The sequence below is a fragment of the Sphaerodactylus townsendi genome, linkage group LG03, assembly GCF_021028975.2.
Source record: "Sphaerodactylus townsendi isolate TG3544 linkage group LG03, MPM_Stown_v2.3, whole genome shotgun sequence".
Lineage (NCBI taxonomy): Eukaryota > Metazoa > Chordata > Lepidosauria > Squamata > Sphaerodactylidae > Sphaerodactylus > Sphaerodactylus townsendi.
The window spans coordinates 97,084,824-97,220,984 of NC_059427.1; the positions used below are offsets into that span (position 1 = coordinate 97,084,824).

At 43.2% G+C, this 136,161-nt stretch overlaps 1 protein-coding gene across 5 annotated transcripts; it reads right to left on the reverse strand.

The window, feature by feature from the left end:
* Window positions 1-4,520: 4,520 nt before the first annotated feature.
* On the reverse strand, window positions 4,521-115,128 carry ERGIC1 (endoplasmic reticulum-golgi intermediate compartment 1). 5 transcript variants are annotated; one of them, XM_048491576.1, is made up of 11 exons: window positions 115,035-115,128; window positions 93,933-93,994; window positions 68,496-68,568; window positions 60,448-60,498; window positions 46,440-46,534; window positions 43,719-43,843; window positions 32,376-32,480; window positions 24,224-24,284; window positions 22,290-22,390; window positions 18,729-18,851; window positions 4,521-6,670 (listed from the first exon to the last, which is right to left on the reverse strand). In XM_048491576.1, exons 1-11 carry the CDS (start codon window positions 115,052-115,054, stop codon window positions 6,563-6,565), a joined length of 924 nt encoding a protein of 307 aa, XP_048347533.1. In that variant the 5' UTR covers window positions 115,055-115,128; the 3' UTR covers window positions 4,521-6,562. The 5 variants fall into 5 exon arrangements, with proteins under 5 accessions (XP_048347533.1, XP_048347534.1, XP_048347535.1 ...); XM_048491577.1 differs by lacking the exon at window positions 60,448-60,498; XM_048491578.1 differs by lacking the exon at window positions 93,933-93,994 and having other exon boundaries at window positions 115,035-115,119.
* Window positions 115,129-136,161: the final 21,033 nt, after the last annotated feature.

Below are 136,161 nucleotides of genomic sequence, written 5' to 3' on the forward strand. Positions count from 1 at the left end.
CCTGGTAAAATGCGTTTTAAGCTTTTAATGGCTGAGAGGGGGGGAAACACATTAATTTTATTAACAGGCTACATGGACATTCTGTTAATTGAGTTGTTATAGGAGCCTTTCCATCGATTGATCAGTAGGTTACAGAACTGGACAAGGGTCTTTTTTATTGCCTTGGAGCAGTGGCGTAGTGCTAAGGAGACGGGGGAGCAGGACGCAGTGGGCGCCGGTGCGGGGTCAGGTGGAGAAGTGGCAGGGCGCAGTTCCCCCTCACTCTGGCCCTGCCCGGGAGTACAAAAGAAACTGTTAGCAACATCTGATTTTTCAAAATTAGGACAAAAGATATTGAGCGCCACGTCAAACATCTCAAAATTGCTGCATGGAAATTTTGATCATTTAGAAAGGCTGCTTCTACTGTTTTGCTCTCAAACTGGTAATGGGAAATGCTGTCAAGTCACAGCTGATTTATGGCTACCCAGTAGGGTTTTCAAGACAAGGGACATTCAGAAGTGGTTTGCCATGGCCTGCCTCCCCATGGGCTGAGGATGAAATTCTGAGAAAACCGTGACTGGCTCAGGTCACCCAGCAGGCTTCATGTGGAGGCGTGGGAGAAATTCCTGCTCTTAACCACTACACCACTACACCCAAACTGCCCTGGTCTTTTTCTGAGCATCCACATGATATCATCTATTGGTGCAACTTCTGTCCCCCACCCCCACTTTGCTGTGTCCTTCTGGGAAAGATTACAGTCAAAGTTGGTTTGTACACTGTGTGGATGAGAAGGTACAGATTTTCAAGCCTCCTAACCAGTGGTGGGATCCACAAATTTTAGTAACAGGTTCCCATGGTGGTGGGATTCAAACTGTGGCATAGCACCAATGGGGTTGGGCGTGGCACAACGGGGGTGTGGCCGGGCATTCCGGGGGCGGGGCATTCCTGGGCAGGGCTGTGGCAAGGACACAGCCGCTGCGCTGGTCTTTGGGCGGGAAACAAATGCATGCAGGTGCAGGCTGCCACGCACGCCGGTGCACCTCCTGCTAGACTGCTTCAAGTTCTGTGCACTACTGCTGAGAGGAGGGGCGTAACTAAGGCAAAAATCATGTGGCAAAATCACCAATTAGTAACCCCCTCTCGGCACACACAAATAATTAGTAACCTACTCTCGGGAACCTGTGAGAACCTGCTGGATCCCACCTCTGCTCCTAACATCCCCTGGTGACTGCCATTTCCTGCAGGACTGAAGCACTCTTGAATTTTTATGGCAGTAGTGGTTACATTATGACAGCACTTAAAACAGAAGCAGCAGTTCCAAGTAAGAAGGGAAAGGTGCAATCTGGCTGTAGTCCAAATTTGTCTGGCAATGCAGTAGTATGTTACGTCTGCTGCAGTCAATAAGGTTTGCTGCAATCTATACGATGAACAAACTGGTTTTTACACGACAGGCAAGTATGATGTGCGGGCTACGTTACAGGGGTACTTGTCACAGGATGCAGGACAGCAATAACCATTCCTCTGTGCAGCTGTCTGTAAAAGAACAACAACAAAAAGGAACCACAAGAACAACAAGTTCTGTTGATGAGAGCACACATGCCAAATCTTCACACTAAGGGCAGGCAGAGAACCACTTCTGGTGAATATACAATTGTAGAACTTTACCTCTATCCTCCAGTCTCTGCTGAGTTTCGCATTAGTTGCTTTAGATTTTAAGGTATTTGGGCAGGGTCCTATTTTTTGCTCATTCAAACATTTAAACCATCATGTTACAGTGATATTGTACAAGTAATCTATTAAATATGGACCGAGTGCAGAGAAACTGCTGCAGAGAAAACACCATCTCCATCAGAAAGATCCACTCCTGTCTCCATGAAGAAACACACAGAAATAAACACACGTTTTCAAATTGATTTTTTTCAAATGAAAAAATGTATAAAATCCATCAAAATTTAAAGATACAGAAAGTTACAAGATCCAGTTTTACACCAAAATAATAAATCAATTCATAAGAAAAAAGTAGAGGAAAAATCTAGATGTTTTACAGATATTACTGTAAAAAGATGAAAACACCAGGAAAGAAGTAGACAGAAAACCAGCGGAAATATTTTAATATAAGACAAGTGAACATTTTCCCTACTTTCTAGTATACTGAAAATTTCAATAGACATACTGGCAGACTGAAATGCTTCTGGACAAAAGTAATTTAGGTACACTGCATTGATTTGATACTTTCAAATGTTTTTTTTAAAATATCCCTTCAGGGGCCATGTATATTACTTGAATAGCATAATGAGGCTTTCTCTGAAATTGTAACATGGAAATTTGTAGTGTTTCACCCTGTTCTGGATAAAGATGACAGGAGATTTGTGAATTCATCCACCATTTCCTAGACCATCTTTGTTCTAGAATGCTCCACTTGGGTGCTAGTGCCTTAAGAACATAAGAACAAGCCAGCTGGATCAGAGTCCATCTAGTCTAGCATTCTGCTACTTGCAGTGGCCCACCAGGTTCCTTCGGGAGCTCACTTGCAGGATGTGAAAGCAATGGCCTTCTGCCGCTGCTGCTGCTCCCAAGCACCTGGCCTGCTAAGGCATTTGCAATCTGAGATCAAGGAGGATCAAGATTGGTAGCCAGAGATCGACTTCTCCTCCATAAATCTGTCCAAGCCCTTTTTTAAAGCTATCCAGGTTAGTGGCCCTCACCACCTCCTGAACATGCATTTTTCCAGTTTATATGGGGATAGTTAAAATCGCCCATTACCACTACATTTTTGCTTTTGTTGGCCTCTCTAATTTTTTTTCCATCTCAAAATCCTCTTGTGCGCTTTGGTCAGGGGGACGATAATATATTCCACAGTTCTTCTGTAGAGAAATCAGCTCCCCCTGCATTGTCTATTTTATGTGACACTATGCTCTCTTTGATGTAGAGGGCCACCCCACCCCCAATACGCCCTGTCCTATTCTTCATGAAGAGCCTGTAATCTGGGATAACAGCACCCCACTGGTTCTCCTCATTCCACCGTGTCTCTGTGATGCCCATTATATCAATGTCCTCCTTCAAAACTCTGTACTCCAGCCCCCCCATTTTAGGTTGAAGGCTTCTACTATTAGCATAGAGACACTTGCATACTCTGTCCCTAACCTGGGATTTGTGTTTTGCCCTCTAGCCTTTTGTAGACACTATTACTTATCACATTGCTATGCTCCTCGCTTGTATGTGGTTGATTTCGAAAAACGTCCCTCTCTGTCTGCATCCCCATGGACACTCGGAATTCTGAACCTAAGTCACCTCAGCTCCTCGGGGTCGGCTTTCCCCTCAAGGGGATCCGCTTTAAAAGCTGTTCTGCCACCTTTTTTAATCGTTGAGCGCCAGCAGCTTGGTTCCTCTTTGGTTAAGATGAAGCCCGTCCCTTTTGTACAGGCCTACCTTATCCCAAAAAGTTCCCCAATTCCTGACAAATCTGAAACCCTCTGCCTTACACCACCCTTCTCATCCACGATTAAGACCTCTGTATCTCCACTTGCCTAGCTCTCGGCTCTGGCACGTCGGAATAGGTAGCATTTCGGAGAATGCCACCCTTGGGGGTCCTGGATTTTTAACCTCGTTTCCTAGCAGCTCTAAATTTGAAGCTTCCACAACCTCCTTCGGCTACATTTCCTTAATGTCATTGGTGCCACTGTGGACCAAAACTGCTGATTCCACCTCAGCACTGTCTAACAGTGCCTATCTTAGATCGGCGATGACATCCTCGCAACCTTCGCGACCAGTGGTGGGGCAGGCAAGTCACCATGCGATCATCACGCCTCACAATAAACTCCAACTCTCTATATTCCTAATGGGTTGAATCACCACTTCACAAGGGAGCTCCCCCACCTTCCCCGAGGTGGGTATCTCTCAGTGCGAAAGAGGATATCTGATCACCAGTTAAGGAAGGGGTCCCATCTAAGGGAGCATCTTCCACCACCTCAGACTGGCACCCTCCGTTCCTCAGACTCTCATTCTCCATGACATCTGAAGAGATGTCACCTTGGGAGTGGGACCCAGCTGTTAGGTCCCTGAAAGCCTCGTCTGTCACCCTCTCTGCCTCTCTCAGCTTCTCCAGGTCTGCCATCTTGGCTTCAAGAGAACGGACACATTTCCTGAGTGCCAGGAGCTCATTGCAGTGAGGGCACACCCACAACTTCTGTCCTAGTGGCAGACAGTCATACATGTGACACTCAGTTCAAAACACTGGAAAGCCCCCACCCCGCTGCTGGCTTCCTGCCTTCATATCTAATTTTGTTTAGATATTCAAATACTGATTTTAATTAGTGCCTCCCCCTTAAGGTTACTGTACCTTCTACTATCCCTTAAGATATGTTCTTATTTAATAAAACACTCCTCCACTGCTACTCGTCTCTGCTGGTTCCAGAGACTAACTGAAAAGATTTAAAAATTTGAAAAGCCCCACCTCTCAGCAGCCCCACCAATCAGCAGTCTCAGCAGCCCCCACCAATCAGCAGCCCCAGGACAAGGAGAAAAAAGAGAAAACCCCTGTTAAAAATACACTGTTTAAAAGACGTGGCTTTGAGAAAAGCCCTCTGAAAAGAAAACCAGAGCTCACTCAGCCCTTTCTGGCACACTCCTCTTCTCCACTGCTACTCTTCTCTGCTGGTTCCAGAGACTCTGCCTTAGGGCAGAACTAGGTAGGTACTTGGACCAAGCGAACCATTCTAGAACAAAGACTGTCCAGGAGATGGTGGATTCATTCACAAACCTCCTGTCATCTTTATCCAGAACAGGGTATAGGAACTGCAACACCACACAGAGAATTTAGACCTGGTGCGGGTGCAATCTGAGGTGATATAAAATGTACAAAGCATGCAACGTTTATCACATAGGTCATATATCAGAAAGCTATTTGAAGTCTACGAAAATTAATTGGCAGCTCTTATTCTAGAACCCAATGAACTAATGTCAGTGGCATTTTAAAATTTAGACTTGGCAGTGTTTCTGCCCTTTTCCCACTCACTGGAGTACTGCAAAATGTATTTGTTACACTTAAAAGTGAAATATAATATCAGGAAGAAGGCATCAACTCCTGACTTCTTTTTCACAGTGTTGTACCTATCTATCCTATGAATTAATAAAGAATATACCCACTTGATTTTGGGGACATCAGTTTGGCAAAAGACAACAATCTAAAAGTGTTTTAGAGAGGAACCAAAACTTCAAGAACATATATACGAGCCACGCGGATTCATGCTGAATGTTACCTTCCTGCATTTGCCATACTTGTTCAATATGCCTGTTAACCTAATGCTTCCACACCCATGTTATTACAGTGTCTTTGAGCCCCATCTGAAGAGGGGGTGAATCTACTCCTGAGAGTAGTGCACCAGCAGATTTGCCCTCCCTGGGATACTTACCCCAATGGAGAAGTGATCCCACTGGCATGCGGACACAGCCTGCCACCCCCCTCAGCATTGGCACACTGCGTCCTAGTGCCCCTCCCACTGGAGTAGCAAGGATGACCCGGAGGCGGGGAAGAGTCAACTAGCCTTTGCTGGCATTATTTCGGCAAGTCACAGGCCGGATTTAAGCCTGCCTTTTAGCTGGCACTAGTCCGTTGTGACCCATTGAGGCTTCTCGGCAGTGGTGAAGCTGTTGTACTTTGCAAGCCTTCCTATGCCATCAGAAAACCTCCTTGGGAGCGGTGAGGTGGATGTGTGGCCAACCGCCTCCAGTGTGAATGGGGCTGTGAATTATCCTCCTGTACACTCACTCATTGGCCATTACAGTATTAGGTATTACAGCTGGGAAGTCTTCGTTTCAAGAGACAGGAGAGGATGCAAACACAAATGCAGCAACATAAACTCTCCTTTATAAAAGGCCACATTTTAGAGTTGTTACATCACTTATTCTACATTTTTCTGTTTTGTTTTTGTAAATTCATGCTATCTGTAAACACTAAGACTGGATATTCAATTTCTGCAATGAAGTGACAATATTTTCAGATCCCACGTCAGTAAAAGAAATAGATTGTCCTCTCTTCCAATTATGCTGGAAAAATTAGGTATGAAGTGCAAAGGGGAGCTTTTCAGAAAATAACAAAAAGATCCAAGCATATATTCACTGTCAGAATATTTCATAACAGATCATGTGACCTAGGGGTCTGGATATCCAAGGCTATTTTTCATTGAGACTCACAATTTTTGCCATAAAGACAAAGCAATGCATCAATTACAGAATTTATATACCTGATTTACATAATCAGTTGAACTGAAAGACCTTCAGCACTTTGGAAGCTTCTAAAATAATGGTGCTAGTCAGATTTATAGGTTTCAGTTTTAAAATCAAAAGGGCAATTAATCCCCACAACCATTTCCGAGCAAAAAGTATAGAACCACAAGTCCACTTGTTAATGCTGCCAACTTTCAGACACAAAGGTTTGTTTCCAGTTTTTGCTGCTGCAACAACACTTTCCATGATCTAATTAAAGATGTACCAATTCAACCTCATCCACAAGGCAGAAACCGATAGCAGAGTGGGCTTCTCATTCATTGCTTCTATCCCATGGGCCACAATGAGAGTTGCTTTGCTACTGCATCTTCCCTAGTTGGATCTTTTTCCAGGCTTCAGATGCGGTGAAAATGCAGGAGTCAAGAATCCCAGCCACAGTAAACGTTCCTCCAATAATGGCACAAATCTAAAAGTGAACATGAAAGAGCAAAAAGCGGCAGTAAATTATAAGGCATACAGAGATTATGATTGGCTTCCATTTATCTATTTTTTAAAAGCAGTGTCAAGTAAGCCATTCAGCAAGCTTCAAATTCAACCAGGGATTTGAACCTGTGTTCTCACATTCATGGCTCTAGCTGCTATATTTTTCAAGGCCTTTCCTTAAACACTAAAGTTTTCTGTACTTTCCGCTACTAATTAGCATACTCCTACACCAGTCTTTGCCATTTCTTAATCAGGCCGGATGATCTCACGCTCCTCCAGTTTTAGACTCAAAACCTTCTGTACAGAGACCATTTAACCTCTGAACAGCATACAGCATATTGTTGGGGTAAAGACTGCTAGTTTGTGGAAGCCAAAGTTCAAATCTGCATTCAGCACCAAATGTCTTTGGGCCGACCCACACTCAGCCTAACCCACAATGAATATAAAATGCAGGACAGGAGAACCAAGCATGTCGTTGTGAGTCCCTTGGAGGAACCGTGGAATAAAATGTGACAAATTACATCTGTGTTAAATTAGCTATTGCTGAAGACCCTCCAGAATGGAGTCCAGTCCTTTCCTTTTACCGTTGGCTTGTATCACGGAATGCACTCAGATGTCACGAGCAGCTTCAATTAAGCCAAGACTACATAAATCTAGTTTGCTGCTGTGCTCCTGCATGGGCCCCCCATTCCTTGTGGTACATAGATACAGGTGTCCAGATGAATAGAAGTTTGTTTGCTCTGGGTGGGAGACTAACTGCTTCTGCACACAAAATATTCCTTGCATATACAAAATGAGCCTAGAAAAGATCTAGGCTTACCTTTTCCTTATATATGGTTTTATATGCTTCTCTCTCTCTCTCTCTCTCTCTCTCTCTCTCTCTCACATATGTGTGGATTGCATGCTTTCACACACACACACACACAAATGGACAGATAGAGACAGATAAAGCTGTGATCCAGGAGAGGGATCAAACCTGTGATCCCTCTCCTGCAGTCTAAAAGAGCATAGGCCAGGAATAGTTTTGGAGCAACATTTGTACACTGTACACTGTACACTGTTGATATTCAATACTTATAAAACAGAAGAATACCCACAACTAAAAACAGAAGTAGAGTACAATTCCATTACTGCTACCGGCTCTCCTTGGGAAAACCACCCAGAGCCCTCAGGGGATGGGGCGGTATATAAATACGATAATCAATTAATTAATTAAATACGATAATTAATTAATTAATTAATTAATTAAATAATTAATAACACACATTTAAGCACACACAACTCTAAGATTATTGATCTACTTCATTTATACCCCACTTTTCTCTTCAGCGGGACCCACAGTGGCTTACAATATTCTTCACTTCTACATTTTATCCTCAAAATAACCTTGCAAGGTCAGTTATGCTAACGGTGTGTAATTGGTGCAAGGTCACCTGGCAAGCTTCCTTGGCCGTGTGGGGACTAGACACACACTCAGAGAAAGGACATTTACCAAGTTAAGTTGGTATAGCTCAGGGCACCTGAAGGAAAAAGAGTTGCCCTTTTCACCTCATTTTCATAAAGTGTGGGAGCTTAATACTTTAATCATCCTATATTTGCTGTGGGTCAGCTGAGCCTACGTCACATTCCATTTCCTTGTTTATCATTTATCTCTGATGCCCATTGTACTCTGCAATCCTTATCTTATGCATCTTCATAACATAATGATGCAGGAAGGGAGTGTCTCTTATTTCCTAAACAAGGACGTGACGATACTGTTTGCATCCAGGAAAGGTCAACGCTTCAGCCACTTCATAATAATATTAATCAGGAAACTTCACAGCAAGATACAAAATGGATAATGGCCTTTTCCACATTCACAGCTTACCACTGATTTTTCCAGTGGTCAAATTTTGTGCCTTGGAAATGCTTACTGTGAAATCTCTCTCTCTCTCTCTCTCTCTCTCTCTCTCTCTCTCTCACACACACACACACACACACACACACACACACACACACACACACACACACACACACCCCAACCAAAATCATTTTGGGGTTTTTTTCCCCTTGCCTCTGCAGTTGCATTTATTCCACACACTACTGCTGAAAACATATTATTCCTGATTGTGGTAGAATGTCATCCAGAAGAATAGCCCTCTCCTTTTTGTGTGTGTGTGTGCAGATGCTCCAGTGTTCCTGCGCAGTTACATTTTGAAGCAGCTATTTAAAAAATGTCTCAGCCTCTAATTCTACTACAGAGAACTACCAACCCAAAATGGAAACCAAAACAACTCCTGGAGAAGGTACCATTACCTGAAAGAACAGAAACATGCAGCCTGCATGTGTCAGCCCCGCCCCCAAAAAACATTTCCAGGTCAAGTGCGAATTGCAATAATGCACCATTATTTCAGGAGTCCCCAATTATATGTAGTACCCTTAGTACTCTTTTCAATTGCCTCCAGAATCAAAACCACTCTGTGCCCTAACGTTACATAGGTATCTCTATATAAAATTGATAAGCTAATCCAATCAACCATGCTAGATTGTATCTCTGTCTCAATGTTACATTGCTAGTTCAATATGCAAAAGAGAAAAAATGTAAAACTCCTTTTGAAAATGGAAGGGCACGGGGAAGAGAAAATGACTGAAAGGGGAGTGGAGAAAAGACATAGGGCATGGATACAGACAGGGGTTTGCCCAAAATGAAAGCCAGCTCTCTCCCCCAGCTACTACTGAAGCAGGCATGATTACCTGCAGGAACAGAGACATGTACCCTACCCCACAAACAACCACATTTTTGGCCAAATTAGAGCTGCAATAACACACAATCGATATTCCAGCAGTCCCTTGTCAATTTCCTCCTGGATAAGCAACTTTCCTTCTCAATTTCACTCCCTCCCACTTGCAGCATTAAGGCAAATGTATCTTTGCCTCAATGCTACATTGCTAATTCTAAACTGACAAAGATGACACAATGGACCTGGCTTATGTCTTTGCCCTAACATTACATCATAGCCCATCCCCCTTCAACAATAATTGACCCTGTTTGTTTGGATCTCTGCCTGTTTGTTCCATTGCAAGTTCTATATGAAATTGACAAAGCTGATCCCATCGACCGTGCTTGTGTGGGTCTTTGGCTGAACTTTACATGGCTAGTTTGATATAACAAGATTTTTTAAAAAAAAAATCGTTTTGAAAACCGAGGACTAGCGGGAGGAGAAAATAGCTGAAGGGGAGGTTGGTTGATTACACAGGGCATGGATAAAGACCAGATTTAGGTGTGGGGTGGAGAAATAAAGATCATTTCAACATAATCACATCCTCAAGGGAAGCTGGCTCAGAAACAGATCAAGGGAAAAATGAGAGGGGGGAAGTTCGGGAACTAAATTGTGGTAAAAATGCTTCGGAAAACAAAAGGCAAAATGAAAGCAAAATGTTTCCAAAGCCCAACAGAGGGAAAAAGTGTTGAAAAAAAGAAAAAAAACATATCGATTGGCAGCAAGATACATAGTAAATGATTAGTACAGAAAAGACCAAAGAAGCAAAATATACACTAGATATTTAATCTATGCAAACAATTCCCCATTAATTCTCAAAATCCAGTAAAGAAAATAGTTAAGGGCGACATCAAAGTAATTCAACTGCAAGAGAAATGGAAAACAAATGCCATAAGATGTTACGCCTCAAGAAAATAAGCTATTACCCTTCATTCCAATGGGGAAACCTATCTCAATGTAGAGGGTTTTTTCCCCATCATATACATTTATTAGAATATGGCAAAGAGATGCCCATCAAACAGAATAGCAGCTGCTGCTGGAAATGGAATCAGAGAATAAAATGAGATAACAGGCTTTTAATAGCCAGAAGCAGCAGTGAGGGAGGAACTGTTCATTTCTATGTGTATTTATATCTCAGATATTTGTGTTCAGTGAGCTCAGAAAAATGGGAAAATGCTTCAGTGACAGAAGGGCTGATGAAATATATTTTGCGAGGCACAGCTGACACCGCAGGGAAGGAAAAAGCACACCAAAAAAGTGGAGCAATCAACCCGTGTAATCCATATTTTTAAAGGAATGGATATAGTCACTGATGTCACTACCCCTCCCACTTTCCATTGATCCTTCTTTCCTCTAAGAGTGACATAAAGTTACTTTCAGAGCAAATGACCACAGCATGAATTGGCCAATTTCAACCCATAAGGGCCTGCTGACACAGAAGGTTTCATACCACAAAGAGAGAAGTGGGGCGGGAAGCATATTTTAGAGTGTGCATTGAGGACAGGAAATTGTGACTTCAGAGCAGCCAGTTAAAAAAATACCCAGAGAGAAAAACATATATTCATTTGCACAGCTCTCTGTACCACTAAGCACTGATGACTCACACGTACCTGGCATCTGATACGTCTCTGCCTCCGCTGCAAATGTTCAAAGCATTTTGAGTTGGAAGTTATCAAAAACCATAGACAGAAACATAGAGTAGAGGAAGAGGAGAAGGGGAGTCTTTTTTTAGGACAATAAGAAAGCTCCTGCCCAACAAGCCAGAAGCTAGGTTTTAGTCAGTATAACCATTCTCCTTTTTCCTGGGTGTTCCAGAGGGAGTGGCCAAAGGGAATGTTCCAGATAGTGGCCATCATGTTAATAAACTACAAGAGATCCACCCCTTTTATGGGCTGCTGGTTGTGAAATAGGTTCACTGCTCAAAAACAGAAAGGAAAAAATGTGGCATCATTTATCTGCTTTGGACTTGGCCAGACATAGTTTAGGGAATGAAACCAGTGAGTTGCCAGTATGGTATGAGAAAGTGGAAAATCCACAGAGTGAAAATCACAGAGTGAACCTGAGCAGCCTGTCAGCTTCAAGACAATCGGCAGGTTAGCCTAAAACACTGCTCTGAATTCCAAGTAGGAAGAGTGCAATACAAATGTGAATAATTACACAGCTCCTACATGTCCAAAGAGAGCCATGGAGGAGGCAGGAGGCAGCTTTTGTCTTTTTTCTTGTTCTATCCACTGAGTAGTCCCTCAATGTGAATATAAGAATGGAAGAAGAGCTATGCTGGATCAGACCAGGGCCCATCTAGCCCAGCATCCTGTTTTACACAGTGGCCAGTGTTTTGCAAGTTGCCTTGGAGGGCCAATAAACAGGGCACAGAGGCCAAGGCCTTCCCCTGATATTGTCTCCTAGCACCAAGCAATTGTCTCCTGCCACTAACAGCTTCTCTGCTTGTAACTTCTCTGGCTGTACTTCCATGGTTTCATAATGGCCATTGTATCCAAGACAGACAATCCTTATATTCATGTCTCAACTATTTTAATTCAAATATACACTAAATATCACCCTCCCTCTTTCTGACCAAGATAAATACATATGTATATGTTCAAGGTTCCTATAGTCAATGACAATAACAGGGTCAATTCCTCTCTGAGACAACATTAGAAACTTTTACATTTCCAAGCTTGGGTAAAAATTTTCATGACCTAGTAGGAGCATTTCCAGGAAGGCACACAGGAACTCATTTTAAATGCTCCTGCCTTTTCTGTGAGAGCTGCAAGGGTCCAACCAGTAAACAAACCTTTCAACAAAAGGAGCAGGAGATGCTCCTCCCCTAGATGTCCCCAGTAGCTTTTAACTAAGAATCTGTTGTTTAGTAAGATCCAGAGTGCTTCTGAGGCCTTCCCCACAGGACAATAACTCCAGCTGCCACAGCCAACATAACGGCTGGGCCAGAAGGCTGCAGCCTCACCACAGCAATGATGACTAGCCAGTCTCCAGGGCAACCAAGATGCAGAAGGGCAAAGCTGGCAGCCTTAGCTGGGATAGCAAAATGATGACAGACCACAGAGTCACTGAATGGGGACAGGAGGGTTTGGGAATGATACAATCTGCGCCCTCTCCCCACCCCCCACACTCTGTTTATTAATCAGCTTTGTTCTTGATGTATTTAAAATACTATGCTGCTTCTCAGTGTAAAGTTTGAGACAGCTTAACAATTAACACAGACCGCAAATTACAGTTGGAATACAACCCAAAAACCATTGAAGACAATGAGGTAGCACAAATCAATATAAACAGCAGCCTGTATGCTCCCACTTCATTCACCAGTGCTTGAAGCCTTCCTCAAACCACTGGAGCCTTCCAAATTCAGTTGCTCTCCCACAAGAAGATAAACCAGTTAAGGTGATGGAAGGCCCTGTAGGCTTGGTGAAAGCTTCAAACATTGCTGAGAAGAGTGGCGATACAGGGCAGCATTCTACACTGTTAGCAATCATACCCCCAATGCTGATTGGCCTGCCAAAGCTCCAAGAAAACATAAAAGAGCAGGCACAAAGTGAACCGAAGGAAGGAGGGTGAGAGCTCCACCGGTAAGGCACCACAACAGAGAAATCCTTTTCTCTAATACCCACCCGCCTTACTTTGGTGGGGCGCACAGCACAAGGCCTCAATCTGGCATCTTTATTTTAGCTGCACAGTATTGACTGTTTTGCTTGACACTTTGCAGACAAAATCACTTGCAGATGTACCAATTTGGACTTTAAAGACAGAGATAGATGGTGCCAGGATACCCACCTGTCCAGCTTTTGGGATACTTTTTTGTTTATTCTGTCTAAGGATGGGGAAGGTTGAAGGTTTGAAAACCTACCACCTGCTTATACAACTGTTATCCTTCCTGGCTATTTAAATCTGCCAAAAAGTTGGCAGACTGGATCTGATAGTTAATATCTCCATGGGTAGCGGGGGAGGAGGGGATGGTGTGTCAAGATCCCCTTGACCAGACAATGAAGACACTTGTAGAGCACAAAGGTTTCTTTATTGCAGGCAGAAGACAAGCCAAGAACAGTTTCAAGACAGCTCTGCCGATTTAGCAGAGCTGTTACTCATATAAGCAGTTTTCCCCTTCCCCCTCCCATCCAGACAAAGAAGCAGAAAAGCAGTTATGAGAATGTGGCCTTCAAGAGGCCAGCGCCAGGGCATAGCTAGATAATGTACCTGGTTGTTGGCAGGCTGCGAGCTAGCAAAAACAGGAATCCACACAGAGCGAAACAACCCCCAGCAAAAGCAGGCCTGACACTGTGATACATTCACTGCTAAAGAACCCTACCCTGGATCCAAGGAATTTCAACAACTATCAACCAATCTCAGATATTCTGTTTTTGTGAAGGTGCTTGAATGGGTGGTGATTGGACAACTTCAAGCATTTGTGGACTGAGTGGACTGTTTGGCTCTTTCCCAACCATGTTTCAGGCCTCGTTTTGAGACGGCTTTGGTTGCCAGTGTGGATGATCTGTGCCTGAGATGGCCAGAGGGATGGTGACTATTAATTATCCTGGACCTCTTAGTGGCTTTCAATAGAATCAATCATAGTATCCTTTGGACCACCTCTCCAGGCTGGGACTAGGAAGCAGTATTTTGTGGTGGGTTTGCTTTTACATGGAGGGCAGGTATAGAAAGTGGCACTGTGGGATCACTGCCTTTGGAGTGTTGCAAGGTTCCATCTTGCCCCTCATACTTTCCAATTTCTATATGAAACAGCTAGTTGCAGTCATCCAGAGACTTGGATTGGGCTGTCACCAATATGCAAATAACACCCATACCCATCTTGCACTTCCTGCCAATCCTAGGGAGATTCTGAACTAGTGCTTGGAGGCAGTTTTATAGTGAATGTGGTCCAATAAACTGGAACATAATCCCGATAAGATGCTACTTGTGAGAGGAAGGCATGACCCAGGACTTAAAATGTCATCCATTCCGGATGGGGTTGCAGAAACAAGTCTGAAGAAGAAACAAGTCTGTAGTCTGGGAGTGTTCTTGGACACAGACCCAGGTGGCAATTCTGGCCAGAAGTGTCTTCCACCAGCTTCAATTGCTTAGCTCACAGTCTGGAGCAGAAAATATCTGGTTCACAGTGGTAAATGCCCTAGATTAGCTTACTGAAATAATACTCTGCACAGGGCTGCCCTTGAAAAGTGTTCAGAAACTTCTCTTGGTACAGACTGTTGCAGCCAGATTGTTGACTGAAGTGGGTCATAGGGAAATATCACTCAAGTACTGATCAATCTACACTGGTACCCCATCTGTTTCTGAGCACAATTCAAGGTGCTGGTGTTGATTTTTAAGGCCCAGTGTGTCTTGGGACTAACATACCTGAATGATGGCCAACTCTTTTATGAACCTACCCAACCGACACAGTCTCTTCCAAAACCCTGCTTCCGGTGCCTTTTGAGATTAGGTGCGTAACAACCCATGAGGGGGTCTTCCCATTCAAGGCACCAAAGCTTTAGAACCCTCTCCATAGGTGAAGATGTTCCTTCAGAAAAAATCCCACCTTCCTGCCCTATATTTCAACTGCTGTTTTTGTACCTTTGTATGTGCATTTTAACTTTGGCTTTACTCTGCTTTACTCTTGCACTGGGATGGGTGCTTTTGGTGAGGGCTTGCTCTTTGCCTTAACAGTGCCACTGATTTAGATGCCCCTCCCAGATGTGTTCTTTTTTGTTGTTAAAAAAATTAATGAGACCACCCCAGCTGCTACCTGAGAATCTCAGTCAAGGAAAGAAATGTCACACCCAAGCCTTTTCTCACTTGCCTGTATCTACTGCATAAGTGAGGATGATGATGGTAAATTGCATAGGAACATCTGATTAAAATCTTTAACAGATTATGCCCTTAGGTGAGAGGTGACATCCCTGAGAATTTCAGCCCTAGCTGGGTAGGATGCTATACCTGAAAAATTGTTTGTCCTTATGACAAATGGAAATTGCTCACCAATTCATTTTCTAATATAACAAAGCATCTACTATTAAAGAAACTATGTTTTTTTAAAGGATACATGACAACTACAAATCTGCCCCTTTATTTGTACTCCCCTATCCTGGCGCTACTTACCAGCCTGCCAGCAGACTGTTTGCTTTTTCCCCCTAATTGTTTCTGGGAAGCTGCAGCCAAAGAAAGCATGCACAGTTCCCAAGAGAGTCCTGGATAGAAGCCATGACGATGAGCATGAAGCCTCCCTGCTCTGCTCAGGGAGGTGGAGTTTAAATCCAGATGGTTGAAAACTTTACTGTTATGTCTTCATGCTTCCTTCCACATTAACGGTTCTAGTAAGTAACAACACAGCACTTCCCTTGCCCAGCCCATGCAAGCCTTAAATAAGGGAAGTACAAGAAATATCAAAGTACAATGCAAGATGTTCACACAATCTGTTGCTGTCCTAGTAGCAATGGAGTCAGTGGGATATGAACATGATCAGGCATTCATTGAAATGCAGATTGCTAGGATGCCCAAAAGGATCCCTCCCAGGGTTACTGACAATGCATTTTGTACTGTCACAAACATCTGTCATAGGATTTCCCCCACAGTCTTGGAAATAACATGGTTCTTTGAATATAAATCTGCTATTCTTGTTCATTTCTGTAGCAATTTCATGACTAGCGTCAGGCTTTCTTCCACTACTACAGTGCTGTATAATGTAGCTAAAAAAAACCCATGCACCACCACTGGAAAGTAAACTAGAATATTGTTTGCTATGTTGTACATTGCTTTTTGTGCACATTTCTATGCAAAATAAAAGCAGAGAGGGGGGGTGGTCACTGTATGTATGCCAATGTTCACAGCCTGAACATCAGAGAAAAGAAAAATTAGAAGAAGGATGTAGAAAGCAAGCCAAATGAAAGATAAGGAACCAACAAGGCAATTTCAAGCTCTTATTTATACAGATGGAAAACTGTGTGTGTGTGAAGTGATGTTAATCTGCTTCCAATTTATGGCAAATTAATAACCTCTAAAACATCCTATCATCAAGAGCCTTACTAAGTCTTGTAATCCAACAGCTGTGGCTTCCTTGATTGAGCCAATCTGTCTCATGGGGGCCTTTTTCTTTTCCTGCTGCCTTCAAATTTTCCTAGCATTATTGCCTTCTCCAGTGAGTCATGTCTTCTCACAACCAAAATATGATAGTCACTGTTTAAGTGTTTTAGTTTCTAGGGAGAGTTCACACTTCATTTGATCTAGAACCACTTGTTTGTCTTTTTGGCAGTCCATGATATCTGTAAAACTCTCCTCCAATATCACATTTCAAATGAATCTTCTTCCTGTCAGCTACCCAGCTACCTCAAAGCCAGCAATTTTCTGCAAGCATAAAATAGACTAGCGAGTCAATTTTACCTCACAGGATCAGTAAAAAGAAGGTGACTTACCAGGATTACTTTTGACCTATACAGGCAAGTATCACAAGTCCTTCTGGGCCAGCACTATTCATCATTTTGGAGAAGACAATGGATTTAAATGAACATATACAAGCAATGGTTGCCTCCATAGTACAAAATTTGGGACTGCAACATGAAGGAGTAGCACATGTGATGAAACTAGATAGGATGAAACTAAGGAAAAAATTGCAAAACACCTCTGTAAAGTCCTCAGGTTCAGGCACTCCCTCCTCCTTCATCTCACTAGCCTGTTGGTACAAGTTTTCTTCATTTTCACTTTGGTGTGTACCTTCCCCTCTTGCTTAGCATGGCAAGAGTGTTTGCCATGAGTATTGACTGCTGCAAACTACAATAAGCACTGCATGATGTAAAAGATTTTTAAAATCATTTTCTAATTGAAATGAATTTCTCCTCATGGAGCGCCAGAGGTTTCATATTTAAAGGAAAATGCAGAAGCCATTATTTTGCAGGAGAACCATAGACACTGATGGCTAGATGGCCTCCATTTTTTCCACATTGTTTGGAATCATAACGGTATACAGCCCGGAAACCACACAACACCTCATAATGGTATAGTTCACAGATACCATAAAGTCCTGTTCATGGGAGCATAATCATGTAAAAACATAACAGAATCCTCTATGTGAATTCCTGAGGTGACAAGCAACCAGCTGAAGTTGCCAAAGGCATGTGATGATGCTTGTAAACAAATATATCACATGAAGATAGAATTATCCCTGTATTGTGCTGACCAGACCTGAAATACTAAAGATTTCTGGATTCCCAAGAAAGTGAAGTTTGATGTCCAAATTGGGCAAAGCAACGTGACTGAAAGTGTCAGGTTCATTCTCTAGCCTGCAAGTCAGAATTCCAAACCACAGTAGTTTAAAGTCATGGTTTGTAGACAGTGAAAAAACACTGGTTGGTGTTTCTCAGAATTCAGGTGTCACAGCAAGCAGGTGAGAGGCATGTAAGCCTGAGGATTTCCAAGGCTCAATCTCATAACAAAGAAACTATGAGATGTTCTTTACATCTGAATACAACCATAGTTTTGGTATGATGGGTGTTATTGTTACAGATGTTACTTCAACCCAGATATTCTTGCAAACAGCACTTGGTACATTCAACATTGGGTGGGTAGTGTTCATTTTTATTTTTCCCTTATGACCTATTTCTCCAGCACATGAGCACTACTTGTGTCTATGGAAAATATATCAAAGAAGAGTGTGACCATTTTTTCCCTACTGATGGGATGCCTCCTACGATTTTTAGGATCTAGGTTTGTTTTGAACTATAAACCTTCCTCTCAGTTTCCAGGTGTTCTACAGGCAGTACGTGTATAGGTTTTAGGTTTGCTTTTGTGAGGTAAGTTTTGTGAGGTAAATTTTGAGGTGAATATGGGAGATTATTGCAATTGCTGAGATTGTATTAATATATAAACAACTAAGAATACTTTTATTGACTAGCCACTAAGTTGCATTCTCTCACACATCAGCCTACCCACACCTGCCTACCCTCTCCTGAGAGTCAGACTAAATTATACAAGGTCTGCTCATTGCCAGAGACAGACCTAACAACTGAGCACTCTCTTCTCTCCCAGAGACAGAGCTAAACTGCTATGACACAGTATTCTATCTGCTCTTTTTGTTGAGCCAGGCCTAAGCTGTCACTGCTGCCTCCCTGAAGCAGAAGCCAACCACCCTCATCTTCTGTGTTTCCTCCAACATCTCATTCATCTTCTTAAAGGTGGTTGGATGCTGAAGCTGCACTTCTATGGGCTCATTTGAGTGGCTTATTTTCCCTTCAGAGGCAGGACAGACTCCTGTCCATCATACAGAGAAAAGCTGAGGTTACTCACTGTTGTGATAAACCTGTACAAGGGCTGTCGCCTTTCTGTGTATTTCACTGTGATGGGACTCAGGTCATAACGAAACCAGATGGCTGGAATGATGCGCCCTGTGTGGCTGAAGGCAACATATTCCTGAAAAAAGGAAGCAGGACAAGACATGAGAAGCTGTCAGTACACTCCTGCCCAGATGCTCTCTCTCCCCCTTTCCCCTTTAGCAATTTCACATTCTCATCCAATATTGTTGTTGTCCACATCCTATCCTCCAAAGCAGCACAAATACATCTCTGATCTTTGCAAAGAGATCAAGACATGATCCATGTTTCATGAATCAAACAAAACATTAATTCCTTTTCTTCTTGAAATTCCAGTGACCAGAAATAGCTCAGCAGGCCAGGATCAACAGAAATGTTACCAGTGTCAGGCAATCTCAGGGGGTAGGTACTAAAGAAATCTTAAGAAAAGCTGAAAAAGAGAGGAGTGTGGAGACGGTGCCTGATCATAGCAAGTCCTGTGCCAGGAGGTCTGTAGCAGATTTCTTTCCAATGAAGTCAATTTTCCTCTTATTGCAAGACACCAGGGCTAAAAAGCTTTTAGGCTTTAACTCATGTGGAAAAGGAGGAAGCTGTTTTTCTACATTCCATTTGTAAAAGGGACCATTTTTTAAAATCTTGGTCTATTTTTTCCCTTCTGAAAGGTTTGAGTCTTGGCTTGGCTAAATATCCTGTTTATAAGCCTGAACTATGTGACACATGAAACATAGAGATTCGGTACACAGAGTTTACAGGTTCCCCTCCAGGTGCAGTGAACAGCTAGCCCAGTCAAAGAAGAACTGTTGCTTTCAGACACCAGGGGATGGGGTGGCGAATCAATCTTTAAGCATCTTAGCTACAAACAGAAAGTGTATTACTCACTTTCCCCCTTTTTTTTCACTAGTTTGTAGACTAACTATACACACATACGCATGTTTTCCTTCATCTGCACCTACAAGTTTAGGGTGGATTTTTTTGCACAACACCAAATGTGCACAAAGATTATTTGTATTGCCAGTGATCATTATGACTGATGCTCTGTATATACTTTTTAAGAGAGGGATGTAACTTCTTATTGAGACTGCCATAGCTAGATGGAAGAAGAAAGGAGGAAAAGAAACAAGGTGCTGATGAAATTATGGCGGTCAACATGAATGAAAATGAGGAAAATGCTGATAAAGTTGGAATATCGTATATACTCATGTATAAGTCGACCCGCATATAAGTCGAGGCACCTAATTTTACCACAAAAAACTGGGAAAACTTATTTACTCGCATATAAGTTGAGGGTGGGAAATGCAGCAGCTACTGGTAAATTTCAAAAATAAAAATAGATACCAATAAAATTATATTAATTGAGGCATCAGTAGGTTAAATATTTTTGAATATTTATTTCAAAGAAAAACAGTAAACTAGCTCTGTAAATGGAAAAGAGGGTCAACAGAAACAATATGGTCTCAACAATAACTTTAAAAGTACAAAAACTCTAGCTCAATCAGCAACCAAGCTAAAACACAAGAGTTAAAATCCTTCAAAACTGGATTTTTGGTCAGGGGAGAAATGTTTATGTTAGCAGTACCAACATTTCAGAGTATCTTTAGGAGCCCCTCCTGATGATACCACCCAGGTTTGGTGAAGTTTGGTTCAGGGGGTCCAAAGTTATGGACCCTCAAAAGGGTATCCCCATCTACTATTAGCTTCCATTGGAAACACTGGTGGGGTAGAACACTATTTTGAGGATCCATAACTTTGATCTTCTCTGAATCAAACTATCACTAAACCCAGGCTGGTATCAGCAAGAGATTATCCTGATGATACCACCCAAGTTTAGTGAAGTTTGGTTCAAGGGGTCCAAAGTTATGGACCCTCAAAATGTAGCCCTGTCTACTATTAGCTCCCATTGGAAACAATGGGGGATGGGGACACCCCCTTTGGAGGTCCATAACTTTGGACATCCTGAACCAAACTTGGGTGGTATTATCAGGAGAGTCTCTTGAACAATCCCTGAAATTTTGGTGCTGCTAGCCTTAAAACTGCGCCCCCTAGTGGCCGACAAAGTAAAAACTCTAAAATAGTTTTAAAAATACACTTCATTCGCGTATAAGTCGAGGGGGGCTTTTTCAGCACAAAAATGTGCTGAAAAATTCAACTTATATGCGAGTATATATGGTAACAGCAACACTGTATCCATACAACAATTCAGAGTGCTCAAAGACCTTCACATACTGAGGTAATGAATAATTCTAACAACCCTGTAAAGGGGTAAGGTTATCGTTAGTTATATTCAGGGGTATTGATAGCCTGCGATACTGCTATGTTCAGGAACTACAATTCCCATCAGCCCCTACCAGCATGGCCAATTGGCCATGCTGACAGAGGCTGATGGGAATTGTAGTTCCTGAACATCTGGAGAGCTGCAGGTTCCCTACCCCTGTTATAGCCTATTCACATACCGGGGGAGCTCCTCAGACTGAAATAGTGATTTGTCTAAGACCACCTACATAATTTGAGGGAGAAGTAAGATCTGAAGTGGATACTCCAGGTTTAGAGCTGTCTCTTTCCCACTATTTGACACAGACATGGGACAGAAGTAGTGGTAGGACAATCATCAGAATGTGGGACATTCTGATGGACCCCAAATGATACTATAATGATAAGGGACACCACAGTATGTTTGTCAGTATCCATTAAAAAACCACTGGAAAAGGGTGAGAGTGCACATATAAATGACATGTGCTAAAAACAACCATTAAAAAGGCAGATAATTTTATCCCGTTATCCATCCCTTGGGAATATTGTTAATGGTTCCGTTAATTTGCAGGCACATGCTTGCAAGTTTTAATTTAAAATAATAATAAATGGTCTCTGGGTCCAACCAACTTTCTGTTGATCAAAAAGAAAGGAAGGGTTATCACTGACCATAAAAAGGCTATGCTGGCAATCATGGGATTTGTAGGTACTAAACTCATTTGGGTTGGATGCTGTAGTAAGGGGCTGGGGGAACAAGGTGAGATTGAATGAAACAGCTGGCTGGAACTAACCCTAAATGTAGGAATTGCTAAGAAACTGAACATTCTTAATACAGAGGAAACCATTCGCAAGCAAGAGGTGGTGGGCATCCATGTTGTACGGACCACTAGACTGACAGAAGCAAAATAGAAAAAGGCCAGAACAAAAATGTAATCCTCCTACACTCTTAACATGGGCACTTCCATACTGCCCAATACACTATCCTTCCAGGATCTGTGTGTGTGTGTGTGTGAGTGTGTGTGTGTGTGTGTGCGCACGCGTGCATGCGTGCGTGCGTGCGTGCGTGCGTGCATACGTGTTAGGTAAAAAACAAACCGTCATATCCATCTGAGCCACACTTTTGCGGTATGTGATTCTCATTTTCAGCTCTGCACTTCTCCAGCAGGGGCTGCTCTTGCCCTCATTTCACAAACAGAACACAAGGAACGTAAAAACAACAACAGATATGAGAAGGTTTACTTGGGTATCTTAAACTATCCCAAGACTCTCTGGCAGGTGATATCTCCCTTACCTTATTGGCTACAGTATACTGATATGAGTACCGCTGTTTGCCATTCATCTCTTCATACACAGTTGGGACAATCTTCAGTACATAATCGTGAGATGCAAGGGCTGTAAAAACAGGAGGGAAAACAACATGAGCTCAAGGCCACAAACAGAAAAATCACACAAAAAAGCATTCTGCTAGAAAGTTGTGCCTCAAGACAGGGGAAATTAAGGCACAGATCTTCATTCCAAACTTGCATGCTTTTCCCTATCCTGAATACTGTACTTTTGTGAACAGTTAATTTTTGTCTACTTGTATTCTCTGTCAATACAAAAAAACCCACACGAACTCTCAACAAATACCCAGAAAAACCTTCCAAGCCTCCAAATATTCTGGGTACCAAAATATGACTATTACGGCATATGCTATATCCCGCCTCTGTATGACAAACCTCATTGCACCTTCCCAATATAGAAAGCTTCACTGGTCAGATGTTGACAAGTATTTTTAGTTTATTCATTATTTATTTATTTATTTCATTTGAAATATTTATTAGCTGCCTTTATGACTTGTGGGACTCAACGCAGCATGCAATATAAAGGAATATAAACTATCGAGCCCTACTTTAATGTAAATATAGACATCCCCACCTACTTTAATTTACAGCCCTACCTACCGAATGCCCTGATCTGAATAGACCAGGCTAGCCCAGTGTCATCAGATCCTGCAAGCTAAGCATGGTCAACCCTGGTTAGTACTTGGAAGTCTGAGGTTGTTACACACAGGCAAGAAATGATAAACCACCTTGGAATGCTGCTTGCCTTGCAAACCCAATAAGGCTGCCATAAGTCCGCTGTGACTCCACAGCAAAAAAAAAAAAAGGTATAGTATAAACCTGAAATAGTTCGTAACATCTTTCCATAAATCCAGCCCTTTCCCATTGGTAGTTCAAATATCTAAATGTTACATTTGTTTTGCATTATTGGCAACAACCACGTTCAGCTTGGCTCTGGAGTGAAGTAGCACTCATTCTCTCAACAGCATCTGAGGATGGAGTAAGCTTTTGGGTGAATTTGATGCTTAAATGGCTTTGAAAATGCAAAGGGACTTTGAAATGTATATGCACTGCAACACCGAGGGTTATAGTTGGCTAGAATTTATCTTTGAAAGTCCTAGGGAACAGGAAACATTTTGATGGTGACAGTGAAATGGAAGTGGCATGAATATAGTGCAGAAAGCTTTTATAGCCCCCAATTTAGAGTAACTCACAGCCTCCAATAATTAAACCTAGAGGAAGGAAATACCAAGATGCAAGATGCTGGCTACAATCAGACTAACTTCCTGGATCTGATGCTGAATTCCTGAGACCCCTTGCAACTCACCCTGCCCCCTTTTTTTTCGCCTTGGCTCCCTTCCATCTCTGGGTAACCTGTAGTCATCACATTCTCTGCCAGAGAAGCACCAGCACAGAACAACAAATTGTTATGGGGCAGCAATGTAAGGATCCTTTGACTTTGGCATCTCTTATGAAAGGACATCCTTTTCACAACTTCCAAGACCCTACAGCAGCTGTAACATTATATAATTTTTAAAAAGAATGCTACAGACCTTTTCAGCTTGAGCAAGAATTCTTCTCAAGCGTCAGTGTATTTTCAATATTTTAAGAGAGGCTTGTGCTACATCACTATTACTTTTAAATCCCATCTACTCCCTACATTTGCAGATCATACATATCTGTACAAATGTGGTGATATGCAGGACCTGCTTGTGAAAGCTATGAAGTGCTTCCTCTGGTGCAAAACAAACTGCTTTAGAGAAACAGTGCTAGCTTGAACTAAAGGTTCACTAATATTTGGTTGGAATACTATGTTGTGATTCAAATTAAGCCTGGGTAGCTTCCACCAGACTCACTTCTTGTTTCACACCAGAAAAGGTCCTAATACCCTGAGAATACGTACGGTTTGAGCTGAGCTTGTCTGCACCCTCTAAAGCATTGAATGCTCCATGGATATTCTGGACCTGAAAGGAAAGGAAACAGATCTGTGTTAAATCTACGCTTTCATGATCCACAGGTAACCTATCATGAACAGCAAAGGGCTTAACATTTCAAGAAGGAAGAGGGGACAGGAAGATAGGTTGCTTGCTGGAGTTCTTCATCTGTGAAGTCACATACTTGGGTCCTATGCCTACACAGAAGCAGCGTCTGAAAACCACAAAACTGGAACAGAAATATAGCCCCCTGAGAGGTATTCATGCCCTGAAGGAAGCATTTCACTGTCTGCACATGCCCAAGGGGAGGACTGAGCATCTTCCTACTCTATTTCTTCAGGCTGCCACATGCATACCCTCAGAATAATACTGGATCACACAAGACAACAGGTCAAGAGATATGTAACTAGATCCTCCCCACATTTTTAAATGTAATTGCAGTTGTGATTATTCAGGGAGGGAAGAGAGGTTTTAATCTTTCCAGTCCTATATCATTTCACCTGTAAAAGCCAGCCCACTACAATGTTATTATTCCTGGAAGAGCAAGATACGGACACCAATCCCCCCCCCCTTCTAAGGCTGTCAACTTCAACAGGCAAAACTCTGTAAGGATGGAAGATAAAACTCACCTTCCTGCAAAGATTCCCCCCCTCCCTAACTAAGGCCGACCCCTTGAACATTCAGAATCTTGTCTAGTTTGACCTACAGAGTTCTAGCAGCTGAAAATGAGTTTGGTCTGTGCAACTTTACGGTAATTATGACCACACAAAAAACACCAAGTCCTGGCAAGAACTTGTCTTTTCTTCTTCTTCATAATCTCTGAGCATTCTTGTACATGAGTAATTAACAAGCAGATCTCCCTGGATCCAGAGAGCAAGAATCAAAGAAAAGCCTGTTCAAACACATCGTTAGACCTGACTAAGACATCAAGAGCTTCATGTGGAAGTAATCAACCATGGGGCACGCACGTCTCCAGAACTCTGGGACCAGGCCTCTTAGAAGATTTAGTCACTGCTCTAGAAGAATTGGCATAAACAGCCCGGGGAAGTGGCTGGCTAGCAAGTTAGGGGAAATGATGGTAACAGGATGTGACCTCATGATCCCTGCATGAGCTTCTATCATCTACGAACAGGTTGGAATTTTTCTAGGTTATCTCAAAAAGACTGAAATGGAAAATCAGCAGACATTTTTATCTTACATCCAGAGAGTATAAGGTTTATCATTCAGATGTTGAAAATATAGCATATCCTGACTCAACTGAAATGTAGAGATTGCTTAGGGAGAAAGCTGAGCTGAGGTCACGAAATACCTTATCATAATGAAATTGGAGAAATGGAGGATCATATAAGACAATGCACACCATGGACAGATGCCATAGCTACTAGAAACACAGTTCTAAAAGAAAAGCAGATGGAAAGTACAAAATGCCAAAGGAATTTCACACAGAAGGATTTCTGAAATTTAAAAGCACTTCTCTCATCAACTGGGGGAGGGGGAATCAAAAGACTTAGATCAATTCATACCATAAATGTCCACAGACAGTGGTGTATTGAGATCAGAGTCAACTAATCCAAAAGGGGCAAGACCACCAAAAGAACATAAGAAATATTAGGATACTTCAACATCAAATAGGAGCACTGGATCTTGAAAACAACTAGGACTAATAGTGAAACAGAGGAACGTCTGCTGAGGCCCTACACTCACATGAAAATAAACATCCTGCAGACTGATGAATGTGAATTTTGCCCCTTCTCTAAAAAGGAGAAGATATCTATCAACTTTCAAAAACTTTGTGTGTAAAATGAAGCCTGCAAAGCTGAGAAAAGGAACTGGGTTGGATCTTGTCAAAAAGATCTGTATGTTCAAAGAATCAAGAGGGTGCGTGTGTCCCATCCTCTGATAGCAGGCCTCCAACTCTCCCCTCATGTCCTAGGCAGTAGGAGGGTATCGAACTACCACATATAATGGTGGGCTTTCCACAGCTAAAAAGTAAACTATATCAAAGACCCCAGATCTAACAGCAATAGCGCCAATGGATGAGCCACAAAAATGAGGATACTGGTACACAAGTCATCTGAATGTGCACCAAAAATATAGCATGACCAGTGAAGGTGTCTGCAGCATGAAGGCAAGTAAAGTATCTGAAGGGGGGCAGCAAAGTTGTGGCTGTAGTCACTCACAAAAGAAGGCTCAAGAACAGGCAACAAACATACCAGGATTCCTACTGCATATCATAAAGAAGAAAAGGAGTGGTAGTTCCAATTATATGACTTCTTAACTCAATCAGGACCAAAAGGGTGTCCCAGTCACCGTCCTCCAATATACAGAATTGCCCAGTCCATTTACTTCCACATTTTCAGTTCAAATTATCTGGATTACTCATCTTCCCCAGTTTTCAAGTTGGCCCAAACTGTACCAATCCTCTTTCTCATATTGTTGATTTCTTCTCCATCCCCAAGGTGGAGACAAATGCTGATTTAAAAAAAAAAATCCCAAACAGGAACAGTTGTAGGACTAAAAATTCCAGGACCTGAAATAACTGGATCCCGAGATATGGCTGTTGGAGATAATGAAAAGTAATCCAATCCAATGGCTGTGTCATCACAGAACTCTGTACCAATAACAGAATTAACTCAGAGGACTGACTGTCCATAACCAATTGCTGCTGCTTCCTTCCTCAAGCTATCTCCAGTGCTTATTTCTCTGTGGCATTTAATGGATGTCAGTGAAGGATGAAATGCACTCTGGCTCTGGAAGGAAGCCTCGGAGGGAACCACAGACTTGTTCCATATCAGAGCGGCCTACTGTTCCAAAGGCCGATTTTGAAGCAGCTACTGGAATGCTGATGTAGAGATCAACACATTTGTGCAAAAGATGAAAAGTACAGAGCTCAAACTTCTTAAAGAAGGACAGTGAACTGAGCAAGGAATGCCTGATTAAGAATAAAGGCACCAACAAAGTCTACCTAGCTAAAAAAAAGCAGAAAGGAAAAAAGCAGAAAAGAAAATAACTGGCAAAAATATGTGTTTGTCTTAAAGATGCTACTGGACTTAATCTATGAAAAAGAACAAAATCTCACAGAATGATATTTTGAGGAAAACATTCACAATGGGAACATGTTAATTTTCCTCCCAACCAGTGTATGCATTTATTTTGATTTTTACATACAAAATAATACTACACTGCAACCCCTCAGCCCCCTCACAAATACAAGATGATGCAAGTAGATTCATTTTTTATCTTCCCCACTCCTCAGGATCAAACTAGCAACATAATCAAAATTAACACAAAGTTCTAAATGTAAAACATCACCACAGAACTTCAACAGGATTAATTTTTAAAAAAAATTACAATCCACAAATTACTATCTTTATCTCAGTTGACGGGACTCATTCCACTAACAATCAAACTTTCTTGTATCTCACACAAGTCTTGTGCAATTATACAAAAAAGGGTGGGGGTGGGGGAAATGACTCAAGTGTGACAAAAGGATTACACTCTGGGGTCTTCTATGGTGCCATTCAAATTACTAGCCTCCAAAGAGGCTTTTCTAAGTACCAAGTGGCACAGGATTAGATGAAGAATTATGCAGATGAATGACTTCAGCTCTATGCATGACAGACCTTCATTCACAGATACGCAATCAGAATAGCTTATTGAGATGTAGAATTTTTATAACACTGCTCAGCTCAGCTTTGCTCTTCAGGCTATGGATGTCTCTTCTTGCACTCAGAAGATGGAATCTATGCTTCATCTCCTCACAAAGATGGTGCCTATCATAGGGTAACACTATTTATGCAAGCTCATATTCAAGTCTGTACAGTCCTCATGTTTTGAGGACAGAGTATAGAAAAAAACTGAATAGGGTTCCTTCAGGACAGCTTTAAGACAACTTTGAGTTCTTACATTACTTAAATTATCTGTTTTCTCAATTCTAGGTCTCAGAAAAGATATTAAGCCTAATGAATTCAGATTAGCCTGTACACTTCAACACATGGCGGCTGAGTGACCTTGGGCTAGTCACAGCTCTACAGAGCTCTCTCAGCCCCACCGGGTGCTTGTTGTGAGGTAGGAAGGGAAAGGAGTTTGTAAGCCCCTTTGAGTCTCCTACAGGAGATATAAATCCAACTCTTCTTCTTCATCATCATCATCTTCTTCTTCCTCTTCCTCCTCCTCCTCCTCTGAGCTTTCCTTCAATATTCATTTGGCACAGTCCAGACACACACCAGTGGGAGAGACATTCATGCTTTATAGGTATTTAGGCTTCCAGCTTAACCACCAGCAATTACCTAAACTGAAGACAAGATTAATGGCTCCCACACGCCAATAGCCTGAGACACACTAATACCCCAGTGCCATGTTGTAATCTACTAAAGAGGTGAAATGACCAAAGAAATTGGTACTGTGATTAGCAGGTGTGGTGCAGGAGATGGCACTCCAATATTGTTCATATCACGAATGCATGCAAGCAGCAGGTGTTCTCTGAAACCAATTTTGAAAGGGTGAGTTCAGGTAACCATCTGTTTCAGAGGTGTGTCCCAGGAATTACATAATGTCATAATGAATACTATGCATTCACTCCTGAAATGCTTAAAAAAAGCAGATGAAACCACATTTGATTTTAAAAAATGTTTGAATAATACTACTCATGTTGTGATGAGATTTTGCACTGTTTTAGCAGTTTTAGTTTACTGCATTTAACTTGCTTTTCAAAGGGATAATACTATATATTGGTAATGTAAACTACCCATTTTGGGCTCCACAGACAGTGAATAAATGAAATTAAATTTCAACTAGAATCATCCCAGGATGAGTGGGAAGATCCTAGGTTTAAGTTCAAACAGAGGTCAGCAACCTTTTATTAATTAAAAAGTCAAACTACATCCAAATTCAGGGAGATCAATGAACAGTCAGTATAAGAAACTCGTTTACATAACTGAAAATATGTAATTTATAGTAGTGACCATTGATGCATTGATTAATAATCCATAAAATTTCTGTAGTCCAAACACTGGCTGTTGTATTATTTGGAATTAGCATACACAAGGTCTCACAGTAACTAATAAATATGAACGGAGGCATCCTGCGTGATTTAGTGCATTAGTATTAATCTGTCCATGGCTTGCACTTGGATTATGGGCAACTATTCACCTACCTCATTTCCCTTTTTGTAAACCATCTCTAAGGTGGATTCCGCACAGTAGAAATGTAACAGGTTGACAAAGGGAAATATCCTGGATTTGGGAAGAACTTCAAATGAGACCCTTCCTCAAAGCAGGATTGACCCGTTATATTTCCCTCAACCTGTTTGTTTGTTTTTAAACAACTCCAACATCGCAATCTTTGTTTAAAATCCTGGGTTGAAACTGCTACCAAGGGAATGGCACGGGCACCCAACCGCTTTATTTTTCCCACCCCGCCACCCATTCTCCCGCCTTATGTCATGTCAGTTTTGTTTCTGCTGAGCTGCCGACCAGTGTGATGGCCCATCATTTCAGAAACGTCCCCCAAGCCCGCTTTCTCCCCTTGGCAGTGACTGTGAGCGCCATTTCACCCAAATATGTACAGCAACGATTCTTTTTATTTTTTGGGTGCTCAGAGCACGTAGCTAAGGAGATGCACACCTGGGGATGTGGATGGGACATATTGCTTTGCTCCTTTTGGGGACAGATTTTATTATTTTGTACATCACAACATTAAAGGTGGGGAGGAAGGGTTGCATGCTTCATGTTTGCATACTGTGGTTTCAAAGCCCGAAACTTTTTTTCCACACTGTAGAAATGGAAGGGGGAGGTCCTACTTGGGTTCTCGGGATTGCTGCAGATTCTCCACCAATTGGAAGTGTTCCCTTAGCAGAGGGTTGGTGCGGATGGAAGAGGGACTGGGGTGATGGAACAGCCAATCAAAACGCAGGAAAATGGGATGTTTGCACCTGCACGTTTGCATTGTAAAAGAAAATAAAGCAGGTTCGGGTGAAGGGGCAGAAAGAAAATAGATTGTTTCCTTCACAGTGTATTTAGTCAGTGTATTTAGGGGTTTCCCCCCCATTTCTAAGTGTTATTAATTTTCATTTAATTGTTGCATTCATTTTTTTCATTACCCATCTGTTTCAATGGAGAAAAATATACCATTATGTTTCCTCCCAACTGGATCCTGTTTCTTGCCTAAGGAATCCCCTTTGTCAAAAAGAAGAAAGGTACAGGGTAGTTTACCTCAAGGTAATTTACCTGACCTTGCATGTTCTACCCACCAAGTGCTGCAGTCCCCATGAACATTTAATCCAGTATGTTGATCCAATTTCTTAGAGGCAGTAAAACCCATTGTTTTAGTGCTAATAAAAAGAAGGGCAAGCAAAATTGAAGAGAGGACTGGAAACCAATGTAGTTACTATTACCGTAGAAAGGGTTTAGAGTGGTGTGTGCCTATGATGAGGACTCAAAGGTTGCAAAGCCACTATGGTTAAAGCCATGGTTGCTACATGTGGTGCGGTAGGTGGGAAAATATTACTGCAACTTAATGAAGTAAGCTCATAAAGTAGGTTGCAAGAGGTGGAGTGTAGTGAGTCATTCCTCTGGAGAAACTGGGAGTTATGTCACGTCACGTCAGAACTTCATCATACACAAGCAGTCTTTCCTCAGCCCATTCTGACCTAAAGGAAGCCTTCTGCTGCTTGTCCCTTAAGCAGGAGCAAGGATAGAGAAGGACTAGAAAACCATGTCTTGTTATTGTTATTTAACATGCTTACATTTCACCTTTGAGTACTAATGCATGCCAACACAACAGCTGAATTGCTCTTATCCAAATTGCCTCAGCTGCAAATATCTAGATTTGGGGAATAATGAATTGGCTATACCACCTCACCCTATTTTGGACTGAAATTCTCCTCTTCTGCCAAGAACTGTTGTTTTATTTGAATGGGACCACGCTCCCAAGGCACCAAAATACAACGATCCACGCTCACTAAGCTGGCGTCACCAGTACTGCTAGGCAAGCTCAAGCAGGGACTGAAAGGGTGGATGCACAGCTGACACAGCCAGCCGCCGTGTTAGTGCCCAGTAAAAGTGCCCTACACCATCTCATTTGTAAGAGGGATAAAGTATATTTCTCTTCCCACTTGTACACAATCATGCCAAACAGGAGCACATCACACACAGAAAGGCAGGTAAGGTCTGCCTTACAAAAATCAATGAGGCTTCCACATACTTGGAAAATAATGCAACTTATAGCAGCTACTCTTCTCAAGAAAGGGGAAGCTTTCATTAGTACCCCAACTACTCAGCAAAACTTTGCAAGATTTTATCAATGCTTCAGAGTTTTTTTAAGTGTTTTTAATGTATCAATCAAGAGTGAATTCAGAGAGCTATTACTGAAAACATTATTTTATTGGTTAGAAAGAAACCAGGCCTCTGACTGGTTAAAGGGGTAATCCTGCAAACTCTTTTTACATTCTTGGCAGAATGAGAAGTATGCATATTGAGGTATGATACAAGTTAATCTAAATACCTGATAAGTACGTATGAAGAAGCATGAACATGCTTAGATTGGTGAAAAGTTTTTTTTAATAGCAATTGAGGTTTGAATATTTTATGTACTTTTATTCATAACAACAATTTATTCGTAGAGAAGCAATTTAAGAATAGCTTGTTAGCTTCTCATGCCTGTTGCTGCCCACTATAATGGCAGGCCACTCACCCCTCCCAAATATTCTTTCTTTATCTACCTAAAATGGAACTGTTAGCCTGTGTCACTAAATCCCCAGGATGCTGCCAGCTGGCAGGAAGAATCAGAACGGAGACATATGTCACATCCAGGGGAAGAGCAGCTGGAATGCCCCCAACGTCTGGCAGTTCTGACTATACACAATAGGCTAGCCAGTTAGCAGAACAATCTATGAACGATTTCCCTGCCCATCTGTGGACTGGCCTCTGAATCCCTCCTGACCAGATACACAAATACATCATTAGTTCCCCACTGGAACTAAGTCAATGGGATAAGAAGGCCCCAAGCTTCAAACAATCTACAATACAAAACCCCAGTTCAGGCCACACTGAAGTTTAGAATTCGGCACATACAAGTTCTCTCTCCTTCTCTTGAGAGCCGGATCTCTTGGTATGGACTCACCTGAAGCTTGTCACCAAAGGAGAGCTTGTGGATGATATGTGTCATATCAGGATTCTGTGGTTGTGCAGTGGCGCTGTGTGTTGATACATGAAAATTACCTGGAACCTAAAAACAAACAGTAGTTCAACATTAACTGCATTAAGTTATCAACATTGACTGACCTCATACAAGACATGTAACACCAAGGTTGAGGATTGCCATAATCTGGCCTCCTACATTTAGTATTAAGTAATGCCACATTAAAACAAAGGACTGAAAACACTTCTGATGTGTCTTGGGAAAGCAGCAGTAAGACTGATTCATTTACACTGTCAATGACCCCTTTTGCTGTTCTCTTGTTTTACAGCACTGTCACAGATCAAAAGATTTCAATCATTCTTGCTTCCACTTCCAAATACAATGTGCTATCTTTATGAGCTGACTGCTGTATCCCTACCACAGTCCCACACACCTCTCAAGTACCCTTCACTGCACAAAAGCCTTGAATGATTGCACTACAGATGGCTGCACTATGCCAGGAGTGGGGCTGCTGATTCAAGAATATCCCCCACCAGACAGACAACATCTGTATGGGCATTGTTCTGAGCTCCTGGATCAGCTTTATACTGCTAAACTAAAAACATACTAAGTTGTCCCAGAAGCTCAGTGTATGTTGCAAACAAACACTATGCCAACATCATTTCTGCAACTGTGTACACCAAGCCTGTAATATTGCCATCATGGATTCCTCCAATCCATGCAGTCAATCACTAAGACACCCTTATTTCAAGAATCTATGACACAACAGCAGGAAAAAAGCTCTTGGCATGCTTCCTCTTGCTCATAAGGCAAAATTGAGCCTGTGGCTGTGAATGCACATGGTCAACTTGTCCTGGGCTGAAGCAGCTGCAAGTTGGCATAGGTCAGTTTTTCCTTCATCTACCTTGTGCCAGGTGGAATCTGTGATATAGTCCTTCAGTCTGGAGGACTGAGAGGTTTACCATGACCCATTACTACTGGGAGGGGGGATATCATGGTCCGTACCATGAGATTTGTCCAGCTGAAACAAATGACAAATGATTAAAACAAAAATCTAATCAGATTCCATTGTTTGTGATAGAACTTCCCCAAATACGATTATTTGTATATAGTTCAAAATTTCACAAAAAGGCTCCAGTTGCTATGATATTGTTGAATGGGTAAGCTTGGATGTGATATCTTATGAGATCAAAGTGGAATCAGAATTCATGCGGAGATCCTGTGACAACCAGAACTGTATCACGCTGCAGTTTAACAGAATAACTTCAGACACTAAAGTAAGTAGACAAGTCTGGGGGGAGGGGGGGAAGGCCCCCTTAGTGTCTGGGAAGAACCAGGGGGAATGATTATGGCTGTTGTTCTGTGAAAAGATGGAATAAAGACTGCAATGAAATCTGGAGAATACCGACTAGATTACTTCCAAATTAAGTTCTTCCTTCATATAGGTAATTGTAATAATGCTCTTTTGACTAAAGTGATTAGTTCTGCACAATGAACAGATTTTTCTTCCTTAATCCTATCAGGTCAAGTATAGAATGTTAAGACTACTCCAGTATAACCAGAGGTTTGCTTAGTAGCAAGAAATCCAGCAGAAAAAGATGGGATCCTCTGGATCCAAACTGCATCTTGCTCCAGATCCAGCATGCCCCCAAGACAGCTAGTGCTTTAACTAAGCACTCTTGCCAGCACCAATGTGTGCTGACACTAGAACCTGGAAGGATGCTCCCACTTCCATTTCTAAGGATAGAAGAGGAGGAAAGTGGGAAGGCCCCCCCCTCAAAGGCTCAACAGTTTAATTGAAGCTAACTAAACTCTTTATTAAAGAACAACACAGACACTTAGATGATGACTAACACTAAGGACATATGAAAATGAGATACAAAAAGTATTGGGGGGGGGGCGCTGAACTTTCAAATTATTACCAGTGATAGAAAGCCAAGACAATTAAGAAGTAGGACTGACTGGGGTGTACACACTGGGGTGAGGGAAGGCTTAGATTTACAACTGTAGCAGTCACATTCTGTAACTAGCACTGTCGTTCACAGTTAACACAATGAAGATCTAATGAGAAGCTGATCTAGTTTATTGTTTGTTTTCCTACATTTAAATGGAAAATGGAAGTTGGTTTAACCGTAAAAGTTTATTTCTGTTGAGTAGATAAGAAATCTAGTAGTCCCACTTAGGGAGGAGTCACATGAAGTTCCAGGGGTGGAGTTATAAGGAAAGCCCCTAGCTGGTTAGGACAAGGATCTATCTCTTGGGCCTTGTTTAGAGCATATTCTGCTACTGCAGATTTTTCAGGATGATTAAGCCGACAGTGTCTTTCGTGCTTCTTAATACGAGTCTGAATGCTGCGTTTTGTAGTTCCAATGTAGACCTTTCCACAGCTGCAGGGTATGCGATAGACTCCTGCAGAAGTGAGGGGTCTCTCTTGTCCTTTGCTAAACATAACATCTGCTGTATTTTTCTGGTAGGTTTGAAGATTTTTTGTAGGTTATGTTTCCTCATCAGTTTCCCTATTTGATCAGTGATTCCCTTGATGTATGGTAGAAATATTTTTCCTGTGGGGGGCTGTTTCTCCTCTGGGTTTCTCTTGGTCTTAAAGCTCTTCTGATTTCTGTTGTGGAGTAGCCATTAGCCTGCAGAGCCCAGTCTAGATGATTGATTTCATCAGGGAGGAGGTGAGGTTCACAAATTCATTTTGCATGATCTGTCAGAGTTTTGATTATGCTCCTTTTCTATTATGGATGATGGTTGGAGTTTTTATGTAGATGCCGGTCTGTGTATATTGGTTTTCTGTATACTGTGTGGCCCAATTGATGGTTGGGTTTGCGAAAGACCAAGACATCTATAAAAGGCAGTTTTCTTTCTTTTTCAGTTTCCATGGTAAATTGGATGTTTGGGTGGATGCTATTAAGGTGGTCCAGAAAATTCAGCAGTTCTTCCTTGCCATGGCTCCAGATCGTAAAAGTGTCATTCACAAATCGGAACAAGTTAACCAGTTGAAACTTGTAAAAGGCACTCCTGGCCATAGCTGCCACCTTGTTATCCAGCAATAAGCCTAGATCAAAAAACCCACAAACTACGAATCTTAAAGGGACATGTAATCCCATCCAGGTACAATCTTAAGTCCCTGGTCAGATCTTCTGCTCATCAGTAGCATCTCTGCTTCTACTCATTAGTAGATTCAATTTATCACCTCTCATTCTGGAGGGAGATTGCAGAGAAGCTGAATGAATTCTTTGCATCTGTCTTCACCCAAGAGGAGGTGAGGAAAATTCCTGCACCTGAACCAAGCTTCTTAGGAGGTGAATCCGAGGAACTAGAGAAGATAGTGGTAGACAAGGAAGAAGTTCTGGCAGCCATTGATAAACTAAATGCTACCAAATCCCCTGGCCCAGATTGCATTCATCCAAGAGTTCTTAAAGAGCTCAAGCATGAAATTGCTGATGTTCTCACATTAATATGCAACTTATCCCTGAAATCAGGCTCCATCCCAGAAGACTGGAAGATGGCCAATGTCACACCAATCTTTAAGAAAGGGTCTAGGGGGGACCCAGGAAATTACAGGCCAGTCAGTTTGACATCTGTTCCTGGTAAATTAGTAGAATCTATCATTAAAGATAAAATTATTAAACATGTAGAAAAGCAAGACCATGCTGAGGAAGAGTCAGCATGGCTTTTGTAGAGGCAAGTCCTGTCTTTACAAACTTACTTGCTAGAGTTCTTTGAGGGTGTAAACAGACATGTGGATAAAGGGGAACCAGTGGACATTGTCTACTTGGATTTCCAAAAGGCTTTTGACAAAGTTCCTCACCAGAGACTGTTGAGAAAACTCAGCAATGAAGGAATAAGAGGGGAAGTCCTCCCATGGATCTCAAAACTGGTTGAGGAACAGGAAACAAAGGGTGGGTATAAATGGGAAGTTCTCACAATGGAGAGATGTAAGGAGTGGTGTCCCTCAAGGATCTTGTTTTGGGACCAGTGCTCTCAACTTATTCATAAAATGACCTGGAAGTAGGGGTGGGTAGTGTGGTGGCTAAGTTTGCAGATGATACCAAATTATGTAGGGTGGTAAGAACCACAAGGATTGCTTAAGAGCTCCAAGTGGACCTTGGATAAATTAGGTGAGTGGGCTAAGAAATGGCAAATGCAGTTCAATGTGGAAGCTAAAATGTAAAGTGATGCACATAGGGGCAAAAATCCAAACTTCACATACACGCTTACAGGGGTCAGTACTATCAGTCACAGACCAGGAAAGGGATTTAGGCTGCCTTAGTTGATAGAAGTTCCATGGGAATGTCAACTCAATGCATGGCAGCTGTGAAAAAGGCAAACTCTATGCTGGGGATAATTAATAGGAAAGGAGTTGATAATAAAACTGCAAAGCATTGTCATGCCCTTATATAAAGCAGTGGTGCGAATCCGCACTTTGGAGTACTGTGTCTAGTTCTGGTCAGCTACATCTCAAAAAAAGGATATCAAGAGATAGAAAAAGTGCAGAGAAGGGCAACGAGGATGATTGAAGGATTGGAGCACCTTCCTTATGAGGAGCGGTTGCAGCTGCTTGGGACTCTTTAGTTTGGAGAGGAGACGTCTGAGGGGGGGGATATGATTGAAGTCTATAAAATTATGTATGGGGTAGGTAAAATGCTGACAGAGAGAAATTTTTCTTTTCTCACAATACTAGAACCAGGGGCATTCATTGAAAAATGCTGGGGAAGAATTAGGACTAATAAAAAGGAAACACTTCTTCACGCAACGTGTGATTGGTGTTTGGAATATGCTGCCACAGGAGGTGGTGATGGCCACTAACCTGGATAGCTTTAAAAAGGGCTTGGACAGATTTATGGAGGAGAAGTCAATCTATGGCTACCAATCTTGATCCTCCTTGATCTCAGATTGCAAATGCCTTAGAAGACCAGGTGCTCAGGAGCAGCAGCAGCAGCAGCAGAAGGCCATTGCTTTCACATCCTGCATGTGAGCTCCCAAAGGCACCTGGTGGGCCACTGCGAGTAGCAGAATGCTGGACTAGATGGACTCTGGTCTGATCCAGCAGGCTAGTTCTTATGTTCTTATGTTCTTATTCATTCCAATCTACCTTAAGGCACAGGTTCAGGGTTTTTATAGCTTGCTTGGGATCAGCCAGAAGCACAAGACAGAGCAAAGAGTCTTCTTTATATCGATGACAGCCCAGCCCAGAATAATTGATAACAGCAAGTATCCAGGATTGGGAGGGTCTCCTCTTCAATAAAAGAGAAAGGTTCAATTGGTTCTACTTGCTTTGCAGGAGGAAGTCCTTTTCTGCTGTATTCCTACCTATTTAACAAAATGAACTTCATAGTAACACCAACTTCCTTTTCTACATCTTCTCTAGGATTAGTGCTCCCAGTCTGGCTTGACAGCAAAGACTGACTGTCAGCTGGCATTCCAAACTACCATGTCGTGCATTATGATTAGGCGAAGGCAAATTTACCACTGTTTGGCTTGTTCATCACTTAATGCAATCCTTTATCTCACGTAGAACCTTGCAAGTCACATGCTCCTGGTCCAGTTAATTTCAGTCTTAAAGGCAAAAATGGCTTTACCAAGGGTATGGTTCCCTCTTAAGAATGAAACAATTCATACCAAAAATGGTGGTTGCATGGATCTGTTTGTAAGGAAGTGCTTCAGTCATTAAATTACACAGCCCTCTTTCTTGAGCAGATGCAATGCTGGGAAGGACTCTGGAAATTTTGCCACTTGAAGGGGGGGGTATATGTAGGAGTTGTATAGTAGCCTCGAGCACTACCAGTTGGGGCACTGCCTGGAGGAGAGAAGGTTATTTCCTAGAATAAAAACACCTGAGGGTGATTAATGGCAATGGCTAATAACAAACACCAGCTGTGGGCTAAGGAGATCAGATAAGTGAGAAGGACAATGAGGCTGAGGAATCTTTCGCTGAAAACATACTCGGAGGTTTGGCTTCTTAAAACTATTATCCAGTCCCTCTTGATTACCTGAGGAGACTTCCTTGGTTCCTGAACAAAAAGGCTATTTGACTCTCTCATCATTTTGTAGCCGGGAGCTTTGTTGTCTTGCTTTATTTTGTCTGCAGGAGGAAACTCCTACAGAGGAGATTACTTTTTTTTTTTGGAGGCCTGGGAGAAAGCTTGCTGGAGAAGTCAGCAAGCCGTTTGTCATCTGGTATGCAAAGCTACTGAGGGGCCAGAATGACGTCACAGGCTCATACAGGGCGGCAATCCTGAGAGAAGGTAGACCCACTTATAACCACCTACCCCAACTGCTCCTAGCACCAAAGTCAACATTCCTCCAACACTACAGGGGAAGTAAGCAAGCAGGAGCCTCTTTATTATGAAACAATCAACTCCAAGCATCACAACACTGTGTGTAAATAAACATAGTTAGCTGTAATGCAAGTGAACTAAAGGAGTTAATACTTAAAGACCCTGAAGTCATAAAGAATATGGAAAGAAATAAGTAATGCTTGGAAGAGTATCTTTTACACAGGATAGGACTGAAAACAGACACCTTTCAAAATAAGCAGTAGAGGAAATAGTCCCTCAAGGGTGTTTCTGGTGAACCTCTTGCATCTCAAGAATAAAGAAGAAACTGACCAGTATGTTTGTCCCCACTTTAGCTATTAGTCACAAACTATGCTAGGTGATATAAAAAGCAGCTGAGAAGGGAAAAGGCCATCATTCTTTATGGAACAAAACAGTAAGAGACCTCTAGTTATTTTTAATGCTGCAGCAAGGGCAAGAAAGGATCATGATGATTATTTTTAGAAAAGCTTTCAAATGAATTTGGAGGAGGAGGAAGCAGAAAAATTGTGTAGCCTGTGGTGTAAGATGAGGCATAAATTAAGGCTCTATCCTTGTAATGCCAGCAGCAGGCCACATACTCCTACTTCCCCACCCTGTCGAGTCATAAACCATATTACAGTCAGATTATCCAGTGCCAGGCACACCCAGTCCTTAAAGTGGGCTCCCCCAAGGCCTGGTTTTTCACTGCTGATGGGAGAGGAACTTGGCCTCTCTCCTGATGAAGCATGAAGACTCTCATCTTCAACTCCAAGTCATTCCTTGATGGCTGAGCAACCCTTAGAATAGAAGGAAGGACAGTGTGGATATGGTTATCCTCCTTTATTCCACAGTGACTAACTAGAGGTGCAGTGATTTGGGAGGAGAGAAGACAGCAAAACATAGACATGTGGCACTCATCAGGAAGTCACCAAAAGAAAAAGGAAGTCACAAAGAACTCTAAAAAGCTTTCATATTTCTTGTTCACCCGCCCTCCAGGTTTCCACACACCACCACACGTCAGTGCAACGTTACTTCCTTTTTCCATTAGGATGCTCGCTCCTGAAAAAAACCAAACCCTCTTTGCTCAATTCCCTTTCTAACATTCACAGGATGAACAGGTTGATGTAACTGATTACATAAGGACGTAAGAAAAGCCGTGCTGGATCAGACCAAAGCCCAACAAGCCCAGCAGGTTGTTCATATAGTGGCCAATCAGGTGCCTCTAGGAACTCCACAAACAAGACGACTGCAGCAACATTATCCCGCCTGTGTTCCACAGCAACTAATATAACAGCATGCTTCTCTAATACTGGAAAGAACAGGTAGGCAACGTGACTAGTATCCATCTTGACTAGTATCCGTAGTAGCCAGTTCTAGCAGCCATAGTAGCCAATTCTGGCAATTCTATTACAGTATCCTCCATGAACATGACCTCTTGAAGCCTTTCAAAATTGTACCCATCACCACATCCTGGGGCAAACCTTTGGATTCACCAGAAAGACATTCCTGATAATATGTGAGAAATACATAATCTATTTCTTTAAAACGTTTATTCCTATTGTAACTGAAACTGCCGGTAGCAAGTGCCATCTTTCTATAGGCCTCCCCCCACTTTTCAGATGGCATCAGCTGCAACCCATTCATACATCTGCCCAGCAATCTATACATATAAAAAGCTAACAGTGTTTTTGTTCATGGTAGTTTAACTCAGTAACTGCTGGGCCAATTCCTCTGAAAATTCCCAGCCACTATAGTCAGCCAGGCGAGAGTGTTTTTAGATGTTCACATACCTGAAATTTCATACCTGGCCTAGGTAAAATGCCTTTTTCCTGGTGCTCCCTGGTGAAGGACATGCAGCTGACTGTGTGTAATTTTCACCCTTAGAATGTTTGTGCAGCTTAGAATGTTCACTCAGATGGCCAGATATGAGCAGTGAAAACAGTACATAGGCAGTAACTCGAGTGGAAGTGAAACACATACACACACATACACACGAGGGAGAGGATAGGGAGGGAGAGGGAGGGAGGGAGGTGTGGCATGCAAGGGAAGAGAGGGAGGGAGAGGAAAGGGATGGAGGGGAAGGCATGCAAGGGAAAGAAGTGAGAGAGGGGAGAGAGTGAGGGACGACATGCAAGGGACGGGAGGGAGGGGCCAGGCACCCTAGATTCCCTGAATACTGCAGTTACAGTTAAGAAAACCAGGCACACATTACTCAGGAGTAAGCTTGGTACAGCAACCGTGACATACTTTGAATGGCTGCTTCGTGCCCCTCAGAGGGTTTCCTCAGAAGCGACACCCATTGCCACCAACCAAACTTACTCCCAAGTAAAGGATCATGACCAGCCAGCCTAGATGTGTGGGAGGGGTGCCTTTCCATCCCCCCCCCCCCAGGAATGCGGGCACACACATCAATGACATCGCACAGTATCAGACTGTGTGTTTGCATGAGCACGTACTGCTGGCCTCTGCAATTGATTTGCTGCTACTATTCCTTTCTCATTTCACCACAATAAGCCACAGCAATGTGTGGCCAGGCCCTGCTAGTAATGAAAATATTTTTATATCAACATTACCACTGCATGCCTATGCAGATTTATGAAGCTTTAATCCATTTATATCAGTCCATCAACAAAGGTTTATTTAAACAGGCAACAGTCCTCCTTCAGGCCACAAGATATGATCTGAAAAGTGCTACACACAGAAAAGTTGCTGAAGCTATGCAGATCTGGGTCTGAACTGTGGCTGGATCTCATGATCCATCAGCAGAAGGCACTGAGGATCACCCATCTTTCAAGCTTTCTCCTCCCTCCCACAAGCAGTCCTAGGAAAGTTTATTCCTGGGGTCAAACAACCCCTGTGGAGTAACAGCCATGTGGGTTGGAGGGAAAAGAGGGTGAAGCTGTTCCGTCTTTCCTCTTGCAGAATTCTTGCACCGGATTCAACTCAGTGCCTTGATATGAGATCTCCTGGGAATTCTATGTAAGGGGAATTGTTCCATGACATCTGTATTTATTATCACTGATATAAACAACTCAAACAGTTGGGCTTTTGTTGCTATTTTAACTACATTCCCCACATTGCAGTCCATTAGGTATTCACATGACTATTAGTAAATATATAAGAGTGCGCACCCAATTCTGGCACCTCAGAGAGCATGTTCCCCAACAAAACAAAACAACATTTAATGGGATTCTGATACAATGTCCACAGTAGCACTCCGTTTCATATTTCCTCAGACCCCCTTCACACTCACACATACAACCAACCCACATACAACCAATTTTTATAGGAAGCACCAGTATATAGTGCTACCTCCATGTGGCATATGTGAGAATGCCACAATCACACAGGCAGGGCCAATTTTATGGGTTCTTCCCACTTGACTGTTGTGTAGTCAGGAGGCAGAGTGTCAGTTAGGTGGTTGAAAGGTCCACATAACTTACCTCACCCATGTGGTTGTGGTATTCACACCAATATCACCAACCACATTGGGTAGCATCATGGGGAAATGGCTCCTATATAATTCATTGTGAGCAAACAATTTTGTTTCAGTTTGTGTCTTTTGTGTCACTTTTTGCCTGACAGGCACACCAGCTTATTACTTCAAATACACAGAACAGAGGACCTTAACAGCAGCAAAATTACAAGGTACAGTTTTCCACTTCATACTCAGGCTGGTGTGCCCATTCATATTTTAAAATTTACTTGTGGATAGCTGTTCCAACTTGCTACCTTGAAATAACAAGCTGGTGTTTGCAAACATAATAAGTCTTGCCATGATTACATCAACGCTGCATGGAACACTGCAGGAAAAAGTTAACAGCTCCTTAATGAAATATTGATTTTTTAGAATGAAACCTTCATGGAACAGCTGTTGTTGATATCCTAGGAAAAAACAGCCAACGCACACATGTTTATACAGTGAAGTGCTAGACTCAACACTATATCATGTTCTCCTTAAAATGGATTTTCCCCCTCCTTACTTTCTTCTTCTGCGCTTACTATGTGCCCAGTTATTTCATTCTTCCTCCTCTCACAGCAATATTACACTCAGGAGCAAGAAGTGTTGTTCTGAAGTGATATTTGATAGCGCATAGTAGTTTCATGTCAATGCCTGCCGTGACATAGATATTCCAACTTGCCTTATCCTCGAATGCTGCACTGCATATAGAGACTGGACTGATATCAGTGCAGGCAAAATTATAGATACTCTCTATATTATATTGGCTTAGATTGTGCTATTGCCAGAGAGGCCATGCTAGATATGTCTTGTTTGATACATTTATTTCCCCATGGCTTAGAACAGTACTATAGAAACTATCATACTATGGACTCTCCCAACAACTAATCTCAAGTATCAATTACGACAGAGCTAGGGATCTTATTAAACTCAGAATTATAGAGGTCGAGAGGCACCATGACCTCAATAAATGTAAAAATCCAATCTTCAGTAAAATGACTCTTAATAAACTCTCAATAATGCCTTACCTCACTTCTCTGTCTAATGCTAACCATCGTAGAGCCTTCAGCCAACTGCACTATAATGCGCTTTCACCTGCGTTTACCGCTGGGATTTATAACAAGGTACCAATTGAGGGCAGAATTTGCAGTCATCAAACAGGAGGCGTTGAAAATACAGAATATATTCTACTTGAATGTCCATATTATTATGAGATACATAGGATGCTTCTTCCCTATGACCAAGCAAACTTCTCTTTGGCAAAGAAAGAAAAGATCAAAATATTGCTATCAGATACAAATAAACATCTAACGTATTCTGTTGCCAAGTTTGCTTGCATCTCTAGCAAAATCAGGAAGGTTTGACAGAGCTCTACCGGTTGTGGCAGTTAGTTTCTTCTTGTTATTATTAGATGGATACTGTCTCTATTATTTTGTGCTCATATCCAGAATTTTCTTATGCTTTTTATCTGTATTTTATTATTTGCTTTAATCTGTATTTTTGTAATTTTAACCCTTTTGTATCTTGCTGGTCAATGACTGTAAATCAATCGTAACTTGCCTTATTGATGCTGAAATGGCCCTCAAACCGGCATCCATCCCCATTATTCAGAGGAATTTTCATTGAGTTGTCAATATGACCAACTTCATGTCTTCCCATTTCATCTTGAATATCCAGTCCAATCACTTCATGTTTAGAGGTCATAGAGATAAGGAGGAAAAGAAACAATGTGTTAAGAATAACTCAGCATGAGGAAGTGTGCACAATTCTTACTGGAGATTTGCTTGCCATCTAATAAATTCTCTTAGATGTTCAAAAAGTTTCTCTCCTCTTGCATCTGTTTATTTATATGGCCTCTATTAGGAGATGTGCTGGCACCTTACACTGGTGAAGACTCACTGACTTTAAATATTCTAGTGAATTCTACTGTAGCTATTTATAGAATTGTCACTATCATATGGGTATCAAGCCGCTTTCTGCAAACCTCAGACCAGTAACAGTGAAGGCCAAGCAAGGGACAATCAAGATAGCAACACGTGGCCTTCTGAAAAAAAAATTGTTACCCAGTAAAAGCAAATAGAATATAGGGGCACACTCTTGTCAGGAAAAATCCTGAGAAAAGGTACCCCTTTTAGAGGATAAAATCTGTGTTCCAAAGTAAGCAAATTGGTAGGGCATAGAGTGGGAGTTAGATGACCTCCATCAAGATATGTACTAAAATAAGGTGGCAGAACCCTGACATGATAGAATGGCCTGTACCACTTTTAACCTGCAGATGGGATTTGATATCTCAGAACGTGAGCTAGCCCTGTCTCTCTCTGGGCCCTTGGGCGAGCTGGATTAATCCTATCACATTCACTTGAATGTTCACTTTTGCCTTTACAGGTCCAGAAGAGGACAGGAATCCTCTGATGAGATGCATAATGAATCTCACTATGAAGTTGCAAAATCTTGATCTTAGCTGCTGGATGGTCATGCCTTCAGTATGAGGAAAAGACCCTCCCATGTAAATATCAGTGGGTGGCTGCAGACGTTTATCATGCTTGTTCCTCCCATCTCCCTCTCCTCCACTTGGCTGTCACCTCCGGCTCTCTTCTAAACATCAGTAAAATGTGATGGCATATCCTACCCTGTGGATGTCGGCGCTGCACCACTTCCAGCCTGGTCATGTTTACATATAGCCAGACCGACAGAGAAAAAGGTTAAAAATCTGACCTCCACGGGGCTGTGCCCAGTTGACATAAGGAATACCATCTCACTGCATATGAACAAGAACCCTAGTATATCAGCAACAAGAGATTCTATCCAAGTCTGTTCCCCACTATGCTAATATTCACCTTACAGAAGAGGGACAATCAGGAATGTCATTCTCACACCAGAAGTCTGTAGTCCATTCTACTGCCTGAGAGCCCACTAAATCCCCACTTCATTCTGCTGCATGAGTGGGCAGAGCCTTTGGAACCACCCCTCACATTTGCTCTGACTCTTTCTGTCATATCAGAAGGTTTGTGTTTGTAAAGATAATGTAGTAGCCATCAAATTGTCTCTTCGCCGGTCTTGCCTAGGAAAGACAAGGGGCAGCAAAATGAATCCACCAATTGTAAATGGGAGATTGGAATTTGACGGTTTTCTCCTGACACCTGTTTTTACTGTCTGCAGTTTGTGTTATCTCTTGCTTGGCCCTATTCCCAGACTGGCCTAGCCTTGTGTGAGAAAGTATCCAACAGTATCTGAAAAAGGTGGGCCAAAGTTCTCTTCATGTCTTACTGTTCTTTTGCTGTTTAGTTCTCTCAAGGATCATGTTTCATCAAGTCATATATTAAAAGATCTTTCTGCTTTCATGAAGATACTTTTGTATGGACTCTGTTGGTTACACCAATACTGTCACGATGGTGAAAGACCTGATTGGTTACCCAACAACAGCAGAAAGACAAATGACAACAAGCTCATGCCAAGTTCACATACAGTAAGGATTCCCAACATGGTGACCATGGGCACCAGGCCCTTCCAGCACATTTTCTGGTGTCCGCCAAGTGTTTTTAGGAAGTGGCTGGGATTAATAGGGCTTTTGGCCAGCAAGCCTCCTGACGGACTACTGGCAATTTGATTGGCTGTGCAGACTTTTTAAATGTTGCTTTGGCAGCAACTGCCATTACAGATCAAGGATCTGCACTGTGTTACTGAAGGCAAGCTGTGGAAATCATTTCGTGGCTGGCTCAGTCTCCTGAGGTAGCCAATTTGTGGCAGCCATTTTGCTGCTACGCCCACAAAGCTGTGTCAGAATTCTAAATGTGCCCACAGCCTCAAAAAGGTTGGGGACTCCCGACATACTGAACATGTGGATGTGAAAACTTCCTATTAGCTGCTGCCACCCACAGAAACACAGGTATAAAAATAGATGTTAGTCTTCCCATTCACCAACTAAGAAAAGATCACTGGACTATTGATCAAAGCAGTCTCCCAATTACTCAAACTAAATAGTCAGTGCAGGACTGAACACGTCCTCATGAAATGAGCTGCACCTGTCCAGTGTCTCAAGGACTACATCACTTCTGTGGTTAGTATGGCACCTAACACATCATTTGTCTAGATGGCTGTGCCGCAGAAACAGAGCATTCCTTCTTTTATGAACAAGCCCTAGAATAACCTGAACATTCTTTTTTTATTAGGAAGGAATGATAATTACTCATAGTAATCTGAATGTGAAATATGAACCCAACTCAAGAACACAGTGGTTACTCAACCTCTATTGCAAATCCAGGCCGAAGACAAAGTACTCACATTCACAGTGCAGATTTGGCAAGCTGATGTTCAAAGTCACTTCTATTTTGCCACCACTGTCTTTGTCCGGGTCATCCACATAGAGCTCGTTAACGCTGCAGGGGGGAGAGGAAAATAGCAAGTTTCATTTGCAAAGGAATCTACAAAACTCTCGTACCTACGTGAAGCAGGACAGGGAAGAAAAGGGGAACTGAGCTACTCACACAAGCTTCTAAAATCGTGCCATGCTTTAAAAAATGACACTAACAGACTCACCAAAAAAAGGCACATCACACAGAATTATAGATATAGTGGTGACTTAAAGGCTTTTTTGCTAACTGTGAGGCTTGAATACATGACAGCAGTGTAGCACAAATACCTTGTCCTGTAGCTTCTTTAATTCTCCAAGTAAACTTAGATATTTTAGAAATCAAACAAAAGAAAAATAATCTCAGTTAAAAAATAAGAGTGGCCAGTACACTGAAATAAGATTAACTTAATGACAGCAATGCCAATCTATGGCTTGGATTCAACTAAACACTTCTGCTTTTGGAGCTTGATCGCTGCAGCATTTTGGGGAGCAATTTGGAAGGGAAGAGGGCCCGAAATGTTTCGCTGGATCTAAGCCTTGTTTATGTTCACACTTGAATCAAACAGTTAACATTTCACTCTTTCCCAAGGTCACTTTAATGTCAGCTAGAGTTTGGTAGAGAAAAAAAGATAATGTCTCTTCCAGCATCTGCTGCCTGAAACATCTCCTTCACATTGTTCCATGGTAAGCACAGCCAGGCATGACTTTCTCTGTCCCCGTTTCAGAATCAGTTTTTTAAGATTTCCCATCAGCTGCCTTTACAGATGGAAGAGGACAGTTTGTAGGACACCCAAGCTTAAAAGCTGATGGAGGAAGAATTCATGATCACTTCCTAAAACGCAAATAGTTGGCACTGAAGAGGCTAATGATGAGCAGGAATCTCCTCTCTCACATAGAAAACTAACCTCCAGGCTTATCAAGTCACAAGATATACAACCCCTGTGAGTCAAGATCTAAGCGACAGAGCTCAGTTCCCATCACACTCCTCCTGGCAACACCTCCTCTCCAGCACTTTCTTCCCCATTTCACTCCTGCTGACTGCTGCCTCTCCCTTCATTCTCGCCTCATGACAACTATAACTTTTTCCCCAGAAGGCTCCTCTCAGCCTCTCTCATCTTTACTAACACATCATCTTTACTCCTGGGAAAAGCTTTCTCTTTAACTGTAATTCATCGTAACACAAAGGAATATGGATCCTGTTTTAAAATGGATAGGTGCCCAATGGAGGCAGAGCCCTGGGAAACAAAAACATTCATCTAAAAATATAGTTATTGACACAAGGATTACAGTACTGACTGGAGCTGTTGTGGGGACACTTTGCCTCCTGACCCAATCATCACTCACTGACAGAAACCAGGAAGAACCCGAGATGTTTGCTGGCAATTCTCCCTACTTTTCAAGGTCTACTTCATACTTCAGGAAATACTGCCTGTGATCTTGAATGACAAATCCACCATGACTGAAGGCACAATCATTTTTTTGACTGCTGTGCCTTTTCCTGAGACAAATCACTCCCCCCCCCACAACTTCTATTATCCCCAGTAAGAAAAAAAGTCCAGAAAACATACCTGCTCAGGAAGGTTTTCATAAGGAAAATGGGGAAAGAATTAAGCCATTCCAACCTAGCATCATGCCCCAACACACCTCCCATGACTACTTTAAGTTTCTTGAAACAGATCTCCAGTTCTATCTAGTTATGTACTAAGAGATGCTCGGAACATACCACACTCTGTAGCAAATACTGTGGGTAGCTGATTGGTCTACAAAAAACGACCACACTCAAAAATGAAAGTAAAACAACACCTTTTATATTACCAAAGTGTGATGATAAAACATTTGAAGAAAATGGGGGGAAAGGTAGATCTTAACAAAAGGTATTACACTACTCTTGTTTTGAGGCTGTTTAAAAAATAATGTCTACAATGTAACACATATAAGAAGGCAGGCAGTAGAGTTGACCTCATCCTTGCCCAGATTCTGAATGCCAGACTTTCTCAACTGGGCGATAGCTCATTCCTACAAGTACACAGTACTGTTGCCAACTGCCTGGAGAGAAAAAAATCTAGCCCCCTTTAATAGAGGCTTCATGGGATATTATTTACCAGGGAATGTTATTTAACTCCAGGCCATGAAAAAGCTTCAACAGCTAGTTTCTACACATTAAGCCTCTACTGAAAGGTGAGGACATTGTTTTCTCCAATTCAGCAATTCAGAGAGAAGGCCCAATTCGTATGGAGAACTATAGATAGCTATACGTTTTGTCAGAAAGATCATGACTGGCAGGTCGACAAGTTCAGCTGCCGCTCCCTTCAAAGCATCTTGCCAATCCTGCGCTCCTGTTCCATTTCCCAGGCTGACCTTCTTCCCCCATCTCTTCTCCAATTGGTCTGACAAGTTGTTGGTAATCATTACTCACCATACTTATCAAGTGATTAATAAACATGACACAGAGAGGAGGGGCATGCCTACTCATAGATGACCTGGTTTGAAATTCCCTCACTACAACTGTTCCTTCCTGATGGGCGGCAATGAAGCCTTCTATGCAGCTGAGCACTGGCTGATTATGTAGTCCTGAGGATTAAGTAATACAGTTCTCTCAACTCTCAGGAGTGACCTCAGCCAGGAGGGGTATTAGTCTATCTACGGTGCTTCCTGCTGGATGCTGGTTTGCCAGACACCCTGTTTCATAACTGTGCCTAACTACCTTCTTCCCTTCTCTTCCTCGATCTATGTGATCTGAGCCGCACCCATCCTGTCAGTTCTGTGGAGAAAAAAAACACAACAAAGACGTCAAAACCTCGCTCCCGGGAGGCTGAGCACTGGCTCTACAAATGACAGCAAGTGGACAGGAAACCTCAGGAATGAAAGCTACATCCATTTTTGTCACTGTTGTGCTACCTTTCAGATTTTCATACCACGAAGACTGGCAATTAATAAACAAAGTTTTTATTTGTATATGAAGTGTCACAATATCTTATATAAGACTGGATCTTCATACATGCGAAGCTTCCTTAGACTGAATCAGAGGATTGGCCCATCACAGTTAATACTGTCTGCTCAGACTGGCAACAGCTCTCTGGGTGTTGTAAAAAGGTCTTCTACATCATATACTACCAGCTCCTCTTAACTGGCGATGACAAAAACATTATTTATTTATTTATTTACTTTTGACATGTATACACGGCGTTCTATGGAGGTCTCAGGCAGCTTACAAATTTAGAAGAAATAGTAAAAACATAATCCTATAAAACAATCCTAAAAGCCACAGTATTACCCACCCACATACCCTCCCCCACCTCAGACTGGCAGCCTTTAGGGGGGGCATTTAGGGGGTTATAGGCTAGGGCCAAAAATCGAGGGGGTCAAAGGCCAAACATTGAACCTGGGTCCTTCTGCATGCCAAGCAGATGCTCTGTCAGTGAGCCACAGCTCAACAGCCCCCACAAACACAGGCTACAAACGATCAACAATATTATCCCAGATACTACAAAAACAAACCTGGCTACAATTTTTAAAAATTTGTCCTCATCTTCAACCACGTTGAATTTTATATTTTTGGATTAATGGTACAGCTGTAGGTATCTGCTTGGCACGGCAGTATGTATATGTTTTCATGTCTGACTTAGAGCAACGTTTCCTCAGCTCCTGGCTATTAATACCTGATTTATTGGTTAATTGATGACTTTTTCATTTATTGATGACATTTCTGGATTCATGGGGAAAAAACTCTTGAGAAAAATCCATCGGGACTTCAACAATTTTCATGGCAATGTCAACTTCAGCAATGGAGCAGTCTATGCAGCAGGTGCATTTCCTGGTTACCACTGTGAAACTTAGTGATAGAAACATAAACACCACTTTATACTGAAAAACCACTGACTGCCAGACATACCTTCTTGCTTCCAGTTATCACACAAAACATATTCAAAAATCCAGTCTATGGTCAAATAATACATCACAATTGCATTTGTTCCAATCACTTACAACAGGGACTCTCAACTTGAGGATTTACAAAAAAAAATATTACTATACCCTACCATTATGGTACCCAGATCCAGCCTACAGTCTCAAGGAAGGCAACAACAGAACTCCACTAGATGTCACTTACAGTTCACAACTTAAACTATTTGTTTTTAGAGTGAAGCTCACACCAAGATTTTGCAACCCTTATTGGACAAGAGTTCTAGTTATCCTGAGTCAACGAGAACTAATATTCTCCTTATTGATGAATTTCTGCAAACCATAAATCACCAAGTTCCTTGTAATAGTGTACAAATTTTGCAGCATCAAGCAAGATGAGCTCAAGGTACCGGTAGTTAATACTGCTGGGAACAATTTTGTCGTTTTTATAATTTTTAAGACTTTATTAATGTTATAATGAATCCAGTATGACAATTTGTATTATATCATTTTTAGGCCAATTATCACTATTATTGTTATTATTAGTCATTGAACAATATAAAATATGTATTTATCAACATCTGTTGATGGCCTTTTGAGTTTTGATTTGGAAATACGCTAGAAGAAGCACACAGCAAGATTGTGAACAAAGGCAGAACTGTCAAAGAATATAAGGAAAATTGTATGTGAGAAAGTTTTGTAATGCCTTTTTGTAAATTTTATTTTAATATTCTAAACAATTTTATTCATTCATTTAAATTAATTTTATAATGATATTGGTATGATTATTTGTCTTATAACTTTTTAATGCCAATTGTCAATATTATTTGTTATTATTGGTCATTGACAGGAAATAAAGAATCTATCATCAACTTAAACTACTCCACCACATCATCAATTACTTACAGTCCATCTGGGTTGGATAACTAGATTCAGATCCCACAGCAACTTAGAGATCAACAAGATTTCTTGGTTATAATCTTTCAATAGTCAAAGCTCCTTTCATAAAATAATTGATGAAAGTTGATACTCCAAAAATGTAGGGGAGGGGGCTTTCTTTCCTGCTGACAGGAACTTAAACTGCACCAAAAAAATACATATTGTAATAAACGTTATTAGTTTTCAAGGTGCTACTGAACTTCTATTTTGTTTTGCACCATCTGAGCATACAAAACTGACTACCAGAGGCATATCTAGGGAAAATGGAGCGGGGGCAAAACCTGAGCGCCCCCCCCCCCCCGGTGCCCCTACCATTGGCGGGTCTGGAGCTGCTCTCTCCGGCTCCCTTCACCTTTCATCTTGATGAGGATAGGGGAAGGGTGCAGAGGAATGGCTTGGAGTAGAAGAGGATGGAACGGAGTGACTTGGGATGGCAGGAGGGTTGAAAGGGGAGGTTGGAAAGGTGAGGGTTCTAGTGGGGCAGGGTGGGGCAGGCAAGGTGAAGCCTGGGGTGGGGGCAGGGTTGTAAGGTAAGGCTTGGGTGGGGGAGGGTTGGAAGGGGTGGCTAGGGGCGGGGGGAGGATTAGAAGGTATTAGGGTGGGGAAGGGTAGGAAGGTGAGTATTGGAGTGGGAGGGTAGCAAGGTGAGGTTTGGGGTAGAGGGAGGGAGGGAGGGTTGGCAGGTGTGGCTAGGGATTTGGATGGGGTGTAAGGTGAGTAATGGGGGGTTGGAAGGTAACTATTAGGGTGGGGAGGGTGGCAAGGGATAGCTAAGGGTGGCAAGGGGTGGCTAAAGGTGGGGGGAAGGTGCCAAGGGAGGACTAGTGGTGGGGGTTAGGGTTAGGAAAGCCGCTGGAGGGGCGCCTTCCCCGTTTCCCTTCCCCCAGAGCAGGCTGCCTGCTCAGGGAGAAGGGAAGCGGCTGGAGGGGCGCCTTCTCTGTTTCCCTTACTGCCCGGGGAGAAGGGAAGCAGCTGGAGGGGTGCCTTCTGCTGCTGGAGCTCCAGCAGCCCCCATGCTGTCTCCCTCCCCTCTAAGCAGCTCGGAAAGGAGGGAAATGGCTGCTGCTGGAGGCGCTTTGCTGGCAGTGACAGCGGAGGGCACTTTTGGAAGCGCCAGGGGAAGACTCACTGGTCACATGGGGGCAAATTCTGCGTGTGTGCCCAGAGACATTGGGTACCCCATCTCACCGAGTCGATATGCCTCTGTCTATCTGCCTTTGCTGAGCCATCACAGGAGCTCTGGGTATGTGTGTGATAGGAGGAGGAGACTGCAGACACAAGGGAGAAGCAAACTACTCTCTTCTCTAGAGCCAGCAATCCCTACATTAACGAAAATAAGTCTTTCCTATGTGATGCCAGAGTCTAGAAGTTGGTTTTAAGTAACAATCCACGGCTCTTTACATTAGCTCATTCCCCCTGCTCACTCACCCAATTTGCACTGTCCAAGAAGATTTCTAGGATATTCTGGTTAGATCTACAGATTAAGTAAGCAGTCACTGTGGAGAGGGGTTTAGGTAAGATTCTACATCCCTCATGTAAGTTTGCCCCAATAAGGAAAAGCTGAACCCTGAAGAAAAATCTTTGTTATAAATGGCATAACAGTCAATCTAGAATTTATTTCTACATAGTTTTCCTAATCAGTCACACAAAAACATTTCTACACAGCTAAATGTCACTTCCTTCAGTATCCAAAGAGAAAAAAATTGAACTAATGTCTAGTAGTTTTAACGCTTCAAACCATTTACAAGACTCTCTTGCTTTTCTACTTTCTAATCCTTTATGAAGCATCTCCTCATAACGCCTGTCTTCCCACTTTTTATTGTTTTGAGGTAAGCAGTAAACATCCCCCCATCCCCAAATCAAAATGAGATTGAGGAAAAATGCTTCCCAAAGTGCATAATCTGAAATGCAAGTATTACATTATTAAAAATTGTGCTTTTAAAATACACACATGCAAAAAGAAGGTATTAGAATGATCAACAAGGCTCATTGCATTGACCTGTTTGAAACCAGTGGTGAATAAAATACAAGTAAAACAGAGGATACAGTTGTGCTGCCCTGTTATTTTAATATTTATGCTGTGCCCGGTATATTGGTCATTTCCTCAGTTAAATGGGCATTGTTCTACTTTACTCACTGCCCAGATAAACAGTGTACAAAACAGATTGGTCTGCAGAGGAAGGAACTAAGGCTTTCAGACCAGTACAAAAGAACACGGAGGTTAGATATGTCAATATTAATTTGAGTCAGCCATAATAATTGACACCAGAGCACACAGTCTTCCTCTTCCTGCTAACCCACACACGTACGTACGTGAGGATTAATGGTATAACGTAACCACTTCATAACCTTGCAACACCTTTCATTAAAGTATCGCAAAGTGTTGAGCAAGCATTAATTAAGATGAGTAAGGAGAGAGCCAAATATGGTAGTTCTCATTTTGAAGATTAGCACAGTAAGGAACAAAAAGTGTTATCTGCTTCCCAGTAGAAGTTAAGAAAGCAATTCAAGAGATTAATGCAGTAACTTGGTCAAATTATTGGATCACACTCTGCTTCCTAGAAAAACTAATATGATCTCTAGGACAGCGGCTTACAAACTGTCATTTCCCTGAAACCATGCGAGTTTCATAATAAGAGAATCAGTACTGTTAGGCAAGCTTTCCTGAAGGGCACAATTCCCACCACTACTGAACTTATCCTAGTATATGCAGCAGCAGGGTAGCCTTCTGGAATATATATTTTAGTTTACATAAGTAATAACAAAGTGAAACATGAACTCACAGATTTGAGAACTCCGATTGATCCTCAGGTCACAAGGGATGGTGGTAAGTGGGAGGGGGGTTCCCGGGTTCAAACCCCCCCCCCCCCCCCCGCTGCTAAGCATGTTCGAAGTTCACCAACCGTTTTTGTGGGGGTTTTGTATTTTAGTGTTTTTTTAGATTTTCACCTGTAGAGGGCGCAGCAGCTTTTAGGCTAGCAGCACCAAATTTGCAGAGATTTTTGGGGAGACTCTCCTGATGATACCACCCGGGTTTGGTGAGGTTTGGTTCAGGGGGTCCAAAGTTATGGACTCCCAAAGGAAGTGCATCCATCCCCCATTGTTTCCAATGGGAGCTAATAGAAGATGGGGGCGACACCTTTGAAGGTCCATAACTTTGGACCCCCTGAACCACATTTCACCAAACCTAGGTGGTATCATCAGAAGAGTCTCCTAAAGATCCTGAAAGTTTGGTGATGCTAGCTTAACAATTGCACTCCTGACAGCAGGCAACCCCCAAATTTCCCCAGATTCTCCCTTTAAATCCACCCCTTTCGGCATGGATTTAAAGGAAGAATCTGAGGTCCCCAGTTTAAACATTGAATGTGATGCTGTTCAGGGTGGGAGAGAATCCACCCCAAAACAGCATCACTTTCAGTTTTGTTTTAACTGGGGACCACATATTCTCCCTTTAAGGTAGATTTAAAAGGAGAATCTGGGTTCCCTTGTTTAAACACCAGTGAAAGTGATGCTGTTTGAGGGTGGATTCCAGCATCACAACGGCCGCCCGGGGGGGGGGGGTCACAAAACTAAAACTTTGCACCGAGCTCCATTTTCCCTAGCTGCGCCTCTGCCCGGAGGAGAAGGCAGAAGGGACTGGTGACTGCCGGCTGGGAGCCCAGCTGATGGGGGGGGCAGGGACAGGGGAGTCTGCTGTCCCCTGCCTTGGAGAGCTGCTTTTATAAGCACTGAGGCTGGGGGGGGGGGGTTGGGGAGGCATGTGGGGGGATGTGGGGGGCGTGTCCCCCAAACCCACCCCATAAACAATCTATAGCTACGTCACTGCCTGAATATGACCCAAAGCCCTCCACATTGTGCAGGACTTTCAAGGCAGATAAACAAGGGTTCATGGACAGCTAAAGTCAATATAGTAATCTTGAAAACCACATAGACATACATACATTTCTAAAGGTGAATCTGGACTGGCTTCCGTAACTCTCCAAAGTCTCTGACTGACCACAGTCTTATCCATCACCAAAGATCCTTGAACTGAATATGTCAAGGATAAACCTACATGAAAAGCATACGTTCTTCTACTGAGCCACAGCCCACCCGCCCACCCTCAATTAAAACCCTCAATTAAAACTACTGGAGCTGGACACACATTCATCTGAATGCCTTATGAAATTTTCACAATGCCTTTTTATTATTACTATTACTATTACTATTACTATTACTATTACTATTACTACTACTATTATTAATTATTAATTATTAATTATTAATTATTAAATTATTAATTATTATTAATTATTAATTATTAGTTATTAATTATTAATTATTAATTATATTTATACGCTGCCCTCCCCCGAAGGGCTCAGCAAAAGTTTAATTTGAATACTTCCTGATCTTAGAGATCAGGTACCCCACGCTCTTGTTCCACATGTACTGGTATGACTACACATGTGCAATTGTGCAAATTCTGGATTCCTTAAAGAAAATGTCTGCCCTAGCCCACAATTCTGGAATGAAATACATAGAAGAGATGCAAAGTCAAATAAAAAGACAGTGAAGGAGAAAAGATAAATTGGGGAAAATGGGATAGGAGTTCATCTGGACACAATACATCTTTCATTTGCATATATTAGCAGAGCGGCACTATCAGTTAATCTCACACAATGAAACTGCTGCTAAGAAACCAACATCTCCAGGTATTTTCCACTGTAATCCTGCACCAACTTTAGTACCATTTATAACAAAGTGCAAATAATACATGTTTAGTAAAAATACAAGGACTACATGTCCTTTTCATTCTGCCTTCCAACTAATGCTGTATGTACGAAATCCTGGACTGAATGACTTATTTCCAGTTACTCATTTGTATGTTGTCTGCATCTAATCAAGTTACTTTGTACAGCACAATTGCTGTTAGTTTCTGATTTTTTAAAATAACAAAAATCACTGCAATACCTGCCCTTGCCCAGCAGCATGAAGTGTTCTTCGCATAAAAACAGCTGTGACACACTTAGGCCATTTGCTGTGTCTAACAGTAGCTCTGCAAACTCAGTCACATTCTCCCTGTAAAGCTATCAATTACTTGCTGCATCAGACAGGCAAATAATTTAATTCTTAAATAAAGGATATACAGAAACATCATTTCAGCATTAACTAGGTCAAAGATGCAAGACTATTATCGCACCAGTTAGATTATTACAATAACAACAATCTTCAGTTTGGCTACAGATCTGGGTTAAGTACAAAAGAGGTTATTTGATTTATGATGTATCAGCAAGATGAGGTACAGAAAGCCGTTAAAATGACAAGTGTCTTCTGACGGACTTCAACCTGCCACTAATCCTGCCCAGGAAATACCAGAGGCATTTAACACTTAGAGCTTTACTTCCCATGCCACTTGACTCACTCACTTGGTGGAACAGGGTACCTGTTTGTGACTGTCAACTTCATAGAAATCCAAATATGCAACACTGACCTCATTTCCTTTATCCGTCCCACAACTGTAGAGTCAGAGCTCTTTCCACTCCCTTTATTTCCTTTTTAAAAATATAAGTAGGAAATAAGACTTGTGAGCGACAATTTTTTTCAAAACTTACTCATTAACAAGCTTTTGAAACCTATTAGCAAAATTTTAATTTTACCTAATTCTCATTTTTGTCCTCTACTAGGAGCAGACACAATAGCCAACATAGATTCTATTCTCTCTTTTTTTGAAAGTTTTATTTATTGTATACACATAGACAACATATACAGAAAAAGTACAAATCTGGTGTGTTCCCGCTCCCCCCGCCCCACAGTAATAATAATAAAATAAAAAGAAACACACACTCACACAAAGATTTGGACTTTCAAGGGTGTATTTGGACAGAACAATGTAAAATCGTGTGTAAGTTTAATAATATAAAATTGATATGATGAGTGTATTGTTGAAGGCTTTCACTATAAAACTCCATATAATGAGTGTTGCAAGACAGTTTTAATTATTAAAGCAATAAAAGAAGATCAGGCCCATGTTTGCACAAGTACAGGACTGAAGCAGGGAGGAAAGAGAGACATGCCATCTCACTATGTTTAGCAGAATGTTGTACAGAGTTACCTGCCATGTCACAAGCTAATTGCCGTGGACACAGGGATACATGGCACTGCCAAGAGGAAATGTGATATTGTGGTTAGAGTGCTGGGTCTATCCCCAAAGACACTGTGGTCCAAACCTCCATTCAGTCACAATGCTTTTGATATGACCTGAGGCAACTCACTCTCTTTCAGCCTAAAATATCTTTCTTTTGTAGAAAAAAAGGTCTCAGGAAAGGACTATGTTTGCCAACCTGAGGTCCTTGGAGGAAGTGCAGGATAAAAATCTAATAAATACTAAGATCAAGCAATTCTGCTACACATTAAAGATTTTTCTGGTATCTCCTAATAACTTCTAAAACATTCTCTATTTGCTCTGAAGCTTTCTGAGTTCCACAGACAAACAGGTAAGATTAAAACCAAGCTCAATGCAGAATCACATTATTTTAATCACTGCTTGAAAAACTATCTGCAATCTGCACAAATTCCAGCATTTCAGACAACCCTCTCCCCCTCCTTACATTTGTGTGCCATTAAATTATAACACATGATAATTTACATCTGTAAGCAAGCAACATCCATAATGGTATCTTAAGTCTAAATTATATTGAACAATTGAAAGAAACTCCACTTTATAAAGCCAGTGTGGTGTAGTGGTTAGAGCATCAGACTAGCATCTGGAAAACTCTAGGTTCAAATCCGCACTCTGCCTTGGAGGCTTGTTGGGTTGACTTGGGCTAGTCTTGCATTCACAGTTAAACCTACCTCACAGTGTTGTTGTAAGAATATAACAGAAGAGAAGAGAATTATATAAGCCAATTTAGCCCTACATTTGGCAGAGAGGTGTGGTATAAATGAAATACATTAAGAAATTTACATTGGCTGATAGAATTTCCATATAAATTCATTGCTTGAAGTCATGAAAACAAAATGCCACCCGTTATGACTAGCATTTAAAAATCAGAACCCTTTGGCTTAAAACTTCAAGTCTCCTCATCTCTGCGTACCCAAGCACAGTCATTTCTTCAAACATATTTAACAATTACACAGGATCGCTTTAGGGAAATTTATTTAATTGCACAAGAAGAAAAAGATCAGTGTAGTCACAATTTATACTTAGCACAGGCAAAGCAGGTAGTGTTTTCTTAGTGCAAAAGTATATACCAATTATTCATCAAAACCAGAAGCAATCCTAAAGTATAAAACAGAGAGACTGGCTTGGGGAGATTTGACAACAGCAAGAGAGAGAGAGAGAGAAAACCTACAAGGTAACAATACTAGGTAAAATCACAATGCCAGTTTGTACTTATTTTTCTGCATATCAAAGAACTTCATCATTAACTAAGCTTGCAACACTTACATGAATTTGGTTTACCATACTTACAGCAACAAAAATGGGGAAGGAACAAACTGACCACACCAAGCTGGGAGGAATAGCTATTCCTCCATATTCAATTTTTAAAGCTTCCAGTGCTGAAAACCTCAAACAATAAGAACATACTGTCTGTTTCCATTATTAACAGAAATTTTAAATATGTTGATGAAATGGTCAGTATTCTAGAGCCCTGTCTCTTTCATCTTTCCATCAGTATTTTTCCTAGAATATCCAGTAAAGTGCAAAAACACGATACAGCGAGAGAATCATAACAGGTCCAATTGATCCAAATGGAAGACTTTACAGAAGGAGTTGGTGGAACAGATCTTTCCCCACCACCCCATTCCCCAAGCAGCCCCCCATTTGCCCTGAAACACCCTCTGGAGAAAACCCTTACAAAGAAAATGTGCTACAGGACAAGGAGCTTCGGCAATCAAGGGCAATCACATGACCTTGCCTCCCTCTTCCACTGACACAAGCCTTGAATAAAAGATGAAGAGGCAACGAATGCTGTACTCAACATAGAAACTTTATGGTATAAGTATATAAAAGAGTATATAAATATGTAAAGGAGTTCTCGTGGTTAGGTCTGCGTCCATCTTCACTCTGATCAATCATTTGCCACTCTTCAAGTAACCACATTCTCAAAAAACACAAAACAGCAGATTGATGATCTCAAAAGCAACTAAGGTCTCTCCAATCAAATCTTCTTAGTTTTCAAGCAGTTCAAGGCAATTTGGATGAGTTGCTTTCTCATGTAATGAACATATCTCAGCATGGTACATACTGGCTGCCTAACTGTAAAAGAGTTACTGAACTATTTGGGGGCAAGAAACAACCAAGACAGTGTCCATTTTGATACAAAAGTGTCTCATGGAGCCACCATTGAACATAGGCTACCAGAAGGCTACATTTCTACTTCTAGAGACTGTGGTGCTTTGGTCTTCTTGCCAGATTCAGAAGCAACTGCAGAACTGCAAAAGAATCAATATAGATTATTTGCTTACTTAGAAAATGCATATGCTGCCTCTCTAAAAACCTGTGAGGCAGCTTACAAAGTTAAACTAACACAATAAAATAATAAAATGCAACAAAAATTACCAATATTAAAAAGCCATAAAACTACATTAAGCCACCTAAAATTATTGTTTGGGACATCTACAAGGTGGGCAGTCTAATGAAAGCCATTTAAGATGAAAGGGGGAAAGAAGCAAAGGAAAAGGTACTAGGCCAGACAAAACTCCCCTTTGTTGCCTTCTTCCTACAAGCTTCTAAGAATAAGGAAGAACTCCTTGCTATGATAATCTCCTTGCTCTGATAAATCTTATTACTTCCAGTCAATTAACTGCATCAGAAGGCAACTTAAGAAAGAAGATCCATGGATATCACACAAAAGAGTGCAACGAATATTACAGTCCTCATGGTGACATAGATGTTTTGGTGATTCCAGTGGGCACCTTCCTTGAGCTGACAGCTCACTTGCCCATTAAGTTATGGGTGGTATTTGACAAAGGGAAACATTACAAGAACCACACATTTGCCAAGAGATCACTAAAGTTAAGTTGTGAGCACTATCCCTTTCCCATGCTTTCCCAGGATCTAATGCTATATCACAATTTGCAGGGAAGAAATCAGCATGGAAGACATAGAAAGCATACCCTCCAGTGACCAAAGGTTTCCTCTTCCCTATGCAACCTCCCTTCCACACACTGGAAGCAAAATAAGAGGCATTTGCAGTGGTTAAGAGTGATTCACATACATCCTGTATAATAGAACATCAACATTAAATAGCATGAATGACCACAGACAGTTAAATATGATACAAAGCTATCACCAACTCAGGAAGCCCTTATCCAAAACAACAATCAAGGTATCTGACTAATGAGCATGATTTCATAGCAAAAAGTTCCAATTCTTGAAGACCTCAGCTGGACAAAAACAGAGGACATTTGGCATCCAAGGTGGATGGCATTACAGGGGGTTAAAAAAAGTTGAAAGCAACAAATCAGGTGCAGCTGTAAGGCTGAGGACTATGTTCAAAGAAATGCTTCATAAAAACATTGGATTTGAGTGGACAGTTCTTTGTTCCTGTCAAAGAACCTGAGAACATTAATTCAGTGTCACATAAGCCCTGATCTTTAAATAATTACTTATCTGTTTTTAACCCATGTGATGGCTATCTTGAATTGTGAGGACATTTATTATTTTTTTCCGTCTTTCTGTTATAATTCTTTATTAAAGACAGCCTCAAGTCACACATGAAGAAGGCTTGGAATTGTCTTTTTTTAAATCTCTTTTAATTATTTTGTCATTTAGGAAATGTATTATTTTAATCTGTCCAGAGTAGCCATTTATGATTTTTTTTGCTGGTAGAACACATGTACTGCTACTTGGCAGAAATTTGGAATATGGGAATAAGCAACATGTTAATATGTGAGGTGAGCTGCGTCTGTGCTGTTTCCAATGAGTTTAATCCAATATGTTACAACAGTTCACCTAAACCACTAAACTAATTATACCTTTGTCTGATAGTAAAATAGTTTGATTTTCATATATTTTGTAAACATTAAAGTGTAAAATTAAGCTCTTCTAGCTTTTGAGTAAGCAGCTTAGCAATGTCCTTAGAATTTTCTGTAAGAAGAATATTATTGACACACTCATCCCATGTGTCAGGGGCCAGAGCACAGCTGCAACCTGGCTCACAGAAGAACCCCGGCCCTGGATGAGCTCCTGGCCGGTGAGACAGCTGAGCTGGGCAATCCTCAAAGGCCACCCTCCCCTTCCCTCAACTCACCAGGCGATTTCACGGGCCCGGAGGCCAAGGGCGGGAGGAGAGACAACGCCCCTGCAGTCCCTGACAGAGGCTGCGCCAGGCCCGAGGCGGGAGGCGGAGCTGCAGAGAGTCCCCACCGCACCGGTGCAGACACTGGTGAGTCCAGCCAGTCCCTGCCCACAAGAGAATGCCTGAGCCCCTGCCACTCAGGTGGAGTGGGGAATCAAACCTGGGTCCAAGGACTGGGGAGGGATAAAAGGAAGGAAGGCATGGCAGGTGGGGGAAGCAAATGGAAAGGTACAGAGAAGGAGGCAGAGGAGAGACAGGGTAGAAGGAGAAAGAGAGAAGCAGAGAGGTTAGAAGAGGCAGCAATCCAGAGGCAGCAGACAGGCCCACCCCTTAGGGAAGGGACAGGGTAGGCCAAGCACTCTGCGGAAGTGCGGGCGAGGAGGGAACCAGTTGTAAGGAAAGTTAGAGGCATCGCCACCCTGTGGCTGCAACAACTAGCCAATTTAGGAAAAAAACCAGTCACCAGGGGCTTGACAACGCCCGGGAAGGGATAGGAGAGACGGACCTGGGACCCGCACTAGTGCCAGGGGAGGCAGTGTGCCACAAAGGCATGCACAACTACGGAACATCAGTGTTGCTGGAGCCACGGAAACTAGGAAATACAGTTTGCTAAGGCACCTGATCACTCAAGCAGGATGTCAGGAAACCTGCACTTTACATATCTCAAGGTTCTTTGCACTAGAAACACTCAACAGCATCCCAAGCATATGGAACCTAATTTACAGGGAACCTTATATACTTGAATTCTCAGGAGCTTTGAAAAACTAAATTTCATGAGTTCCTTCCTAACCCATATACACTCAGAAGGGTTACCGGTAGTTAACATTTCCATGCCAAAGATGAACTTCTCAGGGAAATCACTAGGTTCATAAGTTGAGTAGTATAAACTGGAACAGTTTGTATTCTGAGCCAAGATGCAAATTCTGGAGTCTTCACTACCTAACAGAATGAAAATGATCTTAGTAAAAAAGAAGGGAATACTATATCTTAAATGATTTCACAAAGACAGAATCACTGTAAAGTGAAAAAAGCAGGATTTATTCAGGGAGCTAGAAAACAAAGGCTACACAAAGGCTGACTCTCTAAGTTCAGGATGACCAAGATCTTTCAATGAATGGATCAAAGATCTGTCATTCAGGCACTCTCTTCCGGAGTGTTCATTCATTTTTAATACCCAAAGAATTGTGTGTCATGGGCAAGAAAGTGAACTCATCTTGATATGAATTGACTACCAGTGAGTAACAACCAGTGAACAGGAATAAATCCATCCTGGTTAAGCATCACTAACAGAAGCTGATTTCTGATAAAGAGGAAAAGAAGCAACAGGAAATCATGCCAACAAAATGAATCTCCCATATGATCTTGTGAGTAACAGAATTAATACTGACACAGATTCAGACATGTTTATTTATTTAAATGAACTTCCGTCTCACCTTCTGGCCTATAAATAAGGCAGCTCAAAAAACAATTATTGGGGGGGGGGGGAATCTAAATTAAATTAAAACATGATGCCCCCAACAGTTTTAAAATCAGTTCTCAAACCACAAAAAGAATGCAATAAAATCCAAGTGCTAGAACAAAATTAAAACTGCTAAACTACAAACCTTTTAGAACAGAAAAGGCTCAATCCATTATTGGAAGGTCAGTGGGGAGGCAACCTAACAAACCTGCTTTGGGAGTGAATTTCAGACAGCAGCCACCATTGCTCTTTTTAACTTGTAACTAGCTATGGCTAATTGTATATTATATGACACCCAAGCTGTAGTTTTAAGAACAATTTCCTGGGAGCAGGACTCATTAAGCAAAATGGGACTTACTTCTGAGTAGACCTGCTTAGGATTGCTTACTATGCTACTTTTATTTACTGTTCCTATATTGCCCAGCCCACCAGTTAAGATCCCTCTCACGAGTCCTGCCGCCTGCCCTCTCCACACCTGTCCCACCAGCTGGCCTCTCTTTCCTGCCTGCCTAACCCAGACTGACCAGACTGTCATTTACCTGCTTTGGTTGTTTTAATTTTACTTGTCTTCGTTGTGACATATTCTGCCACTTTAATATTTTTTGCTTCACCTATATTTATTGTTTTACAGCTTTGGTTTTGGAAATGATGTTTTCCCACAGTGGTTTATTTGTTAATCTTGTAGCACATTCTTCTATAGATCTTATGTTTTTATATTGTTCAATGTTTTAATTTTTGTATGCAAACTTCTAACTATGAATATTGGGTAAAATGGTTTTACTGGGTAAAATGGGTCATTTATTTATTTTTATTTTATTTTATTTATTATCATATTTATATACCGCCCCATCCCCTGAGGGCTCTGTAATCCATGTAAGACTGCAAGTGTACTGTCCAAATGTTTATAATCAGTCCAGTGGTCATGAAAAAGGGAAGAGGCCAAAGTACAATGGACCATGCAAAATGTAGTTAAGCATATGCATCATGATATTTACAGCAGTCCCAACCCACCTCCCTCTTCTTTGAGTGTACCCCCACCAAGTCATTGCTTAGCAGTAGACAGCTCAGCTTTATAAAAGGGAGTTTAGAAAAGGCAAAAGGTAGAAGGAAACTGTGGGCGAAAGTTACCACATGATGCTCCTACCAAACTGTCATTGAAAAAAACTGGAGCAAGGTGGAAGTACAGCCTAGCTGACATTCCTGAGCTACAAAGAACCGGGATGATGCCTTTAGATCTTCTGGCAAGCCACAATACTGCTGATCAGGTGATATGCTGAAGTCATGACCTAGCATGTATTTGGGGGAACTGCTCTTAAGCAACTATCTTGACTCCTGACAGGAAGTTCTTAAGGGGCAGTGACAAATAATTGCTCATCATTTTATTGGAACTTTCTACATGTGGCCACACAGGGTTCTTCCTTACCCCATATCTAGTTGTGCTGCTTTTATAGTTAGTATCTTTGGTACGTTAAACCAGAGGCACAGCTCCAGGGGGGGAAGTGCGCGATGCACCAGGGGCATGCCCCTGTGGGGGTGTGGCAAGGGTGTTCCAGGGGTGGGCTGGGGGCATTCTGGGGCGGGACAGGGGCGGAGGATGCATTAGTGCACCGGGCGCTTTCCCCCCTTGTTACGCCTCTGCATTAAACTGTTACATCAGAGTTTTCTGAGGCAGGCAATGACAAACCACCCTCTGTCCATCTCTTCTCTTGAAAACCCTACAGGGTTGCCACAAGTCAGCTATGGTTTGATGGCACATTTTATCACTATATTAGTGTTTTAGTGCTAGTTTCCATTGAATTAATTTGTTTTGTTGATTTTATGCCATAAAACCATGGGAGGATTGCAGGTTCACATTTTTTTAATACGTACATAAACATGCATTTCAATATATATTTAAAGGTCACTGAGAAGAGTTTCATAGATAGGTGTCATCAATAAATGGAAGGTGGGAGCTATATCCAGAAAAGCCAATTAACACAGAATCCATACAAGGCTGAAACAACAGCAACAATGTTTGGAGGACTTTATGAATGCTGGACGGGGAGGGGTGGAACAGTGATGAGAGGCCCAAAACAGATGAGATCCCAGGTCTTTCCAAAAGGTTTCCCCACAGATTTGGTTACCAATCTTCAGTGACTTTTCTCCAGGCATTCTCATGTCCTCATTTTCTGTTTGTTTGTTCTGTGGTTTCTTCATCATTTCTCTGTGCTTTCTCAATCAAATCAAAGGTGTTCTGAGAAAGCACAGAGCAATTACAAGGAAATCACAGGAGGCAACAAATGGAAAAAGAGGCCTCAAAGAAACTTTGAGGTGGACAACCAAATCATGGGGAAATCTGAATGTAAAGACATTCCCATTTATTTGCTCGAGACTGTAGGCCTGAGGTTCTCCTCAACACATTGCTAAGGGCCATCGAGATGAGATGGCATCCTTATGGTTGTCACAATGGCAAGGCTGCCATTTTAAACGGATTTTAAAATGCTGAGATGGCCTAATTCTGATTGGGACCACAGCACAGCACTCTTGTCCCTCCCTTCCATGCCTTTTCATGTGCTAACAGCTGCAAGGAGGGAAAGGAATGCTTTAGCTTGTCATGCCACAGGTCTGATCAGGATTGGGCCTCTGCAACATTTTTAAACGACTCTAAAATGACAGTGATGTCTCCACAACGGCCACGAGGATACCGTCACATATGGTTTGGGCCTAATAATGTGACTCCAGAGTGCAGGAACACTTTTCACCAACTCATATTTGCAAGACGTCTACCATCCTTCATGATAATTTTTTTGCCAGATTTGTTTGTTTCTGCTATAATTTAGTTTACAGGCAATTTATTCATAAAACGAGAAAGATAAATGTAGAGCAGGGGTAGGGAACCTTTAACACTCAAAGAGCCATTTGGACCCGTTTTCCACGGGAAAAGAAAACACTTGGAGCCGCAAATAATTTTTGACATTTAAGATAAAGATAACACTATATATATAGGGGTTTTTTTACCTTTTTCTGCGCTCATTCTGAGAAGCGCATGGATGCGCCCGCCCTGCTGCCTGCAGGGCGGGCAAGGATGAAGCCAGCGGCTTGGCCTCGCCAGCCGCCGGGAAAGCGCCCGCCCTGCGGTGTGGCCCAGCCAACTGTGGGCAGTTGGTGCGCCTGCCATGCTGCCTGCAGGGTGGGCAAGGATGGGGCCAGCGGCTCGGCTCGTGGAGCCACAGTGCAAGGGCAGAAGAGCCGCATGTGGCTCTCGAGCCGCAGGTTCCCTACCCCTGATGTAGAGCAATAACACAATTTTTGTAATCACTGTAATAAATGAAGATCATAAACACATCACATAATGAAATGAATTAAGCAAAATATTGCACCCAGAAGATCCATAAAGTTATATCACTCTAGCTAGTGCTAACATAAAAACAGCTTATGTGTTAAGCTGATTCAGCCTACCAATTGTCATTCATACCTATGCAATTTTGATGGGAAATAAAGCCTTGCTGGAGCTGATTTTAATTACCTTTAGAAAATGCAACCGGTGGAGAATCCTACACATTTCCAATTCTAACTCATCATCAAATCCACAGAAACAATATAGTCTGTCATATATGGAACTGGGTTGTCACAGTTGCCTGACAGGTTCATATGGGAGCCAGTGGTCCCTTGAATGCCCTGGTCCCTGACCTTTTAGGGTTCAAAAGGTCAGCACTTTGAACTATGCCTGGAATTGAATGGGAAAACAGTGCAGTTCTTGTATAAGATGGAGCAATACATTCTCAGTCTGTGGTGCCCATTGGCAGTCTTGCCACAGTGTTTTGTGCCGACTGAAGCTTTCAAACAGTCTTCACTAGTACACCCATGTATAGCTCATTACAGTTATCTGAACGTGGTAAAAGCATAGACAACCATGCCTGAGGTGTTTTCACACATGCTGAATAATGTACTTGCATTGCACTTCAGTGATTGTTTACAAGTGGATTTTGTAAAATCCAGTTGTAAAGCACACTGAAAGTAGACCGAAATGCATTATTCAGTGCGTGTGAAAGTGCCTAGGTCTGCCTCTCAAAGAAAGGCCATGAAAATTACAAAATTGGGCGAAGACATAAAGTACTACAGAACTTCCACCTGCCTGTTCAGGTCTAATGGCATCCCGTCTATCAGCCCTCTCTTTCAGGGGACTGTATCTCTATCCCAGTGATGGCGAACCTATGGCACGGGTGCCAGAGGTGGCACTCGGAGCCCTCTCTGTGGGCACGCACACACAGAGTTCGTCATGGGGGGAAGGTGGAAAATCACCCACCCACCCACACATACACATACATCTAGGCTGGCCTGAGCCACTGAGCATGATGTGCACGCACTGCGGTGAGCAGGAGGACTCGGCTGGTGGCCCTGGGACTTGCTGGAGGCTGGAGCAGGCTGGCCCCTGCTCGAGTGGGTGGGGCGGAGGAAGAGGGAGCCAACCATTTTTTCTAAACTAAAACCTCAGCATTCAGGTTAATTGCTGTGTTGGCACTTTGTGATAAATACGTGGGGTTTGGGTTGCAATTTGGGCACTTGGTCTCAAAAAGGTTCACCATCACTGCTCTATCCAAACAAGACTGACTTCTCAATTCCTTTCTGATCCATATCTCATTGACAGAAAGAATAAAGACTCTTGCTAAATCATGCAGAGTTATGAAAGCCAATCCATCTACTGAGCTGAACTTTTAACCTAGAAGAAGTGCAAAATATGGTCATTTGAACAGGGAAAAAGAATGTAGAAGCCAAGAAACGTCCCTGCATTTTGCTTGGGTAACCCAAGCAGAGAGGCCCAAAAACAGGAATGGGAAATATCAGTTGATCCTCAGACTCATTTACATGTGAATAGAGAAGAAGAAGAGTTTGGATTTATATCCTACCTTTCTCTCCTGTAAGGAGACTCAAGGTGGCTTGCAAATTCCCCTTCCCCTCCCCACAACAGATACCTTGTGAGGTAGGTGGGGCTGAGAGAGTTCCTAGCCCAAGGTCACCCAGCAGGAATGCAGCAGTGGGGAAACACATCTGGTTCACCAGGTGGCAGAGTGGGGAATCAAACGTGGTTCTCCAGATTAGAATCCGCCTGCTCTTAACCACTACAGCACGCTGGCTCTCAATGGTTGGATCTGTGTTTAAGTTCAGTTCTATATGTGCCCCCCTTTCTATACAAGTAAGCAAAATGCTCCTCATTCTCTTTGATCTTCATATGAATAACAGCAAGTTAAAGATTCCTACACATATGGTTCAGACACAGGCATGACTAGAAACTTGCTATCAAAAGAAATCCACGCAGTACTGGACCACAAACTGAGATACTGGCATTAAAAGGATCACAACTGTAAAGGAATAATAAACAATCATTTTTTAAAAGAAAATTGCTGACAATGTCATCTTTTACTTACATTTCAGTTGCCATGAATCCAGTAAGCTCAGACAGGAAGAGAAACAGTATGAAGAGACAGCAGCAGACAGAGACTGGAAAAGACATGGGTGGGTAGACGTTAGTTTCAGAACCCCTGGGAAAGTATTTTCTCCCTCATACAGTTGACCTTATACCACCAAACGGCTCCTCTGTATTATTAACAGATTGGCTAGAAGCTCTATTCCCCCACAATTCTCACTTGCCACCTTCTATCTTAGGCTCCAATTTCCTTCTCTCTAGGCCATGCTGGCAGGGGCTGATGGGAATTGTAGTCCATGAACCTCTGGAGTGCCATAGGTTCGCCACCACTGCTCTAGGCTCACATGACCATATTGGAGGATGAAAAAGAGACTGGGTACACTGAAGGGATCCATGTACTTACAACTTCCAAGGACTTGAGAAAATTTCATTTCTTCTTACTCCTGGGAGGAGCTCTGCACTTTTGATATGTTTCTCTTCATTCGGCATATGAACAAAGTACTGCAAAGCACCCTACCCATCCCCACCCCCACCCTTTCTGCTGCACACCCTCAGATTAGCTGCCACAGGAAAACAGCAGGTCTGGGTTATATTCTGGATTCCAAACAGAAACTTTCCTGCAGCAGCCAACTATAAATGAGCCCTCTCATCTGTTGATTATGTCAACAGCAGAGAAAAGGGAGGTAATTATGATATTTATGTACAGATTGCCTAGAATTTTAGCCAAGATGTTAGCAATGAGGACTATTACATTCAAGACCTATATTGGAAGATTGCCTTTCACCGTGCTGCATGGAAGAACGGTTACTGTCACCTCACTGCTCTTTGACAATAACCCTGTAAAATAGGTTAGGCTAACAGACAGTTGATGAAACCACCTAGTAGGATTCATGCATTGAACAGGAATTTGAAGCCAAATCAAAATTCCATTTTTACTCCTCTTTTTATTTTATGCTTCAATGCACAGTAAAGCCAGAATACTGAATACTTCACTGGTCTTGTGCAGGTAACTACAAATGTTGTTGTCGTCAAATACTTAGTTGTGTTTTCCACATCGAGCAAACTATACCTGGCTTTCTTCATTCAATTCTATAAACCAAACTATTATCCAACACAACTTGTTGTCATGTCAGTAAAGGCAAATTCAAAGCAGAAACAGAAAACTGGTTAACCAGCAAAGTCTGAATTGGGAGGCGTCTGTTACATACCCTTCTCTGAGCAGAGAACATTCCCTTCTCTGAGCAGTAGCCACCCAGAAGAAGAACAGTTTCATATGAACATCTGTATGCATCACCAGAACAGCAGAAAGTCATAATTTTATTTTATTTTTAATTGAAAAGCAGTGATGAAATTGATTGTCCCTTTTGATTTCACCAGAGAGACTGAAGAGTGGGGATAGCGAAGGAAAAGGGGGTTGGGCAAAGAGTGCAAAGATGGTGAGCTAGCATGTCAATGTGCCATACACGGACTGCTCCTCCACATCCAGTAAAACAATTGTACTGAGTAGTTGGTTCACACTGTAAAGAACAGTATTGCAGGCCAAGAGGGGTTTTTAATTTGTTTGTTTAAATTCACAAAAACCAGCCCTGTGGGAAGAACCAGAACTCAATGGCAGCAGGGAAAAACAGGGGGATGTTTGGAGGAAATATAATCTTGCTTCTGAGAACTAAATGAGTGAATAGTGTCAGTAACAGACTGCAGTGTGGAAGCCCTTTATTCGACTGGGTTTATAAACATCCCTGCTTGGTGTAAGCACATAAAGTCAAACACCCATGAATGTGCTCAAGTTCCTTTTACTCTATACAACTGTTCACCACAGACTAGAAATTCTGCATGGCATTACAAATTGCCTCTCTCTTTCCGCAATGTATTTAATCAATGAGGAAACTGTTACCCTCTGGGTTTCTGATTGGCTTTGGCATACCATTAAATATTTCTGGAAGAAAGATGCCCATGTCCTTCAAACACAATGGCCTATTGTGGATGAAGCAAGAAGAATGAGGTATGAGCTCCAGATGTGTAGCAAGAACAAGGAGAGTTGTAGTAACCAAAAGGAGTTGGCATTTACAGATGGATGGGAACAAACATAACCTTCTGACTCTCTGCTGAATCATTATGGAACAGGCAAAAAATAAATGCTACAAACTGTAGAACAGTGATAGGAGATCCCTGGGGTGTGTAACCCTGTTCATTGGTTCCTTGGTACAACTCGACAATACATCCTAAGATCCATCTTGATGTCAAACTTAGGGCCTCTTTTTCCACATTCTGTTCTGTGCATCATACCAATGCTATTTTTAAAAAAATGCATAATTGCAATACAATATGGACTTAAGATTCAATACAATAATAGGAAAACAATGGTTACAGAATTCCAAACAAGTATAATATTTTAAGTAATGAAGGAATAAGAAAGTGACAGTAAAAAACATAAAGTGTTACATTTTCCTTTTAAACTGGGTTTATGATCTGTTTGAGCATCCATATTTTTGTGTCATTTCAGTCACACTTTGCCTCCCAGTTGCTAACATTTTTTTTTTACCTTTTCAGACAAAGTCACTAATGCCCTGTTGGCATCCTGGGGCTCAGCCATTTTTAATTAAAACTGCTGTAATTGCTATATCACCAGCATTCGGATGTACTAGGTTGTTATGGTGCTATAGTGCTATAGAACTAATCTTGGAATTTAAAAAAAAAGACACGTCGCAAAAAATGTTGAGGGAAAAGCACAGCACTGTTTGAAATGTCAAGAACTCTTCAGGTGGATTGAAATGAACTGTACAAAATGCCTGTCCTGTATTGCTTTACTCTGGTTTAGAACAGTAATCTGAAATGGGCTGCTATCTTTCCTAACCTGAAATATGCATTATACTTGAGACTCACTGTGTTGTTAAATAGTTTCCTATCAGCCTGGAGAGATTTGACTATTAATTTTCTACTTTAAAATGAGAAGTAATTGTTTGGATCATTGGGGGCAACTTTCCATTGATAGGAATATTTTTAACTTAACAGCACTTGGTCACTGTTCCCCAAACTGGTGCAACAACATCTACATCTTGCACAGGGTCTTGAGTCCCACTCAAAACCAAATCCAGTACTCCTCTTATTGGCTCTGTGACAAGCTATTCCAAATCACAGCCATTTATGATATATACAAACTATGTTCGTACATCATGACTCAAGAACACATTTGCCTGAAATTGTGAGGGCACTTGAAGGCACTCACAAGTACATTTTCCAATTTAGCTACCTCCCTTATTGCCTCTCCATTTTGAAAATTTGTCTCATAGTTCTGATTAGGAGCAAGAACAACAGCACATATCTCACATGTAAGTAACCACTTAAGGACATATGCCTCTACCCACTGCGGTTGTGCAGGGGAATTTATTCCCCTAATGCTTTCTAGGTTTTTTGTTTCTTTGTCCCCTTTGATATACAGAGCAACACCTCACCCAACACATCCCTCTCTGTGCCATCTATATATCCCAGGGGTCTTCAAACTATGGCCCTCCAGATGTTCATGGACTACAATTCCCATCAGCCCCTGCCAGCATGGCCGAGTGGCAGGGCTGATGGGAATTGTAGTTCATGAACATCTGGGAGCCATAGTTTGAAGACCCCTGATATATCCAGTGATCTGATACACCTTAGACCCATTGATTTTTCCCAGTCCCCCAAGTTTCTCAAATGCCCACTATACCTAAATTGTCACTTAGCATCAAGCAATTTCAGTTCCCCGATCTTGATTTCTAGCATTGAATCAAGAGAATAGAAGCTTTATACAATGACATCAGATCCTTTGTTGTCACAAGTCATTCAGCAAACACACCAACCCAAAATCTGTAATTCCAGGGACAGCACATCAGGAACTAAGAAAAGACACCTCATTGCTTTTCAAATTATTGCGAAGGCAAGAGAATGTGTTATTGGTGCTCTTTGGAGAAGGTCACAGTGCAATCAATGTGTACGAATACTTTCAGTCAGAGAAAAAACTTGTTAATAAGAAAGATGACAATGCAATGCAGATTGCAGCCAAAAACCAGAGAGACCTCAAAATACAAAGAGCTGCATGAGGAAGAAAGGGTAGTTCAGTTTTTACAGCAGTCAGCCCAAACTAAACATTCCCAAAGAAGGAACTTCAAGACATATGGAGGCAGTCTTCTAAGACTCTGGATACCTCACTGAATATAGAGATTGTTTCAGGCTGGTTAGAAGCAGCCCAAACCAGTTCAAAGCAGAAGAAACTGGTTCATCAAGATCTTTCTAATGGTTAGCTGGCAAAACCTAGAGAGATCAAGTATCTGATAAGGATGCAAGTCACTGGCAGCAGTCACAATGACACAGCTCAGATTTTAAAAACTTAGCCAGCATAAAAGTCACAACACAAGACCATCAGCTTGGCTCTACTTAAAGCCAGCCTACTGCTGCACATTTATTATCCTCCATCTAGATCTAGCTTCATCTTAGGTCTGTCTCCTTACAGTACGCCACCAATCTTGTACTCCTCAATGCCATCTTAACCTGTACTCCCCAATGCCATCTTAACTTCCCCCCATTACACACACACACACTTTTATCATTCCAGTGGCCTTCTAAGCACTTACTGTTTGTGATGTAGCTGTGTGCTTCCCAGTGGGATTTCCCTGCAGTTTTCCATTCCAAAGGGATCCCCTGCTGTGAAGTGCCCCCAGACCACCAGATCCAATCTACTATTCTGCCTGCCCACCACTGCTTTGTTTGCTTCCTTGCAGAGTCCTTCGGGGGTGGGAAGTATAGTAAGTCAAATTAGATAGATAGGATAGATAAGATTGGATGGATGGATGGATGGATGGATGGATGGATGGATGGATGGATGGATGGATGGATGGATGGATGGATGGATGGATGGATGGATGGATGGATGGATGGATGGATGGATGGATGGATGGATGGATGGATGGATGGATGGATGGATGGATGGATGGATGGATGGATGGATGGATGACCCACCCACCCCCTTTTGGCACCTCCCTCCCCATCCTTGGTCTAGCATTATTTCACACCTGCCACTTTTTTGTTAGCTTGTTTGCTGACTTCTTTTTGCTAATTAGTTGTTGATTGCTGACTTCTGCATTGTTTCACTGGCACGGTCCTTTGCTCCATCAATAGACTTTTAGACACCTTTCGTTCAATCTCAAGTGGTGGAACTAGGCCAGGGTAAGGTGGGGAGGAGCAACAGAGAGTAACACATGCCATTGCCTTCACTTTCTTGGTGAAGGTGTGGGGGGGTGTCACATTTTCCCTGCTACTGAAAACCATGGGGATTCTCTAATCTGGGGTGCAGTGAGTTCAGGAACGGGGGGAATGTGTGAACAATTGAGAATCTGACACAAAGATATTATGTGCTCAATGCAAAGCAGACCAAAAGGGCACAAATGACCAGTGTTTCAATTCTAGAGACTCTTACATTCATCTTTCCCTATACTAAAAAAGCTGTAAGAGTTCTGGCTCAATCTCAAACAGGAATCCAAGGTAGAGGGAAAACCCATCCTTTCCTCCTTGCCAACTATCTGGAATTCTGTCACAGCAGTATCCCAGGATGCCTGCACCTTTGAGATATATTACAAGAGCCCTTATGTTTGGGATACTGAATATTCTTAGAGAAACCTCTAGAAAAGCCTTATCTGCCCTGGAGGAGGAGTAAAAAAAGCAAGAAAGCAGATTATAAATATTACCGTGTTTCCCCGAAATTAAGACAGGGTCTTATATTAATTTTTGCACCAAAAGATGCATTAGGGATAGGACATTTCGGGGTAGGACTTATATTCGGGGAAATACAGTACCTTCACAATTCATTAAGGCAGGCTCTCGGGAACCTGTTGCTTCCCCCTCCACGTGTGACACAAGCTGCATCCTCACTGGCAGGGAGCATAGGGCATTGTCCGCAATTGTGATCTGTAACTACCAGTAGGGCTTATTTTTGGAGGAGGGCTTATATTTTTAACATCCTCCAAAAATCATGCTCATTTTCTTCTTCCTCAAACAACAGTAATAGCTGAAATTGCTTCCACCTTGACAAATCTTTCTTGGACTTCATTACATGTTTTGACGTAATTTGGAGCAGCAGTGGCATAGGAGGTTAAGAGCTCATGTATCTAATCTGGAGGAACCGGGTTTGATTCCCAGCTCTGCCGCCTGAGCTGTGGAGGCTTATCTGGGGAATTCAGATTAGCCTGTACACTCCCACACACGCCAGCTGGGTGACCTTGGGCTGGTCACAGCTTCTCGGAGCTCTCTCAGCCCACCTACCTCACAGGGTGTTTGTTGTGAGGGGGGAAGGGCAAGGAGATTGTAAGCCCCTTTGAGTCTCCTGCAGGAGAGAAAGGGGGGATATAAATCCAAACCTTCTTCTTCTTCTAATTATTTTGAAACAACATAGAATTCTTATTTGTCATTGTAATATCTAGATACTTCATCTTTTAAAAACCTTCAATGCCATTTTGCTCATCAATTCTTTTTGATCTTGTAGATCCCCTTTTTTGTTAAAAACTTTGTTTTCTGTTGATTAATTTAAAAACTCATTAATGTACCAAATTCTTTCAGTTTAAACAATAAAAATTCAACTGTGTTTAAGGAGTTTTCCAAAACCAACACCAAGTAATCTGCAAAGGCTCTTAATATACAAGTTTCTTTGGCTGATCACACATAGTAAGTTTCCTGCAACCTTAAAGAGAATTTGCTGAAAAGCAATGGCCTCCTCCTCCTGCTCCTGCTCCTCCTGCTGCTGCTGCTCCCCCCCCCCCCAAGCACCTGGTCTGCTAAGACATTTGCAATCTCAGATCAAGGAGGATCAAGATCTGAGACTACAAATGCCTTAGCAGACCAGGTGCTCAGGAGCAACAGATACGCGGGTAGGAGGGGGCCGTATGAGAGAAAGGGGGGGGAGATGCATTTATGCTCGCCCCCTTTCTGGCCTCCGGCCTATCCCGAGAGATGCGGGCAGAGAAGCTCAGGTATACCCTGCTTCGAGCCTGGTGTTGATTAATGCCAGGTCCATTAATAATAAGACCGCAACGCTTCGAGATTTTCTCGAGGCGCAGCTGATGGACCTGGCCTGCATCACTGAGACCTGGGTGCGAGAGGGCGAGACGGTCGCCTTGAATGCGATCATGCCCCCAGGTTTCGTTTGTGTCCACCAGCCTCGAACACAGGGCCGGGGGGGAGGTGTGGCGATGTACATCCGAGACTCCATCGCCTTCAGGGCAGTCCCTGCCCCTCAAATTCCCGGATTCGAGTGTGCCGGATTGGAGTGGCTGTCTGGGGAGAGGTTGGCCGTCCTCTTGGTGTACCGGTCGCCTAGCGCACCTGGGGACAGCCTGCCACGGCTGCTGGAGGCGGTGGCCGAGTGGGCGTTGCGATTCCCTCGACTTATTGTCTTGGGGGATTTCAGCGTCCATGTGGACGCCGCCTCATGTTCAGCAGCAGTGGACCTGGTGTCATCCATGGCGACGCTGGGACTCTCCCTTCTAAACACCGGCGCCACCCATGAAGCTGGTCACACTTTGGATCTGGTTTTTGGGGCGGGAGTGAATATGGTCGTATCCTCTGTTAACAGAGTGCCATGGTCCGACCATTTTGCCCTGAAGGTTTGGGTTCACTCGCCGCGCCAACCCTGTCTAGGCGACGGACCTATTTATGTCCGCCCGCGAAGACTTATGGAACCAGTTAGGTTCCTGAATGCTTTGCGGGACCCTGAGCCTCCTGGCACCCTCGATGAGCAGGTGACAGACTGGAATTCCAGGCTGTCCGATGCCATCGAGGAAATTGCTCCCAGGCGCCCTCTGCGCCCCCGTTCACGACGGGCTCCTTGGTATACCGAGGAGCTGCGCCAAATGAAACGGGAACTCAGACGGCTAGAGCGAGTGTGGAGGAAGTCTCGCGACGAAATGGCGCGAACAACTTATAGGACGTTTATGAAAGCCTATGAGTTGGCGATACGGAGGGCTTAAGAATGCCCATTTCTCGTCCTCCCCTCCATCTGCTAGCTCTCGCCCGGCACAATTATTTCGGATTGTCCGATCCCTCACCTCCTTGGTGGAGGGATCTATAAATTCTCAATTGACTATTGGCTGTGAGGCATTTCAGAGCTTTTTTGTAGATAAAGTCGCGTCACTCCGCCGGGACCTTCCGGCCACAGTTGATACAGTAAAGGAACTCGAGGCTCTCTCGCCGTCTTTGGGTCCAAGTCTGGACCGGTTTTCCCTACTCTGCGAGTCCGATGTTGACAGGGTCCTAGCTGCTGTTAGACCTACTACCTGTCCTCTGGATCCATGCCCCTCTTGGCTGATAAAAGCTTGCGGGGAGGAGTTACGACCCCACCTGTTGAATATAATCAACTGCTCCCTTGAGCAAGGAGTGTTTCCGGGTGGGTTGAAGGAGGCAGTGGTCCGCCCAACTTTAGATCCTGGCGATCTGGCCAATTACCGCCCCGTTTCAAATTTGTCATTCTTGGGGAAGGTAATTGAGAGAGTGGTGTTGGAGCAGCTTCAGGGCTTCCTGGAGGACGCATCGGTGCTCCATCCCTTCCAGTCCGGCTTCCGTGCTGGGCATGGGACAGAGACCGTCCTCATTGCCATCACAGACATGCTCCGCATGCAGCTAGACCAAGGCGGATCGGCACTGCTGGTGTTGCTCGATCTCACAGCAGCGTTTGATATGGTCGATCATGACCTTTTGATCCACTGCCTGGCTGCCTCTGGAATATGAGGCACTGTCCTTCAATGGATTGCCTTGTTTCTCCAGGGTCGGGGTCAGCAGGTATGGTGCGGGTATGAGGCCTCCTATAGAGCCCCACTTAGTTGTGGGGTCCCTCAGGGAGCCTTGCTTTCCCTGCTCTTATTTAACATCTACATGCGACCCCTTGCTCAGCTGGTGCGGAGTTTTGGGCTGGTCTGTCACCAATATGCGGATGACACCCAGCTCATTCTGTTGATGGAGGGGGGGCAACCTCTGCCCCTGCAGCTCTGCAGCATTGTCTGGAGTCGGTTGCTGGTTGGTTGAGGCAGAGCAGGTTAAAGCTTAATCCCACGAAGACGGAGGTCCTTTGGCTGGGCCGGGGGGAGAGACCAAGGGAATTCCAGCCGCCTATACTGGAGGGGGTCGCTTTGGCCCCGGCATCCCTGGCTCGTAGCCTGGGGGTCCGCCTGGACTCTGCCTTGTCCATGGAGAGCCAGGTGGCCCATGTTACCCAGGTTGCGTTTTTTCATCTTCGCCAGGCACGGCGGTTGGCTCCCTATCTCTCCCAGACCAAATTCTGGCCACTCGTGATCCATGCGACAGTCACCTCTGGCAGCATTTAGATTACTACTGTAACTCGCTTTATCGCTGGCCTTCTCTCCTCTTGCAATTGGATCCCAGGAAGTTGAAGTTGGTCCAGAATGCAGCGTGCAACGGCTTGCTGAGCAGGGTGGTGATTACTCAGTACCTATATTTCACCCCTGTGCTATGCTGTCTGCACTGGCTCCCAGTGGAGTCTCCGGATTCGCTCTTCAAGGTGTTGGTAACTGAACCTTCTAAGGCCTTACGCTGCGCATGGGGCCCTGGCATCATCTACGTGGACCGCGATCACCCCCCTTATGGTCCCACATAGGCCACCAAGGCGCTCGGCAGTGGTGGCAGAATTGTTGGTGGCACCCCTAGCCTCATTGCCGACGATGACGGGGTTTGGTTTCCTCAACCCGGGCCAGGGCCTCTTACAGCTCTGGGCCCCAGCCTGGTGGAACGTCACCTTTACCTCCGAGTCAAATGTCCTGGCTCAAGCCATGAGATCTTGGCGCGAAGTTCACAGGCGAGGGCCTGTAAGACAGAATTATTCCCATCTGGCCTTTGGAGAGGGCCGGCCGCGGTTCCTACTGCCCCCACTGAAACGCCGCTTCGAATTTCCATCAAGAGTCATCTTGGTTGCCCTGCTATGATTCCATCTGTGGGCCCGCCTGCTCCCTCCCTCTTCCTTTCTTTCTTTTCTTCATCTTTCCCCTGCTTTTAGCCTTTAGGAACGCAGAGCTCTTCGTCTTGAAACTGTTTTTATACCTGTTGGAATGGCTTCTGGATCGCTTTTAAATTATATGTAACTGCTGCCGGAGTTTTAATGCTTAAGTTATGTTGTGAGTTGCTGTTGATAACAGCCATGTTGTTGAGCCGCCTCGAGCCCTCTGGGGAAGAGGCGGCCTATATAAATCTAAAATATAAATAAATAAATAAAATAAACAGCAGCAGAAGGCCATTGCTTTCACATCCTGCATGTGAGCTCCCAAAGGCATCTGGTGGGCCATTGCGAGTAGCAGAGTGCTGGATTAGATGGACTCTGGTCTGATCCAGCAGACTCTTTCTTATGTTTTTATGTTACTTCACAGTCACAGCCAAGGACGTAGGTAAGGGAGGGTTCTCGGGTTCAAACCCACCCCCCATATTACATGTCCGAAGCTCCGCCCCCGGTTTGTGGTTTTTTGTATTTTTAAAAAAATTGTTTTTGGCCTGCAGGGGGCGCAGTTTTTAGGCTAGCAGCATCAGAATTTCAGGGGCTTTTCAGAAGACTCTCCTGATGATATTACCCAGGTTTGGTGAGGTTTGGTTCAGGGGGTCCAAAGTTATGGACTTCCAAAGGGGGTGCCCCATCCCCCATTGTTTCCAATGGGAGGTAATAGAAGATGGGGGCTACATTTTTGAGGGTCCATAACTTTGGATCCCCTGAACAAAACTTTACCAAACCTGGGTGGTATCATCAGGAGAGTCTCCTAAAGATACCCTAAAAGTTAGGTGCTGCTAGCTTAACAATTGCACTCCTGACAGCAGGCACCCCCCAAATTTCCCCAGATTCTCCTTTTAAATGCACCCTCTTCAGCATGGATTTAAAGGGAGAATCTGAGGTCCCCAATTTAAACACTGAAAGTGATGCTGCTTCTGGGTTGGGAAGAATCCACCCCAAAACAGCATCACTTTCAATGTTGTTTTAACTGGGGACCACAGATTCTCTCTTTAAGGTGAATTTAAAAGAAGAATCTGGGCTCCCTAGTTTAAACACCATTGAAAGTGATGTCGTTTGGGGGAGATTCCAGCATCACAGTGGCCGTCCATGGGGGGGAGGTGGGACTCAAAACTCAGATTTTGCACCAGTCTCCATTTTCCTTAGCTACGCCTCTGCCCGGAGAGGAGGGGAGGGCAGAAGGGACTGCCAGCTATCGGCTGGGAGCCCAGCCGGTGGGGGGGCGGGGCAGGCAGGGCAGGGGAGTCTGCCATCCCTGGCCTCAGAGAGCTGCTTTTATAAGCAATGAGGCTGGGGGCGGGGCTTGAGGAGGTGTGGTCATGCCCCCAGGGGTGGGGTGTGTGGCCCTGCCCTTCAACCCCCCATAAAAAATCTATACCTACATCACTGGTCACAGCAAATAATTGTTAATGGAGACTTAACTAAACCATGTGAGATATAGAAAGGAACAAGAATAGATTGTCCACTATTTCCCCTTTTGTTTATTCTAGTTTCTGAAGTATTGAATAGAGATATAAGACAAAGCCAAGTATAAATCAATTTCACCCATTTTATTAAATTCTTTCCAAAATCCATATTTTCTAAAACTGCAAACAAGAGACCAGTTCAAATTGTCAAACACTTTCTCTTCAAAAAATCAAGGCAGCTTTGTCAAACAGAAAATATCTTCTTGAAGGTTAAATTTACACTGACAAAAATATCTGTATAGAATAAAGGGCAAAGAGCCAGATGTAAATAATTTAGCTTAGGGCAGAGAGATAATGTGCTTAGTAAAGTAAAACAACTGGCAGAAGGAATGAGATTGACTATAGTCGGGATAAAAATCTGCAGTTTTGCAAAATGGGGTGTGGAGAAGGCAGAATTGCTGCAGGGGAAAGACTCTCTGTAAAATCGCTGAATGTCAGAGCTGGAAAGCTGTACCCAATGGATTTACCAGCAACCCCTGTTCTTTTGTCTTGGGGCTGGAGAAGGTCTGTTAGCTAGCACCTTAAAACAGAGCTAGAGTGTTCTTTTGTTTTGTCTGAATTCAGTATTTGTTTTGGTGCTCTTGCCTGTAACAAATCTTTAGAAATAAGGTGTCCTGTGCTCTGACTGAATGAACCCATTTGTCACGCTACCTGCCTACCTCACAGGGAGGTTGGATTGGAACTGAAAACCCTCTTGGGAATAATCCAGGTTGAGAAACTTGAAATCTTGCCTTAGGGCAAGCTTCTTCACAGGCTTGTTTTTAATGCCACGAGCATTAAAATGCCAGGGAACCGGTCACTTACAGCTACATACCTTAACATGGGCAGTTCAGTGAATTGATATACTACTCTGTGGGAACAGCTACTGCCAGACATCATAAAGCAGGGGCCTCCAAACTCTTTTAGTACAAGGGCCATATCATACATTTTACAAGGGTAAGAGGAACAAATACTGGCTTGGTCTGGAAACACTCTGTGTTTTCACATGCAACCCCTTGTTTTGCTACTTCTGGTTCAAATGAAAACGAAATGAGCTCCAGGAATAGAGAGAGAAGTAACCCCTCTCTCTCCATTTCTTCCGAAACAAACCCAGAATCAATGAGAGGGAGATTTCAATAGGAAAGAGTGGCAATCTGGAAAGGGACTAGGACCTTCTGTTCAGCCACGTTCCTTCTTATTCATCCTGGCCTGAAATCAAGTCTGCGATATTGTCCACATACTAGTGAGACACCAGGTTCCTTGAAGCGGGGCTGCCATTGGCCATGCAAGCCTGTACCTTCTCCAAGCATGAAACACCTCTCAGGGTCAAAACCGTATCAAGGCTACAGTTCTTAATGAACAGGATATTTGTCTTCAGTCAGTCAGTCACCATGAGCATGCAAGATGGATCCACACCAAAGAACTTCACAATGCACTCTAACAAGTATATGCTTGACTTCCCAACTCCCATCACCTTGTGCCCAGATGCTGTTCCAACTGCCGCAGTGAGACCCAGTTCCCAGGGTGCACTGCCCATCGCTTAGTGGGTGCCAGAGCTCTGGGTCAGTGGCCAGAAGGCATTGCAGATCACATAGGTAGGCACAAGCCTCAGAAAGTTTGGCAAAGGTGGACTGGACAATGTAGCCAATGAGGAGCACACACTGGGGCCCACTCCTGCTGCTCCTATTCTTCACTGACCAGGTGCAGTCCCACATCCCACAGCTCCCTGCACAACCTTTTGCTGCCCAGCCCAAAAGTGGGGCCAGGGGGCAAGGCAGAGGAGTCCCAGGAGGCTCTGGCTTCATCCCTGAGAAGACACTGTTGCAGTGAGAGCATGGAGCAGAGGAATTTACCTGTCCTCTTCATCCATGCCAAAGACTTGGTGCACAAATTAAGAGCACTAGATTCTGGAAAACTGGGTTTGATTTCCTAAAGCTCCAAATGAGTGGCAGACTCTTTATCTAGTGAACCAGGTTCGTTTTCCCTGCTCCATCGTACAAAGCCTGAAGGATGATCTTGTGCTAGCCACAGTTCTCTTCAAACTCTCTCAGCCCCACCTATCTCACATGGTGTCTGTTGTGGGGAGGGGAAGGGAAGGCGATAGTAAGCTGCTTTGGTACCTCTTACAGGAGAGGAAAGCAGGGTATAAAAACCAACTTTTCTTCTTTTTTAATGAAAAGGATTTACCTGAAAGTAGGACCTGCTGCAAATCACTGTGGAGGTCGTATGAAATACATTCAGCAACATTATACATACATTTAGATCTCTACAGCAATTCAGGTTTAAACCATCTTCTTAATAGGTAACTCTGCAATTCATTCCTTCAATTGAAGTCTGTATCCAAAAAAATACTATACATGGCTTAAATTCTGTAGTTCCAACAGAGTTTAAGTACATAACATGCTAATCAAATTTGCAGATTTGACACCAAATTAGGAGGAATAGCTAATCCCAGATGACAAGATCAGAATTCAAAATGACCTGGACAGTTTAGAGAGCTGGGTCAAAAGTAACAAAATTAATTTTAGCAGAGATAAATGTCAGGTACCTATACTTGAGCAGAAAAAATGAAATGGACAGTTATAAGATGGTGATACCTGGCTTGACAACAGTACATGTGAAAAGGATCTGGATGTCTTAGTAGACCACAAACTGAACATGGGTCAGTTGCATGACATGGCAGCCAAAAAAGTCAATGCAGTTCTGGGTCACATTAATTAGGAGTATAGTGTCTAAATCAACAGATGTAATAGTACCACTCTGTTCTACATTGATCAGATCTCACCTGGAATACTGTGTCCAGTTCTGGACATTATAATTCAAAAAGGGTATTGACAAGCTGGAACGGGTCCAGAGGAGGGTGACCAAAAGGGTAAAAGGTCTGGAATCCATGCCCTATGAGGAACAAGGTATATTTAGTCTGGAGAAGAGAAAGTTAAGGAGTGACATGATAGCCATGTTTAGATATTTGAAGGGATGTCATGTTGGTGAGGGAGCAAGCTTGCTTTCTGTAGCTCCACAGGCTAGGACCAGGAGTAATGGATTCAAGGTGCAGGAAAAAAAATTTCACCTAAACATTAGGAAGAACTGACTGTCAGGACTGTTCAACAGTGGAATTCACTGCCTAGGAGAGTGGTAGAGTCCCCTTCTTTGGAGGTTTGTAAACAAAGGCTGGATGATCATATGTCAGGAGTGCTTTGATTGTGTACTCCTGCATGGCAGGAGGTTGGACTTGATAGCACTTGTGGTCTCTTCCAACTCAATGATTCTATGAGCTGCACTTGGCAACTGTGACCAAAATCTAGTGTTCAGGATCAAAATTGTGTGAGTGTCTGACAGTTAGGGTTGTTCAACAGTGGAATACACTACCTCAGAGGGTGGTGGAGTCTTTTTTTGACAGTTCTTAAACAGAGGCTAAATGGCCATCTGTCAAGGATGCTTTGATTGTGTATTCCTGCATGGCAGAGGGTTGAATTTTTTAAAGGAGTAATAAGTCAATTAGCATCCATACTCTAGTCCAGTGGTGGTGAACCTACGGCACTCCAGATGTTCATGGACTACATGGCCAATTGGCCATGCTGGCAGGGGCTGATGGGAATTGTAGTTCATGAACATCGGGAGTGCCATAGGTTCGCCAACACTGCTTAGTCTGTTCTCATTTTACATAGCTGATAAAGACATATTAGTTTACAAAATAAGGCAGGAGTCCCATAGCACCTTAAAGAGTAACAAAATTTATTCTAGCATGAACTTCTATTATAAGATGACAAGCTGAGGCCCACAAGGAACTTGCAGGAAGGGGCATTCCATCCTCCCCATCTTTACTTCCTTCCCTCCCCCAACCTTCCCACCCTTTCTCTTCCTATGGCAAACAGAGGCCCCAGGAACTACCAAGCCAACAGTGGTGGTCTGGTCATCAGGTTACTAGAATATAACTGAAAGAAGAAGAATTTGGATTTATATCCCCCCTTTCTCTCTTGTAAGTAGGCTCAAAGGGGCTTACTCTCCTTTCACTCCCCCACCCTAAACATGCTGTGAGGTATGTGGGGCTGAGACAGCTCTGAAGAACTGTGACTAGCCCAAGGTCACCCAGCTGGCATGTGTTGGAGTGAACAAGCTAATCCGGTTCACCAGAGAAACCTCCACAGCTCGAGTGGCAGAGTGGGGAATCAAACCCGGTTCTCCAGATTAGAGTGCACCTGCTCTTAACCACTACACCATGCTGACTCTCAGAAAGACTGAAATGGAGAAGTATGTCTGAAAATATATCAGAGACAAACACCATACATTTGAGGAGGCATGTATTTCCCTTTCACACTTGGTGGAAAATTATATTCCTATTAGAATAATCTAAAACTGTGTGAGAGCTTCCCTACATACAACTGACTTGATAATGGTAACATGCTAAGAAAAATCCTCAGCTGCAAAACCTTGCCACCCAATCCCCATGTGATTAAGTAAAGCTAACCTGAACTTGGATGGCATGTCTGACCCAGTGTCAACACATCATGGTGCGCCAGAATTCTCCACAGCACCTGTACTAAACATGACAGCAGAGTGGAAAACCAAGGTTTCTTGGACCAATAAGGTGCGAGGCAGAATATTTCTGCTTTCACCTTTTATAGTTTGTTTCGGCAAAGTAAAGGCTTAGAGCAGCCCCTTCAGGCACTTTGCCAACAGAGGATGCCTCCACTCTACAGGATGACACAGACGTCAAAAGCAAAGGTTTGGAACTTACACATTGGTGAGGGGTGCAAAAAGATTCACTGTGAAGTGCCAAAATGCAGAATAAGACCCTGAAAAAGATTTGGTTGGAGGAACCACTCTCCCTGATCTAATCTGGTATGAGTGTTGAATAATGTCTCCCACCTTCCCCAGATATGTTCTGCTCAGAGAGAAGAGAGTTGCTGTTCTGTCCATAAAAGAGTTCTGTCCATAAAAGCTGGTAGTTTTTGTAGTACTTTGTGCGTTCATATGTCCCTTAGTGATGACACTGTCTGAATGCAATCATTTATGTTTGTCACTTTATTCTGGAAGTGTATGAAAGTCAGAGAAATGGAAGTGTTTCAGGAGGTTGATGTATGTCATTTCTTGTGGAAACCAGGCTCTTTGAAAATGACCCAGAGAGCAGAGAACGGTCCATTGGTTACTTACCGTGAAGGGTCCTTCTACTGGGCGTTGGAAGGACGTCTTGAATGGGTGTTTCCCAACCCGTTCTCAGGGAGGCAGGATGTAGTTTTTCATCACTTCCTGTGAACTGCTTGGTCACCCAATTCTCCAGTAGATGACTGACGAGAGCAGTGAGAGCCACTAAGGCACAATATATATAATAACAGGAAGCCACTAAACAAATCTAATAAACTTATAACACGCCAACGGGATTGACAATAGTGAAATGACAGGTGGCTCTTGCTTAACTTTTTTTTTTAATTAAATATGTACAACGAGGGAATCCATCATCGGGGGATAATGCTGGATTCAGGAAGGAGCCAAGACGTCCTTCCAACGCCTTCCAGTAGAAAGGACCCTTCACGCATCAAGTAACCAATGGAGCCGTTTCCACTGGGCGTGGAAAGGACGTCTTGAATGAGGAATCCCAACCGCAGTCCCAAATGGAGTGGAGTCAGATCACCCTCCCCGATGATGTGTCCAGCTTACTTCGCCTACCAAAGGTGGCCTCGAATTGCTGCTAAGGAGCAGAGCTTTGTGAGTGCTCTGAACCAAAAGGTTGATGACTGAAGCACTCAGGTGGCAGCCCTTAAGCAGATGCCCATATAGGGAACCAGTTTCCTGAAGGCGGCATTAATGTTTGACCGCGCGGCGCTTGATGAGTGAGCAGTGATCCCATGTAGGAAGAGGATGGTTCTATGCCTTAGTATGCTTCAATGATGCAAGCTTTGATGGTTCTGCTGAAGTGGCCGCTCTTGGTCAGTGCGTCCCCAAGGTTAAAACGTTGATGAAGAGGCTAGGCTATGGTGGACACGCTAATGGACTCTGTCCTAACTATGCAGAGGCTTTATAGGGGAGCTCTCACTTGATTCCGCGTTGTGCCAGCATTTTTTTCAGGAAGTTGGATGTGACGGAGCTGTAACAAAAGGATGAGGTACTTGACTATTTGTTGTTAGGACAGGTTGAAAGCTTGGAGTTGACTTTAAGCACGAAGAAGGTAATCCAAATTCTGAGGACCACCCGGTCTTTAGAAAAGATGCAGAGTTCTGACTTACTTTCTGAGAGATGCGTGAATTTCTGAAGAACTCTTAGGGCTGATGTAATTGCTACAGAAGAAAAAAAAGAGCTTCATTCGCAGCCACCTAATTTTGGAGATGGATTTCGTTTGTATAGGGCTCAAAGAAAAGGAGTTTTGGTAAGAGCGATAGGTGGACCAGATGCAAATCACTGCAGAGTCGAAAATCTGCTTGAGACAGTCGTATGGCTGAATTTGTTTTAGCAGCACCTGTGGCGAATCTGATGACATCGGATGGATTATCCCTAGAGATAGGAGAGTAGTCCCTGGAAGGATTGGCGTGATCAAGTGGGTTGAGGTTTAATCACAAGAAGCGTCTTACCGTAAGCTACCAGAAAGCCCTGGTACTAAATCCATCCTGTAGGAGCGACAAGATTTCTTGGAAGGGTTGCCGTAAAAGTCGAGGCCGATTGTTTCCTTCTGCCATCTCCACTTTCACAAGGCGCTACCATGATGCGTTATAGATGTTCCTTAGTGGGAAAGTAACCTTCTGGATGCGTAGGGATGGTGTTTGGAAACTAGTTCAGAGGTAGCCCTTACTCCCTTAGGAGGTTCTTCTGGTTTCAAAGCGCCATGCGGTCGAAGCTTTGTACCACTATGGTTTAAACAGGGTGTTAGGCGATCGGACCCTGCGTCCAGCATGTCAGTGGTGTGGGAAAGGAGATTGAAGGCCCGGGAGGAGATGCCATCATCTCAGGATCAGATGATAGCCAGGAGACGGTGCGGGCCAATTTAAGGCCGACCTAGTATCCGTCGGGCCTTTTTCTGCTGCTATTTTTCCTCAAGACTTTGGGAATGATTGGAAGGGAGGAAGGCATATAATATGGGTCTTGACCCATGGAAGGTGTCAGCAGCTGGCAAATCCACTCCTGGGAGCTCTGGGGTGGAAGAAGCCGCGCACTTATGAACTGGGGTTTGATGATTTTCTGCCGATGCAAAAGAGGTCCATTTGTGGGTGAACTCCAGCTCTCCGCAATCCACTTGGAAGATGAGTCGAAGCTTCAGCTTCCATTCCTCGGCTTCTGCAATGGATTTTCTGCTTAGCTAATCGCCGGTAGTGACATCTTAACTGGCCTCTGATGTGTTCAGCACCTCAGCTGCAGAATGGATAGTAAGAGTGATTCTCGGCCCAGGAGGAGGATCCGGATACTTCGAAGTGCATCTGTAATATTGACCTGAATCCCCTTGATTTCGTTGAGGTACTCTTCAGTGGGCGGTGGTATCCGCAGAACTAGGACATGTATTTTTTCCCTAAAGAAGAAGCTGATTGGAAGATGAAGGAGTGCATTGAAAATGGACCTTGTCTCCAAGGGATGTTCGATGGTCAGGGGAGAAGGACTCTTCCTCTGTCCAGAGATCTTGGACTACCTTGGAGTTCCCAGGGTTTGCTCCCCATCCTCTGAGGGCTGGCCAGTCGGTGATTAGATTGACTCCTGGTCTCATGTGGAGATAAACTTCGTTCTTTTGAGGGAGGAGTTGTGCCCAGTTTAAGATTCTGATCCACCATCTGAGCTCGCTTCTTTAGCTCGAGGAGGTAATCTCACAGTCCGATCTTGCTTCATTATGATCTGAGTATTATTGGGAGATGGACAGAGAAAAAATTTGGTAGAGGTCTTCATGCGGAATCCTGGCCCATTGGAGCATGTCGAAAGCGGACACCCCATCAATCCCATCAGGCTTCGCCAAAGCCAAAGGAGGGAGGGAGAGCTGTTCCCCTGGGAGATGATGGAGGTCACTGTCTGTTGAAGCGAGGTGCACCTTGGTCGCTAGGATGAAGAGGGAATTTAGTACAGTGTAGATGAGGAGCTCCTAAGTGCTCCATTGGTTTGAGATCTGGAAGGATCAGTACTCTTTTCCAAGTTGATTCTTCCATGAATCTGCGTAGTTTCTAAAGAAGAACCTATTGAGCCGGCCCTGGAGCGTCCTGGAGTGCGCTTGCTGGAACCGACTGGCCGAAATGACTTGGTGGGATCAGGATCGTACCGGTAGATATGGTATGCATGGACCTTCGCTTGCCTAGAGAGCTGTGATAGAGGCATAGAAGGATCTTTGAGAGAAACTTCAGGCGCTGTGGCTAATCCGAAATGGTTTTCCTGAATTGGAACTACCGTTAGCTGGCCTATATCGCGAAAGCGTAGGAATTTCTTGGAGTGAGTGAGTGGATCCCGGGGATATGTAGATATGCTTCGGTTAAAAGATCCAAGGAGGTCAGAAAACTCTGAGGTCTGAGTTTTCTACCTATGGATCGCATAGAGTTTCCATCTCTGAACCGATGAAGTTGCAGGTGCTGATTGATTAGGCGACTTGAGGCTCCAGAATTGCCCGCCAGTCCCGATTTGCGTTTAGGCTATACAGTAAAAAAAGTGAGAAAACACCTGGTGATCTCTCCGCCTTGGGGCACCTGGCTCTACCGCTCTGATGCTCAGCAGATGCTGGATAGCCACCTTTCGTTCTCTGTGCTTTGATCTATGCTGGCGATTGGCCGGAAAGGTCCGAAACGCGTGGGAAGGCTTACACTCGATTGAGTTACCCTGATTGACACTGACCTCCTGGGACCACCCTCCGATCGGTATGGCTTTACTCCTCTCCATTTGTTGTTTGAAGGAACTGAAGGCCAGCCTCCTACTGGAAGATGCACGGAGTGAGTCATTGCTTGCCTGGATTGTCGCTATGGAGAGAGTCTCTGGCCCGGATTGGTGCTGTTGTTGTTACAAAGCGCTAGAACCACAGTTGAAGAATTTCCGTGCAAGTTTGCCATAAAACCTGCTAGCTTCACAACGGCTACCGCCCCGCTGGAACCTGGGAAGCGCCTTTGGTGGAGGATCTAAGAAAGCTGGTGCTTGTAGGTTTTGGGAACTCTGACTTGACATTTGTCTGGCCCTGAAATGGACCTGTAGCATGGCCTTTTTGTCTCTTCTTTTGTCTCGATGAGGCCTTATTTCAAGCTCTTGTCCCGGTGCCGCATGTACCCTGAGAAAGGAGCAAGTAGCCTGCCACGAGATGTTTGGACAACATGTCTGCTGGCCAGATGCCCCGAGCCATGTCTAATCTTCACAGGCCACTATGCGTTATTGGCCATACCTTTGGCCGGGAGTAGAGGTCCTGTATGGATTGGTTGAAGCAGGTAGAGTTAGAAGTCTGCATAGGATTCTTTCCACCCTTCCTCCTAATGGCTTTTGGATTCTAGTGTTAGCATTTAGGCAGGATTCCCAAGCAGCCAAGACAATAGATGCCCTGGGCCAAGAGTGTCGTAGGAGAGAGGAGTTTGCTTTTGTTATGCTGCTTGAAGCTATCGCAAGCTTTCCTGCAAGAGGATGAGCCTAAACAAAGTCACGCTTGTCTAGTTGGTCTTTAATGGTCCCTACCCCGCCCTCCTGGAGACCAGGCCCCCCCCCTGATCAGGGCATGGCACGGGCGCCTACCGGGGAACTTTACAGGAACAGGCATGTTGTTGACATACTCACAGGAAACTGGGATGGAGCAGTTTTTTTTTAAAATGATGAGGATAGGTTTTGGCTGAGGAATGGAGTGAGATTCCACTCTCTGAGAATGCTCCCGTAGAAGAATAATTCCGGAACTGGTAAAAAAAATCTGGAGTAGCAGTCCTGCTGTGGAAGAATTTCGTAGCTTCTCCCTTTAGGGGACACTCCTTGAAGGGCTTTGCCTCGTTAGGGTGGAATGCAGGGTCTACCGCGTCAGAGGGAGTCCCCGGAGATCCAATTTACAGCAATGGTTTTGGATATGAGGTTGGAGATGTTCCTCCACGCTATTAGAATTTGGAGGAGGGCTGCTCTTGCGCTCTGACTCTGGGTTTCCTCTGGGTTCAGAGAAATGCTCTGACTTCGATCCTCTGATCCCTCTTCGCGTAAAGCTTCTTGTTCCTCATCAGTCTCCCTGGTAGTGATGGGTGAGTTTCTATGGTTTAGATCTGCCCCTCCCTATTGTAGGGCCCTACGGGGAGGGAAGCTGAGTAGGAGGGGATAAGGACGCCTCTCCGCCTGTAGACCCACACATGTTCCTTCCTATGGTAGAGTCTGGGATTTCCTCCCTCATGAAGCTTGTCTGAATAGGTTGAAATGACCAGTTGATTTGGTAGGGGAGGCATCTTGCGCAAGAACTGGGGTTAAGCAGGGCAGAATAGGGACTGCAAGCCCTCTCTCCTTCCCTACAGCCACGGGCTTAGCGATCTTGCCTGAGTGGAAAAAGCCGCCGCTTCCTCCCTTCATCATCCTCAGGACCAGCTGCGCGGCATTGCTCAAGTGCGAGGCCTCAAGGGCGGTAAAAGCGCCCATCGCTGGTTACCGAGGAAGGCAAAGGGGAGGCGAGGGCAAATCATCACGAGAGGAGGGAGGCTCCCTGGTCTCCTCGGCAAGCTCAACCAGTAGCCCCCCTGGGGAAGGAGGAATGCCGGGTGCCTGGGCAAGAGGAGGAGGAGACCATGGGAGAGAACCGCCCCTCCGTAAGGCGGGGCTCACGCATGCATCCAGCTGCGATCCGCCTGACAGCTTTCGCCCAAAGTTTCTTCTTTGCCGCTACAGTTCACTCCGCCGCCGGCTTTTGTTACGTTGCTGGCACAAAGTGTTTCTCCCTGCGTGGGAGAGGGTTGCTTCTCTTTCCCTTCTTCTTGGCGCTCTTGTTGGCGGGGAGGAAAGCTCCTGTAGTGTTCTCTGCCTATTTATTTGAAAAGATCTTCCTGGGTGTGGGGAGAAGCGGATCGGCCATTATTTGGGTTTCCGCTTTTTATGTAGAAGAGGCCTGGGTAGACCAGGACTCTTCCGCGAAGAAAAGTGAAGAAAACGAAGGGAAAGGGGAAAGATAGGAGACAGAAAGGTTCAGGTAGAAGAGACACGACAAGGACAGACACTACAGAGACCTAGACAGAAATTTTTGCAGAGCCTCAAAAAGTTGCTGCTCTCCCTGTTAGGCAGGGAATTAAACTGGAGAATTGGGTGACCAAGCAGTTCACAGGAAGTGATGAAAAACTACATCCTGCCTCCCTGAGAACGGGTTGGGAAACACCCATTCAAGACGTCCTTCCACGTCCAGTAGAACTTCCAAGCACAACAGACTGGCATCTGTTTTTCTGCAGGTCTGCTGACACTCATAGCACCCTGCCCACAAGATGTTTCCAGATGGTCAACCACTTATAGCCCTGATTCAGTTTTTGGGTAGTCTACACTCTCAAGCGTCTTCAGAGAACTTCCTGTCTCTGATAAGATGGAAAACGCCATTGGAGAACCCAACAGTGAGCCCAGAGAACTCTATCGATTGCTGCAGCCATCATACCTGAAGCTGAGCCAATGTCATCAAATCTGCCAATTTTCATGTACACATCTGCTCAGCTGATTGACCTTTGCTTTCTTGTCCAAGGGAAGAAACAGCTTGCACTGAACCAAATCTATGACTGCATTCATATGAGAAATCACCAGGATATCCAGGAGATGGACTCCCTATGGCAGTAGGAGCCTTTGGTCCCCAGCATGGACTACCTTCCCATTAGCTCTGCCAGCCACTGGCCATGCTGGCAGGGGCTGATGGGAATTGTAGTCCATAACATCTGGAGTGCCAAAGGTTTGCCACCACGGCCCTATGGGGTAGCAATTATGACTCCTGAAAAGCTTGGGTCCATTGAAAGACTGATCAATCAATCATCCACATACAGGTGTATGTGGATCCCCTGCAAACATAAGCATGCAATTATTGAGACCATCAGCTTCATGAAGATTTTAGAGGCCAAAGTCAACATGAAAGGCATGGTCTTGAACTGGAAATACCAACTCCCACAGACCAGTCTGAGAAATCTTCTGTCCAAGGACTCTGTGTATATACAGGTAAGCTTTGATTAAGATGATGGAACCTATGGCTTTCCCTCATTGAAGGGCCTCTGCAATGGTTCTCACAGTCTTCATCTTGAATTGCCTATACTTCACAAAGCTATTCAAGAATCTTAAGATTCAAGATGGCCCTCCAGTCCCTCTTTCTCTTGGGGACTGTAAAAAATATTGAATGAATGTCTGAGAAATTTTAAAGGAAAGGCACTGCCTCAATTGATTCAATGTCTGAAGTATGTTGGATTGCATCTAGGGTGTATCGAGTCAATACCAGGCAATGAGAAAGTGCCATGTTTGCTGAAACCTCTGAGAATGACCCACTGCCTCTGCCTTCACAGCAGCATTGCAAATGCTTCTTACTCTACTTCCTGGGATTGACTATCCCCTATTCCATCCAAGAGGAAGCTCCTATGAAAATCTGCCACTGAACTGGCTGAAGGAATCACTGCAGCTGAGGCAGACAGAGACAGGAAAAGTGAAACAGACAGGGAAGAGAGAGAGAATCAAGCAAAAAAAGAGAAGGTGTGTGTTTACTGTAGAGAAGCTAGGTCAAATTTATTTTCTTTCCATTTCTCATGTGCCTACCCTAAAAACTCCTAAAACAAAACACATCAGGCATTCTCTTAATCCTATGCTCTCTCAGGGGACATTAGGAAAAAGACTAAGGTGGGTACCTACCCCAGAAACAGAAAGATTGACTTATTTTCTTCTTCTAGGGTTCATGGGAAGGAGACCCCAAGTGTAGAGCAGGATCTTTCCCCCTCTTTGAGATAGAAACAAGGATACTGTTCCCCTGTGGTATAGGGTGACCAAGGAGCAGACAAGCCCTAACTGTGCACCCACACAGCTTACGGCTGCGCTTACCCATCACTCTTCCCATCTTCCTCTTCCATTCCTGTGCCAAGCTTGATTGAGCTTTAATTCACTGTTACATATGAATGCCCTTCTGCAGAGAATGCTGGTTAGAGGCAAGTAATTATCCTATTCATCACAGCTAATGTGAAAAGCTCCTGTATGAAATCCAAAGACTAGATAAGTGAAGTGAGGAGAGGGAGTAAAAACAACATTCTTAAGTACAGTGACTGATCCCCACTAAGTATTTGTTAGGGCATCTCAGTTTTGATCAATTGCCTCTTCCATGTTTCCTAAATGATTCAGGACTACTGACTCAGTTCTATTCAGCACCAATCACTATCTTGGGGCATGATGCTGTTTGCGTCAGCATGACTAGTGACCCAAACTACAAGACCGAGTGAACTGGGTCACAGTTACTTGATTAAAGGAAATTGGTGTGCAACAAGACAGGAAAGCAACATTAGGTATCTAATTACTGACCTGGCAGGAACAGCCTGATGCGTATTTGCCACTCTGCTATGCAACACACTCACTAGCACCAACAGTGTGAAATTGCATTACTCAGCCAACAGATCTCATTCTTGAGAAGGAAGGAAAGACTAGATCCCAAGTAAAAAAGATGGCATCAACCCAAAACTATGCCTCATGCCAACAAACTTTTTTAAAAAGTGGGAGGGGGAACAGTTCCGATAGTTACTTTGTAGCAATACAGAAAAGAAGCAGTAAACTGGTTTTACATTGAGCTGCCTCCCAATCTCATAGCCAGGAAACCTGCCTTTTTTTGCTTTCACCTCAGACTCAAGAACGACAGACTTGCTAGAAGCTATCAAGCATCAGGATGCCCCAGCCAGCCCACAGCAGTTCACCGGGGTTTCGTACAGGGCTATCTAATTCAAACATGCACACAGAACAAGCTGCTGTGTGACAAACCTAATGAATTTATTATCACTGTGGAAATAAATCATACTGCCTTAAAATGAGAAGCCAGAAGGAATTCTAATTTAAGACTAGGGTACATACACATACACACAGAGGCACTTACTAATTGCTCCTGTAAAGGTTGGCTGCGTAAGGTCTTTTGGCACCTTCCTGTAGATGTCAAACCTGAGGGGGGAAAAAACCAAATGCTATAAAACAGATGGAACACTTCACTATTTTGAGTCCTTTGTGCTGAAAAATTCTGTAGATATTTCCATTCAGGTTTCCAAAAATGACATTTTACACACAAGGGCAAAAAAAAAATCTTTTAATTTAATTGTGTAAGGGAACTTCTATTAAAAAAAAAAATTCCTCCCAGCCAAAAGTAGTTTACATCACTGAGAGGAGTCAGGTGAAGGAAAAGGGGTGACAAAGAATCCCAGTAGTTCTTCCTATTTCTCCACCACCACTCACCAAGTAAAGAAGGCAAACTTGATTCCTCTGAAGCCCATCTATTACTTTTATTCCACATAACCCAATGGCAGCAATTAGCCAGCTCCCGGATGAACAGCCCCATCTTCCCCATTTCTGAAGTCTGCCTCTCACACAGAACATATCAGGTTGACTGCACAACTTCATACTTGAGGTTCCATCCTTAAAAAAAAAAACCTTCACAAACTACCTATTAGGTAGATGGGACCTGGACTAGTTTTCCCTTTGACACACTAGCATGCTACGTGCAGTGATTGTTTTGTACAGAAGAGAACTCACTCATGTAAGCTCAACACCTGAAACATCGAAAACCAGCAAGTCAGGAAGAACGCAATGCTAAAATCCCTATCACTAGCATGTAGTTTTCCTCTATGCAGGGAATTGGAGGGGGAGCAAAAGCAATTAATAATGTGAACCCCCATCCAAATGTGCTCTGGCCTAGTGTTACCCAGAAAGCTTCATGGCAGAGTGGGGATTCAAACCTGGGTTTCCCATATCATAGCCCAACTCTCTAACCACTATATAGAACACACCCATAATAATGGTGCATTGACAGAAGTGCCCCATTCTTTAGGCCCTTGGAAGTGAAAAAAGGCAGTAGATTATATTGTGCCTGTCCCCCACCCCAGAAGTTGGGGGAAGGAGTTTCCAGTGGGAGAGCAAACTCCCTCCCTCTCTAGCACCACATAACCCATCAATATTGCTCCCCACACCTGCTTTTTGCTACTGAAATACATAGGTTTTATTTCATACTTCACCCACAGAGCTCAGGGGGCATAAACATAATGCGTATTAATAGAATACATGGTATTTTTTTCTTCTTTGGTTTTAAAACTAGCTTTGGGGGGCCTCGCACAGAAGACGGCCACTTCAGATTAAGCGAAACATGCCACAAAGAAGCTGCCTTGTCCCAGGCAAATAAATCATCTTCTTTTAATCCCCGCTCTCCCATCCCAAAATGTTGCCAACACATTTTTAAATCTTGCAATGAGTTTTTTCTTCCTTCGAGAACTTGTTTCCTTTTATAGTATCCACATGGTGGCATTTTTACTCCTTCAGACCAGAGCTATTTCCTGTTTCCAATTATTCAGTTACACTGCAAAGCCCTTCTCTTTCTCCTTCTGACTTCCTTGGCAGGTTTGTTGAGGCATTATTGTCATTTCAGTGAGACGACGCCAGTGCTGAGGTTTTAATGGGCTGTGAGCAGGAAGTTTAGCTATTTCCTCTGCCTGTGAGGCCATGATGTCATGAGCTGCTATGGGGCTCTTTATCATATGCTGCAGTTGCTGTGGTCTATGTGGAAAGAATGTAAACACTGCTTTCCAGATGTTCCCAGGGAAGCTGCGGGTCCATAAATGGGCCATGTTGTTCAGAAATATTATACTAAATGAGGGGAGAGATGAATCAGGCTACAAAAACGTATAGCTCTGAAAGCATCAACTGGTATGCGCTGATGTACTGAAGCACTAAAGTGCTTGTGTGAATTTGCTGAAAAGCACCCTGGCACATAAAAACTGCATTGTGTTACAAGGCTGAATGTTCGCTCTGAATGGGGAAGTTCTTCACATGGAGATTTGCACTCCTGAGGAGAATCAGACTAGTATCAAAGATACCTGGCTTTAAAACCCTACTTTGCCATAAAGTTCCATGACACTGGGCCACAGCACACCATCCTTTAGCCTAACCTACCCAGCTGTTGTGAGGATAAACTAGTACAAGGAGTGTACACCACCCTCAATTCCTTCAAAGGTGGGTACAAATTAAATAAATAGCCTCAAATCCTTTCAATTGCCACTTTTGACTAATTAGGCTGAATAATTAGGTGGTAACCCTATTTCTGTATTTGTTAGACTACAATGGGGGGGCTCGCTGGGTAACTATGGGTCAGACTCACTCTCAACCTAACCTACCTCACGTTTCTGTTGCAAGGTTAAACATAGAGGATAGGAGAATGATGCACACCACCATTAAGTCCTTGGAAGAATAAAAATGTACTTAGCAAATAATACATCGGGAGCATTTTGAAACGGAGCATAAGCAAAGCTTAACAACCTCTACTTACTACCTTCCAACACATACAGCTGCATGAGAACTTCCAAGCTGGGCTTTAATTTGTCGTTTGGCACTGTTTACTCAAAAGGAAGACTTTTACTTGGTTATTTCATTGTGGCTGTGATGATCGCCTGAAGAATACACCGCAAACTGCTTAGAAGTTCACCTGCCCACGTTTCAGCCATTACTAACACAGGTGAGAAGAATAAGAAACTGTCTACAAGCCTCACTGAGAAAGTTGAAATGAGCTCCCACGCATTTGTAAATGGCAGCTAGTCACAGATGACTGAAAAGCATGCTAACATTTGTGACTGTGGAGGACTGGAATAAATAGAAAGGTGTCACAACAACAGCTTCACTAATGAAAAGTTCTAGCTGCACAATGGCAACATCTTATGAAAAAAGGCAACAGTCAAATACCAAGGAGAAGCTGAAAAAAATCTGCCACAAGCATCACTGTAACTGGGAATTAAACATTTAAAACCAATTCCCCCACAATTATTCAAATGTAGTCATTCATAACTTTTGTGTCAGAACTTATTAGCAGGCTACTAGAAATACACTAATAAAGAAATCTGCTGTGAATTCAAAGCAGCTGTCAATAGGAGGCTGCCTGATGCATCTCGGCATGGTTGAAAACTCTGACCTTCGAGATAGCATCCACTGGAACACACAACTCCCCTGCACTTCTCCATCAGACTGACTGCATCAGAGTGACTGAACAGTGAGAGTGATGCAGAGGTGGAGCAGAATGCCCAATCAGCAGGCATGTTCAGAATAGTGATTCAGACAGAGCCACAGAAAGTAGGCTCCTCCAAGACTGAGCTTCGAATTTAAAAAGTAAACCTTTCCCGATGTATGAAGGAAGAGTGACTCCAATTACAAGACAAAAAAGCACAACTTAACTATCAGAAAATGAGAAAATTCTGTCCTGGCCATTAAAAAGAAATGTTTGCATGCATCCAACATTCAGCGTAGAGATGATAGACTCCCTTCGTTGGCTCATTGCAATGAGCTGTGGTAAGCCAGCTATTCCACTACCCCAAGGCACCTAGTGCCCAAATTAAAGATAGCCCTCTTCTGGAATATTTAGAGAGGGTAAAGGGCAGCACCACAAATTGACTGCAATTAGAGAAAGAGCCAATCAGAATGGGGCTGATCCAGGAACAGGATCAGCTGTTTGTTTTGGGCGAGTAGTATGCTGTTTGATTTCAGTGAGATATATCCCATTATTCTATTCAGCACAGTCTGAAGCTTCCCTCTGGCTCAAGGAACCTTATTCCAAATTGTGGCTATTCTCTTCTGGCAAAAGAGTGACTTGAAGCAGAGGAAGCCAACCCAGGTAACCCCCAAACGCATACCCTTTCCTATGAAGCACAAGGAAGAAGAGGTAAAAATGTCCACCCTCCATGTGCATTAATGCTGAGGTTCAGTAGTAGATGGGCAGTCTCCTGAACACCAAAGCGTTGAGTCTCAGCAGCCATGCCTGTTTTAATACAGTGCTGAACTAGGCGAGCAGGACAGTATTTAGTTAGCCCCATGGCTCGGAACTGCCATGGAGGAAATTTTCAGATTGTTTACACCTTCTCCCTGATTGTTTACACTTCCTCTCCCAACTTGATTACACAACATTTGAATCTTCCAAGAGAGAAGGGGCAAAGTCGTACGATGTGGGGAGATGAGACGTGAGTGACCAGACTGTAGTGAAGAACACAGCGCTCTGATCTGCATTGCACCCACAACAAATACCTCAGTAGAGTTTTTATAAAATACGGCTGTCTGCTTTCCTCCCTCTATTACATACATTCTTGTTAATGAATGTGGTAACTCACAGCCCATACAGGAGGGCTCACCGCCACCACAAAAGGGAGACACGCAAGGGGGTAAGGAGAGAGTGGCAGCCTTCCGAAATCACAAGGCACAGGACCCCAGGTGTGCCACCCAGGCTAAGCATTCTAAACACGGCGCACCACTTAAATTGCTACTCAGGGTCATTTTTCTCTCCGCGAACCAGTGAGTCATTCTGGTGAGTCATTGCAGAGACACGAAATTCCTTTGCCACCTACGTGCAGCAAGCTCTCAGACAAAATAGAGGGAGGGGGAGATCAAGAAGATTTTACACACCTCTCTACAAAAATACACATTTGTTTGGTGAAGGCGGTGGGTGGGGGAAAATGGGGAGATAAAAGATTATTCAACTGAACACATTTAGACAAATGCAGGTTTTTCTTCTGGCAGGATTGCTTTTTTAAATGCAATATAACATTAAAAGGAAAGATGTGTGACAATATTTGCTGGTTCCTCACAACACCAGAAAGTCCAAAGCCCCAACTGCCAGCAAAACGGGGGCAAAGGCAGGGAGGAAGCTAACTACTGTTGGCTTCTCCCCCAGCCATGCCACCAGCCCATGCCCGCTATGCTGGTGTTGGCGCAGGGACACTGGTGCAGCATGCAGTGCCACGTCCCACCACCAGGGAGGGTAATGGCAGCCACACACTGGTGGATTCGCCCCTCCACCAAGGCAAGTGTCCCAGAGAAGGCAAATCCACTGGCGTGGCTCTATGCTGCTCCCAACAGCGGATTCAGCTTCCCTCCTTAGGATGGGGCCACAAGACAGCTTACAAATAAAAAAATAAGAAAAAGAAAACATTGAAAGATAGCGATTAAAATCAAGCACTAGAAAAAAGAACCAGCTCAGTATAAAAACAGATACCATAAAAATAGATTACCAACAGCATAAAACAAGCGACCAGGCTAAAAGAGAGATTAAAAATATAAACCCCCTTAATTAAAAGTCCAGGTGAACAGAAATACTTTGACCTGACACCTTAAAGAAAGCAGCACTGGTGACAAACAAGCCTCAAAGGGATGGGCATTCCATAAGTGACGTGCTACTAGTGAAAAAGCCCTGTCTCTGGTTGCTACGTGCCTCCCCTCTGAGTTCAATCCCAACAGAAGTCAATTTCATGTAGCCACTCCAAGATGGCGCAGCCTTCCACCTTTCTGAGGATGGCAAACTGAGTACTAGAACTTCCAGGGAAGATGGCGTTTTAAACAGACTGAGCTTCTAGGAGCTCTTTATTGAGAGGCAATTGTTGGCAAAGAGCAGACAGTCTGACTCTAGCCTCCCCAGGAAGTTCTGGGGACCTTTAACTTGACAAGTGGACAAGTTTGGGTTCTTTTCTAATCCTCTAATTTTGATAAAATCTAAGATCAGTAAGTGTGAGCCAGCTACGTGGCTTTCAGAAGCTGCCTCTCCGTCTTCTCACCGCCCCCACCCCCACTTGCAGTTTCCCACTTTCATTTTTTCTGGGTGATTTATGTTTTGCTTGTAATTATTCATCATTTCTTCCTCTGTGTTTCTTCTTTCTTTTTTGTTCGTTATACAGTTTTGTGAAAAAATAATAAATGTTGTATTTAAAAAAGGAACATAAGTACTCAGCTTGCTGGGGGTAAAGTGTAGACAACTGGGGAAGGCAATAGCAAACTACCAGCCTAGTAAGAATCATGTAGTCTGCCTAGAAAGCATCATGCTGTAACGTTACCCCATGGATCTGTAATGACCTGGTGCTTGCACAGGGGACAACCTTTATACTTACTATTTACCTGGTTGCCACGTGCTTCACCTCTGAAGGCAGGGGCACAGATAGCGGTAGCTACAGCACTAAGCCAACCATCCACTATTTCTATAGAATGGCTGTTGGTTCCCCAGCACCTCACCCACAATTATCTTGCTTGCACGTTTGTTCCAGTAGCATCTGGTACAACTGAAGTGTGGCTTACTGGTACCTGGCATGGTACCAACTGAATTATGCCTGGAGAACACCAACATCTAAAAGCACCTGTGATGTTTAAATATGTAAACATTTTGTGTGTGTTTTACTTCTGTGATTCAGTGGTGGGGAGGCTACATGTATGTTGCTATGGATTAAAATGTAGGGCTCTAAATGGGTGTGTGAAGTGCATTATGATTGGATTGTAGCTGTACCCTAAGTGTGGACTGGTTTGTTCAGAGTTAATTCGGAGGGCCAGGGGGAAGAAAGCTGATATGAGAAGAGTACGGACTGTGAGAGCAGTCTATGTTCTTTGTTGACATTATTACCCTAAGTGGCACATAAAAAAAATAAGCATTTGTGGCTAGGTTTATTTAAGAAACTTTACAGAAAGAAGAACTGTATTTATCTGAAACCATTACACTTATGAACCTTACTGAAATAGTTACACTGCTATACTTCTAGATAAGCTATATTAAGAGAAAACAATTGTTTTATTTACAGTAAAGGATTCCCTTTTATTTCACAGTCACCCCCATGGACTTTCCATTCTGTCATTCTACAGATATAACTAAGCCATCCTGTTCTTTGGATCCAACTAAAAATTGTAAGGTTTGATGACAGAGAAAATAAGTAGGAAACACTAAAGAAGGCAAGGTGGCAGCATAACACATATCACCTCAAAACACATCAGAGACGTGACTTTACAGGGGCTACATATAAGGGGTCCCAGGAAACAGAAAATGTTACAGCACCCTTGCACCTATGCAGGACCCGTGCTATTAGGACTCAACCCACCAAATTAAACTGCAGCTACAAAGAAGACCAAATGACAGTAACTAAGATGGAAAGACTGCTCTGAAGCTAGAACACCAGGAGAAACTAATGAACAGCAGTCCTTGCCAGGAATCTGTGCCTTCATCAGAAAGTAATGATCCAGCTATGAAAATGGTGTTTTCTCAGCATTTGCTAATGTCAGAATGTTGCTCCTAAAGGCAGCATCAAGAGTCAAGCACAACATGTGCCTTATGTCAGTCATATCTGCTGAAAGAAAGTTATCACCCCGTATTTGACTTTGAGATTATAATGCTCATATTGGCCCTAAAGGACCAGGCATGGTTATTGTGAAACAGTCCAGAAAAAAAATGTCTGAGTGATCTGAACATCACATCTGATAACCACTCCACAAGTTCAAGCAAAAAATCCATTCTGCAGAAGTATGCCTCAGGATGGCAACTAAGGGGCAGAGAACATTCTTTATATGGCAAAGGGCCCACATTCAATGACTGGCATCTCCAGTTAAAAAGTATCTCAGACAGCAGCTAGTGGGAAAGATTTCTCTGTTTGTGACTCTAAGAAATCACTGAAAGAGCAGGTATAACCAGCTAGTGGGACCAAGGGGATGACTAAATATTTGGCAGATGCATGTCTTCATTGGGATGGATCCAAATCATCATCAGCGAAGTAAAGCTGGTGGAGTGAGTTTTCCCCACCTCCCTTCTCTTGCTACAGCCTGCTATGAAAGTATGCAGTGTGGGGGAGGGGACTGATGGAAATCACTCTCACCTCCAGAAGTGCATCCAACCCACTGTGACGCATTGACAAAGTCTCCAGTCTTTTCCAAGCTGCCAATGCAGAATAATTAACTTATGCTGAATGAATTAGACACTTGTGCTGGAATCTGGGGGTGGGGCTGTAATTTGGGGGTGCAGTAAATGCAGTGTGACCTCTATGCCAACATCAGTATCACCAGCGCCACACAAAAAGGCACAGACACTTCATAAGGGCACTTAGGCCAGCCCAGGGGAGCCACTGTATTGGCAGGCCCATTATGCGTGGAACTGTAGAAGTTTCCCATCACACCATAATTTCTGCATCGGCAGGAGGTTGCTTCTGTACGAGGGGGGTATTCTCAGGTGCGTGCTGACTTGAGTCAGCTCCCAGTGGAGTTTCAGACAGGGAACGCCCCCCCGCCCCTTTCAGCAGCACAGACTTATGCCACCAAAAAGTGCGGCATAAGTCATATGCTTCGATGGGTGCAAGCCATATGCTTCTCCTTCTTCCCCTGGCACTCGTGCTGCCAACTGCCTTTTTGGAGGCAGTGCAGCAGCAGTATCCCTGGCCACTACTCTACTGCCCTTCTCTTTGGATTGGGCTGCCTATAGACACCTAATGTGTTCTTGTTACAGGAGTGTTTCTTCCTGGGACCAGTACAGGAGGGAATTCAAAATACTCCTGTAGAACAAGATACAGTAAACTGCACAGTACCAGTGGAGCTATTCAAAACTTCTTTCACAGAAAATTCATGGCAACGTGGAGTAAAGGAAATGAAGATTGATGCTTGCAAAGGAACAGAGAGCCACTTCATAATTCTAGATATATGGTATATTAAAGAACTGGAACAGAAAATATTAAAGCTTACACATTTGAAGCCCATTATGATGTGATCCAACAGAGTTTTTTTAGTGTTAGCTGCAGGCACCAAATATATTTGGTTGAGGGAAGACATGATTTCTCTTTTCTTGCAGCACTGATTACGTAAGGGCATTTCATTTACGGGCAGCTGGACAGTAGCCGACTGCATCTTCTGAAAAGGCTTACAAACATTTCAAGTTATTCTCATGCTGCAGGCCCAGTTACATATGCAGAAAGTAAGCCTGGGAAACCTGGCATTTTCCAGCCAGACTGCGGTATGTTTACCGCACACACGCCAAACGTTAATAACGCTGCCACACTGGGATCATGTTTCTTACCAGCATGGGGTACACTATGGTTAAAAATCTTCTAAAACTGATTTGATCTAAGCTCTTGCCCAGTGACAGCTGGAACCACATCTGCCACCACTGCCACCATTGCCCACAAAAGCAACTGTGAGGGACAGCACGTGTGCATCGCTTCAAAATGTGGCTTAAGAGCATGCTGCAGTACATGATGCATAAAACAAACAATCTTGTTGTTATAATGTATGGCAGATGTTCTTATCCCACTATTTAACATACATACGAAGATTTTCTAAAGAAAAAAAAAGTACTTTTGTCGGCTCCAGAGTCACAGGAGCTGAGTCACCCAGAGCTATTTATCTTCTAGCACACCTGCTCTCTAAACAACATGCTCTAGGTAGTGTGGGCTGGCCCTGCATTATGCGATGTGTGGGTGAGTGCAGGAGGCAGCTGCTGGTGATTCCTAATTTTGAATCTATGATTCAAGGCAAGGTTAACATGTTAAAATGGAAGCAGAATTCCTTTTATTTATTTATAACATCTGTGTGCCACCTTTCCACCAAATCAAAAAGAACCAAAACATTAGAAAAAAATCAAAGAAACAAAACCAAAATTAAAATACATAAAACAAACGGTAACAAAAACATAGGGCAGGATGACGGGATCATTGAGGGAGCACCATACAGGGGGGAAATCTTCACCTGCACCAAGAAGACAGAGGAAGAAGAGAGCCGATAAATATTCCTGTGGAGAGAGTTCCATCGTTTTAAGTGTCTCAGCTGAAGAGAACCTCTTTTTGCCACCTGCCTGATCTCAGAAAGAGTAGGTGGTTCTTCAGGTATGCTGGGCCCAAACCATATACTGCTTTGAAGCTCAACACTAGCACATTGAATTGGGCCCACAGCAAACTAGGGACCAGGATAGATGGACCAAGACTGATACGGTCCCTATGACCCATTCCAGTCAACATCCTGGCTACAGCATTAAAAAAAGATGAAGTCGTTCTGGACTCTTGGATCAAGAGTGGGATAAAGATGTATCAGACAGAGAAAGGGAACAACAACAACAACCAGACTGCACACTGTAAGGTGTTTTCTATAGCCATATTTCAGAGTGGGAAAGCTAGGAGAAACAATAACATTTCTAAAATCCATTCTGTGGTTCATAACAGTCTGCTCTTCCTGCCTTCCAAATCCTACCACAATTCCCCACCACCACCAACACACACTTTTTAATCTTTTAGCACAGCATCAAATATTGCTCTTGGAAGGATGACATTGGGAGGTACTTGCAAATTTCCTTCTCCAGTCAGCAAAACAAGATTTTCATGATGTAAAATATCAGAGGATATTAAGAAAAGGTCAAGACTCAAGAGCATTGCGTGCTCAACTTCACAGCTGTCTTTGCCAAAAAAACACCCCTTCAACTGAAAAAAAATATAATTATACATAGTAGGGATCATGGAAGTGGCATATGGATCTTAGATTATCAAATAAGGGACAAATATCTGGATAAAGAACATATAGTCCTGATCAACAATTTTTTCCTTTTAATCCCTAACCGGGTGGGATTGGACTGTCATCACCTAATAGTGTGGGAAAAGGAATTTTGCACATGCTAAGGGATGTTTTAATATTGAACCTGACCACAGAAGCTGATTCCACAGCAAAAAAAGGCGCCTTTTTTCTGTTTTCCTTTAGAAAAGCAGAACATTTCATTGGACACAACATCAAGCAAGTTGAAAAGAAAATTATTTAATAACCAACTAGTGCTACTCTTTTCTTGGATCACTGCTCCAAAATAAAATCTAATTATGTATTATTTTATCTTCGACTCCTGCTAGAAATGGCCGTAAATTAAATTCTACACCTTAAGCAGCCAGGGACAAGCTTGAAAACAATACTGGGGATTAATTTGATTATTGAATTCTGCATGGAAGTTAGTGAAACGTCAGTATAACTAAAATACAATAAAGAAAGTCGGGGACCTGCAAGGACCTGACAGGTGAATCTAACCCCCACCCAACTTGTTCTCTTTTCCATGCTACGTCTGCTTTACCGCCTTCCCTCTTCCTAGCAGGGGTTGCAGTTTCTACCCCTTACCTACGTCTTCCCTCTCTCCAGCCGCTCTCCCCCCCCTTCCCTCCTTCTTTCTTTCCTTCTGGCTTCGCTTCCTCCACCCCTATTTTCTTTCTTGCCTGCCCCCTCCTCTTCCATCCTCCAAATGCAACTCAGATTTCAAAACGAAACTGCAGCAGCCATTTTGAAATGCCTCGGAAACTACAGAATGTTGTTGGTTGTCTATGGCCGTTTCCCCACATTGAAAATATGCCTGGTTTGGCTCGGTTCCATCAAAGCCCATGTCTTTTTATCCCGGTCTCTCTTTCCCACCGCAGCCTGCGTCTGTGGAGGGGTCGAGTTAATGCCAGGATCAAAACCTCCACTTCCCTTTCCACAAGCCCGCAATCTGCTCTGTGGCTACTCATTCCTGATTGGCTGTTTGTTTTGGGATGGGAAAGTAAAAGAGCATTCCTCCCCTCTGCTTGAGGAAGCAACCTTTTTTTAAACTTTAACGGCTGTGCAGCTACATAGCCACACCGTGCAAGCACTCTTTTTTTTTTCTTTGCACGATTGTGGCTTCGTAGCTTCGCAGAGCACACAAACAAAAAAAGTGTGTCCCAGTTTGTCTGGAGTCCGCTGTTCTGAGCATACCCAGTCCACTGCGCTCTGATTGGCTGTTGTGTTTGGAGTGGCAGCTTGAATGAATTGTCGGGCAAACCGAGCGGGGAAAATAACCCTGATTGGTCTCGCCACAAAACCGGCCTCGGCACAGGATTCTCAAAAAGATCTAACTTCCTGGTGATTTTTAAAAATCCCGGGATGAGGAGGATAGCACAGGGTAGGGCCAGAACCTTTTCGAGACCGAGTGCGCAAACTGCAACCCAAAACTCACTTACCGTATATACTCGCGTATAAACCGAGTTTTTCAGCCCTGTTATAAGGCTGAAAAATGCCCCCTCGGCTTATACACTGCTTACCAGCTGGCTCTTCAGGCCTATGCCGAGGCTGGGGGCGTGGCCGGGACGACCTCCCTGCGGCTGCACAAGCCCAGCCGCTTGTTGCTGCCCTCCTCGGAGGGTGAAGGGGAACCCTGGCTGGCTGAGGGGAGGCTGAGGGGAACCTGGGAGGCAGAGGGAGCTCCTTATTTGGGCAGTGACTCCCCCTGATGCCATTGCCCAAATAAGGAGCTCCCTCCACCTCCAGGCTAGGTTTGAGGAAGCCCAGCCTGCCGGGAGGTGGAGGGAGCTCCTTATTTGGGCAATGACATCAGGGGGAGTCACTGCCCAAATAAGGAACTCCCTCTGCCTCCCGGCTTACCACCTTTGGCTTATACGCGAGTCAATACATTTTCCCAGGTTTGGGTAGTAAAATTAGGTGCCTCGGCTTATACAAGAGTCGGCTTATACACGAGTTTATACGGTATTTATCGCAAAGTGCCAACACGGCAATTTAACCTGAATACTGAGGTTTTAGTTTAGAAAAAACAGTTGGCTCAAAGGTGCACGTTACTCAGGAGTAAGATTGGTGGTAGTTGGTGGCTTTGCTTTGAAGCAACCGTGCAACGCTTTGAATGGGTGAATCACAACCCTAGGAGGGTTTACTCAGAAGCAAGCCCCATTGCCAGCAACCGAACTTACTCCCAGGTAAAGGATCGTGCTTTAGTTTTTCCCTAAAAATGGGGGGGGGGGTTTTTAACACCGCTTAACTGGGTTACCTACACTGCTTCCCCAAAACTAGGTCTGAAGTTTAATGCTAATAATCTCCCTGAAATAATTACACTATTATCACACTGGGGGCCTGGCGGGGGAAGGGGGAGGGGTGCGGGGGGAGAGGGAAGTAAAACTTTCGCTTTCTGAAACCCAATAACCTCACCACCACAAAATAGAAGTAAGCTTGAACCCTTCGGGGTAGGACGGGATATAAATTGAATAAACTAAACTAACTAAACTAAACTAAAAAGGCAGTCAAGGAAGGCAATCCTAAGCAAGAATGTTGCGCAGGGGGGGGGTAACTTCAGGAAAGCTAAATTGGTGGAGCAGCCGTCTGATCTGCAGTTTTTCCTTCACATGTCATCACAGCATTTGACTTCCCACAAAATGCAACAGGAACAGAAAAATAAAAGCATGGAGAATATTTTGAAATGGACCTCTCTGTCCCACATTTGCCTCTGTCAGAATGGCCTTATTCTGACAAGAGGGGTGGGGAAGGGATGCTCAGGGCGGTAATGGATGCTCTTCTCCCTTTCCTGCCAGTCAATTCTTTATCAGTGTGAAATGCCTTTTGTCTTTTGTACTTTTGCTTTGATCCTGTGGGAAAGGGATTGGCGTCGCGAGCCTAGGGACTGAGCCTAGCCCCATCATTCTCTCTCCCGGGGAGGGGGAGCCCTTAACAAACAGTTCACTTCAATCAGGGCAAGCGCCTGAATCCCACCACTGCGCCTGCCCTGCTCTTGGCAGACGCACTCCTCCCAATGGAAGCACCTCATCCGGACTGCTGCTTTTTAATTCTAACCCCCAAAGGTTTAGTTTGGTCCCAAAAGTTACACCCCAAGAAAAGCGTACCAGCCTCCAGTCCCCCAAGCTTTGTGGGGGAGGGGCGTACTTGTGGGGCAGTAGATGGTACTTACAGAAAATCAGGTTGACTCAAGAGGACCTCCGTTAAGCTCAGCCCCAGCTGGCAGAGCACCTTGTGCATGGCCAACCTGTGCAGCGTGACTCCCAACGCGTTTGCTGGCAACCACCTCTGGCTGGGTAAGGGGGAGGGGAGATGACAGCATGCATGCCCACAGAGACGGCTCTGAGTGCCGCCTTGGGCACCCGTGCCATAGGTTCGCCCTCACGGACCTAGATCCATCAGGCTCCCTCCTTCACAAGCCAGTCTAACAATGTCGCAGTCACATTCACACGTTTTATCTCCTAAAATATCTCCCCACTTTCATGGCCCTCTGCCTCATGGCCCTCTACATCTGGGACCTGCCATTCCTCCCTCTTGGGGAGAGGATTTTGAATACGGAGCTGCTGGACGCCATTTATATTTATTATTGTATTTTTATTGTATTTTATTGTATTTATAAGATTTAGCTGTTACTGTTTTATTGCTGCTTTTAAAGATTTAGCCATTTTATGTTATATTATGTTTATTGTTGTACACCGCCCGGAGCCCTTCGGGGATAGGGCGGTATAAAAATCTAATAAATAAATAAATAAAATAAAATAAAAGGTTATGAAAAGAAACCAATTCTTCGTTGTACATAGCTTACATTGGCACCTGGCATCTCTAACAACAATCATTCACTATTATGAAGAACCTATCTCCCTAAGAGGGTTCTATAATCCTGATCTGGCACTCAAGGGCAAAAGTGTAAGTAAGGGCTTGGTGGCTGTATTAGCTGGAAAAAACAATCACATGCGCTACAGATTCAAAGGAATGCATCAAAAGAAAGGTAACTATGTCAATCATTCTCCAGTGGGAGTCAGCCAGTTTTACTGCAAGTTCTTGACTGAAGTGGCTTGCAGAGGGCAATATTTATTAAAAGAAAAATAAAATTCCCTACTCGACCATGTGTTACATATATTTCTCTAGTGCCCACCCTTTTTCATTTATTTAGAGGTTTAACTAGACTGGCCTTTGAGGGAGGGAGAGTAAAAATGTATGCATATATGAACAAAACTTGTTAGAACCTTTTGCTAGTATATCAGATTAGCTTCTCCATGGTTTTAAATTTTTAATGTGTCCTACATTTCTGGAGATAAAATGGAATTGAAAAGGGACAGGAAGAAAAGTGAGCCTATTTCCCTAGTGTAAAAGCATATTAAAAATTTGGTTTTCTGGGGAAAATCAACAAATTCAGTTTGTGACTGTTCCCAAACCTCTGTCCTCTACATTAAGGAGCAAGAAGGAAAAAAGCAAATAGATTTATACTCACAGTGTCAGATTTTCCCCCCTTTAAACCTGTCAGCCACTTCATTACAACATCACAGAGGAAAATATACTCCAGTAAAACAGATTAATCCATTTTTGGAATGAAAACTGAAAACGTCATTTTGAGTGAAGCAGCAAAACAAAATACAACCAATGAGACCTCCAAATCAACAGGCACAGCTATTCTCTTGCTTCTGCAGTATCTCCATGACTTAATTCAGCACAGCACTTTTTCCCAACAGAATTTAAACTTAAACAACCAGATGCTAAAGTTCTTGCCACAATGAAATACCCACTATCACATATTTTTATCTACAGCTCAGACATTATTTTCTGACCAAGAAAGGTAGCCAATGAGAAAAATGGCAGAAAAAAACATTGTGAAAGACAAAATATTTACCTCAGGGGAGTCAAACTCACGTCAGATATGACATAAATGTGACTTGGTTGGGCCAGGCCCAGAAGTGGGGGGGGGGGGAGATCTATGCTTCAGCTGGGGAGCCCCCAGTAGACTTGCCAGCCCCAATTAGCACTGAGGGAGGGGTGACTGCCTTGACTGGCAAAACTGCAATGGGTTTTCCAGCCGAAATCAGCACTGGGGGGAGGAGGGCTGCATCAACTGTTGAGCCCAAAGCGGGCTCACCAATCCAGAACAGCACTGGGGAAGGGGGTTGGCCCTGGAGGCAGATGGTTGCCTCAGCTGGCAAGCCTACTGCAGATTGGAACGGGGGGGGAGGGGGCTTGCCAAGACAGATCAGGGGCGGGGTGGGGGTGTCTAGATTGAACAACTCACAGTAGGTTCACCAGGCCAGTTCGGCAGCAGGGTGGGTAGCTGCCTAGATTGGCAAGCCCACAGTAGGCTCACCAAGTCAGATTGGGAGCAAGGGGGAAGATTGATTCAGCTGGCTCATGGGCCTGATAAGCCCTCTCAAGGGGCTAAATCCAGGCTGCATGTTTGACAGGACTGATTTACCTCTTACTATAGTTTTGAGGCAAGTGCAAGTGTGAGGATTTGCCCTTGGCAAATAAGATCAACTTAATTCATACCATAATATTCCCTGTTAATATGTATGGGTGTGAAAGCTGGATGATGAAGAAAGCTGACAAGAAGAAAGTAGATTCATTGAAATGTGATATTGGAAGGGAGTCTCTATACAGAGGATTCTACCAAATGTACATCAAGATTCATAGCAGGCAGTCCAATCCAGATTGGAAGGCAGAATGGCCACGGGAAGCGGTGTGGGCTCAGATCTATCCATTTGCCCTCCCAGCTGGTTAAGTGATACTTACGCCAACAGGTAGGGCAAATAGGGAGGAGGGTGAACACTGCAGAGTTCCACAGCCCCCAACCCACTTGTGCCCACTGCTTCCATAGCTGCATTGTCCTAATGTGGAGACCAATGAGGCCGAGGGCATTTCAGGGTGTTTCCTAGAGGCAGAGCTGACGCTAGTCAGCTTCCACCAGCCCTCACCCCAAAAGCGGCAGGACAGCTAATAGACTTGCACTACCCAGAAAGGTAGAGGATTTTCAGACGGCAAGGGTTTTTTCAGTTTCGCTGCCTCCCTGTATCATCTGGAAGCCCTCTGGAGGCGGTGAAGTGGTGTGGCAGCAGTCCTGCCCCCCCCCCCCCCCCGAGCTGCCCCAGGATCTGGATTGTGCTGTTAAGATCCCTTAACTGACAACTCTAAGCAAATCACAATTACATCCCATAACTGCAACAATATTTTACCAGCAGCATCCACTTCAGAGCAATGCCAAAAGGAAGGCAAGATAAAAGAGCAGATGTGTTTTTTTTACAAATAAACAAGAGGCAAAATATGTCATGGTGTTTTTGTTGTAGATCAGCAACTGATAGATGAATGCAGGTATATACACGTTAAGAGTCCACTCAAGCAGTTTCTCAACCATTATGCTATTTCCGGGAAGGGGGGGGGAGGAGAGAAATTCAATATGCTATTACATTTTTAGATGTACATCTAAGATATTTTAAGCATAAATCTAAAAATGGAAAGAGTGAATATGACAGAGCCATACAGAGGACTGACAGCAGATCCCTGCATGCCCTATGTCTCCTACTGAAATCCATTCATGGACAAGGGACTCAGTGCCAATGAATGAAAGAGAAATCGAAGAACATGTGGTACTTTCAGTCTTCCCACAAGAAGAAGTAGTGCCCCCAAACCCACAACCCAAATCTGCTAGATCCCAGAACTACACAGAACACCAATTTAATTCAAGTTGTAAGCTCTCTCATTCAAGTTGCCAACTGGGACAAAATATGACAAATCCAATATCAGTCCTGGCTTGGAAATATTGCAATAATAGTTTGCTCACCACTTAGTGTTGATAAATACAGTGAATACGTTCTTGATCCAGGTCAGGGGCATCTACATTTTTATCATATGTGTTCCTATAATCTCCTTCAGCATACAGTATTTTAACAAACCAGCTACCACTACACAAGTAAATAAGAATAAGGTATTTTCCTAACAATTTCCTCCTGCTGGTTGTAATGTGTACAACTGACTTACTGGAAGGTACCACAGACATGAGTCACTAGACAATACTAAAGCAAAATTTAGTACAGCTCATCCCATAGGCAAAAGAAGAAGCTAGCGCTGGCTTTTTCTCCACTGATTTGCAAATAAATAAATAAAAGTATTGTGATATCTATACTCAAAATCAATATAACGTCCTGCAAAAAAGAACTCAGAACTCTCATTTTCTATATATAAATCTAGGCTGTTTAAGAGTTCTGGGGAAAACCAGAAACCTTGGGTGTCTGTGTGTGTATAAGTACCCTCAAATCCCACTTATGGTGACGCTATGAATTAATAACCTTCAAAACATCCTATCATGAACAGCCTTGCTCAAGTCTTGCAAACTGCAGTCGTGGTTACATCCACTATATTGTGATACTTCAATTGATTTTTAAAGTATCGTGTCAGTGTTTCTGGGCGGTGGGGGATGTGGATTTATTCCATGGATCAACTTGGCTATCTGCAATTCTTGTAGAACACGCTTAGCTGTTTTTAATAACAAACTGAGCTGAATTAATGGAACCTCAAAAATACACATGGAAAGAACGGAGAGAGAGGAACAGAACAATCTAATTCAATTCTTCACAAAAAGGCCTTTGACATTCAAATCCATTCTCAAATATGTATTCTGCATTAGCTATTGATATGAAATCTCTGCAATGTCAACTGCCTAAATTGCAATCTCTTCTTAAGAAAAAGAAAATATACTGGACTCAAAAAGAAGTGATGGGAGAAATTCTGCCTCAGCGTTTCACATAACGAGCATATACAAGTACTTCAATACTCACAATATGACCCTTAAGGACAACCATTACTTACTTATTTAATTGTTTATTCATAGCCCACCCTCCCCACCAAGGCAAGCTCAGGGCGGCTCACAGCAACCAATTAATCTCAGCTATTTCAATTCCAGTTTCTCAGTGCCCAAAAAATAATAGGCTATAAAGCTAATCAGGAGGAAGGAGCAATCAAAAGAAACAAAGTAACATTAAACAATAAAACAAAGAAAAAGGGATGCATTTCTTTTTCTTTTGTTCATGTATTTTTCTTTTTTCTTTCTCTTTTTATTTTCTTTCTTTTTGTATTCTGTTGTTGGTAAATTGTGTGCAGGTATTTTGCATGTGATGTATTTGATGTTTGATATGTTGGAGTTGACTTGTGATGTATTGTCAGTAATAAATATAGTAAAGATGGAATAAGTTTTAGTACTTGGTATGTAAATAAAATGGGTATTCAAATTTACAGGGATCTGTCTACAGAGAAAAGATGGGGGTGGGGGGTGGGATCACCCTCCATTGTCCAATATCACTGTTTGTCCAGTCAGAAATAATATGGCTTGCTCTCAAATTTATTTAAGGTGCCACAAATTATTAAAGAGAACTCTCTGATGATATTCTTCTCTAGTGCAATCTGTGCCCTGAAATACCTGATGGAAATCTATAACACTACAATATTACATAATGTAATAATAATAGGTCTGAAACAGCCTCGAACTTCCACTCCTCCAAACCTGTACTGTTTTTGCAATCACCCATGTCCATCAGTGAGGCCACCACACCCTACCCATAATCCTACACATTAACTTAGATCAAAGTTATGTCATCAGGTCTTTGTAGCACAGATCTCACCAAGCACCTAGAACATCCAAGTGTTATATAATAACAGCATGTTTTCTTCCTTAATAATCCCACCTATATTCCCTTCCTTAGGCAAGGATGCAGACACCTCTAGTAAATATCTGCTGAGGTGGGACTTCTGTAAGCAAAGGTGACAGAGAGGGCTTGAGCACAGCATTACCCTATGATATAAGAGCCAAGTATCAGAACTTGGTTGTGTATCCTTTTGACACAGAGTCTGACACACAACAAAAATGGATGTCTCAAGAGTGACTAGCAGTAGAATACATCACCAGAATCTCTGTTACAAAAACAATGATTTTAGGACAACATTAACAGCAAAGATTTCCATGCAAACATTTGCCACCCTATATACCAACCTACTTTGCCCAATAATTAATAATCTGATGTGAAGACCTAATAAGAAAATGGAAGAACAGCAACTGAAAATGATGAAAATAAAAGGAATTTTTTAAAAAAAATCTTTTAAAAATATTAGTTAAATACTCAGAAGATTTATATGCCACTTCTCCAGTCCTACCTGCAACATACTGCACCACATAATGGAATGAATATCAGATGCAAGCAGGAATGTGGGTAGGAGATATTGGGAGAATGTAAGATACGGCAAGAAGCTTTAAAAAATAACTACAGAACTACCAAACCTAGGGCCAAACAATAATATGGAAGAAGGTCAAAGCAGCAGATGCAAAGGATGGGCAAAAGGACAGTGCATCAGCCTTCGGGAAGGAGACAACAATGACAGAACAGAACCACTGAGTACATATCAACACTCAGGCATCACAAGCATTTTGATACTGCAACCAGGACAAGGCTATAACAGTGAGGACTACTTTGACAGACAGCCAGTAGGTATATCAGGATGCCACTTCAAGAGTGTAAATGAAGTGAACATCTGACAAATACACTCTCAACAGGGGTCAATGTATTCTTATTTCAGCTTCCCTTCACTGTACTTAATTCAGCTTCCCTTCACTGTATTCTTATTTCAGCTTCCCTTCACTGTACTTATTTCAGCTTCCCTTCATTCTCCACACCACCTCTCCTTGGTTCACTTATTTTTTTTAATTTCATTTTTACCTTGTCGTTCTCCCTAATAGGACTACATCATTCTCCTTTCCCAAATTTTTACCCTCACAAAAACCATGTGAGGTAGGTTAGGCTGAGAATGTGTTTCTGCAACAAAGTCACCAAGCAAGATGGCAGAGTGGTGACAGAAACCTGGTTCTCCCAGATCATAGTCCAACACTCTAATCAGTACACCACACTGGCTCTCGTACTCACTACTCCTGACATTACTCCAGGGGCTCTAATGGTGATATCAGATGTCTGCCTCTGAACCACAAATCTTCTAACAAATGAGCCTCTGTAACAGCTAATGAACATCCCCCTTTGCTTCCATTCCTTTCAGATTGTCCTAATTGCTGTTCACTTGGCACATTTATTATTTTGGTGAGAAGCTGATTTTGTTAAAGAAGAGAATAGGAAATATTGGGGTAGAGCTTCAGCAGCAACAGTCCTGAAAACCAACCAACTGCCCCCCCCCCTTTTTTTTTTTTACAAGCACTGATTCCTCCACACTCTTCTTTTATCTCTGGCTTGGCAACTGGGATCATGACAGCACCTTTCTTCATGTCAAATCCGGCCTAGGGCTAACAGATGCTTACTCCTACATCACAATAACAGTGAAGCAACTGAGGTCATCATTCATCAGCAAAAAGGGGGAAAAATAAAAATGATTTTTTTCTTGTGCCCCTCTTTTCTTGCACCGTGTATAGCGATGGAATTGTCCAGCTGTGCCCACATGCAACTGTGCTCGCTAAGAACCACTCTCACCCCATCCCACCAGCACCGCAGAGGGGCGCTCCGCATTCAAGGGATGCGCGGCTCGCCTCTTCTTCCAGTAGAGAAGGGGGGGAAGTTTCACAAATCAGCATAAGGGGTTCCCTCTGCCTCGCCCAAGTGCGGTCCTCTGCCCATGCGCCGGGGGTCCACCGCAACCCCTTTTGTCCTGGGGTCACCACACTCACCTCCTGAAGTCAAAGGGCATGTTGGTGGCGAAGGCAGTGCAACCTCCCCCACCCCCCTCCCCAGGATCTCAGCCTCCCTCGTGCCGGCTTCAGGGGCAGGAAATGACGGACCCACCCGGCCAAGCCAGAGGACGCGCAGCAAAAATTCATTGGGCGGCAGAAGGCAGTCGCCGCACCGCTTCCGCCGCCCAGTTAAAGGGGACTTGCAAACGGGCTCAAGGGCAGGAGACGGGGGGGAGAAGCTAAATGTTTAGTGAGACACCCGGGACTGTGGTTGCAGATGTCGATGAAACCACAGATTCCATGTGTTGAGAGACACAGATTTATGCTGCTGCAGAACCAAGGCAATTTGTGAGCAGACTGCTAAGGAGCCAACTTAGCTCTAACGCACAATGGATTGGTTCATTGGGAGTTATCGCCCCAGGTCCTGTACACGCGGACAAGTAAATTCATGCAGCGAGAATAACAAACAACTTCCACTGACTGCAGAATGAAAAGGAATCCAGTGGCACGTTAAAGGCGAAAAAAATTCCAGCATTAATTATCGCTAGCTAGAGCGAACGTCATCAAATGCATAGGAGCGTTTATACATAAACCTTGATTTTATATAAACAACAGAAAGTTATTGGGTAGGGAGTGATTACGCAATTGCAAAAGTAATTGTCTTGACAGCATGTACAAAACTGTGTTAGTGTAAGTCCGACTTACGTGATCCTAACATAAGAAAGTCTAAAGAATGTAATAATACGTCACAGGTATATGTCAGTAAACTGTACAATAATCTTGGGTACAGTCAGTATCATAGTAGCCTGAATGGCCCTGAATAGTTCAATTTCACAATTGCTTGAAAGCTAAACTGGCTCTACTACAGTTACTACTTGAAGGAGAGCCCACACGTCCTGGTTGCCATGAGTTGGTTGTGACTGGATGGCCCACAATAATTTTTATGGTGGGTATTATAATTCATCTCCATATTGCAGAGGTAGAGGTAAGCTTGTGGCCCCTTCCGCAAATGCAGAATAATACACTTTCAATCCACTTTCAGAATTGTTTGCAAGTGGATTTTGCTATTTCGCACAGTAAAATCCAGCTGCAAAGTGGATTGAAAGTGAATTATTCTGCATATGTGGAAGGGGCCTGTGAGAATCACTGGGGAGAAAAATATGTGACACAACAGAGAACAGGTAAAGTTTGTAAGTGGATGGGTCAGGTTATAGTTCTCACCCATATACTCCTTTTCAAGTAAAAAAGAATATTTCCTCTCAGTATACATGATCAGAACATGAGTGGTCTAACATGTCTAAACCGTCTTTCTTATTAAGGTTATTCTTTAAGGTTATACTCCCTCCTTAACCAATGACCATCCATCTATTTCATGTACTTTTATGCCCTTCAATGTTTAGTTCAGGAAAGACCTTAGAGTTTTTAACGTACTTATCTCTGCATTACAGTCCTACATAGAAGGGAACCTATAGCAATTTTGTTGTATCAATAACTGCAGAACTTGCAAATGATTACACAGGCAGTGCAGAATAGGTTGTGTAACTAAGATGTTCAAAACCTTTGACTGAAGCCATTACTTCAGCTTGGAACCTTATATCCAAATCCAAGAGACAAAAAGGAGAAAAACTTCAAATGGGGCATCTTTTAATGTGTCCCCCCATAATCTGTTTCCTTGAGTCCCTTTTTTTCTTTATTTATATCCAAATCCATCACATTAGCCACCACACCACAGTGAATCAAAATCACTGTCCTGCATCAGGAAACTGAATATCAGAAAGCCACTCCTCAATTAAAGGTAACATCCATTGTTACCTTTCACATCCTTTCATTGTTTTCCATTGTTACCTTTCACAGCCATTGCTTTCACATCCTGCATGTGAGCTCCCAAAGGCACCTGGTGGGCCACTGCGAGTAGCAGAGTCCTGGACTAGATGGACTCTGGTCTGATCCAGCTGGCTTGTTCTTATGTTCTTATGTTACTGTGTAAAATGAAGCTTGAATGCACCAATGGAAGCATTTCTGATTGTATAATGGGACTTCTGTGCCTCTCCCTTCTCACTGCAGTCTAAAATTCACTTAAATATTGCTCTTGGAGGAAAATCCCTCCCCAATAGCTGAGTAGAATAGATGAAAGTCACAACCTCTTCTGTCCCCAGAATGGTGGGTTCTGCACAGGGCAAATATAACAGGGGTACGAAGCAATACAAACTGTTTGGGGTGGGGAGATGACTTCGCACAGGTTCCGTCTTCCAAACAATTCTGCCCCATTTTATTGTCCTCAACCCAGGATTTTAAAAAATCTCTAAACCAGTGATCCTTTTGCAAAAGCCTGGGTTGGAGCTGCTCCTGTGTGAACAGCCAGGCAGGAGGCACTTTATTTCCTTCCTTCCACTGCACCATACAGTCCGGGAGAGTCTGCCTGCCATTTCCCTGCTGTTGCAGGGAGGCCCCTTTTTCTTTCATTTTGCATGTTGCACCTGTGTGCTATGCGACTACAGCCAATCACATTGTGGGATTGTCAGCATGACTGTGTGGGTTCATTTCTGCATGCCTGCGTAGCTACACATGTATGCAGGAAATTAAAAGAGAGAGAGAGAAGCATCTCTGTGTGAAGGCACAAAAATCAATCCAGATTATTTCCATGGGCTCCAATCACTGCCTGCACAGCACGCATATGAACGGGAAAAAGGAAAGCAGGTTCCTTTATAATGTCTGCAACCCATTATACATTTGCTGTGCAGAATCAACCCATGCCTCTGTAGGATCCAATCCTAAGATTAGAATTTTAAAATGAGTAAAGAAAAAAAAACAAGGGTTGTCTTGCAATCTACACATTTCAAAAGGTATTTGAGTTTGTTTTTTCTGTTTCTTCTGTGGTGTTATCTGGTTGTCAAAGTGACAACTATACCACTAAAGCATAACATGGTATATCAGACTGCCAGATAAGGGTCTACTGTCATGCACACCAACTGTCACCATGCTCACAAATGTTTATATTTCAGTTTAAACCACAGTAACTCATATCACATCTCTGAAGTTCTCAATTAATGTGTGACAAAAGTGTCCTAGCCTTATCAGTTCCATGTGCACTCAAATCACAGACTCATAGGCTGCCAGGGTATGAGTCTTGTTTGCATTGTGAACTGCTCTTGGGCAATAAAAGATATGTCACATTTTACATTTTATGTCATTATCCAAAGGTGGTTCATAAAACAATTAGTTGGAGAGTTACTTTAATATTAATCCCTTTATATAAGTAATAGTGTTAACTTTCCCTATTGAAATTAATGAAAATGCATCAGGAAGTCATCATTCCTAACATTTTAACTTTGTGAAGCACCCTAGATTGATAAGAGAAAGGAAATTGTTAAATTCCATTGATTTCTGTGTGAACGTTTAACTATTCTTAGGTATCTCCCCTTTAAATACATGGGGTTTTATGGACTGGGCTGTGTCCTATGTTAATGAATCAGACGTGGTTAAGAAATAAATAATCTTTTCACTGTCATTAAGTTCATTTCTAGGCCTCTACATTAAAGAATCCGGGATACACTTCACAGTATGTGAAGGAGCTATAAGAAAGGTCGCATTCTTCAGAAAACATGAACTCACAAGAAAGAATTTCTGGAATACAGATCTGGCTTACCTGGTACTGTGCCAAAACACCAAGAAGTGAATGACCTAAGATAAGACCCTCGTCATTACATTGTTTAATAACATGAATCTTCTAGAAAGTATGAGATAAGAAACAGGAATTTGATGACACACCCGCTGGGTGCAGTTACTTAGATCACAACACAGTTTGCCAAAATAAGCATTCAAAGCAAGAGTTTAAATGAGGACATTCAGTGTACTTTGAGCCAGCTGATGTTAATGACTGGAGCTGAAATTAACTATATATTGTACTTGTATGGAACAAAAATATAGACAGGAATCTTAATAACACAATAGGGTCTGTTCAAAGTATACTTCTAAGTGACCCTCACAATGTTATTTGGAAGATACCATTTTTCAGATGAAGAAACAGGAAACTGAGGTGAGTCAGCCAAAGCCACTGAGTTGCTGACTTTCAGAATCATAATTAGTAATGTGGGGTTTCTGCTTTTATGTGCATTCCATGTTCCTGATCACTTTCTAAATTTAGACAGATTATTGATGGCCATATCTGGAATCCGAACCTATGCCTCATGTGTGAGAGACTCAGAAATAGCATATTCATGACTAAGATTCAATGACTACCTTCTCTACTCTGGGGTCAGTATACTTTCAATAAACTGCTTTTGATTTATGAGCTATGTAAAGCTATATTCCTCTTGTTCAGAGCATCCCATTGTTATAACCCCCACCCCACCCTCGTACCAATATTGCCGTTTAAGAGCATTAGAAGAATTTGCTGGATCAGACCAGCATTCCACCTAGTCTAGCGTGCTGTTTCACACAGAATCCAACCAGTTGCCCTAAAGGGTCAAATGCAGGCTGAAGCCCTCCCTTGCTGCTGCCTCCCAGCACTAATATTCAGAAGTTTGCTGCCTCTGTAAATGGGGGCTCCCTTCAGCCACCATGGCTGGTAGCCAGTGATAGACATCTTTTCCATGTCTAACACCCTTTTAAAGAGATCTATGCTTGTTGCCATTACTACCTCTGCTGGCAGTGTATTTCACTGTCTTTGAGTAAAGAAGTGTTTGAGTAAAGAAGTGTTTGCTTTTGGCTATCCCAACCATTTCACTGAGTTATAGTATTATGAGACGGGGAGCCAAAGCCTGTTGTATAAATCATATTTCAGACAGGAGTTATTGGTTGAAAGAGATCTTAAGGAGAAAGAGGGCATACCGGTAGTCCTGTTATTTTATATGAAGCTATACTGTGGATTGCCAATATAATTACTTTTTATCCCAGGCTTCTTTCAAGAATCGGCCTTCCAAAGTCTGTCTGTTGTGTTTGTGGAAGGAGATAGTTGCTGAGGTCAGGAAACTAGTGCTGCTATGGGTGGGACCACCTGCAAAAAAAAAAAAAAGGCTCTTACCATGGCCTGAGCTTACCCATCCTCCTTTCTTCCATTACATATTGGTGAAGGCTCTGCCCAGCCTGCTGGATAGGGTTACCAGGTCCCCCCTCACCACCAGCATGGGATGGGAATGGGGAGGGTTACCAGATCTGGGTTGGGAAAATCCTGGAGATTTGGGGATGCAGCATGGGAAGGACAAGGATCTCAATGGGGTACCATAGAGTCCATAACAGCCATTTTCTCCAGGGGTACTGCTTTAAAGATGAACTGTAACTACAGGGGTACCCCAGGTCCCACTTGTAGGATGGAATTCCTACTACTGGACCTTAATTTGCTATGCAACAATTTGTCTCGCACCAGTTCCCAAAACAGAGCACATTAATGGGTTCACAAACCGACCATAACTGTTGGCTGTTTTTAAGGCTTCAAATGTAACTTTAACTCTTAAGGACCATTCAAAACACAATATGCAGCAGTGCAGTCTAGAAGAGACATCTTGCACTGGCACTGTGTATACATGCACAAGTATCAGCATACATCGTGCACATGCAGTGGAGAGTCAAGGTCCATCTCCTCTGTTGTTCATGTATTTTGCACAGACACATTTTTAAAGGCCTCTCCCAGCATCTCCTCAAACATACAACTGGCAAATTGGTACTGTTCTAATTGTCTCTCTACCAGGGATAGATCTAAAAACAGAGACTGTTGCTGGTAGACAAGGGCAAGCTGACCAGCTCTCAGAAAACAAGCTTTTTGAAAATTATATCTGCGTGCTCTGAAAATCTTTGCCTGTTAAACTACTTTGTATCAAGAAGCATTCTTGTAAAGAAGAATTCATCCTGGAGTATATATAGATATGGAAAATATTGTGTATTGTTAAATGGTCACGCTGTTTTTCAGGGAGTGTTGGCTTGCATGTGACTATTGTACAGGAACTGTCCCTGCATTTCAGACAAGTTACATTTTTGAAAAGATTTCTAAGCAATCATTGAAGGAAAAAGACGAGTCAGGTATACACTCAGCTTTGCAAACAGATGACTCAGTAATCCTGATGGGACTGGATTCCCTGGCAAATGAGTCACTCTTTTTAAGGGGGCTGGGTAACCTCCCAGGTGAAGATTTTACTGCAGACTGTAAATGTGATCAACATACTGATTTGTCCCATCATTCTAAGTGTTCTGGTTATGTTTACAAGAGGTTAAGTTATTTTCATTAATGAGTAACTTCAAGTCAGATTTAGTTACAGAAAGAGACTTTGATTACTTCAGCATCAACTGGTAACAGCCTTGATCAAGCCAGGCCAGCTCATAAGGCTCATGGATACTTGTTTACATTAACTTAACTACCTATGATAAGAATCTTTGACCTTTCTTCAACCCTCTGACTAGTCTGTATTTATTTACTGCAAACAATGTTTAAACACCTCTTAGATGGAAAAATAAATACAATTTTACTTTGTGTTCTAAAATAATTAAATAATATTAGAAATAAGTTGCAGATTCCCATGAAAACTGCTAAAATTAAATTTACGAAGTATGACAGGTTGCCAAATTTTACTTGAAAATGACATACACTTCAGCATATTTAAATTAATTTATTTTTACACAATACTGGGTGAAAGAGGGTCAAAGCCATACACTGATATGACCAGCTGAAAGGAAAATGTTTTCCTTAGTTCTTCAATTAAGTCTTTGTTAAAGCAGATAACATTATTTCTCCAGCTTGCTAGCAAACCTTCCTGAATATGATACAGCCATTGTATATTGGTGTAATGTACTCTTGGTGAACTAGTATTTTACAGATTGCTTTTTTCTGTTAGAACACACATGAAGCCACTTTCTACTTATTCAGATCATAAGTCAACCCAGATCAGTGAAGTCTCCTGAAACTGGTATTGACTCTCCAGGGTGTCAGACAGGAGCCCTTCACACCCCCTGCTACCTAATTTTTTTACCTAGATATGGCAAAGATTTAAAACGAGAACTTCTGTATGTGAAACAGATGCTGTATAACTTAATCATAGCTCTTTTCTTCCTATGCCCATTCCAGTTTTCTTCAGAACTGCAATAGGGTATGCAGGTAAAAAGTAATCGTGTCAAAAGCCTGAATACTCTTTCTCTGAATACACAGTCTTGGGCCCCTTCCGCACATGCAGAATAATGCACTTTCAATCCACTTTCACAATTGTTTAAAAGTGGATTTTGCTGTTCCGCACAGTAAAATCCAGTTTCAAAGTGCATTGAGTCTATTGATTAGTGAGGGCAACAAAAGTGAGAGAATTGCCAAAAAATGGTTTGAGCTAGTTTACGAAGAGTCAAAGATGTTTGTTTCCTGGGGCAACTTTGTAAAGCATAATGTAAAGTTTGACTTCCTGGTCAACAAAGGAATTTGGTCACCAAAAAGAGATGCTAGGGAGATGTCTACTACTGAGGGAAATCCAGCTCTCCAAACAGTTCCAAAGGCCTGCTATATCTGTGCTGCCATTTCAGAGCTAAAACCGGAAGAAAATATAGCACAGAAGAACCTAGTATCAACATTGTCTACTACACATAAACCCATAAATTGTGCTGTTTCCCTTTCACATACGCTCGACCCTTCCCACCTTTTGTATACCACCTCAAACTCACTGTTGGCCATACTTAAATAAAACCTGAAAGGGAATTCAGCACCAGATATATACTACATAAGAGAGATCAAGCCATTTGGTACTGTGAATCTTGCTTAGAAAGATAAAAAGGGTTGTCAACAAAACATCCTGGAGAGAGAAAAAATGGCTTGCTCCTTTAATGGAGGCTTGATGTACGGAAATGCACAGATGAAGATTGTAATGACACTGAGTTAAGTAATATCACATGGCAAAAATAACATTCCATCAAAACCTTTGCAGGATAATTTATTTTCTCCAGATTTTTGACAATTGTAGCGATTTAGTCATTGCAGACTAGTGCAATGTGCTCCCTGTGGCCGTGCTAACGGAAAGATTCTTAGTTTTGTAAGAACCAGAACTGGAGAACCAGCAGAGTGATGAGAGTTCCTGTGACTGAGTCGCCGTTTCACGGACGCCCGTGCAACGACGGCCTGGGGCTGCAGTGCGTGCCGCTTCAGGCTGGCGCCAGGTCGGGCTTCTAAACAACAACCCTTTAAAGGGTTGTTGTTGGGGGGGAGGCGTCTTCCCCGCGCATGCTGCGCGAATCAAGCCGCCGGGAAGACGCTGTCTCCCTTTTCTGCCCCACTCACGATGTCTTCGTTGTCGCTTAAAGCACAGAAGCTTCGCCCACACTGTCCTCCCACCTCCAGGCCTCGGAGGGCAGCGTACGGGGCTTCGACGGTCAGCAGGCAAACGACGGAGACATCGCGGAGTGGGGTGGAGAAGGGGGAAGAGGCGGCTCCGTGCGGAGCCGCCTCTCCTGCGGGGGCCTCTGCTTGGCCTGCTCGCACGCTTGCGTGCGAACGGGCTTGCGCCCCCACGCCGGCAGAACTCTTGGCGGCGTGGGGGCGCATGGCGGCCGTGCGGAAACGGCCTTAGTTTCTTCATATCTCTCCCAGTAAAGTATGAAGAAAGTTGATCATATGTGTGGATCCAGGAAAGTGATTAGTTCCCACATTGCCTCCATCTCACTATTTTACAATAAATGTTTTAAATTTTTATTTGGGAAATTACAAGAATAGTGTGGTAAGCAACACAAGCTAGTTTTTCCATCTAGAGGAATGTGGACACTAATGAGATGGATGTTGATGGAGCATGTGAACAGCACATGACTTTTATTGTATGGAAAATTAGAAGACAGAAGCTTTCTGTAGATAAGATTTTTTTTGGTATCAGTTCCTATTTTCTTCAGCTCAGGCACTTCTTATCCTTTTTTTCTTTCCACAGAGTGACAATGATAGCAAGTATTCATTCCCCTGCCTTGAAGCTATACCCAAAAGCAGAACAAGTATACAGTAGCAAACATCTCTTGTTCTGAGTGCCGTGGGAAGTCCTGGATAATTCATGCTAATCTGTCAACTGACACCTACTAGATTATCTTTCACAGGGTCAAACTGCTAAATTCAATGAAAGATATGTATTTGAGCATACCACAGACTTTGAGCAGTGGTTAGGAAAAGGGGACGTTATAAAGTACAACCTAAGTATTCTGTACCCTAGGAATAGATCAGACAGTTAAAGTTCCTCCAGTTCCTCACTGAATGAAATAAAAAGTACAAGTGACAAGTGGTTCAGTACAAGGTTTTTGCGGAAAGTGACATCACACTATTGCTGATGGTGTCCCCTCATGTCACCACATGCTGGACTCCGACTGGTTGCTAGGCCCTGTTTAACAACCCTTTGAGACAATTGCTTTTAAGTACTATTCATTTTCTATTTTGTCATCTATGAGGGATCCTGAGTTATGTTTTCAAGCCAAGCCAAATTATAACATAAAAATTTTAAAGTAATGGCCTTGAATTCTTAGCCTTATCTCCAGGTGCATAGCACTCTTTTCCATTTTGAACATGGTCCTCCACTGCTGTCCAGGCCCTGCGGGATCTTAGTGAGTTCCGCAGGGCCTGTAAGACCGAGCTGTTCCACCGGGCTTTTGGTGAGGCCGGCCGTGGATTGGCAGCCCCCTTGTGAGGCCCTGTCATATGTCATCTCTGGCAGTGCCTTATATTAGTTCCATCTGGGGTGCTGCCAGTCCCTCCCAGCCTTAAGACCGGGTGCTGCTAATATGGGAATGTTGTGCTGCATACTGATTTTAATGTTTTTAGAGGTAATTTAAGTTATTTATTGACTGCTCTTTAGTTTTGTGTTGTGAACCACCTAGAGCCCTCTGGGGATGAGGCAGTCTATGAAATCTAATGAATGAATAAATAAATAAAATAAAAATAGTGTCCCTCTGGGGTAAGGCACTTCTGTTCATGCAAGACCAATGCCTTTCAATGAGTCAAAATGAGCTTAGTGCCAGAGGCATGTTGTCCACAGTGGAGGACTGACACAGAGGGGTACAAACAGAAACTAGGCTTAGGATCCAAGCCATAAACCACAAGTTTAACTAGTAGAAATTACCTGGTTCCCTATAGAGGCAGCACATAAATTTCTGAACAAATGACTAGTGAAATATCTGAATTGTTTCTCTACCACCACTAATTACAGCTTAAAAAACATACAGGGATTCGTTTTTTGTACATGTCAAAAGGAACATCATGTTTACTTATGTCCATAGATAAAAACCGAGAGCCCTTAAACAAAAACTAATTAAATGTTCAGTTTTCTTTATTTAAAGCATTTCTACCTTTGCCTTTCCAAATATTCAAGGTTTATAATACAATATTAAAAACCAATTAAAACAAACAATAACATCACACTACATTCTCAAAAATAAAACCATTGGCAACCACTTCATTATCTCTCCATTTTAAAACAGTCAATAAATAACTAAATTAATTAATGCAGAAAAACTTGCCAGAAATAATGGTTTTTTTACTCAGTTGTCTAAGGGCCAGGAGGGAGAGAGGCTGTGGTTCCTTTTTTGAAACACTATTTTAGCATCCGGGAATAAGTACCCAACAGACTGTCCCATTCACTGGAAATTATTTTGTTTCTCATAACAGCCCTCAATGATAATGGTTTCAGAGAGTAAAAGGGTTCATATGGAAAGAAACTCTCTTAAGTCCCTGGACTGTGAAAGGCATTATAATTGCGATCATAGCAGAGTAATACCTTTCTAAGTCCATTGACTTCAATTGACTTAAAAGGAGTAATTCTTCTTAGAACTTCATTGTAAAGATCTTACAACTTAAACGGAACATGTGTTTGTGTTGGCCTGCACAATTCCAGGAGATCAGTTGGCAACCATACAGGAGGGATCTGCTAGTACAAAGGAGCAGTAATTACTGCTGCAGGTTATAGAGATAACTGATATCTGCATTTGTGTTTGTTGTACATTATTGTGAAGATAAATGACCTTCTCCAGACTCTCAAGGTTTAAAACAGTCCAACAAACAGCTTTCTTTTACCCACTAAAAGTACATACTGACACAGTAGAAGCACGCACAGTTTGTTACTCTGAAATTCTGCCATTTCTCATAGGACATTTATGAAGAGATAGTTCAGGAAGGCAATTAACACCACACAAAGGTTATGACTACCCACGGTAGCAAATGGAACCACCCACTGCTGACAAGGACATTCTGTCACGTAGTACAAACTGAAGGAGAGAGAAGTTCCACGTTAAATGTAAGTCATTTTATTCAGATAAGAACTGCCTGTATTACTTGTACAACAAACAGAAGCTGATATTTATTCTATGTGACCAAACTCTGCTCATTTGATCCTTCAAAGCTACTGGTTTCAAATTATGTTTCATTGTTCAGGCTGTTGAGATCTCCAGGGTGGCCCCACTCATTATGACTCATGGCAAATAAACAGGCACCATTTTGTCAAGCTGTGGATGACTTCCGTGTAAATGTCCCCAGCTTACATATGCTTTTAAACATGTTATTTTTTTTATCTGACAAATTATATAGCAAGTTGCATTCCACTTTACTTGACAGTGGATGTATTGATTTCAACTGCACATTTCTGAATGTATTTGATTTAGAATCAAGGTGTTAGTCACAAGTTACTATTCAAAAGTGTATTATGTTAATGCAGATTAAAAATGTGCCTGTGCAGATAAGATCTGAGACAAGCTTTGAAGGCATTCCAGTAGTAGCAGCCTCTGTATCAGCTCTGGTGGGTTCCTACTGCATTGACGTACAGTTACCAGGAATAAGTGCTTTAATGAGATAGTTAAACAGGGAGGGTTTATTCAGCAAATAGTAGCAATAATAACTGCATTCAAGGGAAATCTTTTAACTAGACTGTTTCCATGTTTGCCAGTTAATTAGTAGGAATGCATTGGTTTCAGACCCTTCTTGTAATTCACCATGAAAGCCATATCCCACCTTGAAGTTGGTAAGCCTTAGTCTACCTGATAGAAATTTCCTCATCCTTGCAGAACGCATTCCCTCCCCCCCTTTTTGGGGGGATGACTCCTAATAAAGATCCATAGGAAGTTGCCTCTTGGATAAAACATCCACCAGAAAAGAAGCCTGGTGAAGATACTGTGATGAATGAAAACCAGTAAACAAAAGCTCAGTCTAGACAAGACTACAATAATGTTGGTCAGTGATAAAGGTGAACGAAGAGTGGGAGTCACCCTGTCCTAGGGGTAACACTCCAACAAGACCAGGTTCATAGCTTTAGGTGCTGCTGTATCCTGGCCTAAAGTTGGAGGCTCAGGTCTCCTCTAACTTTACATCTTTACACCTTTTGTCAGATTTGGCTGAGATGCAAGTTTTGGTCATTCCTTGAATTGGGTGGTCTGACCACAACGATCTGATCACATTCAGTTTAGATTACTTAGGGTACTTTAGGGTACTTGAAAGACCGCCTTCTTCCACATTGTCTGGTCCGCATCCACTAACTGAGATCCTTGTGCTTCTGCCTGCCAAAGTAAGGTGGATGGAGCCAGGCTGTTTTCTTTTATAGTGCCTTGCATTTGGAATTCCTACCCACTGATGCTTGCCTGTCCCCTACATTAGTCTCCTTTAGACCCCAGGCCAAAACATTTTTTGCCTTCTAGTTAGCTCCTAGCCTGGAGACTGTTTTAACAGGATAATTTTAGACAGTTAATTTTTGTATGCTTTTAGACCTTGGCTTGTTTTTATTAACATGTTTTAATTGATTTGTTTTCATTTGTTCTGTTGTGTGATTTGCTGTTTTATTGATTTTACTGTTATTTACTTGATTCCGTTTTTCTTTTTTTATTTTGAGCCAGTCTGGAGAGGTTGGCATACAAATATTCAAAATAAATAAACTAGCAACCCTTAATCCACCCATCCTTCGTTTTTTCCTGTTGTTGCCAATATAGAGTCCTTTAACATAGGCTTAATGCGTAGAAATGGGCAGCTGAAGCATTTCATGGCATGGAGACAAATCACAGCACTTAAATATCAGTACATTAAGCTTTCATTAAAGGGAAAGGACTTTTTTTGTCTCCAGACTGTTGACAATCCTATTTCCTGAAATGACTCATCATCTTTCAGGAAAAGCTCAACACTGCAAAGATCTAGATCCTTGTTCTTTTCACCAAAAGTTCTGATTATTCCTTAGGATACAGGAATCCTCCAGAGATGGACAGTGACTTCTCAGGGACTAGCAATCACACAAATCAGTTCTCTCCCCACCAATTCTCCCCTCCCCCACAAATGACACGTTGGCTTTGCAGCATGGCAACAGGCAACACTGATTCCGTAGACTACCCTATGTTTTTCTTCCCTGGTGTGAGTCCAGACCCCTCTTGCCTTCATGATGTAAAGGCAGCCAGATTGACCAGTGATTCCGATCCTGATGCAGTCATTAATTTTCCCTTCCCAGGCTTCAGGTAACTCGTCCCTCTCTAATTTTATTTTGAAGCATCCTACGTAGATATCCACTGAAATCTTAATTTTCACTTTAGGGTTTTTTTTAAAAAAGAAACAAAATCTATTTCTAAAAAAATTCAAAATCAATCTGTGAATTGGGGATGGGGTGAGATTGTGACATCACATATTCCAGTCAATCAGCAGTTTGTATAATTGGGTGCTACTGTCATGGGAAAGCACAGTTTAAATCCATCTACTTTGGAAGCTGTTTTACCTATTATGAAAGCTGAGAGGTGAGCTCATAGAAGAGACAGTGATAAGCAGCCATGTGGGAAGGGAGAGGAAAATACTCCCTTCCAGCTTCTGTAAGTCACAGTAACTTTTAAGAGAAAGTAGCTAACATTCTTGTGGTTTTTGTAACACAGCAAGGAATGCAGAGGAGCAACTGAACACTGTGTACTGGGACAGTGACATTGCAGGATCAAGTACTCTCCAAAAGGATGATGAAGAAAAATGCTATGGGATGTACTTTGCATGTTTTCTCAACTCTTTCGCAAGAGTATTGCTTACACTAGGAAACATTGCCCATTTGTTAACATGACAGCACACCCAAGGAACTGTATCTGTGTCAGCCAGGTAGGGGTAGGATTGAAAAGCAGTTTTCAGGGCAAAAGATTGAAGTCCTGATGTTATAATTTCTCAACACATGTGTGATGGACCTATATTCCTCAAAAGCAACCAGTAGTCACAAAATGGCTTTAGAGAACCAACATGAGGAAACTTCTTTGGCTTCACAAGCTTTCGTTATCTATGGGCGTTTTCCCACTTACCTTCTGCCCCGCCCTACTGTAGGCAAGTAGCGCAGGGTCCCCCGGCACTCCCCATTACAGTGGCGGCGACAACGCAGCCGCCCCGACGCTGCCACTGTCGGGGCATCTCAGCGCATGACATTCCTGCCGCCTTTTGAAACTGCGCCTTTTGATGACCCCGCGCAGAGCCGTTTCAAAAGGCGGCAGGAATGTCACGCGCTGAGGAACCGCGGCAGCGGCAGCGTCGGGGCGGCTGCGTTGTCGCAGCCACTGTAATGGGGAGTGCCGGGGGACCCTGTGCTACTTGCCTACAGTAGTGCGGGGCAGAAGTAAGTGGGAAAACGTCCATAGATAATGAAAGTCGTGGGGAAGCCTGGGCACGCATCAGAAATGACGCGCACTGGATTTAGCACGCAGCGACCCCTCACCCAGGTAAGTGGGGAAACGACCTATGTGAAAAGCTTTCAGCCTAGATTTAAACCCTGGCAAAAGCGCAAGTAAAATTTCTGCAGGAGTGATCTCCTTAAACATTACTAAATTCAGTAGTTCTAAAATCCCAGTTCAGAACTCACCATCAGTAATAACTAACTCTGAACTGATGAAGAAGCATTATTGAAAGGCCTGAAGGCGTCAAGAATGTGCAGAGAGCCCAAATGGAATTATGCATCTAATATATACTTCTTAAAGGTCAAAGTTTTCTTGTATCACCTTTACCCAAGTTTAAGATATTAGATGGAATACACTAGACCTCAGCACCGGACCTATGTACCTACCTGAAGTTGTTGCTATTGTAAGCATATAAGCTACTGTAAGTATATAAAAATTGTATAAGCACAGCAATAACTGAGGTTAACAGCCCCATCCAAGCAGTAAGGCAGGGAGCTACCCTGCCACTCCCAGAGAGGCTTCCTGACGGCACTGGAAGGATTGAAAAACAAAACACTCTCCTTACCACAGCGACACCTCTATGAGGCTGATTAGACTTAGGTGACCCAAAAAGGTCGCTTATGTACAAATTCCTGTTGCTGGTGCAAACTGGTGAATGGTCAGGAGGAAGCTGACTAATGCTGGCTCCTCCCCTAGCCACAACCCTAAACCACCCCCACTGCTCGGGCAGAGGCAGAGGTGCTGGGACGTTGGTACAGTGTCCTGCGCTGCATTCCAGTGCTGAGGGAGGCTGGTTGCAACCACATGCTGGCAGTTTCACCCCTCCATGGGGTAAGTGGTGGAGGTGGGTGTTTCTGCCAGCTGAAGCCTGTGCCACTTCCACTGGAGAATTCTGTCTGCCCCCCATCCTTTGAATGCGGCTCTAAACTGAACTGGTTGACACGGGATATACTTCCCTAATTCAATACTGTAGAAAAATATACATAAAAGCAAATCTTGAGAATGTAACAATGAAACTGTGAGCAATGAAACTGTCACCCTCCTGGTTCCTTGAAATGAATATTTTGTTTGTTTTTAAATTTTTCTTTATACCAGCATAACATTTCACAGATTATGATATCAAAGAATGTAGGAGAATGGGACAATGTGTTTTGTGCTTAGGGATGCCATAGAACCTGCTCTCCGGAGTTGCCTTTTTCTCAAGAGGAACTTATTTCTGCAGTCTGGCAAACATAGGCCCTTTCCACATAAGCCTTTTAAAACATTTGAGGCAAGAAATAAAACATTTTCTTCATAGAGTTCCACATGGTTTTTACCCCAAAACGTTTCATTTGCAGCCTCAAAACATTTTAAATGACCCATTACACATGGAACACTTACTTCCAGGCTCATGGCAGCACAATGGGGCTATATCCAGTGGTGGGATTCAAAAATTTTAACAACAGGTTCCGATGGTGGTGGGATTCAAACAGTCGCGTAGTGCCAAACGGAGCAGGGTGGGGCACAACATGGCGAGGGCATGGTCTGGGCGTTCTGGGCGAAGGGATTTCCAGAGCAGGGTGGGCGGTACTGCAGCAGGGGCACTGGGCAAAATCTCCCCACTCCACCCCAATGCCACCTGGGTAGACAGTTTTGCAAAACGGAGCCAAGCACTGAGCAAAAACTCCTCTCCCCATCCCCATGCCACCAGGGTAGAAAGATTTGCCCACAGAAAACAAACACTGGCCAAATTCTGCACTCTCCATTCCCATGCCACCAGGGTAGAAAGATTTGCCCACAGAAACCAAACACTGGCCAAATTCTGCACTCTCCATTCCCATGCCACCAGGATAGGAAGATTTGCCCACAGAAACCAAACACTGGCCAAATTCTGCACTCTCCATTCCCATGCCACCAGGGTAGAAAGATTTGCCCACAGAAACCAAACACTGGCCAAATTCTGCACTCTCCATTCCCATGCCACCAGGGTAGAAAGATTTGCCCACAGAAACCAAACACTGGCCAAATTCTGCACTCTCCATCCCCATGCCACCAGGGTAGAAAGATTTGCCCATAGAAACCAGGCCGAGCCGCCGTCCCCATCTTCGCCCGCCCTGCAGGAAGCAGGGCGGGCGCATCTCTTGCCCGTGGCCGGCCAGGCCATGCCGTGGGCTTTACCTCCTGCCCGCCCCGCTGGTTGTGGGAGCTCTCCAGGCTGACGGCCGAATCGAGCCACCGATCCCCATCGCCAGCCGCCCTGCAGGAAGCAGGGCGGGCGCATCTCTCGCCCGTGGCCGGCCAGGCCGTGCCGTGGGCTTTACCTCCTGCCCGCCCCACTGCTTGCGGGGCGGGTGCTCTCCCGGCGGCCGGCCAGGCCGAGCCACCGTCCCCATCTTCGCCCGCCCTGCAGGAAGCAGGGCGGGCGCATCTCTTGCCCGTGGCCGGCCAGGCCATGCCGTGGGCTTTACCTCCTGCCCGCCCCGCTGGTTGTGGGGCGGGCACTGTCCCGGCGGCCGGCCAGGCCGAGCCGCCGTCCCCATCTTCGCCCGCCCTGCAGGAAGCTCTCTCTCTCTCTCTCTCTCTCTCTCTCTCTCTCTCTCTCTCTCTCTCTCTCTCACACACACACACACACACACACACACACACACACACACAGAGTCTAGTAGGTGTTAAGGCAGGTAGTCTTATTAAACGCTAGGCCACACAAGGCAGGTAACAAGAATGCTTTGTCACTTCTTCCTTCTCAGGTTAGGTTTTCCTCACCTTGGACATAGAAAGGGCTTTCGGGTGTTTCCGAGTTCTTACCAAAGCAGCTCTGTTTTGCATCATCTTTTGCTGTAGGTGCCAAGTTTCATGCTATAATTTTGCCCTAAGCATGGAAAACAAAGGTTTAATTGATGGATCCAGATGGCAACCTAACCATGTAAGGCCTGGGAAGGAAATGAAAATGTTTCTTCTACAGGCTGATATTTTACTCCCCACAAGAATTCCACACAGCTTTCCATATGGTTGTTGGTGAAGTCATCCTCAAATGTGTTCCTGTGTGGGCTGCTGCCTCAGCTGTTCGCCTCATTTAATAATTTCCTACCCCAAGTGAGTCCCTCCCTGGAACTTTTTGTGGCTTATTCTCGATTCAGAGATGGATGGGAGAGTTGTGGGTCATGGGGTGGAGTTAACACACATAACCCAGATGTCTGCTCCACCCTTTAATCTGAAAGCCTCAGGTACTTCTGACAAAACCGTTGGAAGCTTGTTGTTGGATCCTCCACAGCAAGAAAGGTCAAAGAGTGAACAGAAGTCAAACTAATGTTGTTTCTTTTTTTAGGTAAATGTTGATGAACGAGATCCTCTCAAAACACCTGGTGCATTGAAGCCTACAGTCCCATTAGGGAAAAAATCATTGCCAAAATTAATCTGATGACTTACTCCCAATGGTGCGATTCATCAGGCTCGCACCACTTCAGCAGAACTGGTTGTGAAAATGGTGCTTGTAAACAACCAGTTGTTAAATTATTTGACTCCCACCACCGGAACCAGTTGTTAAATTATTTGAATCCCACCACTGCCTCCTGTAACAACAAATCAGGTGTTAGGCTGTGCATACTTACATGCATAACCCCTAAAGGTATGGTGACCAGACGTCCCGCTTTTGGCAGGACAGTCCCGCCTTAAAACAATTTGTCCTGCGTCCCACGGGTTTTTTGAACCGTCCCGATTTTTGGAAGGCTGTTTTTTGAACCGTCCCGATTTTTGGAAGGCTGGGGCCAGAAGGTAGTGCGGCAGCCTCCCACACACGCGGCCGCAGGAGCGCACTGCCTTCCGGGGCGCTCCCGTTTCCCGCCCTGTGACAGGGCAGGAAACGGGAGCACCCCAGAAGACAGTGCGCTCCTGCGGCTGATGTGCGCGTGCGCGGCCGCTTACCTACCCACCCGCCCGGGTCCCGGTTTACAAAGGTGACAATCTGGTCACCTTACCTAAAGGCCAACAGAGCAGAACAGAAAAATGTGGTCACTGAACCATGGGATTCCTCAGCATGGTATCAAAGATAGATACCAGGTAGAAAAAGTCATGGGCCAAAACAACCTCATGCCCTTTAAGACCCTTCTCCTCTAATTGTTGCCAGTAAATGTTGGTTGAAAACTTCTCCTCTCTCTATAACTTTAGGAAGAAGCTCCTGATACGGTTCTCTAGATTAGAGTCTTCTGCTTTTAACCATTTTTTATGCCATGCGGCTTTTAATTATGTCATGCAGCTCTTAAGTAATTTCTAATGAATAGCACAGGATTTCTTTTATTCCTTAACCCCTCCTAGTAGTCAGCTGTTATCCCACTGGCTTTGACGACCAAAGGCCTCTTCTACACGGGCCAATAGACATGGGTGTAAGATGATAAAAAAAACATTTTGGGAGAGGAGTTTGCACAGATCCCGCCCCAAAACGAGACTGCTCCATGTTATTTCCCCCAACCTGGTTTTTTTTTAATTGCTGAATAAACTAGTCTTTCCAAAAATCTTGGGGTTGCAACCATTTGTGAACAAATGGCCAAGCAGGAGGCACTTTATTCTCCTCCATTTTCCTTTTTAAAAATTTCATGGCTTATATCTATGTAGCTACTCAAATGCAGATGGTCATATTGTGGGAGATCGGCATGGCTGTGGGGGTTCATTTGTGCATGCCTGTGTAGCTACGCATGCATGGCAAGTCATTAAAAAAATAGACATGTCTCCTTGCAAAGGTGCAACAGTAACCCAGATTGCTTCTGTGGCCTCCTTTGCCCTCACAGATGCATGTGAATGCAAAAATAGGAAAATGGGTTTCTTTATCCTGACTGCAACCCACTTTACATTTGCTGTGCGGAAGGGGCCAAACTGAGGCTTCCCTATAAAATGATCTATTGTTTCACATTTGGGGATAAACATAATTGGTCTCTTTGGGATAATACCCAATGCCTTTGTGCCATGATAAGAGTCTCCAGTATATGTGCAACATACAGCTGATGCCTTGTCTAACATTGCTGTTTGTGTTCCATTGATGAGAATTTCACCCACCTGCATGCGTTCAGCCTGGGCCGTTTTCTGACAATAGTTCCTCTAGAATTACTAACTACAGATCTGGTCAGACATTTAATATAGTTTTGATCCATTAATTCTGTTTATCTGATATCTGTGATGCTCATACATTCTCTCTTCTGCCTATACAAAGGCAGGTTTCACAGAAAAGCACGGTACGCATATTTGTAATACATAAAATAATATAGTTGTGGTGGGTAGCCTTGTTGGTCTGCAGCAGAATGCCCACATTCAACACTAATAGAACCTTAGAGATCAACAAGATTTTTTAGGTATTTATACTGATGCTCTCTCAGGGGCTGCTAGACTCACATCTCACTAAAATACAGTGAAACCTTGGTTTACAACAACCTCGGATTTTGTCAGTTTCGGTTATTGTTGATTGTTGCCAGCCATTGTATTGCCTCGGTTTTTGTCGGTCACCTCGGATTTCGTTGGCATGCTGATGAAATTCTCGAGAGTGACTTCTTTGCAACTTTTAACTGTGTGTTATTTATTGTTAAATTGCCTCATGCTAAACAGTGGAACTTTGCTGTACGCATGCTTTTATGCGCTTGATAGCTTGCGCTGGCAAAATGGCATACCTTGGTTTTTGTCGGTTTCAGTTTTTGTTGGGTGTTTCTGAACGGATCACCGACGAAAACCGAGGTTCCACTATAATATAATATTTTTGCCAGTGGCAAAAAAAAATCTTGAAATCACTGGGAAGAAAGGCTGTAACTACATAGTTATATAAAACTACATTATCCTAGTAGTATGTGGGATGGAATCCAACCAACTTGCACACAAAAGATTTTAATAAGATTAGACACTATAAATACTTTTTTAAAAAAATAAGAAAAATAGAAAATTAAATGCAGCTTTGTTTTTTAAACATATCTGAAATATTTTTAGCCTTGGTGGTCTCCTGACCACTAATAGAAACTTTCTGGATCTTGGGGATGGGCAGACATTCTTTATAAATGACATTATGTTCCAACAGTTTCAGGAAATTTAGATAAGTGCATTCCTGTTTCCCCCCTTGCTTTCTTCTGCAATTAAATTTGTAGTATATTTTTGTTATCAATATCTTCTTGTGTTCGCATTTTTCCTTCAAGCTTGAAGACTGTAAATATTTTAGTCTTGCTTAGCATAAAAGCTGTTCCATAGCTGTGAAATTATTTTGAACAGAACTGCTAAAATAACTGAAAAGATCTGAAATGTCATTGAAATTCAACCAGCATCAGTTTCTAAACAAATTCTATCCTCTCCATTTTACCCATACTTCCTTTGTATTTGTTTCATATTTTTATTATATTTATTTGCAAATTTTATGTGTTGCCTTTCTGCTGAATGAAGGTCACCAATGGGGTTAAAAGTTAAGACCTAACATTATAAAAATATCATAAAAGCAATTAAAACCAAAATAAAAATACATACTAATAACACATAAAACAGTAATTAAAACATAAGCAGGAAGCGTGGATCATTGAAGGAATGCCAGATGAAA

Bases quoted from the DNA above. Each gene is read 5' to 3' on its own strand.
- ERGIC1 (XM_048491576.1), bottom strand. From the start codon at position 115,054: ATGCCCTTTGACTTCAGGAG. The intron at 24,285-32,375 runs GTGAGTCCATAC...CTTTCCTTTCAG, and splicing joins CCTTTGGTGACAAGCTTCAG to GTCCAGAATATCCATGGAGC. The intron at 18,852-22,289 runs GTAAGGGAGATA...TCCTTTTTTCAG, and splicing joins AGTATACTGTAGCCAATAAG to GAATATGTTGCCTTCAGCCA.